Genomic DNA, 144,179 nt, shown 5'->3' with positions numbered 1-144,179 from the left:
ATTGCTGAAAAAATAGCTTATGTAGTTAATTCTAAAAGGAGTGCAGATGTATGTGTAGTGATAGCTAAGAGAAGGCAGCTGATTTGGATGTAATGAGTGCTTTTTCATCAGTGCAAGGATGACATTTCTCATTTCCCTTCAAGTAAGCCACTTCATGCCTTTTTAATCTGGTGTTATACAAAGAGAACTGTTCCAAGCCCTATAGATACGTCATCCCTTATCCTATATATCTGTACCATCTTTCTTTTCTTTGCGTTCTTCCCTTTCTTCTATAGTCCTTCTTCAATTTTATCTGTTCATTGTTTGACCCGAGGGCCACATGTCAAGGTCTTTTTGGCGGCCCCTAGCCCTTGCACTGCCTTCCCAAAGCTGGGTAAGCGAAGTGCTTGTTTTTTGGCAGGGGCATGGCATAAGGCATGCCAGAGGGACCGTGGCTCCGGGCACAGATATTTGAGGGGGAGTGAAGCAGGTGGCCCCACATTGGTGCCCCAATCACAACTCGGCCCGGTGCTCCTCTCCCAACATCGGAGGAACCAACACACTGCTGTTCTGGTTTTGCGGTAAGCTCCTTGCACTGTGTCCCCCTTTCTCTTGGTATCTGGCAGTGACACTTGCCATTGAGAAGCCAGGTGATCAATGCTGCCCCTACATGCACCATCCTACTGGCTACTACTGCTTCACCCAATGGAAGGACTGCAGGGGACCCATGAGCGTGTGAGGCGAATGTATCTTGCCCTGCTACCCCTCACACCTAGTTATTTACATGAAGTCAAAAATACCTAAATAAAGCTATTATTGTCCTATAAACTGGAAATTCGAAACAAGAATTCTCTGCTTCAGAAAGCCGTCCTGGGTTGTCACTCTGTCAGAGATATTTCTGACACATTTTATTCATTAGACAGAGAGTACCGTATTCTGAATACAAAAACAGCAACAAAAACCATAAAGGGTACACACACACACACACACACACACACACACACACACCACTGTGTGATTTCCCACAAAAGCTGCTGAGGGATGGTGTCAGCTGCTGCCTATGAAGCAATGGAAGTGCCTTGGGTGTCTTTGTCAATCTTCAGCCTAAGGCCACTGTTGTTGGAGAAATAAGGAAGTGTTAAAAGCAGTGACAGGCAGTTTAGTCAAAATTGGTTTGGGAGTAGGAAAAAGGATCATTGAGGAATAATTTGTTAGGCTCACAGTACAAGACAACAAAGCAGAGAGAATGGAAACTTTTTTCTTCCAGCGACAGAAACATAAACAGGAGAATTATGTTCTATTTTAAAGAATTAAGGCAGCTTTGGTTTGTGGTGTATAATACAAAATCGCAGCACATGCTCTGTGTTAACAAAACACTTTCTAAGGGGCATTGTGTGGCACAAGTTATCCCCACGGTAGTCTAACTTGGTACTCCAGTCAAGTGATTGGAATCATGCTTAAGTTTGTTTTAAGCACACACTGTATCTAGATGGGAAAGTACTTTTAAACATGGAAACTAGAATAAGGTGTAAAACAATTAATTCTCCTATTAACTGTTCAAAGATATTATCATGATTATAGGCATGTCCTACTAATGCTGAGTAGCAGATCACTGGGGAAGAGGTCCCCAAATATTTTAGACATCAAAAATATTTGGAGTATACATTGAGAAATATGTTAGATCTAGATCAATGCAAATTAAACATCCTGTAGCACAGAGTCCTGGGTTGCTTACTGATGTAGGCAAACATGCACAGCTTATGGGTGAAAGTGTATGATTGCTTTGTTATGTACAGTGGTACCTCTGGTTAAGAACTTAATTCATTCTGGAGGTCCGTTCTTAACCTGAAACTGTTCTTAATCTGAGGTACCACTTTAGCTAATGGGGCCTCCCACTGCCACCGTGCTGCCGCCGCACGATTTCTGTTCTCATCCTGAAGCAAAGTTCTTAACCTGAGGTACTATTTCTGGGTTAGCAGTGTCTGTAACCTGAAGCGTCTGTAACCTGAAGTGTCTATAACCTGAGGTACAACTGTATTGTTTTACTATACATAATGTCAAGTGAGAATGTCTCCTAGAGCATTCTTGCACAAAATCTCTATGAATTGATGCTTTGATTGCAATTCGTAGTGGCTGTCCAGACACCTGTGAAATACTCTTCACTTGGAAACCTTTTTGAGGTCATTTTTCTGAAGTACTATAAGACCTAAGTTCTCTTTTGGCATTAATCATGGGAAGGAGACAAGTGTTACCAAAGGGCCTATAGATTTGCCACAGAAGTCAGACATCTCCTCCCTCTCCCACTGGTATAATTTCTGATACCGGAAGCCTGCTCTACATGAGAACATAAAGAAGAACTTTTCTGGATCAGGATAAGGGGCAATCTAGTTCACCACTAGATTGTTCTCAGAGTGGCAAGCCAGATGCCTATGGAAAGCTCATAAGCAAGACCTGAGTGCAACAGTGCTATATCCCCATTTGTGCTCCCTGGGAAATTTAGAACTCTGGGCTTGGCTAGGTAGAACCTGCACTCACAGCATGTAAGTTCTGTGACTCACTTTTAAGTTATTCTTCACCTTTAACTTATTCTTTGCTCATAGGTCACATGGGAATATCTTTTGTGATGATCACAAGCCTAGGATCTTGAAAACTCTACTCTAAATTAGGGGAGATATTGAGGGTGGGAAATGATGAGTATCAGTTGGGTGGATCACCAGAATGTTGGGGTGCCAAAGGCACCACTGGATTTTAAATGAAAGCTGTGATCCTATCATATCATATTGCACCAGTGAGAGCCAGTGTGGTGTAGTGGTTAAGAGCGATAGACTCGCAATCAGGGGAACTGGGTTCGCGTCTCCGCTCCTCCACATGCAGCTGCTGGGTGACCTTGGGCCAGTCACACTTCTCTGAAGTCTCTCAGCCCCACTCACCTCACAGAGTGTTTGTTGTGGGAGAGGAAGGGAAAGGAGAATGTTAGCCGCTTTGAGACTCCTTTGGGTAGTGATAAAGCGGGATATCAAATCCAAACTCTTCTTCTTCTTCACCATGGAATAAAAGAAGTGGACCATTTATTACTTGCACCACCGACACCTTGTGGTACCTAAAGCATTCTTCAAAATTATCAAAGGACTAGTCCATCATCCAGTTTCCCACAGTTCAAGATACTTCAGAGAAGATGTTTCCTGTTTATCTGACGGCATTAGCTGCCCTACCCCCCGTTGCTCACTGGAAATTGGTTTTTGATCACATATTATCTCTGAACATGGATGTCCTATTTAGCTATAACAGCATACAGTAGGCCAACCAGCAGAGCTATGTGTGCCAGCCCTGTTCTCCATAAGGATGCTAGCCTTCTGTCCTCTGGTGTGATGACAGAAAATGTCCCCTGCCAGTGCTAAAGTATGATTCCGCTGCAAGTCTAGTCAATTTCTGTTTGTGGAATGGGGAGAAAGGTGCCATCCTGTCCTTTTTTGACTGGCTTTGGCTAACATCAACCGATAGACCTCTCTTCAGTGCATAGATCCACAGAGCTTAAAGGAGACTGGAGCAATCCTTTTGAATGTAACTTGGAAAATACATCTGCTTCTGGCTCAAGGTGCTCCTGACAACCTTCATATTTTGTATTCAGTGTTGAGTTCTATTGTCTGTAATTGATCTACCTGGCTCTAAATCAGCCATTATAAATTTAGAATATGAACATGTGGATGGGATTTGGGATGACTAAGCCGAAAACAGCAAGACAGTTTGTATTAGCATAGTGTTAGGAGATGGATGTTATTTTATGGCTCAGAGGGATTTTTTTTAAGACCAGTTTTTTGAATATGATTTTGATGGATGTTTTCCTGCCATACTGGATCCCTTGGGTAGACGGTGGGTCCACAGAATGCCTAGAATGGAAGTATTTTCCAGCCCAATTCCAACCTCCTGGCTCTGTTTCCGTAAAAAGTTTTAGCCTTGACTTTATTAACAATTTGATATTGGGTAATTTAAGAAAAATACAGCCTTCGGAGATACATATTCCCTGCAGAGTAACAACCAATCTGGCACCTACAGGAAGAGGTAATGAGAAGTGTAATTACCTAATATAAATGAGCTCAGTAGTGCTTGCTTTCCAGTTTGAAAGTGCCACCTGTTTTCATTAGCATATGTATACCTTGTATTTAAATTGTGTAGTACATGGAATGGAGTGCACTTTTGTGAACCTAAGTGCATGCTGAAAAATCTCTTGATTTTTTTCTCCCTTCCTTTAAGGAAAAAGGTAAGTATGTCAACAAAACTTACCTGAACAAGTGGTATTGGAGTATTTTGTTTGTTGCATTGGAAACAGTGTGCGAAGTTATTTTGTGTTTAAATTATGCAAAAGGAAAGATAAAAAGTGATAATGTGTGGTCATTTGGTTAATCAGTACAACTGACAGCTTGACAAATCTCCCTTGTCAAATGAGGCTGGAACACATATTCCTCAAACTCTTTACATTTCGCGGTGTTTTAATTTCCCTTCAGAACCTGCAGTAGCACCATGCCTTGCTTCTTGCATTGTAATAAATGCTCTGTTGACAATTCAGGTGAACACAGACTTCTCCAATGCCCAAATCAGCATCTCTCCTGAAATAACAAAGAAAGAAAGAAAAGGAAAATGCATTCTAATTTGAATCCATGTGTTGTTCTGGCAGTTGCCGCACATGCTCTCCTTTGCAGAATGTTGAGAGAAAGTTTTACTGCAGAGGCGGCAGACGAATGCATAACATTTGATTTGGACTCATTCATATGAAATGCACACTTGTATTGAAATATAAAACCCCAAAGTAATATCAACATGAGAGTTTGGCTTATCCCTGACAATTAAGATTCATACACATTCAGCACCTATATTTGAAATGCAGGGCATTTCTTACAACTATATTCAGGCATTAACATTCCATTAAAGTATCAGAGCACAATAGCAGAATTTCAAAACTGGGTTAGATCAGGGGTAGCTGATGTGCTATGCTCCAGTTGTTGTTGGACTACAATTCCCACCATCCCTCACCATTGCCCATGTTATCTGCCCTTTGCTAATATACATTTTCTGTCTATTGGCACCTCTAGCACTTGCTATGCTATAAAGAAAGACTAGCTAAAAACAGCCTGTGTATCAGATGTTTCAGTAAAAGGTAAACCAGGGACTCAGTTACATTAGTAAAGGAAAGGTGTCTTATATGTGTTATAACACTGTGACACCAGATATCGCTGTGGACTCCCATTTTTTTCCAACGAGATTTCCCATAATAAAGTTTACAATGTGTTTTCCTGAAAGGCTTTTTTGATGTGTCAAGATCCAGCCCAGATCTCTAAAGTCTAATTGGATGATACTAACTCGAGGTATGCCAGGTTTGAGAAACAAGTTAGGTAAATCAAATGTGCAGTTTTGGTGTGGTTAACATTTCTTGCAGCTGGGTCTCTATGGGTAATCTTTTACCTCTGAGCACAAAGCACTAATTTACTAAAACTTACCTAGTTTTCCTGTATAAATTCCTGTATTGGAATCATTGGATTAATTCAGGGGTAACCAAATGTTTTGGGCCAGTGGGCACATATGGAAGGTTGAGAAAGTGCTGTGAGCACCAGTCACAAAATGGTTATTGTGGGGGGTGTGGCATAACAGAAAATAGCTGCCATGGGGGCATGAAATAGCACAGATGCCTGCTACATCTAAAAAAGAGTAGAAAAAGAGAATATAACACAAAACGGCATGGGCTTGTCTTCCCTTGGAAAGGGAAATGCTTGTTTTTCAATGGAAAATGGTTCTTACTTCTCTGTGCTCTTTCACAGAGAGAAGCTCTTTGAACCTCTCCTCTACTCACAGCGGAAGAGAGGGTGGGTGTCCAATCCTGGCATCCAATGACATGTGGGCATATAAGAGAGGCCAAGCCAGTGTGAACAAGAAGAGCAAATGGTATATTGTGCATTGTGGAATATTGAGGGGATATTTATTGAGAACTTGTAATGTGCCATAGGAGGTACTGATAGGTGCACTGGAGCCCTCTGATGTGATCCCACATTGTTGTGTGAATGACACAATCATATTAATGGTTAATCATATTCACACAACTCTAATTGCTACCCCACCAGCTGTTTGGGAGGGCAATGATCTCCACACAGCTGTAGAAGTTATGTGAGGAAGGCCTTAGTATCTAACAATGGTCCCTGATTCTAATATTACTGATGGCCATTCTCCTGATACAATCCAATACACTTGGTACTGGGTTGCTAAAAGCATCATTTTTATACAAACATGTGCTCTATTCCTGTGTGTTTGTTACTTTATGGCATATTTACTTTGTGATGTGAGGGAAAATGCGGCCATACAAATTCTGGTAAGACTATCAGCACCTATTGAGATAAATGGGATTTTGTTGAATGGTTCTTGAGTACACTGTTGTAAGTATGCCAAGTTCATTATTCTTTTCTTTTTTAAAAAAAACAAACAAACCACAAATCTGTAAAATCAGATTCTCTGGAGAGGTCACCAGTTTGCAAACGTTTTGAATTAATTTTATGCTGCTAATTCCACTAACATTGCTTGTTCTTTTCTAAAAAGTCTTGGTGTAATCCTAGATTATGATTCCATTTGAATAGTGATATTACCTAAGCATGACTATTAAATTGGTATGTCAAGGTCACTGACTGCTTAAGAACAGAGAACAATCAAATCTATGAAAAGTGTTTTGAAATAATATTTGGTTTGCACCCAGAATACACAAATTGCATCACTTCGTCTCTTTCTACAGGTTTGAACCAAGACACCAGTATTGTCTGAATGGCCCTAACTCTGGCAATTGCAATCATTTATAGATGGCAATGATCAAACATAGCTAGCTGAAATGTGCGCATTCCCAGTGGAATCATCTGCCCTTCAAATGGGTATATCATCATCATCATCATCATCATCATCATCATCATTATTTCTATACTATCCTTCATCCGAAGATCACAGAGCAGTTTCCAATATATAAATACAGAAATGCATAACATACTAACAAACAAAAACAATACCTCCCCACCTAGTTGAAAAGGCAATAAATTGTTTAATGAGCCATAGTCCTGGGAGAAGAGGAATGTTTTTGCCTGACACCTAAAGATATGAAACAAAGGCACCAGGCAAGACTGCCTGGGGAGTGCATTCCACAAGTGGGGAGCCACTGCAGAAAAAAGCATGGTCTCATGTTGCTGCCTCTGAACCTCTTGTGGAGGAGGCACAAGTGGACTAGATGAAGGTCAGTCAGCTGAGACTCAATCTAGAGACAAGATGGCACTGCTCCAACCAACTGGTTGGTGTCCAACTTATTTTGGAGGAAATTGCAAGCTCCTAAAGCAGTGATGGGTAACCAATGACCCATATAAACCCATATAAACATGGCCAGACCCCAAGATCTTCTTCAGAGGCCAAATGAGATGAGGCAGGTGGCCACTAGATGGCTTTTTCAGTGGTGATGCCCTGTTGTAGAGGTGATGTCCCCTTTGTCAGGTTTACAATGCCTCTGCTTGAGCCAGTTGGCTCTCTTAGAATCATAGAATCATAGAGTTGGAATAGACCACAAGGGCCATCGAGTCCAACCCCCTGCCAAGCAGGAAACACCATCAGAGCACTCCTGACATATGGTTGTCAAGCCTCTGCTTAAAGAACTCCAAAGAAGGAAAACTCCACCACACTCCTTGGCAGCAAATTGTACGGTCGAACAGCTCTTACTGTCAGGAAGTTCTTCCTAATGTTTAGGTGGAATCTTCTTTCTTGTAGTTTGGATCCATTGCTCCGTGTCCGCTTCTCTGGAGCAACAGAAAACAACCTTTCTCCCTCCTCTATATGACATCCTTTTATATATTTGAACATGGCTGTCATATCACCCCTTAACCTCCTCTTCTCCAGGCTAAACATGCCCAGCTCCCTTAGCCGTTCCTCATAAGACATCGTTTCCAGGCCTTTGACCATTTTGGTTGCCCTCCTCTGGACACGTTCCAGTTTGTCAGTGTCCTTCTTGAACTGTGGTGCCCAGAACTGGACACAGTACTCCAGGTGAGGTCTGACCAGAGCAGAATACAGTGGCACTATTACTTCCCTTGATCTAGATGCTATACTCCTATTGATGCAGCCCAGAATTGCATTGGCTTTTTTAGCTGCCGTGTCACACTGTTGGCTCATGTCAAGTTTGTGGTCAACCAAGACTCCTAGATCCTTTTCACATGTACTGCTCTCAAGCCAGGTGTCCCCCATCTTGTATTTGTGCCTCTCATTTTTTTTTGCCCAAGTGCAATACTTTACATTTCTCCCTGTTAAAGTTCATCTTGTTTGTTTTGGCCCAGTTCTCTAATTTGTCAAGGTCGTTTTGAAGTGTGATCCTGTCCTCTGGGGTGTTAGCCACCCCTCCCAGTTTGGTGTCATCTGCAAATTTGATCAGGATGCCCTTGAGTCCATCATCCAAGTTGTTGATAAAGATGTTGAATAAGACCGGGCCCAAGACAGAACCCTGTGGCACCCCACTAGTCACTCTTCTCCAGGATGAAGAGGAACCATTGATGAGCACCCTTTTGGTTCGGTCAGTCAGCCAGTTACAAATCCACTGAGTGGTAGCATAGTCAAGACCACATTTTACCAGCTTCTTTACAAGAATATCATGGGGCACCTTGTCGAATGCCGTGCTGAAATCAAGGTAGGCTACATCCACTGCATTCCCTTCATCTACCAGGCTTGTAATTCTGTCTAGTCTGTAATTCAGGTTAGTCTGACATGACTTATTTTTCAGAAATCCATGCTGACTATTGGTGATCACAGCATTCCTTTCTAGGTGCTCACAGACTGTTTGCTTAATGCTCTGCTCCAGAATCTTCCCTGGTATTGATGTCAGACTGACTGGGCGATAATTATTTGGGTCCTCTCTTTCCCCCTTTTTGAAAATAGGGACAACATTTGCCCTCCTCCCGTCTTAAATGGCGTGTTCTTCTCCAGCAGGATATTTTCCACTTTTTGCCCCATCTCCTGCCGGGCTTACATTGCTCCAATAGCTGACTCTTCCTTCTGCTCCTAGGAGATTCGTGTGCAGCCAGTCCCCCCTCCTCTTCCTCTTGAGCACAGTCTGAACCCAGCAGTTCTCCTGCAGTCTGCCCTGTCGGCTCTCTGCTGCTTTAAGAATTGACAGCCACCATTCCAGAGCAAGAGGGGCTTGCCTCACTCTCTATGTGGGAAGGAATCAAGTTTCTACTCCCCTCAGTCTGCCCTCCCTCCTCTTCGGATTCTTCATTTTCTGTCTGGGGAGGAATGTCCCTGACACCTTTCCACTGTGGTCTTACTTTCAGTGTTATCCAGTTCTTTACACTTTGCTGTTTTTATTCTGGTGGTATTTCAACTGTTTTAAGAGTTTATGTCTTTGTCCTATGACCTTAACACTTATTAGTGATCCACTCCAGAAACGTTTTGTTAATGGGCAGTATAGAAATGTTATAAACAAAGAAGTAAATAAAGGGTATATTTCAGGATGGGAAAATTTGGTGTGGCTTTAGAGAATTGTGGGCAGCACTTTTTTCCTAGGTGGTACCTAGGTGACCACCTTTCAACTGTACTATGAAGACAGCTTGAAATTGCCTCTGTGTGGCTGCTGTTTTCTAGGTTGTAAGTGGGGGAAGGAAGAATTTTTAAAACCTGACAAAATATACCTTACAGTTTCTGTTCTTCCATCATAAAGGACTTGAATGAAATAGCTAGCACTGAATGAAATTACTACTTACACAGAGAAAATAATTTATAACAATCAGGGCCTCTGGGTACATGGAAAATGGGAGAGAAAGTGTACAGTTTGAAAAGGTAACATTAGTGTCACGGGGAGATTAGATAGGTACTAACAATTTAACAGCTGAGAGCTACCTTTATAAAGTTTGTCTTGGTTTCATTAATCTACTTTGCAACAGAGCGAGGTTCGAGCAACATGGGAGAGCTATGAAGAATATGCAGACGATATAACTGTTTCTTCTTCTGCGGCTACTGATACACTGTTGGATTATCATTCTCTGTCACTTTCATCTATTTATATACTCTGCATGCCCTATAGCAACTGCTACACTATGTTTAATCATATTTAACAGCTTGAATGTCAAAAAGCTAAATAGTTTTTAACTGCTCATTTTACCTTCAACAATATGTAACTTTATTACCCCTATCCTGAATCAATTATTACTTCTGACAGCTCCAGACAGCCCATCTGTATCCTATGCCATAGATCTGATTGCTTCCCATGACCATGGCAACCCCTTATTATTATTATTATTATTATTATTATTATTATTATTATTATTAAATAGTAACTACCTGTTGAGTTTGAGGATATTCACAGTACACTATTCAATCCAATTCTCAGTATTGCTGGAATCTCCTCTGTGCTCTATCCAGGGGTGCCAGCTCCTGGGGCCCCACTCTTTTGCATCCCCCAATGTAATGGGAATTGTAGTTGCTTGTGTGTAAGTCACCGACTTCCCTAAACTGCTTGTTGTTTAAACCTTTCCCTAACTGAAGCGCACTCCTGTGCGTTTGCTTCAGTCGCTGGCAGAATCCGTTAGTGGGTGTTTCCTAAATTTTTTCCAACATAAGAATTCCTTGACAGCCAGTCTCCGCCTAGCCTCTCTGCGCAGAAGCCTTCTGTGCAGAGTAGGCGTGCCCAGTGGTGGTCCGGCACTCTCCCCGCTGGAAGAGTCCCTGAGCCTTCCCTCCAAAGTGCTCTCATTCCCTCCTTCCTTCTTGGTGTCCCCTTGATTCCCTTCCCCCTCGGAAACCCTCTCTCTCTCCTTGCTGGTTCCCTCTCCTGCACTATCAGGGCGACTTCTTTCTCTGCTGGTCTCTGATGTCAGTTCCCTGACACCCAATATTCTTTTTTTGGGAGGGAGGCCCCACCACGGGGCAGAGGAGGCTGAGCATGGAGCCGAGCATGACATGGCTTCAGTGGCTGGTTTCTCCTCCTCCTGCATAGGGAAAGGAAGGGAGAAGCAGCCCCCAACCAGTGGCAAAGGCAGGAGGAGGATGCCGAGCACCAGAGATGAGGAGCCCCTAGCCATTGAAGCTGTGCTGCCATCATGTTCAGCTCCGCCCCTGGTCCCTCCCAGCATCCTGACATCATGATGTGATGTCACATTTGCAACATCACAAACATGACGTTGACCCTCCCAATCTCCCTCACAAGGTGGAGCTTCTGGCTCCATCCAACGCCAATCTCAATCTTGTTTGGACTCAGGCTGCATCTCCTTCTGTGCTTTGCTATCTATAACCCACTGTAAAAGGTGTGGGGAAACAGAAACCAACATACAGCTGTGCTAGGTCAAGAACTGTAGAAGTTCTACAATCCAAATTGCTGCTAAAATCTAAACTGTTGACATCCATCTCTTTCTATGCACTTGAAAAAAAATGTGGCTTCAGACATCCTTTATACTACCCCCCCAATGTATTTCAAGCTCTTAAACTAGCCATGGAATGATATCTGGAAATTCTAATACAATTGTACTTACAAGAAGATTGCAGGCATTTTTGTTGGGATAAGAAGATCAAGAAATGGACATTCATCTACTTACTGCACCTTGAATGACCTTAGCTCAGGCATGGAAAAAGCAATGTCAAAAATAGAGGAATGGTTAATTAAAATTTGGGATATTGCCCAAATAGTTAAGCTACACATATATTTAGGGTTATGGAGGGGAGACAAAGTGACAATATTTTTATTGAAAAATGGAATGAAAGAATGCAGGATGAAGTAAACCCTTACATGATGCTAGGAGAAATATAAATTGAACAATATGTGGAAAAGCATCATTTTTGTTTTTATGTTTCTCATGTTTATATGTTTTTGGCATTTATTTATCTTGAGAGACAATGGAGTACACCTCTGGGGTGAAGTCAAACAACTGCGTTCACAGCACTGAAGTGACCTCCCCGGGCACAAACCTGGGCAGTACTTATGGAGGTCCTGGGCTGCTCAGATGACAAGAACCCTCTCTCAGCCTCGCTGATGGGGTCTGAAAAAAAGCAGAGCAATATATTTGTCACCAGCTTCGCTGCATGAGTTGCTAGAAGGAGGTGTACAAGGCACCATTCAATCCTTTTAGGGTCTCCACTCCATCTTTGTGTAGGGTTACCCCCTTAGCCTTTTCTTCTACCAAAGATATCCTGCAAGGTGGCAGAGGTTAAGGATCAGAGTTTTCCTTCTAGATAGACTGTCTTCCCAGGTTGATGACCCCATCTGTCCCTCACTTACAGTACAGTACAGTACAGTACAGTAGAGTACACTACAGTATGAGCAGAAACTGTCTTCTTTACCATGGGACCCACTACTGGTCTTGTTGCTCAATCTGCTGGAGCCTGTGTTTGAATGCAAGCGAAGTTCCAAATTCACTGAGGGTTTGAGACCCATCAGCTACCCTCACCTGGTTTAGTCAGCCAGTCGAAGCCATTTTGTGGGATGTGGCCGCTGTCACATGCTGACAGCTTCTAGAAGCCACAGGTGAGAACAGAGTCCAGGGTAGGTACAAAGGTGGGCAAACTACCCCAGAAGGAGTATGACATATCACCCACCAGAGGTACTAACCCTCCCCTAATGCCCCACACACCCCATTTTTAATGCTTATATCTACGATATTCTTTTAAAATAATATTTATTAATTTAAACATTATATCTCCTTAAATTTATTATAAGAAACATGACAGCAAAAACCAGATAAAAAAGAAAACAGTCTTTCCCTATTAAAATAAAATTCTTACATTCAGCAATCCACTGATTGAAGCATACATATGCTAAACGTGAATCTCTGATAGCTTCACAAAAGGAAAGTATATGTTGCATTCTTATCTATATTTCTGCACTAAACCCCCCCCCCCCTGCTTGTCTAGGTGCAATGATCAGAGACGAATAATACAATTGCGGTAGTATCTCATCATCGCTAAAGAAAGGGCAAGTATTTTGAGTTGCGATCAAAGGAATGGCAATGAGGAGTGGAGGAAGGTCTGAAATTGGAAGGCAGGATCAAAAGTAGCTTGGATGACACAGCACTAACCACAGCCTTTTTCATATGAGTGGGGAAGAATAGGATTGTGTATGCAATCCAGCTCCTCCTCTATGTATTCAATGACATGTATGAAAAGTGCAAATAAATGAGAAGTACCATCTGCCATTGGCAAATAGAAAGGTGTGTGTAAGAGAGAGAATTCATTTTGTTATTCAGTGCATTTCCTTGAAAGTTGTTCTGGCTAACCTATTGATTCTGATAGTGCCTTTGTGAGCTTTTCTGCACCACCAGGTTTATTTCTTAAATAAACATGCATATTCTTTATAAGGAGAGCAGTTTTTGCTCAAAGTGGACCATCAAAATCCTGCCTCCAGTGATGACTAACAATTGATTCGTGAGCTTCACATCATTCTGCAATCACAAAATCATGTACTCTGGAATAAGTTCATTTACCAAACCGCCTTTCCTGTACTGATGCTAGTAAATGATTGCAGGGATTCTAACAAGTATTGGAGTGTCATTTTTTTAAAAAAAGAAACAAAAACAAAAATGGGTCATGCACTTCCCATGAACATAAGCTTATCAACCAGTGAATGTCCAGACTTGGTCTCTTGAATGGTAGTTTATAGTAAATCTAGGGTTGAAAGTGTCTCCCCCACTACATTATCTTATTGTTCCTCCTGTTTTACCTACCTTGCAACTACAACTCCCAAATGCAGGTTAAATGAGAACATTTTCTAAGATTAGTTTTAATATTGAAGCAAAGACATCCTATATTTCATTTGTAGCCTCCCCAATCTACATTACTGAATAGGTGGACCTCAAATTTCTGTACCTTCTCTTCCAGAAAGGCAACCAGCTTGTACTTGCTACCATTGTGGAAGCCTAACCAAGCTGTTTACTTAACATGTTGTGACATCTGAATATCAGAGTTTGCACTGCTATCACTCTCCAGTGGATCTCATGCCAGCTCAAGGTTCTATCTTGCCCATCAGTGCAGTGCATTGAGTTCTTCTAGCTTCATGATAATTGCAAAAATAGAAGAAAGACCATACCACTGTTGATGGATCTCAACCAAAACTCTCTGCTACCAGCTGCTTAGTCCATGTAGTCCAGGATGACGACTCAGGAACACAACTTGCTGAACAGTAACTTGATTTGTATTTGCTTTTATTATATACAGAGTATAGCACAGATTTGTACAAGTTACTATATACACACAAACTCTACACACCAGCCTCTGAACTCCAACACCAAACTACTTTGTCATGCTGCTTATAAGGGAAAACTTTTAGCCAATCACCACCTGTTGCTAGGCTTCCCTATCTCCACACAGACTTTCTCGTGTACTCTTGCTTCACTTGGCTTCTTGCCAACTCACTAATTGTCCACTTCAAAGCTGCAGTTTCTCACAAACCTCAACAACCACAGCCACAACTCTAGTTTGTGGAGCAGCACCGTCACTAGGCTGTTCTAAATTTGTATGCCTGGCCAACTTCCCCCAACTGCTAATGTAGCCATTGAGTGTGGCTCAAATTCCTGAGAGCAGGACATTACACTTTGACTTGGGAAAGGGGAAAGATTCATGGTTTTCCTGATTATGAGGCCCCCACACCGAGTCAATGCACATCCTTAATAAATATTACATTCTTAAATTTATGGTGGTTTAAATAAACACTATTCTACTGAAAGGTAGCAAAGCATTGTGTTTGAGGTCCTGAGGGGTGATACACAAACTCTGTTTGTGGGGTTCAATTTGCAATTGCCCATTCACACATCCAATTAATCACTTGATGAATGAGCATATATGCACTCACCCTTTGAACGTTGCTTTAAGAGTTCCCTCAATGAGGTAGTTACATGCTTAAATTATGTCTTTCTACAAAACATCACTGTTACTTAGATTAAACTTTTTGTTTACTTGAGCTGTACTTCAGCTATAGACCTTGCACTCTAAATGAAGATTTATTACTCACTTTCTCTAAATTGTTGAACTGTAGTCATTTTAAAAAAAACACCCAACACAGAGTGGTTCCATTTGCTATTAATTATCCTCAGCATTTTCCCAAGACAATGTAACTTCCTGGAGTTCACCCCACAATAAAATCTAATGTAACAAAGTTGTTTCCGTCGGTTCTCAGGAGATGATTAAAAGAAACAAATAATTATAGCACCAGTGACAATAGGGTAATTACTAGACATCATGGCGATGCAGGACTGGGGAATTGACATTTGTCCTCTTTGGTCTCTAGAGCAAGTGGCTGGGAGGCTTGCAGTAAACAATTACCAGTTCTCTCATCACTTCAGTAGAAGTTTAAAACACATGCACATAATTTTCATCTCTTGTATTTGAGCTTTATGGACATCACAGAATGTGGAATTGAGTGGTGCCCTGGGGCACTTTTAATTTGATAAGTAGGCATGTTCCTCGCATTTGCTGAAGCAGTTATGTTCACAGTGCATTAAATGTGTCCAATTTAGTTAAAGTTAAACTTGGTACCTTCTAAGTGCCCTTTCTGGATTTCCCCAATTGTTTCTTAACACTGTGTTTACTTCCCCTGAGAAGTATTACTATATAGCACACACACCAGTTGATAAAGGATTTCTCTTGCAGAACAAAGCAGAGAGGAACACCAATTGATGAATACTTTAATTCTTTTCAGAAGTTCACACGGTGTGAACCTCTTCGTTCCCTTCCCCCAACATTCTCATTCTCCAGCTCCATAGGCTTCAACACATTGTAGATTGAACTTCTGAGGCAAGGAGTCTTGTTTGCTCATGTAGGATCACCACATAATTAAGAACTCTGGAATTCCAAATTTCTAAATTGCCTTGGGAGTGTGGCAGGCTCTCCCACTGAAGAAGTTATCATGCCAGTGCATGGAGGTTTATGGAACTGAGTAACAAGAATATTATAGATTGGGTGAAGCCAATGGACTGGTCCTTACACTCTCCCCATCATGAAATCCTAACTGTGTGTATGGTGGTGGCTTTTGTTACAATGTGTAAACTTGAAGACTATTCCAAAAGGAGAGGGGGCAGATTGAAGATGGGTTGGTGACAAGATCATAAGGACATAAGAAGAGGATGTTGCAACAGGCCCTTGGCCCATCAAGTCCAGCATCCTGTTCTCACAGTGGCCAAACAGATGCCTGTGGTCAACCCACAAGAAGAAGAAGAAGAAGAAGAAGAAGAAGAAGAAGAAGAAGAAGAAGAATAATTTGGATTTGATATCCCACCTTTCACCCCCTTTAAGGAGTCTCAAAGCGGCTAACATTCTCCTTTCCCTTCCTCCCCTCACAACAAACACTCTGTGAGGTGAGTGGGGCTGAAAGACTTCAGAGAAGTATGACTGGCCCAAGGTCACCCAGCAGCTGCATGTGGAGGAGCGGAGACGCGAACCCGGTTCCCCAGATTACGTGACTACCGCTCTTAACCACTACACCACACTGGCTTCCACAAGCATGATTTGAGCACAGCAGCACTTGCCCCTCCCGTTATTTCTAGAAACTGGTGTTCAGAGGCATTGCTGCCTCCAGCTGTGGAGGCAGAGCAGAGCCATCATGGCTATCAGTGCTCAGTAGCACGTTCCTCCATAAATTTGTCCATCCCTCATACAAACAGTACAAAGCTAACTATATCTACTCAGAATTGAATTCAATGGGCTTACCCCCAAATAAGTGGGGTTAGGATTTCAGCATATAGAAGCAGTAGAAAAGCCAAGGATAATTTCTGAAAATAGGGTTGTGGATGCTTCATTGTTGACTAGGCAGTCAGATAGTCACAAAGGTCCTCAGGGCAATTAGTTAGAGACAGGGTGTTATCTTGATTTCATCTGGATGTAGTGAAGACTATCTTAGCACACCTGGGGGCGCTGTTGTTCTGAGCATTCAGATGCTATGACCTGATTACCAATTGACTGAAGGTACCATTAAAGTAGAACCATGTTTTGTAGGGTATTTGTCATGATCTGCAAGGATACCCACCACTGGAGAGAGGCGATGGCCCAGGCAAGGTGAGGTGAGTAAACCCTGGTTCCCCAGGCAGGCAAGATGATGAGGCAGAGCAAGGCAAAATCAGCACCAAGTGTGGGTTCAAGGCAATGGCTAGTTCTCCTAAAGCTGAGCCCAAATGCCTGTTGCCTCAGTGAGGATCTAGAACAACTGGCAGAGTTCTATAGCAGGTTGTAGTAGTCACTACAGACCCCATTTTCAGTGCTGGCTTTTGGCCAGTTAATTTATGACTACTTTCTTCTGTACCTGTTGAATTCATCCACATAATTGTATTTCTGGCTCTGGGGATATCTCCTCAGGATTCTCCAAGAAGTTTATGGATTAGCCATCAGAGTCTGATCTTAGAGGTATCTGTCTCCTTAGGGTTCAGGGAATGGGAAATGGGCTTCAGTACCCACAAACGTACAGAGACGGAAACAAGAATGGCTCCATCTCCTCCTCCTCAGGATTATAGCAGCTGGAGAATTCTGACTCTGAGGAGTCCAGGCCCAGAGCCATGACTATATTATTTGTATGATGTTACAAAATATCAGAATTTCTTCACAAAGGCGTAGACATAGAATCATAGAATCATAGAATCATAGAATCATAGAATCATAGAATCATAGAGTTGGAAGAGACCACAAGGGCCATCGAGTCCAACCCCCTGCCAAGCAGGAAACACCATCAGAGCACTCCTGACATATGGTTGTCAAGCCTCTGCTTAAAGACCTCCAAAGTAGGAGACTCCACCACACTCCTTGGCAGCAAATTCCACTGTCGAACAGCTCTTACTGTCAGGAAGTTCTTCCTAATGTTTAGGTGGAATCTTCTTTCTTGTAGTTTGGATCCATTGCTCCGTGTCCGCTTCTCTGGAGCAGTAGAAAACAACCTTTCTCCCTCCTCTATGTGACATCCTTTTATATATTTGAACATGGCTATCATATCACCCCTTAACCTCCTCTTCTCCAGGCTAAACATGCCCAGCTCCCTTAGCCGTTCCTCATAAGGCATCGTTTCCAGGCCTTTGACCATTTTGGTTGCCCTCTTCTGGACACGTTCCAGTTTGTCAGTGCCCTTCTTGAATTGTGGTGCCCAGAACTGGACACAGTACTCCAGGTGTGGTCTGACCAGAGCAGAATACAGTGGCACTATTACTTCCCTTGATCTAGATGCTATACTCCTATTGATGCAGCCCAGAATTGCATTGGCTTTTTTAGCTGCCGCGTCACACTGTTGGCTCATGTCAAGTTTGTGGTCAACCAAGACTCCTAGATCCTTTTCACATGTACTGCTCTCAAGCCAGGTGTCACCCATCTTGTATTTGTGCCTCTCATTTTTTTGCCCAAGTGCAATACTTTACATTTCTCCCTGTTAAAATTCATCTTGTTTGTTTTTGCCCAGTTCTCTAATCTGTCAAGGTCGTTTTGAAGTGTGATCCTGTCCTCTGGGGTGTTAGCCACCCCTCCCAGTTTGGTGTCATCTGCAAATTTGATCAGGATGCCCTTGAGTCCATCATCCAAGTTGTTGATAAAGATGTTGAATAAGACCGGGCCCAAGACAGAACCCTGTGGCACCCCACTAGTCACTCTTCTCCAGGATGAAGAGGAACCATTGATGAGCACCCTTTGGGTTCGGTCAGTCAGCCAGTTACAAATCCACTGAGTGGTAGCATAGTCAAGACCGCATTTTACCAGCTTCTTTACAAGAATATCATGGGGCACCTTGTCAAATGCTTTGCTGAAATCAAGGTAGGCTACATCCACTGCGTTCCCTTCATCTACCAGGCTTGTAATTCTGTCAAAAAAACGAGATCAGGTTAGTCTGACATGACTTATTTTTCAGAAATCCATGCTGACTATTGGTGATCACAGCATTCCTTTCTAGGTGCTCACAGACTGTTTGCTTAATGATCTGCTCCAGAATCTTCCCTGCTATTGATGTCAGACTGACTGGGCGGTAATTATTTGGGTCCTCTCTTTTCCCCTTTTTGAAAATAGGAACAACATTTGCCCTCCTCCAGTCTGCCGGGACTTCGCCTGTTCTCCAGGAATTCTCAAAGATGACTGCCAGTGATTCTGAGATCACATCTGCCAGTTCTTTTAATACTCTTGGATGCAGTTCATCTGGCCCTGGAGACTTGAATACATCTAATCTAGCCAAATATTCTTGTACTATCTCCTTAGTTATTCTGGGCTGTGTTTCCTTTGCTGAATCATTTGCTTCAAATTCTTCAGGTCGGGCATTGTCTTCTTTATCGGAGAAGACTGAGGCAAAGAAGGCATTGAGGAGTTCAGCCCTTTCTGTGTCCCCTGTTTGCATTTCACCATCTTCTCCTCTGAGTGACCCCACTGTTTCTTTGTTCTTCCTTTTGCTACGAACATACCCATAAAAGCCTTTTTTGTTGCTTTTAACCTCTCTAGCAAGCCTGAGTTCATTCTGTGCTTTAGCTTTTCTGACTTTGTGTCTACACGTGCTGGCTATTTGTTTGAATTCCTCTTTGGTGGTTTCCCCCCTTTTCCATTTTTTGTACACATCCTTTTTTAATCTTAATTCAGTTAAAAGTTCTTTAGATAGCCACCCTGGTTTCTTTAGGCACCTTCCATGTTTTCGTCTCATTGGTATTGCCTGACGTTGTGCTTTTACTATCTCCGTCTTAACAAACTCCCAGCCATCATGAACTCCCTTTCCTTTTAGTATTGCTGTCCATGGGATCTCACCCAGCACTTCCCTAAGTTTTATGAAGTCGGCTTTCTTAAAGTCAAGAAATTGAGTCCTAGTATGCTTGGCTGCTACTGTCCGCTGTATAGTAAACTTCAGAAGAGCATGATCACTCGCGCCTAATGATCCTTCCACATCTACCCCACTAACCAGGTCATCAACATTGGTTAGGACCAGGTCTAAAAAGGCTGTTCCTCTTGTTGCTTCTCCCACTTTCTGGAGTGATCTGTGGCTCTCTGCTTCTGAAAATATTTTAGATATTATTCAATAGTTTGTAAGGCTACTTGTATATACATTCCACCTGATCTCTCCCTTTTACATCAGTTTGAGACTGAAGCTGGGAGGACCAGAAGAGACAATTCTTCCAGCTTTGACGTTTCTGTAAATGATAGAAAGCTTATTCATATGATGCTTCTATAGTTGCAGTAGTGCAAAGAGCGGTTCATACCATAGATACTAAAGCAAAATTTATTAGTTTTGACTACCCTAAAACACAAGCACAATGCTGAGCCCATGCACTCACATGGTAGCCCTCAGAATCATTTACAAGGGGGAGCAGTTCCATAGACACCAGCTATGACTCAGCTTTCTCCAGCCACGGAGCTTGTCCACCGGCTTCAATGAGATCTAAAGCTCAATGCATCTCTTTCTGGAGGTCTGTTGAAATGGGTAAGGAAGCCTATTTGTGCATGAGTTCTATGTGCCCACAAAATGTTTCAATAATGGCAATTTAAAATACTTCATTGAGAAAACTCAAGGGCAAATCTTCTGTGGATAATGGCCAAGTAGTAATTTCCAAGTATTCAATGTAGAACTTGTGTTTTTATTAAAATAATTATTTCTATAGAAGCTTCATAAGCTGCTAAGTGCCTGCTACCTTCCTTCTCGACATCTAACACAAGTATAATGTGATAAATAAACTTCCATGAGTAATAAACTTCCATGAGAAATAATAAACAACAGTAACTCTACAAATCCTTCTTATATGTGAAGAGAAAAAAGGCTATTTCAAAGCTCCCACCTACTTAAACTTCATGAATTTTGAATTACAATAGAACATCTTCTGGAGTAATTATGACTACCAATTGATTTTATTATGATGAAGGCAATCAAAGTGCATGCCTAATTAATTTGTCTGACTATTTACAATAAATTGTTATCTATGTTGGCACACAGAGCAAAGGCAGGGATGCATGAGGAAAACATTTTTTAAGAGGACACCCACTGCTGGAACAAATTAATAACTATAATGGGTCTTTCTCACTGTAACAATATGAACTGGAGGAGTGGTCTGAAAACATTATTACAGCTCTCCCTTCACAATAATCGGCTTCATTCAGCAGTCACTGTTCCACCTGAAGCACTGGGGTATATGCTCAAATGTTGATTAATGTCTGCATCATATTGATCTTGGATAGCTGGGCATAACAGGATCACATTGTACAGTAAACTTCAAATTGATTCTTAACAGAATCATTTCCAAAGTAATTCAGTGCTGATTTATTCATGAATCCACAGGAGCCATTTCCCCCTTTTCTACTGTAGCTCTGGAATATAAGATATAACGCATTGTGGAATTAGTGTTTAGCCAGATGTGCATCTAGGCAGAAATTTATTTTAGCCCTTCATGTTGGGAATTAAGATTGTCTCCTGAGTGATGAATATTAACTAATAATTACATTGCTTTTGGCACACTCATAAAGTGAGGGAATGTGCCAGAAAAGAGGCATGTGGAATAGATTGTTCAAGTGGAAAAGAATGTATAGAAAGCTGTGGAAAAGAATGTATAGAACAGGCATATTCAAGCTTAGACCCCCAAGCTTTTATATAAAAAAACCCAGACAGCAGTACATAAATTACCGAAGGAAATGTTTGATCCTACATTACTATAGGTCCCAAACTAATTGATGATTTAACAAATATACAGAGGTAAAGGTGAAGGTAAAGGGACCCCTGACCTTTAGGTCCAGACATGACCGACTCTGGGGTTGCGGTCCTCATCTCGCTTTATTGGCCGAGGGAGCCGGTGTACAGCTTCCGGGTCATGTGGTCAGCATGACTAAGCCACTTCTGGCAAACCAGAGCAGTGCACAGAAACGGCGTTTACCTTCCCACTGGAGCGGTACCTATTTATCTACATGCACTTGCTTTCAAACTGCTAGATTGGCAGGAGCAGAGACCGAGCAACGGGAGCTCACCCCATCGTGAGGATTCAAACTGCTGACCTTCTGATTGGCAAGTCCTAGGCTCTGTGGTTTAACCCACAGTGCCACCCGCATCCCCATAAAGCAGGGCAATTAAAACAGTTGTTTAAATGGGTTTCTGCAGACTGAGTGGCTGTTTTAATTGCTTCTGATCTGCCAGTCAGGGTCAGTCCACCCACGGGACAAGGTGAGGCGACTGTCTCAGTTGGAAGGATCCATAGAGGCAACAGACCCCAATGCCAACCTTTCTTCCTCTCCTTGTTAATGATGTAGATCGTTCCTTACCCCTTCTTCCCTGGTGGGGAGGTGCGTGCCATTTTGGGGTCTGCCTAAGGTGCCAAAATGCCTTGGGCCAGCCCTGCTACCAGTCTACAAGCACAGTTGCTCAGGCAATAAGCTGGAAGATCCTCCTCTGGGAGTTAAAGGAGAGGGTGTCCCAGAAGGTTTTATGTTACTGTACTAGGCCATTATGCCATGTTGAACATTCCTTGTTGGGTCAGATGGTGCATCCTGCATGTTGTTAAGCCCACTAGGTGGAATTCAGTGCTACACTAATTTGATCATTCCATTTGCAGAAGCATTTCTGTTCTCCTCTTTCTGTATACCATTCCAGGGGTTTTCCCAACACCCCAGAGCAGATTTGGGGGAGATGCAGGCATCCTATCAACACTTAAGAATGTGCATATCAAAGTATGACCTCTTGCTCATTTAAACATGTTGCTGAAGAGAGGAAATAGAAGAGGTTTTAAAATATATTTCTTACAAAAATGACATATTAGGAAGGTAAATAATCTCTTGTTTCAAATATTCCCTTTTTAGATATAAGAGAATATTTGGAACACGATATTATTTACCTTCCTTTATTATAAGAGAGTTGCTCTGATGGATAAGGCTGAGTTCTTAGGGTTTTGTTGTAAAGAATACTAGTCAGCCTACATGAACAACATACTGTAGTATAGATGTATGGGTAGATATATTTCCTGAAGGGATAATTATGTTAGTTGACAGGGTTTTTTTGGTAATATACTGTGTTATTAGTAATATAGCATCTTGGAAGTTTTGTAAAGGACAATATAATAACATAGCACCAGATTTATCTAGCCATTTAAAACGCGCTTTCCAACTGCTGTGTCTTTTCAATGGCCATTCTGATGTATCTTCATTTCATTAGAATTTATCACTGTGTGTTTTGGAGGCCATGAAACTGGAATGGTAAGTGAGCTTTGATCAGGAGAACAGCTGTCACCCAAAATATATGGCTGTTAAGACACAGTTGATTCTTGAGAACGATATATTTCAGGGACTTTAAAAAGTGATGAGTTACTAGTAGGTACGTGATAATTAATGAATGACACTCCTTTACTAATAAATCAGTCATTGTTAGCAGAACTGTTGCAACCGATTCCTGTCAGACTTACTTCTAAGTATGTCTTCTAAGTAAGTATATCAGCCACGCTCTTGTGTATGTACAGTACTTTGAGAACCACCATGGTGGAGTGACCTGGTTGGGGTGAAGCGTGGGCATAGATTCACAAGCAGGTCTGAATTCCTCCCAAGTTTTCTGTGTTTGTATGTATATGTGTATATATATATATATATATATATACCACAGAACTATATGTGCAGTAGCAGAGATTTGGTGGTGGATTTGCTTTTCCCGTACTGAGTGTTGGAGGTGACACAGAACAAAGATTTACTGTCAGTAAGAAGCCAGATTCAATAGATAGATCCTGACCAGACTTCATTCTTTTTATTATCTTTTAGCCTAGAGAGCCTGCACATCTCCTTTAAAGTTCCAAAGCAGTGAAAGAAGATGCAGTGGCTATGCCTTCACCTAATCTTTCACTGACCCCTGTAACCACTCTTCTTTCTTATGTGATTTGGGTAGAAAACGGAACTTTTGCTCGCTCTGTCAGACAGGAATAGAAGGGGGTGAGGCAACTGCATCTTTTCTTAATATTTCAAACTGGTAAAGAGACAAACAGTATCTGCAGATGGATGGCTGCTGGCAATGCTGCTAAATCTAAATTATATGTTCTCTTGGCTAATTTGTACTACAGTGTTGGTAAGAGGATGCTGGATTTAGACTGGGATAGGCAAATCTGTCTAATTCTGTCTAATTCTGGTTTGTGCCATTTTCACACGTTCTTATCCACAATTCCATTACCCTATTACAAAACGTTCTCTGAAAATACATATTTAAATGTATGCATTTAAAATGTGTAAATTTGTTCTGAATGTGTGTGTGTGTATATATATATATATATATATATATATATGCAGGTTTTGGTGTCTTCGGGTGTCTTCCCGTGTAAGAGTCGGGGTGTCTGTGCGACGTTTCGACGAGGTCTCACTCGTCATCTTCAGGCTGGTGCTTTCGGCTTCTTGTTACTGGAACAGAGCAGAATCTGGTGTTTGAGTTCCTATAAATACTGTTGAGGGGTGTGGTGTATAGCCTCCAACGTTCTGGGCAGAGAGGAAGTTCCTAGATTAGTGTGCCTTTTCTTCTTTTGTTCCTTAATTACTTGAGGGATATCTTGAGTGATTTCATGAGTGATATTCTGAATACCACTGGGTGGGTCATTAAGTGTAGATTAGTTGCTAAAGCTTTTGTGTCTTGACCTCTTGAGCTTGTGAAGAGTTTTTCTGAGAAGATGGCTGTGTTGCATTTAGTTGTGCTCTGGCTTGGCTTCGTGTATAGGGGCGAGCTGTGGTTTTGTGCCTTGTGCCAGCCAGATCTGTGTAGGGATTGCAGGGGGGTGCAGCATCCGGAGGTGCCACTATAGTTTGGCTACTGGATGGAGTCTGTAATATGTCTGTGGAGAGGGTCTGGGTTTGGGTCTGGTGTGGTTGATTGGTGACGGCGTTCTGTGTGCCTCTGGTTCTGGTGTCGGTTTTTGTGGGGAGGGCTAATTTCCATGAAATCACTCAAGATATCCCTCAAGTAATTAAGGAACAAAAGAAGAAAAGGCACACTAATCTAGGAACTTCCTCTCTGCCCAGAACGTTGGAGGCTATACACCACACCCCTCAACAGTATTTATAGGAACTCAAACACCAGATTCTGCTTTGTTCCAGTAACAAGAAGCCGAAAGCACCAGCCTGAAGATGACGAGTGAGACCTCGTCGAAACGTCGCACAGACACCCCGACTCTTACACGGGAAGACACCCGAAGACACCAAAACCTGCATTCCTGTACCCGTGAAAATCTACGAAAGCAAATATATATATATATATCCATTTAAACTGTGGGCATCTGCTTTGCAACATTTGGAGAAGAGTAAAAGCTTATGAAGAGCTAAGTTCCAATCTGCACATTATTTAAAAATCAGGTCCCATCCCCCCGCCGCCCATGTCCTGCCTGAGGGCTTCCCATAGGCATCTTTTTGGCTTATTGACAAAAAGTCATTAAAGGATAGGACACAACACTAAGTTAATGAACAAAACCAAATACCAGAAGTTGGCAATAAATGTGAAAACCCATAGCAGAAACTTACCATAAAAAGCAGTACAATGATAGGACATTTGCCTGGCTTTTCTCCCAGTGTAACCTGGGAACAAAAAGCAAGTCTTAAGGAATGATTCTTAACTGTACTGGTGTCATCTCCAGGGGGCCCTGGGGGTCCAGGGACCCACAAAATTTGGGCCAGGGCCTCCACCTCCACTGTGGGGCCTTTGCTGGGGCTTGCTGTGGTCACGGACATGCGTCCATGCTCTGCCGCCCCCACGGAAGCACGGAAGTGGTGTTGTAGAATGGCAGCAGAACAATGTGATGTGACATCATGATGTCATGTCACACATGTGCACTGCTGGGCATCCACAGTTTGGGACTGAAGTTGGCACCTCTGCTTAACTAGATGGATCCAATACCTTGATTATATCAATTCTGGAACATTTAAAAACAATCTCAAGTAACGATTGGTTTCTTTAGTAGGTGTCTGTGATGCAATGGCAAACCTGTGGTCCTTTAGGTGATGTTGGACTACAACTTCCATCATCCTTGATCATTGTTCATGCTTATTGGGGCTGATGGGCATCTAATGGCATCTGTGAGTTCAGAAATCATTCATCCCTTCACCAGATGAATGTTCCCTATATTAACAATTTATTGGAACCCTTCTTATAGTTCAGTGAAGGATGGATAGTGCAAGTCTGTGTGCCACAGAACTTAATGCAAATATGTAAGTGCAAATATATAATTGTCCTTGCAACCCATCCCTTCATCTGGCATAGAGATCATGATCTATTTTTACTTGCAGAGAGAAACTAGAAAAGGGAAAGATTATCCAGCAGCCAAAAGTGAAGTCATGGGCTCTGGTCATTCTTGTATTCTTTAGGCTGCCGGCCAGCAAATGAAGGGAAAAATGAGAACGGGAGTTATGCATACAAATTTCATTACTGATATTTGCTATTTATTAAGCAGTCTGTGGTCTTGCCCTGCTTGCAACTCCCCTGCTTTCTAACTTCTGTTCTGAGATTTTTCAATAGCCTCCAAATAGAGGCAAAGTAGTCTTTATGCTTAATTTCCAAGGTTTAATTTCCAACATTGCCATTTTTTTTTTTGCCAGTGAAAAGAAAAATATATATTCCAGTTCCCTCACCACAAGCCCATGCTGGATCTCAGATGTGATCTGCAAGTAATTTCTGTTTATAATATTTTGCTGAAGGCTCTTAGAGGTGCAGCTGCCATGTGGTTGGCAGTGCCACCAGGAAGGCTCAGGTTGAGAAGCAGAAGCCCTAGCAATATAAACTGTAATATAAACTTAAGTTGTCTAGGGAATCTCCAACAGTACTACACTGTTAGATTTAAATATTTAATATAATAAAATCATGAGCCCAGGCAAGTGGTATGCGTGATTGTTACTATGGGGAAATGACTGCATGGCTTATTGTGTTTGGATGCAGAAACAAGGGTACTGTCAACCTTTTCTAGAATTCTGAAGTGAAAGAAAAGGTCTAAATAAAGCTATTTCCTTCCATTTTTAAGTCAACCCAACCCCACTCCAGCATTGCTAGAAACCTCAATATAATTATTACCATTGGGCTATATTATCCCATGCATCGGATATACCATTCCATGATAGATGACCACTTGATTCAGCCAAGATCCCTGATTAGATGTAAAGAGCCTATGCACACCAGTTTGTACTTATGTAGGGGCTATACTGACAAGGTCAATTGAACTCTATGTGGAATGACTTTTGAAAACCAACTGAAAAATTCAGTTTGCTGAAAGTGATGTGATCAGGCTTTCGATTGGTTCTGGGTGTAAAGAACATGTTCTATCATTGTTGAAGTAACTGCACCAGTTCCCTATTTGTTTCTGGGACCAATTTAAGCATTGGTTATGACCTCTCAAGCGTTATTTGGCTTGGGAGCAGAATAGCTCAAGGGCTGCCTGGTCCAGTAGCAACCTGCCATATATAAAGATCCTCAGCATGATCATAACATGAATTTGTCTGTACTGGAACAAATGAGGGGGCCTTTTCTGTGCGCATACCTGTGGTTCTGGAACTCCCTACCCAGAGAAGCCTTCCTTGCCCCTTCCATTATTGCCATCCAGCACAGCATAAAGCTCGCCTTCTTCAGGAAAATTTTTGGTGTTTAGAGATTGGATTTAAATGCTTAGTTTTGATTGTCTGACTCTCCAGAGTGTGTTTTAGGAGGTTATATAATTTCCTTTATCGCTCTATATTTTTTTTAAGAGCTGCTTGTTCTTAATGATTTCTATCTGTTGCATTGTTATTCTGCTCCTTTTGCTTTGTTGCTTTCGGTCATTTGAATGCATATTTTCTGTAAGGTGACTTGGACTTTGCAAAGAAAATGCCGGAGATAAATGGCTTAAATAATAAATTAATAAATCATATCGGTTCAGGCAGAGCCAGCAGGTACAATCCTGATGACCCAGCAGACTCGCTCTCCAACACTCGTGCTACATGCCATGTAATCAAATAAAAGGTAAAGGTTAGGAGCACAACTTTTGTAGCAAAACATAACCTTCATAATCCAGAAGCAGGTAATAGTCAGTGCATTGCTGGAATTGCAAATAATACAAAAGAGCATTATCGTGCGTTGTCTGAATCTTCTTTTCCAAAGCGAGGCTATGACTTCTCTTAAGGGGAATTGGGTGAGGAAGGTTTGTTATCAGGAATTATTGGCTTTCTGTATAACGGCTGTTCTCCTGCAAGTATGCTAGGTGATTATGATACCCAACAATCAATTACACTTTGTTTCAGGACCAGTAATGGCTCTGCAAATCTGTCCCGTGATTACTTCATAGGTGTCCATTGTCTGCATTAGCCCTAGTAGATAGCACCATTGCCACAAAATATTTTAGAGCAAGAAGGTGAGCAGGTTTCCTCACATTATCCACCCAGACTCATGATGGTAACCATAACAGTTAGCATCTGCCTAGTCCCAAAGCATCTGCCTACTACCAAACTACATATTTTTGCCCAAGACTGCTGCTTTCTTGTTAGTTGGGGTGCTTTTGTCTCTGTGAGAGTTTGGTGCTTATGAATGAGCTTCCTGGGGCATTGATGCTGATCTCCTGGTAACAGGGCATAAGACCTGCCCCTGACTTAATTTGCTGCCAAGTCACCAAGAGAAATTTCACAGTGTTTGTGCTTTGCTCACTAAATCTTTGGGGATATTTCTGGGGGCTTTATCTATGCCTCTCCCAGTGAGAATTGTTATCATTGCAATGTCAATTCAATTTTTCTTCGGATACTTCTATCAGGGCATGCTTCAACATACTCTGTGCATGCCACAGAATAGTTCTTATCTGGAGAAGTTCTCATGCTTATTGTGTGAACTGAAGATTTATAAGTAATAATTTCCAAATAATTTTCAAAGGACAGACTATAAATACACTTATTTTATGGTATTCAGAACTCCTTAAACAACCATAATTTATTGGAACAAATAATGGCTAAAATCCATACATTATAACTACATCCCAAGCAAGGCAGAAATTGTGTTTATATGTTGATCTTTTACCTGAGCAATTTTATTAATTCAGAAATGTAAATGTACTATAAAATATTAATGGAGCACTACATTATGCCAACAATTAAAATGTCAAATTAAATATAGCTGATGTAGTTTCCATGAGTCTATTGATGATATATGATCCTTCTGTTAGGTTAAACAATCTTTCTTGCAATCAAATTTTAACACACAGTCTTAGCTTTGAAATACCATAAGTAGTAATCTTGTTTCTGTGTTATAAGGTAGATCACTCCACTGTTGCTTGTTCCCATTGCCTGCCTAAAATGTGAATAACCTTCAGATTTACCTAAAGGGGAGAAAAACAGCAACCATCATCTCATATCTTTAACCTCAGAGGAAGCTCCTTTCTTTATGTTCTGTCAGAGGAAATGGTTTGGAAAGGTAATTAATAATAAATGAATTTAACATTCATTTGGAAGGAGGCAGGCTTTGGGTGTGTGTTGTGCATACAACTCTCTTGAGGTGAAAAGAATTATACTTGATTTGATTCTTTTATGGCTTGGCCTGTACATGTAGGAGAATGAGATGTGGGAGTCCAGAGATGGGCAGAATAGATAGTGTCATTTCTGACTGGTTCAAAAGGAATGTTATCCATATAAAATAAAATGCTCTGAAATCAGAAAACTAGTAGAACAGAGACTGGGCTGGGCTGGAATGTTTCTTCTGATGTATCTTTTGTTACTTACAGGAAGTATGATTTATGAGCAGTTTAAAAAGAACAGTAAAAAATGGTACCTGCCTTTAGTGGTTGACTTTAGGAAGACTCTACTACCTCATTCTGCTGGCTGCATAGACCTGATCTCATATGAAGGTATAAACAGACAACAAAAAGTGGGCTAAGATTTGCAACCTGAGATACTAGCCATACACATTTTCATATTTGATGTCCCTGGAGTAAAAAATGTTCAGGCTTTAAGTTTAAATATACTTCCTGAGTTTTAGACAGCATGAGACAGAGCAACTATGTACTCACATGTACACTCAAAGTACACACTCCAGGCAACTGGAGAGCTTCATTTAATTCTATGTGTATCTACCTATCTTTAAGTTTATCCATCCTTCAACCCTTAGAAAGCTGTGGTCACACTGGCAAGACTGATGGATGTTGGAGTCCAACAATATATGGAGGGCCACAGCTTTCCAAATGTTAAAGGATGGACAGACTTAAAGATAGGTAGATACACAGATTTCTTCCACAGGCAAGGGAGTTTTCTATTATTTTTTATGTGCTGTATTTCTCATTACAATTAAAGAGTATCTTGCCATTACTTAGATGGAATGTGGACTGCATCTATTTTGTGAGGTTGCTGCCTACGAATATTTGCTAATAGTTGTAATTTTCAGTGGATAGTGATGAGCTGGCAATTTCTTTTTCCCATTGTCAGTGAATTCATGCTAGTGCACACTGTGCTTCAGACAAAGCTCCCCCCCCCAAGTGTTTGGACACAGACCATCTGTCTTATACATGTTGGGTGGAGAATGAACTTCAATATTAATACTTTTGCCTGGTGTCTTTTGATATGTGAGTAATGTGCTCTTGTGCAATATCAAGGCTTAAGGCAAAATGCCTTCAGTTGTAAAGATGTTCTGGGTCTCCGTTGTGAAAGGTTAATTTGCAGCAGAATTTTGTGGGAAGAATGATAGAAGTGAACTAATTATTTTACTATTTTACACATTGCACTTGGGTTACAGATAAGTGCTAATTTGAATTATTACTTCAAATGAGGTGTGTGCATATTCAGTGGAAGTATTTAAATATACTAGTGTATATATAGGAAAGTAATATGAAAATATGAAACAGATGTTTTATCTAGTCAGAATTTCCACTCTTTCACTCCTCTCAGTTCATTATAGGGCTTCCTGATTCATCTTTCAATTAATTCTTTCAAGATAATTCTCACTCATAATCACTATGCCTGAGTATAAACTATGTGCAGTACTAGATGTGATGTTCACACCTGTGTCTTGCTGTGTCTGCATCTTTAAAATGAACAGATATGGTGATATGGAAAGGATCAGGTCACCACTAAGGTATATTTAAAGGGACCTCTACCCGCTCCCCATGCCCCAATACATCTTTGCATCATTCACATTATATATTGTGTACATGCATTTGGTACTCATATATGTATAAAGTAAACATAAAGTACCAGACTTGCCTATGCATGGCTGGAAGGCTGGCATTTTCATTGAATGGAGTTACCGGAAGATTGTCTTAGGAGACAACTGTCTTAGGAGATTGTCTTAGAACAGATTCCCCCCACCCCACCCCGACCCCATTAAAACATTTGTCTAAATGTCTTGAAACTGATACCATAAATAGTACTGGAGTTTTTAAAATGCCATAGGTGGTTTTTCTTCTTGGGCATGGAATTTCAGCATCTGAAAGAATGTCAGCATCTGATTGAACCATATTGTACAATGCTAAAAAGCAACTTCAGAGCTGGAGGTTTAGCTCGGTAAATGCAGGTGGAACGTATCTCGCTGTGTTCATCCACACAAAGGCAGGGAGCAGCTCACAAAAGGGCTGTGTTATGCCATTTCTTTGTTAGGTGCCTTCCAACGTCACCGTACGTGACATTCTGTCATTTAAGCTGAATTAAAAATAGAATGTGATAGAATGGTGCAAATAAAAAATAGCAGCCAGGAAAGCACAGAAATAAGATGACAGGCAAACAAACTAACTGGTTTGTCCCTCCTTGATACACTTTTAAAAACCTACTGTTTATTTATTTGCTGTCTTACTTCAGAAAGGACAAATATGAAAGTGAGAGCATGCAAAAGCAGAAAAATTCACATGAAGCTAAGCAGAAACCTGAATTATGGATTAATTGTGTGTGCAGAACAGCAGCAGAATACTCTGAAATGTCATATTATCTGTACTTGTATCCAGAGTCTGAATTAAAGACTCATTGGGTTGGTTTAGTCATTTTTATTTATTTTATTTAGTAAAATTTATATACTGCTTGAGTGTAAAAAAAAGAAACCCTGCTGAAAGCTTACAAACTTTCTAAGCACCTTGGTAGACTTGTCTAAAAAAGAATGTTTTTAGCAGGCACTGAAAAGAGTACAGTATCAGTACCTGCTAGATATCAGTAGGCAGGGAGTTTGAAAGCATAGGTGCTGCCGTGCTAAAAGATACAAATTCATAGAAATGTGGAACGGGTATGATGTGGCACCCGTAGTACTGCCAGCCTAATAAAACCATTGCCTATTAGACACAGAATGAGCCTTGCATCCGCACATTTCTTCAGAGGTTTGTAAACAGAGATGAAACAGGAAACTGTCAGTTGAATCAACCCTAGAAGTACCGAATTATGGCATGCAAGAGGAAGCAGAAGAGGAAGCCCACATACACAAGGTTTGTTCTCAGTTAACAAACCATTAGACTTATATTATGACAGGACCAGTCCATTAAATCTCTCAGGAACAAAAGTTGGCTCACTAAAATTTACTGACTTTATTGTTGCTTCTGCATTACTCTCTAAAAAGCTCTGCAAAAAATACCCTTCTAGGAAAGGACCTGTAACTGGGCTGTAAGGTAAAAAAGAGTAAAGGACTCCTGGATGGCTAAGGCCAGTCAAAGGTGACTATGGGTGTGGAACTCAACTCGCTTTTCCGGCTGAGGGAGCCAGCGTTTGTTCGCAGACAGCTTTCTGGGTCCTCTGGCCAGCATAACTAATCCACTTCTGGTGCAATGGGACACCGTGATGAGTGCCAGAGCACATAGAAACACTGTTTACCTTCCCACCACAGTGGTACCTATTTATCTACTCATTCTGGTATGCTTTTGAACTGCTAGGTTGGCAGGAACTAGGACAGAGCAACGGGAGCTCACCCCGTCACATGGATTTCATAGAATCATAGAATCATAGAATCATAGAGTTGGAAGAGACCACAAGGGCCATCGAGTCCAACCCCCTGCCAAGCAGGAAACACCATCAGAGCACTCCTGATATATGGTTGTCAAGCCTCTGCTTAAAGACCTCCAAAGAGGAGACTCCACCACACTCCTTGGCAGCAAATTCCACTGTCGAACAGCTCTTACTGTCAGGATGTTCTTCCTAATGTTTAGGTGGAATCTTCTTTCTTGTAGTTTGGATCCATTGCTCCGTGTCTGCTTCTCTGGAGCAGCAGAAAACAACCTTTCTCCCTCCTCTATGTGACATCCTTTTATATATTTGAACATGGCTATCATATCACCCCTTAACCTCCTCTTCTCCAGGCTAAATATGCCCAGCTCCCTTAGCCGTTCCTCATAAGGCATCGTTTCCAGGCCTTTGACCATTTTGGTTGCTCTCCTCTGGACACGTTCCAGTTTGTCAGTGTCCTTCTTGAATTGTGGTGCCCAGAACTGGATACAGTACTCCAGGTGAGGTCTGACCAGAGCAGAATACAGTGACACTATTACTTCCCTTGATCTAGATGCTATACTCCTATTGATGCAGCCCAGAATTGCATTGGCTTTTTTAGCTGCCGCGTCACACTGTTGCCTCATGTCAAGTTTGTGGTCAACCAAGACTCCTAGATCCTTTTCACATGTACTGCTCTCAAGCCAGGTGTCACCCATCTTGTATTTGTGCCTCTCATTTTTTTTTGCCCAAGTGCAATACTTTACATTTCTCCCTGTTAAAATTCATCTTGTTTGTTTTTTGAACCGCCAATCTTCTAATCGGCAAACCCAAGCAGCTCAGTGGTTTAGACCACAGTGCCACCCCCATCCCTACAACCTGGGCTGTACACAATCAAGGCTAGCACTCTATTCAGTACATCACAGGCAGATATTGCAAACTAGTTCCATATATTTCACTTATATGTGCACAACTCTCTTAAATAGTTGACACAGGAATCTACTGGGTTTGAAAACTTTTGGGATAGCTTTATAAGCAGATAGATAACAGTATCTGGTGAAAATAAATACTTGTTCTTTAAAATATCTGTGGTTGTTGCTCAAACTCACATAGCTAAGATCAACAGATTCTTAAAATAAAAGCCTCTTGTTGAAGTCAGCCACTTGTTTAATTTCACTCCTTAACCTCTATCCTATCTATCTATCTATCTATCTATCTATCTATCTATCTATCTATCATCTATCTATCATCTATCTCTCTATCTCTCTATCTCTCTATCTCTCTATCTATCTCTCTATCATCTATCTATCTCTTTGTTAAAATAAGCATATTATCTCCCTGTTTCTCCCCCAAATATTAGTAAAGTATTTTTACTATATCAGAAGTAAGATTCTAAGCTGGCAACCATGATCTATTACTACTAATTTTTATATGACTATAAAGTATGATCTAGCTTATAAGTCTAGACATTTCAATGAGGATTTAAATTTCCAATAATTCTTGAATGAGCAATGATCGATCTTAATCAAATAGATTAATAAAGTATAATTGTAATGTTCAAATTTGTAAGTGATGAAACTTTTCTTAAAGTGGATCTAGGTTATGTAGAATATTTGACTCAACTGTACATTTATCAAGTGTCATTAAATATTTTAAAATGAGAATACACTGGAAAGAGAAAACTGAGACTGCTAATATAGACTCATGGCTTCATGGGAACAATATTTGGATCATTTAGCACCTTTTCTTAATTCTAGTAAAAAATAAATAAATGGCATTAGCCAAATATTCAAAGAACAAGCAATAGTTCAGTCAGCAAGAACATGGGTTATTTTATGATAAAGCGTGTTCTCACTAAAAGAGAGCACGTGTTGCGGATGGGGCCAGACAAAACATCCCTTAGTTGCCAGCCAGGTTGGGGCTAGGAGGCTGGGCTTAGTTGGGTGGATGGTGTTGCTGGGGTAAATTTGATGTTGCCACTTTAGGGGTGTGGCCAGAGGTTATTTAAGCTAAGTCCACAGAATGCTCCTTTCTCTTTTGCTGTGGACACCGGATCATCAGCACCGGAGTGGATCAGCAAAGAGTTCTGGTTGTATAAGCCCTCTGTTCTCCTCCCTTGCCTCATTCCTCTCTTTCCTCCCTGTAATCCACCTTATTATTTTGACTTATTAATTTACCCCGATTTTCCATTTTTTAATTCGAATTTTGGTACTTACCCCTTATTGTTTGAGACCTGTGGGGGGGGGGGACAGCGGCCTCCCGGTCCCGGGTGCCTCACGGTCCGGTTCTCGGCCGGGCTACTCATCCCGGGCCGGGCTAGCGGCCTTCTTCTAGGCCCTCCGCGCCCTGGTCCATTGCGCGGCCTGGTTCGGGCCTTTTCTTTTGCCCCCTTTCTGCCTCGGCGCGGGGGCCGGCTGGGCGGGGGTCCTCCGGGGCGCGGTTCCCCGGTCTGAGGCCTGCCTCGCCGCGGCCTCCTCCCGGCGCTAGGCCCATCCCGCGGCGGAATCGGCCCGCGGCGGCCTGCTCCATCCAGGCCACCCCTTCCCTCCGCGGCTGGAGGGATCGTGCAGCGGCCTCGTTGGGGCCTGGCTGGGGGGACTGCCCTGCCCGTTCCCCTTTTCCGGCGGGCGCCGGGACTGTCCCGCGGCCTGGTCGGCCCGGGCGGGGCCTGTTCGGCCCTTGGCCGCGTTGCCGCGCCGGGGCCTGGGAGCTGCCCGATCCCGATCGCGGCCTAGTCGGCCGGTTGTGGGCGGGGCTCTTCCTCCAGGTGCCACCCTCGCACGCCCCTCGCACGCCCCAGGGACTCCAGGGTGCCGCGGTTCTCTTGCCCGCGCCTGGGGGCCTTCATTAGCGGTGGAGCCCTTGGTGACATCGCTGCCCTCGTGGCCACCGTCGTAGGGGGCGGCTTGTGAAGGGGGGCGAGGGGGGGATCCGCCATTTTGAGGCCAATTTTGGCGGGAGCGCCATTTTGCCTCTGTTCTGGTTCCAGTGGCGGCCTCTAGTGGCTGGGCCTTGTAGTTGCAGGGCCTGCCTAGATTGTATGACTCACCATAGAGGGAGCCCCCTGGTGGCCGCTCGCTTATTGCAGGTCAACTGAATCTAGCCTGTGCAACCTGGTGGTTCCTGTTAATTCCGGCTATTTTATACCTTTCGCTGGGCCTGGATAAATCCGTGGCTGCGGAGTTATTCTTACCTGCTGGTTTTTGGTTTATTTTACTTGATTTATTTTGTCTTGATTCTTTTAGTCTGTTAGTCCTTTTATTTAATTTTGTTTTTATACCAGTAGCAGGAATGGCTCCAAAGAAGGCAACTGGGAAGTCCGGACCTGCCCTCTCTGCAAAGCGGCCTATAAAAGGGCCATCTCAAGCCCTGCGTTCCCCTCAGCCGGGCCAGTCCTTGCAACGCATCAGATCAATGGTCTCCAGTTTGGCGGGCGACCCGGCGGCTCTGGCGAGGGTTGAGGCCGAGATGGATGGCCTGCTACACCGTTGCTCCACCCCGTCTACTTCATCTGCAATGCCGGACCCTTCCATGGGTGCCTTGTCGCCAGCGCCCTCGTCTAGTGAAGATGACGGGGAAACATCGCTAGCCGGGGGTCTTTTAACTGAAATCCAACTGGCTCGGCCCCCGGTCCCACCTGTGCAGGGGGCAGTTGCTAGGGGTCGGGGCCGTGCCAGGGTTGGGGCCAGGAGAAGGGAAACTGCTCGGGGCAGGGTGGTGCGGGCTGCGCCCGTGCAGTCTGCAGCGGCGGGAGTTTCGGCTCCGGATCACTCACAAGCGATCTCTTTCCAGTCAATTCCAGGCTCAGTTCAACAAGGTGATGTATCTGAGTCTTCAGTCGAAGACAGCCTGCTGCCACCCCCAAAGGCCTCTTCTGGAGGGCGCCGCCGCCGCAAGAAGAGCTCCAGGAGGCGTGCCAAGCGGAGACGTAGGGACACTTCGTCTTCTTCTTCAGGTACGTCATCCCGGAGTTCTAGTAGCGACGAAGAAGCGTCCCTCAAGCTTTACTGGGGCTATGGTGAGACCTCTGGGCTCCCAAAGTGGGCTTGGGAGCGGAGGGCGAATTCCCATAGAGCTAAATATGGGGCGGTGCAGGAGTGCCGCGAAGGGATCCTGGTTCCGGAGGTGAAAGGCTCCACCAATTCGGCTAGGGACCTAATTCCAGGCGCCCACTTGTCCACAAAATTGCGGTCCAGGATTCTGAATGGTCGCTACGTTGACATCTTCAGCCTGGCCCCGCCAGTTGATGGTTTGGAGCCTCCAGAAAAGGGCTCTGCTGCCTCTAATAGGCGGACGGTGTTAGCCAAGGCAGATAGGACCTTTGAACGTTGGCTAGATAGTTTCCAAGTCTTTGCCGGCGTTGTCTCTGCGGCCTATCCCAGAAGGTCAATGCACTTATGGGTATATTTATCTATAGTCCGTTCGGCCTTTACGATGGCCGGAGAGGCTGCTGCATTGTCCTATGATCAGAACTTTAGGCGTAGAGCAGCTAAGATCCACACTGCTCGCTGGGACCGCAAAGATTTGGATGTCTGGACCACCTACGTGGCTCCTCGCATTGACAAGAAGGCCCCTGACCCTCAGAAGATTAGGTCCTTCCCCCAGAGGGCGGGTCGCAAGTCAGTGTGCTGGGACTTCAATAAGGGTGTTTGTCAGCGTCAACCCTGCAGGTACTCCCATCTGTGTGATAAGTGCTTTGGGAACCATTCAGCTTCAGGTTGTTCCGCAGCTCGGCGTCCCTTTCGTAAGGGAGGGGGCTCCCAGCAGCCCCCAAAGCCAGCTCCCCAGGTACCGGCCGCAGGAGCTGGAAAATAGCTCCCTAGCCACTTTAGCATATACCCCGGTGCGGCTGCAGCCGCTACTCTCCTTGTTGGATGCATACCCTAACAAAGACGCGGCAGCATATTTGCGTGATGGTTTTTCCTTAGGTTTCAGAATTCCGGTGGCGGCAACACCTGTGGCCGGCATTCCTGTTAACCAGAAATCGGTTAAGGAATTGCCGGAGGTGGCGCGCAGGAAAATCAAAAAAGAACTGGTTTTACATCGTATGGCTGGTCCGTTTCCTGCGCCTCCTTTCCCCAATTTACATGTTTCACCCTTGGGAATAGTTCCCAAGAAGGCTCCGGGGGAATTTCGCCTTATTCATAATCTATCTCATCCTAGAGGCACGTCAGTAAATGACGTAATTCCCCCAGAGCTTTGTTCGGTCAAATACGCTTCCCTTGATCATGCGATCAAGATGATTCGGAAGTTTGGGGCTGGCGCCCTATTGGCCAAATGTGACATTGAGTCAGCATTCCGGCTGCTTCCGATCCACCCTGATGATTTCTGGCTGCTTGGTTTTCGGTTTGAGGGAGAATATTACTTTGATAAAGCCATGCCTATGGGCTGTTCAGTGGCTTGTGCAGCTTTTGAGTGTTTCAGTTCATTTTTGGAGTGGGCCTTGCGCAATAGGACTGGTTTGGGCGGGGTCACTCATTACCTGGATGATTTTTTACTGGCCTCAGCAAGTAATACAGGGGACTGCGTTTTCTTGCTTCAAGCTTTTGCTTCCTTAACGGAAGAGCTGGGTGTACCGTTGGCTGCGGAGAAGACCGAGGGTCCCTCTACGCAGCTGACTTACCTGGGTATCTGGCTAGATACCGTGGCCCAAACCTCTAGTCTGCCTACGGATAAGATAGCTGCGTTAAAAGAGGTCATTGAGGAATTGCTTCCCCTTAAAAAAGTCACTTTACGCCAATTGCAGTCGTTGCTGGGCCATTTGAATTTCGCTTGCAGGGTGGTCGCCCCTGGGCGCCCATTCTGCTCCCGTTTGGCAAGACTTACCTCGGGTTTGCGGGCCCCACAGCATAGAGTGCGCCTTTCTAGTCAGGTGCGGGCTGACCTTCGCATCTGGTTGGAATTCCTGAAAGATTTCAATGGGGTGTCCTTGTGGCAGGACACTTTAAACCTCCACAATGACTTCCAGGTGCACTCTGATGCAGCTGGTTCCCTCGGTTTTGGTGTGTTCTGGAACGGAAGATGGTGTGCAGAGCGGTGGCCTCCGGATTGGCGTGGGGGAGCTATAACCCGGGACCTAACTTTTCTTGAGTTTTTTCCTATTGTAGTGGCCGTGCATTTGTGGGTTGAGCATTTCAAGGACCATCGAGTTTGTTTTTGGTCCGATAACCAGGCTGTGGTGAAGGTACTGGCCAAGCAGTCTTCGCGATCTCTTAGGGTATCAGCCCTCCTGAGGGCTTTCGTCTTACATTGTTTACGTTTTAACATTGTATTTTCTGCTCGTTTTGTTCCGGGCATATCCAACGAGATTGCTGATGCTCTGTCCCGTTTTCAGATGGAGCGATTCAGGTCCCTGGCGCCAGCAGCTCGAGAACGTCCGGAAATTTTCCCGGATCATCTCTGGAACCTTGGCAGCAATTAGTTTTACAGGGAGTAGCTGCATCTGTTGCCCCCTCCACTCTGAGGTCATATAAAAAGGCTTGGGCGGATTTTTTGTTATTTAATGGGCAATCGGTGATTGGGGAGGTTTCTGCCCCTCATGCTACCTCCCAGGTGCTAAAATATTTGGCGCATCTATTCCAGATGCGCAGGGCGGCCAGGACGCTGCGTCTTCATTCTGCAGCAATTTCATTTTTTAGTAAGGCATTTTTTAACAAGGACCCGTGTGGGAAGTTTGTGGTGCGCAGGGCTCTGGAGGGCTGGGGGCGTCTTACTCCCTCTAGGCCTATTACCAGACGGCCCATCACATTCGAGTTGCTGGCCCAGATGCAGGATAAGTTGCGTTGCGTCTGTTGGTCTAGGTTTGAGGCTCGCCTATTTTCTGCCGCCTTCTCCTTGGCTTTCTTTGGGGCCCTGAGAGTTGGGGAGGTGGTCCTTGAGCACTTGGGGGATGGAAGTTCCAGGGGCCTGTTGTTCCAGGATGTGAGCATTTCTCCGTCCGACTTGCAGGTTAATATTAGAAACTCTAAGACGGACCAGCTGGGTAGAGGAGCCGTGGTTAGGCTCCCGGCAACCGGAGCGGTTGGTCCTTGTCCGGTAAGGGATCTTAGGAGGTACCTGGCGTGGCGCCCTACAGGTGAAGGGGCCCTATTTGTTCATGAGAATGGGCGCCCGTTGGGGCGGCATCAGTTTGCTGGGGTGTTGCGCAGGGCTGTTGCAGCTTGTGGACTGGTGGCGGCGGATTTTGCTCCTCATTCCTTCCACATTGGTGCCGCAACAACTGCTGCCCATTGGGGTTTATCAGTAAAACGGATAAAGGATATAGGTCGGTGGAGGTCTGACGCGTTCAAAGCTTATGTGAGGAAATGATGTGGAATGTGTACTTATATTCTGTTTTACCCTAGGTCCGGACACTATCCGTATCTGGATAGTGGGGCACAGTATTGTGCATTGGGCTGCTGTCAGAGCTCGACAGTCTGGACGGGGAGATGGCCTGGGCCTTCCGCAGCGAGTGCAGGTGTCCTGGATCTCCAGACGGGGGATGTTGTGGAAGGAGCTCTTACCACTCATGCAAAAGCGCGTCCTCTTGGTTGGTCCTCCCTCAGCGATCCTGGTGCAGCTAGGGGAAAATGATCTGGTTTCCTCTCCATGCTTTGGCCTGCGTACTGCCATTTTACAGGACTTGAGGGAATTGGCTGCTATGGTACCTAATGCTAAGTTGATTTGGTCACAGTTGCTGCAACGCCGTATTTGGCGTGGTAGTCCCAGTCCAGCGACTGCCGAGCGAGCTAGGAAGCGGATTAATTCCGCGGCAGGCAAGTTGGTGGTGAACTTGGGTGGCTGCGTCATTCCTCACCCTCAAATTTCGTTCAAGGTCCCTGAGTTATATAGGGATGATGGGGTCCATCTTTCCCCGGTTGGGAACGATGTGTGGTTGGATGCTGTGGTGTCCAAATTGAGGGAGTGGTTTGATTTGTGAATGGTTGGCGGCGAGCGTAAGGAGCTCGGGTGGCGGTTAGGCACTGGTTAAATTGGTTGGTGGAGGGGTATGGATAGGCTGGGCCTGCCCCTCCAATGCTGCTGCTGCATGGGAATTCCGTTAAAGGAATTCTGGGGCTTACCATCCCATTGTCCAAACCCCTGGAATCGGGTGCGGGCCGTGTAAGACCCCAAGGAACATGCGGGGAGGAACTGAAGGGTCTGTTTCGCAGCTCCAGTTCCCCTGATCTTGTTCCTCCACACTGACTCACGCTGGAATCCGGGAGTCAGTGCTATCCCCAAGGCGGGGGGATAGCTAGTCATAACCAGTGCCTAAGCAACCATTCGCAATTTGTATGATAATAAAGTTGTGGCCAAAATTATGCCAAAAACCTTAAACAAAAATCATGTGTAAGGTGTGAGTTATTTGGGGTATGGGTGTTTTGGGGGGACCTCAGCACGCAAAGCGTGTTCTCACTAAAAGAGAGCACGTGTTGCGGATGGGGCCAGACAAAACATCCCTTAGTTGCCAGCCAGGTTGGGGCTAGGAGGCTGGGCTTAGTTGGGTGGATGGTGTTGCTGGGGTAAATTTGATGTTGCCACTTTAGGGGTGTGGCCAGAGGTTATTTAAGCTAAGTCCACAGAATGCTCCTTTCTCTTTTGCTGTGGACACCGGATCACCCGCCCGCCCTCCCTTGACTGGGCTTCGCTCTGACCTTGCTATTGCCTTTCATGGGGTCGTTCGCATTGGTGCGGGGGCCCAGTAGGAATTTTTCCTTTTGGCTGATTAGTGTGTGCCAATTGGGTTTTGCCTACTGCGTAGCAAATCGTCACAACTTGTAAGGTTGGCGGTTAGGCACTGGTTAAATTGGTTGGTGGAGGGGTATGGATAGGCTGGGCCTGCCCCTCCAATGCTGCTGCTGCATGGGAATTCCGTTAAAGGAATTCTGGGGCTTACCATCCCATTGTCCAAACCCCTGGAATCGGGTGCGGGCCGTGTAAGACCCCAAGGAACATGCGGGGAGGAACTGAAGGGTCTGTTTCGCAGCTCCAGTTCCCCTGATCTTGTTCCTCCACACTGACTCACGCTGGAATCCGGGAGTCAGTGCTATCCCCAAAGCGGGGGGATAGCTAGTCATAACCAGTGCCTAAGCAACCATTCGCAATTTGTATGATAATAAAGTTGTGGCCAAAATTATGCCAAAAACCTTAAACAAAAATCATGTGTAAGGTGTGAGTTATTTGGGGTATGGGTGTTTTGGGGGGACCTCAGCACGCAAATACTTTGCAATTGAATAATGACTATGATTCATTTTTAGCGTGTTTGAAAATGTTTCTATATGCATTAGCATCAGGACAAAGCAAGCCGGCATTGTTTTACATCATGCCCTCTAGAAAGTCTGGATAGGAACCAATAATACACTGCAGTGCATGGAAAATGAGATTTATCACACAAGTGCATCTGTCTAGGTGTATCAATGACTTCAGACATTGTTGGGTTGTAAATTCCAACATTATGTGAGGAGAGAAAAGGTTTGTGACAATGTTAGTAACTGGGATCAATATAATCAGCTAATGCAGAATGTCCTGGAAAAGTCCTGTACAGATCTATTTCTAGCCTATATGGTGCCCAGGCTATGAAGAAATATATTTTCTGGATATTTTTCATCCTGCTGGATTGCAAGTTGTCCTTCTTCCTATGCTTCTTCCATACCTGCTTTGACCTTTTGAGCTCCTAAGGCCTCAACTTGTACAGAATTTCTTCCACCAATCTACACACACATACACACATGCATATATATATAGAGAGAGCTTTTAGTCCCAGTCAACCCATAAATTATGTTTTTTGTGTAACAGGGTTAACAGGGAACCTGTAATTCTGCTGGAAGAGCTTGGACCAATCATTGTTGCTTAGCCTAACCTACCTCAGAAAGTTGTTGAGAGGAGAGGAAAGCCCATGTATCCCACCTTGAAGGAAAGGTGGGATATGAACATAATAATAATAATAATAATAATAATAATAATAATAATAATAATAATAATTTATTAATTATACCCCGCCCATCTCCTGCCAATCTAGCAATTTGAAAGCACTTCAAGTGCAAGTAGATAAATAGGTACCACTCTGGTGGGAAGGTAAACGGCGTTTCCGTGCGCTGCTCTGGTTCGCCACAAGCGGCTTAGTCATGCTGGCCACATGACCCGGAAGCTGTACGCTGGCTCCCTCGGCCAATAAAGCGAGATGAGTGCTGCAACCCCAGAGTCGGTCACGACTGGACCTAATGGTCAGGGGTCCCTTTACCTTTACCTTTACCCCACCCATCTGGCTGAGTTTCCCCAGCCACTCTGGGCTACATAATAATAATGTAGCACATTTTCAAAGTTTATCACATTAGAATGCAACAACAACAAACAAGAATCATACATATATGAATGAAAAGCATTGTGCCATTATAACCAGAGATTGGGGGGGGGGTGTTTCCATCTGCAGCTGCCCTGAGCAGGGAAATGACCTTCAAGATCCCATCCAACTCATCAGCTAGCACAGATGGAGCCAGGAAAACACACATGCTAAGAAGCAGGTTCTGATAAAATGAGAATGCAGATATTGCCTATGAAATATAATGCTTTTGCTATGTGGATAAACTTTTGCCTTTTCTACTTTTAAATGAATCAAGAAATCATTTTTGGTTCAAGACCAGTGTTCGCCCTCCTCCTACTTCTCTTTTCAACCTGGTAATATTATTAATGTACCAAGTAAGAGAAACTGATACCAGTTTAATGAACTACATGAATACTTATGCTACTCAGATGCTATATACTACAACAGGCAAGAAATAGTGCTACCTTAAAAGCACTGACTTTAAGATAACCCCTACATTTAAATAGTTGGAAAGGGTTGCTGTTACCGGTATTTCTTTTTTCATTTTTGACAGATTAAGTTCCTTTTGTCAATCTTGAAATAAATTTCCATGTCCCTATCATTATTGTAAAAACCTATTTTTGTGAGTAATTTATTTGAAATTATATTGCACTGTAATAGAAATTATTGACTTAATAAGAAATTAACTACAATTCTGAGATCTGGAGAGAAAGCTTAAACAACAGTGAAGGCTCCACCTATGTTTTTCTGAAACACCACAATATTCAGGCATATCAATATTACTGCTGAGCCCAAACCACATGCCTAAGAAGCTGTGACATTTTGAAATGGGAATGTGCTAGTGTCCCAGCCTTGTAGCTGCAAGTTTATTGTTTTATACCTCTCTTTACAAACTTGCTTAGTTGTGGGTGTAAATTGTTTGTGGTCAAACCTATTAAATATCTTTGTGGCCCTTAGCAGTAGAAATGAAAATTATGTATCTTGGCTAACCACACCAGAGATAAATGAAAAGCTAAAAAAAAAAATGGGGTCAGTGCCACAGTTTGCTGAATATAAAATTGTGGAGGTAACGACCATTCGGAATGTTATTTTGGAATTGACTGACAGAACATGCCTTCATGAAGGGTCTCAAGAACAGTATGTGCTCTTACCCCTGTCACTTCAGGACAGCTCAAGTCAAAGTGTGAGGCCATCAGTGAGATGCATGCTGGTATGTGATTTTATTTTGGCACATAGACATTTATGGGGAAATGGAAAAGTACATCTAGCAGTTGACTGTGAATGACACTGTCAACCAGTGAAGCAACAGCTTGGTGAGGTGGCTGTTATGAGGCCATGGGGACTAAGATGAGAAGCTATTTTTAATTATGTTGAATTAACAGGTACGTAAGTTTCTGCTTTTTCTTTGCCCCCCAAATAAATGGAGTATCTATTTTGCTAGAAGTAACTAGTGAATGGTCTGTGACCACTTAATGGCTGAATACTAAAGAAGCTGGTTATTGGTCTGTGTTAGCTGTTCTGCTCTTTTCTAAGAAGAAATAGTGGTATGCATGTATGTAGATGTATTACAAAGATAATTATTAAAAGTAATAGCTTGTTTCCAAACTTCATCCTACTCAGACTAGATTCATTGGAACTTATGGACCTCAGTTACTTATATCCATTACTTTCAGTGGGTCTAGAAGTAGCTTTGGATACAACCCAATATATAGAATTATGTAGTTACACAAATAAACAGCTTCAGTCTATTATTTAAATGGAATTTACCAAAAGCTACAAATCCAGTATCTCCATCAACAATAAAAAGACAAATCTCTCTCTCCTTTATTCAAAGTGAAATGTTCTGGAAGGTTGATAATGCTCTTTACCCCAAAGTGTCTTCGATGACTTACAAAATGAGTGCAAGAGTCATTGAAAAGAAAGGAAGAGGACAGATGGCTGAAAAGTGTAGTCCAAATCTAGCATTCTCCATCACTGAAAATCCACAGAACTGGTAAAACTGCAGAGTGGTTTTATAATTCATAATTCTAATAGAGGAACCCAAGCACCTTCAGACATTACATTGGTATATTGTGCAACTTGTGTTCCTCCAAGTCAGATCTTTTTAAAGGCTTATATACATGACAGCAACAATGACAAATGAGAATACTAATGCACAAGGTCCAATTATTTCATACTGATTTCTTGATAGAAACAATCAAGAGCTTTGTGATGCCTTAAAGACCAACAGCTATGGCTGCAACCTTTTGCAGGGAAAAAGTCTACTTCACCAGGTGCATTACTGAGTAAAAATGTTCAGGATAAGAATATTAACCTGTTCAAGCCTTACCCACCCTAACTAGGATAAAGCAGGCCTTTGCCTTGAAATTTTGTAGCTTTGGTTGTGGCTAGAAAGTAAATGTATTATTTATGTATTAGCTATTATGCCTAGATATGACAAGTTCTGCAGCAGAGCTGATAACATGATGATGTGGTTTCTCTTCACTGCTGAAACAGAATAACTTTTAGTGTGCCAAAAAAGAAAGAAAATCTAAACTAAAAAAATAAGCATTTCAAATGGAATGTACTTGGGCTAATAATATTTGGATTGGGTTAATAATATATGGAGTATTGTTCTATCAGAATGCCTCACATACCATCGGCGACTAATCAAGGGCATCCCCAAAAAAGAGACCTTTGATACAATATGGTCTCCATTTCCCCTCTTTTATTGAAGAACAGGATATTTTAATGTCATCATCATCATCATAGAGGTGTCTGTGAAGGAGATATATTCATTGAAAATGTTAGCTTTTCTTCCTTTCCTTTCCTTTTAAAGAAAGGAAACTACCTGTTTGTTAAGTCTGGCACCAGAGGTCCTTCTCTAAATATTCCTGCCGCTTTGTAGGCTTTCTTCATAATAATTACTATTATTTATAAGCCGCCACGGGACTGGGTTGTCCGGAGACCCACATTTTAGACATTTTGTTTTTTTAAAAAAAGATTGCCCAGGATTTTAACTGCTTTTATATCTAATGCTTTTTGTATTTTTACTGTTGATATGATAATTGCTTTCGTTTGTGATGTTTTTGATCTGTTTTATATTTGTTTTATGGTTCTCTTTTGTAGGCTATCTTGAAAATCTAGATTAAGGGGAATTTTTTTATTTTATTGGAATGTACTCTCTGTGTGTGTTTCCTACTTCTTTTCAGGCCATAATTTTTAATCCTCGGAGTTCAGGATGGAAAAGTTTTGCTTTCCCCACCATGGCTGGAGCGTCTCATTGCCTGTCAATACACATATTTATTGTTTTGCTAAGTTAGTTCAATTTGCTCCAGGAAGCCACTTTGCTCTTTTGATTTCAGGTCACGACTTGACAGCACCCATCAAGTAACCCAGCTAATTACCAAGTTAAAGCATAGCCAGGAAATGTACTGCTCTTAATTATTGTTAAAATCCAAATAGTATCCTCATGCTCAGAAAAGGATTTGGATTCAGCAAATGCCTCTGCTAACAGAAGGGGAGGGCAGGAGATTTGGGTCAATTTGCAATCCCCCCTGCAGCCCCTTCCATACCACCTTGTGTAGGGTGCTCCAAACTGTCTGGAGCCAGTTTTCAGGAACTCCTGGTGGCTGCAGGGAGAGTGAAATCAGCTAGAGGTGCTTCTCCGCATCTTCCAATAGCAGAGGCACCTGCTGAGTTAAAAGGGCACCAGGAGGTTTCTATTCAATTTATACAAAAGACACGGGGCAAAGTCCTTGTTTTTGGCCCCCATTCATATAGTCAGCTGGAGGTGGTATTGAAATCACATTGTGGAGGAACTTTGTGAGTACTTCCTCTCTACCATGGAGATAGCCCCCGTTATTATCTTTGTCATGTGTACTATTTCTTCCCCGAAGAAGATAAAGAAGAGCAGGCTCTTGTCTACTCTTGCTCACACAGAAGTCTCTGTTCATACTGCGGGAATATCATTAAAAGATATAAAAACTTCTAATTGTATATGACAAATGTAGAAAGGTACGGCTGTAGTGCCAAAGGCCATAAAGTTAAAATGGACATATGCAGGAAATGTGACAATAGACAATTCAGTCCGATGGAATAAATTAATATGGAGACTCTATAATTTCAAAAGACCAAGGGGACCACCACCGGTTCTTGGTGGATGATCTAAAACTAACAGCAGGGCTTGTGTTGATACAAGAAGCAAACAGAAAATTATAGAGAGAACATGAAGAGGTGCATATGGAAAGATGGATGTGAGAAGATCTCAGAATTTCGTTGCTGCTATGTCAGGAACGATGGTTGGATAGTGTTCCCGAAGCTACAAACATGAGTCTGACCAAACTGCGGGAGGCAGTGGAAGACAGGAATGCCTGGCGTGCTCTGGTCCATGGGGTCACGAAGAGTCGGACACGACTAAACGACTAAACAACAACAACATATCAGGAACGTATTTGTGATTGGTTGAAATAATCTCTTCACATGAGTCAGGAGCTATGTTTCAAATACGTAACCAAAGTTCACATGTTAGGCATATTTGTTTCATGTACACACTGATTTCCTCATTTTACACAGTTTACATTTCCTATTGCCAGTTTTTTAATCCCCTCCATCCCTCTGCTGTTTTTTGGGTTGGATATGGGCTGAATGTAAGTGACCCTATATTTCATTTCAGTCAAGGATGTGATGATAAATAGCACACTTTGTGCTGCATAGGTGCACGTGATGAATCATACAGATATCGCTAAAAGCCTTCAGCACTCTCCCTGGTACCTTTCTTAGCATCTGTGCAATGCCAGATATGTAGGAATGAATGGAACAACCTAATCATCTGAAATGCTTTTTGAAATGTGCTAGCAAGATGGATCTAGATGGATTTTACATCAGAGATCATATTTATCCATTCCTCTGCTACTTGGTGGTATTACCAGTGAGGTGATCTATTAATGTTACAAGGAGAAATTTTCGTGATGGGGGTCAGGTGGTTGAAAATGAATTTAGCTTATTTTTTCCACTCCTCACTCTGTTCCAGCTAGTTGATTTTCTCGGCTCTCTGATTTCTTGCTGCACTGAGAAAAACCCTCTGAAAAGTGCAATTAAAGATTTTCTGAATCAGTGGCTGTTACTTACAAATACAAAAAATAATTTAAAAAGCCGCATACCAAAGTTTGATTTGAGATAATATTTCCCATCCCTTCTTATTTTCACAAAACTGCTTTAACCATAGCTGTATTATAATAAGTCATCTCACTTATAGGCCAGATCATAAATTTGTTTCCAACATCTTTATGGCCTTCGAAAAAGCAGAGATGAATTGAGCACTGTGGGGCTGACTTAATTGGCTGAAACGCTTTTAAAATGTGATGTGGTGTGATTTAATCAGACTGTGGCACTAATGGAGTTAAGCACTCTGTCCACTAGGAAATGATATGATCTTTCAGAGTTCTAAGTGCCTGTTTATGGCTCTGTTGAAGGTGCTCTTTTGTAACTCCTGTATTCTAACCCATTGCCCGGGGTTAGAGGGTTTTTATTTTATTTTTAAAAAGCAGTTATGAACTACAAAATGTAGAGTGCCTAGGTACCTAAGTTGGACTTCATGAAATGTACTCTTTAAAAAAACCAATCAGTTATGCAATAAATAAATAAATCAGATGAACCTTCTAAAACATGTGATAGCAAATGGACAAATTTCCCTTTCCTCAACAGCAGCACATCTGCACTCATGCCCACATTTCAGAACTATCTGTAAATAATCTCATTTTCTATTAAATCAGCATTAGCTTGACCAAATTACAGTGCTTGAACAGTACTAATGGAAAGCGCTTTAGGAATTCTCTGGCCTTATTTCACATTGAGAATATGAAAAAAGAACCCTGCATTTTCCTAAAATGGAAGTGCCTGTGGGTATCGTCCAGTGATGTCATATTGCACAACAGACTTCTGCTTGCAAACGCAGGATTTTTCCTTCCTCTTCTCCCCCTGTAGCCCCTCTCCCATGCCCCTAGATCTTCTCCAGACAGTTGAGGTACCCTCTGCAGCAAATTGAGGGGTGCAGGAGTAAAGAAAAGTAGAAGGAGAAGTTTAATCTCCACCCCAGTTGCCATCGCACTAGCCTTCAAATGCATAAAACAATGAGTTTACCTCAATGGAAAACTCAAAACAAAATGGGAAACTTGCCACTGTATTTTACAGTTAGACAGTCCTCAGTGATTGCTTGTTGTTGCTTCAGTAAGTCAATGTAGTTGAACCTGGATATAAAAATCCCTGGTGTTGTAGTTGGTTTAAAATCTCAGATTCCAAACCCAAGTCAATTATGTGGGGTTTTGTGTGTGTGTGTGAGAGAGAGAGAGAAAGAAAGAGATATTTAAGGCATTCTAAACACTGCAAAATTCTGAGGAATAAAATAAAAGTACAATGTGATAACTGAAAGATGTCTGCTTCTTTTTGGCTTCCTAGTATGGTCACCAAATTCTGTTCCATTATGATGAGATTGATGCCTTCAGGCAAGAGGAAAGCTAAGGGCCAATGGTATCAAATCAACCAGACTGCAGAGTCTGCAATGTAAATGACATAGTTAGAATACCACCCTATTTCTTCAGCTATATTTCCAGTCTTCTGTTTTGCCAGGTACTGTATGTGCCTAATTTCCCAGATATGCTGTAGATTATGTGGAATCAACAAATTCGTATGATTGGTTAATCTTTAAAGCCTGATGCTAACATTAGAACTACTACATACAGAATAAGACTGTAGTGTGACATATGGATATATATTAAGAATAATAGGAATTCATATGATATACAAATATGCTAGTCGAGGAGCTCCTTATATGAGAAAATAGTATATGCATGGCTTCATTTCATTTTCTTACTTTGACGACAAAAGCAAATTTAAGTCTTCATATATTGCAAATTGAAATGAACAGCTGCTCAGTTTCTTCATAAACTTTAATATGGTTGCTATAAAACCTAATTGTGATGTTTAATAAGTACCTTTACTGGTAAATTCTAATTAATCTGAGATAGAGGGAGGAAATAGAAGTCATTTTTTAAAAAACGGACTTCCTTTCCTATCCACTTCTAATCTGAATATAACCTAATGAGGCAAATTTAGTTCGATATTTAGCCTAGCCATTCTTCTCTTGCGGCTAAAGAAACAACAGTTGTTGTTTTTTTTACAGCCATTATACATGTAGTATAGCATTGCTAAGGCTATTGATTTGGTCAATAACCATTTATTCACATCTAAACTAAGCATAATTGGATGGGCACAAGATAAACTGTAACACAGTAGTTACCTAGGTAGGCACAGGAAAAGCTGAGAATGAGAACTGAAGCTGGTCCTTTCCTGGCATAAATGTATTGTATCATGTACCATGTACCATGTACTTCCACTAAAGTGTTTCTGAGGATTTCAGTGAACCACTTAGTAGTAGTAATAGTAATAGTTACAAATAGTAACAAATCAAAACTCATGTTTTAACAGTGTTTATTTTCTTCATCTCTCGTATCATCATCAAAATCAGCATTGTATTATAAAATCATAGGTCCTAAGACAGACCATTAGTACATTTTTAAGGGAAATATGAGTACAGTGAACTAGCAGTTTATTATAAAATCATGGGTCCCAAGTCCAAGTCTTGTTGGCTAGTTTGATAACCCAGTTCAGGTCAAAACTGGGCCAACCACGAGAGTCAGAAAGCAAACTAATCAAATGCAGAAACAAATACAAATATTCTTGACTTTTTTTTAACCTTTCCATGGCCCACTTGAAGGGAGCTCATGAACCACAATTTGAGCATCTTGCTGAGCCCATAGAAAGAGAAAGCTAATTAGTACATCCAAGTAGATTTTTTTTTTTATTCTTTTCTCAGCCAATACACACATACAGAAGATTCTTTGCTGGGCCTACCATTAGGCAGTGTGAAGCAGCCACACCAGGCAGCAAATGCTAGGAGATAGGGAGCCAGCAGGGTTGGAAGTGGCTATTTTGGCACCCAGGACCAACAACATGAAATGCATCCCATAGTCAACCATGTATGTAGTGACATAAAAAAATAACAACAGTTGTAATAACATAAAAAACCCCCAAACATATTTATTTAAATTACATTATAGCATTGCAATAGCAAGTAAAGGAGCAACATTAAAAAAACATAATTATTCTATCAGTAATTTTACACATTATATTTTTTCATGCAGTCCCTTACCAATAGTGTCACCTAATACATTATTAGAATAAATACTATTTTTGTAAATAATATATATAGGTCTATTACAGTATGCAAACATTTAACATTAATCATGATTTGACACCCCCTTGAATCAGGTGCCCTGGGCACAGGACACCACCCTAGTTCCATCCCTTGGGAGTGGGAGGGAAGTGTTGGAAGACAGAGTTGTATGTTCCATGTGACCTGCCCTACACCCCACAAAGCTAGTTAGTGCCCTCAGTTATATGTGTCCTGGCTTCCATCTCAGAAGCAATGTCAGAGGCTCCTATGTGTGTGTAAAAAAGAAAGCTTTAATCAATGCTTCCAGTGATTTTGGTCGAACTAAAAGCACAGATAGCAAATGGTGCAACTAAGAGGTGAAGAATGATATCAGTGGGTCCAAGAAGAGACTAAAGTTGTGAAGTTGCCTCAACAACTGGTCATGTCCCTCCCATCAGCTTCGGAGGTAAGACGTGGTACACTCAAAAGAGCTCTCTCTTTCCCAATGAGATTGGTGTGCTTGGAGGTGTGCGCTAGCTGTCCAGCCTCCTCCAGCTGTGCAGTCTCCCCTTCTGGCAGGTCGACATCTTCCCCTGTTGCTAGGCAATCTTCTGCTCTGTGCAAGCAGCTTGACAGAGCCACTGGTGCTTCCTCCCTTCCCTGGCTTCTAAATGCAACAGAGTAGGGGTAACATCCTCCGTCTTAGTCCACTCCCTGCCAGTGGAGTGCTCTGTGCTCTCTTCTGACTCATCTGACAGTAACAGTCCATTCCAGCCCTAAACCAGTTGGAATTGAGGGACTCACAGCACTGTCCTGTCCCCAATGTTGAAGTAAGGTTCAATTACGAGTCTGAGCAGCTCCTGTATGTAGAACTGGGAGAGTAATGGGAGGTTGGATGAGCACTCGTATCTGGTCCTTTGCCTCAAGCAATGAAATATATTGGGCTGGCTCCAGCAGACTCCTCTATGTAAGAGGACTGGATCACATCAGTCTGCTGGCAAGGATGCATGTTGCCCTGGCTCTTTGTAGATGAAGGACTCAAATCTTGTTTTCTGCTACTAGCTTTAATCAGATCAGTATGGTACATAAGCTAGGCAAGGGCCACTGCCACAGCAGGCACATAGAATGTCTAAACAAGCTGAGATGTTGATCCAACCTGGACTCTTGTTATAAAGGAGTGGAGTGGGGATGGCTTCATTGCAGATCTTCCTACCTTTCACCTTCATCTGACCAGTCCTTCCAGGATGATTCCTCGGGACTCATGACACATATCTTTGAGTGCATCCCTGAGCCCTTCCAACATATAGGGATGGATTCAGTTAACTTGTCCTGCTAGCAGAAGTCAGGGCAAGGATAGTCCCCTGCTCTGTGGGGCTATTTCCTTCCTCTCCCTCTCTCCCCCCCCCGAGCTCCTTAGCACTACATTGAATTCCACCAATAGAAAATTAGAACACCAGGGAAAATCTAGCCTATAATGCTTCCCTGACACTACTAGTTTTAAATGTGCAGGGACAGTGTGTGTGTGTGTGTGCATGCTGGGAATTCATTCAAAGAAACAGCTCCTCGTCTGTAGTTTAAATGCTGCGGTAGGAACTACACAATGAGAATCTGCTGATTGTAAATAGAATATCATGCTCTTCTAAATGGATGGAAGGTCTATGTGGATGTTTAAGAGAGGCATTATTTATATCTGACCTTGCATGCTTATCAATTAATGTCTTATTGATACTACAGCCAAAATTGATCCCTGCCTCTAGTTGCGGATTCTCTTGATGAAAGGAGGAAGAAAAACAAGCAGGTTTCTGTGTGTTGCTCTGCCCTCAGGAATGGTTTTCTTGAAATATCTGGCATGAAATACATTACTCTTAAACCCCGTAAAGATTTTGCTGTGATCTTTGTGAACTCAGAAAAGACCTTTCACTCTGCAAGGGATATTGGCTTGGAATATATTGGGTATGCAGAGAACTTTGCCAAAAATAGACTTACGTGTGCATCAAATTTTTACTTCTGTGAAGTTTGCTAGTGGAATCAGGCTTTCTGCTTGATGAAGCAAAGGTCTCAGTTGCACTCACTTGGTGCAGGAGAATCAGAGTTGCTGGAGGGAAAGAGGCAGTCAGGTTTGGAGTAAGAAGGCAAATTGAGCAACAGCAACCCTGAGTCATTACTGAGAGTTACAAGAACAGAGCTGGCCTGTTGCCCAGGCAAGAGTTAAAAGGTCACAGAAGAATTTGCAGGTAGTTCAGAATCAGCAGTAGTCATTGAAGGTACAAGAGGGCTTCCCTTATACAATAATGTTTTATGTTTTTTTTTAAAAAAAACAAAACACATACACAAATACTTGTTTAAATGTACATAGTAATCATAGGGAAAAATAGCAACTCTTAAAAGGACTGAAAAGGAACTGATTTTTAATGCTCAAAAATGGGTGCATAGTTTTTTGCCCTCTAGGGTCATATGTAGTGGTGGGTGGGTATATGGTTGAAGACCCTCCAGGTGTCCATGTATTTGCCAGGGACAGTTCTGGATTCACAGAAGCCAGTTTCTGATTTGATCTCAGAATGTCCTGCTTCTCCTTAGGATGGACCTATTTTCACTGGAGAAATGTTGAAGGGTATGGAATTATGTGAGCTCTGAGCCAAGGAGATAAGTAACTATACAACCTTTAGACATCTATATAAGGAAGTTTTTTAAAAAATGTTTAATGTTTTATTATGTTTTTATATGTGCTGGAAGCCACCCAGAGTGGTTGGGACAACCCAGTCAGATGGGTGGGATATTATTATTATTATTTTCATTGGAGAAATGTTAGAGCGTATGTGGTTGAGGACTACATGTCAGTGGTTGTGGTCAGTGATGGTCAAGGCCATGAAGATGCACATATTCAGCAAACACACATGCATTGCACTGGGATTGCTGGTCTGCACAACCTTGTAATCATGATATTTGACAAATGACTGTCCGCACACTACTAATAGCAATCTTATCTAAAGTAGGATTGATGAGGCATAGGAGTTCTAACTTTTCCTATGGCTGTGATCCAGTAAAGAACACTGGCCCTTCTCTGTTAACAGCTGGGCAGCAGGAAAAGTAGTAGCTCTGTGGGGCTAGATGAGCTGCACAAAGATTGGCCAAGAGAGGCTAAAATATCCCTTTGCCTAATTATTATTATTTATAAAATGTATCTACCACACCTCATCCGTAGATCATGGAGTGGTTTACAATATAAAGACACAAAAATATACAGTAACCAACAAAAACAATTATGCCCCAATGGCCACAAAAGATGTTCGGATGAGTTAGTGTTCCCTGGTGCTCTTTGGCCCCATGTTCAAGTCAAATAGTCATGCTGCTGACTGCAGGTATCACCTGACAGCTTGGTCTTTGTAAGCTTTTATTCAATGGCACCTTACCTCTTTGTTTCCAAACAATAATTCTTCATTTTCTTTCCATGGGGGGAAAACACTTGCATGAAATGTGAGATTGTCATTGTATGAGTGAGTAGTAAGACTGGCCCAATTTATCATTTTCCCCTGTACGCATTAATGTCAACTTTTCCATACCATATTTGCATGGCAAGATATGAGAATGAAAAAGAACACCGTAAGTTACCATAGCATATGAAAACATTTTAAAAAACCAAATATTCATTCTGTTATTAGTTCTGCCACCATAAGGCACGTTCACTAAAAGTACTAATTAAGGAAGCAAGGGTGATGGAAGCATGGATGCCACTGTATTCTTCTAGGTTCAATATTCAACATAGATCTTGTTCCACTAGTACAATTGCCACAAGCTTTCAACATGTCTGATTCTGTTCAGGTCACTACGCATCAGGGGGTATAAATAACCAGTACCTGTTGTACAAGTTAGGTAGAAAATAGTAGCTTAGATGCTCATCCAAGTGTAGATTTATGCCAGGATTTCGTTCGTCTTGATGGATGCATGTTTTGATAGGCATTCTGATGTGAATTAATACGCGCATTCTCTGACATAGCAAGCACAACTAGTCATGCATAACTCCATATACCTGTTGCACATGCATGGACAAAGCCTGATGAAAAGAAGCAAAACAGTTTTTTAAATTATAGCCGACATTTTCCAGAGTGTTCTATGCAATGTATTTCCCTCATCCAGTTTTCCATGTGCTCAGTTATCACGGAAAAGCAAGACATTGGATTGAAAATGTTGGATAGCAATCAGCAGTTTTGCACATACATACCAAAAGTTAACTACTATAGTTCAGGACCCCTCCCTCCTGCAGCAGAAAACATTTGTTTGAGGGTCTTTTTGGCTGGTAAGGTAGAGGGAAAGGATATCCAACATATCAGGTTTTCAATGAATATTTGGCATAATTATTCTGTCTGAGACTTTAGCACTGAATGAGGGAGTAGAGGTCTTTCTTTCTTTTTCATATCTTGCCTTCCAAGGTGTCATGTTTATAGGTACCATGCAGGTTGAACAACCTCAATGATTTTTTTTGATGACACAGTCAACCTAGAACCATTTCAATATGAGCTTTGAATGTTAGCATGGTGATGTGAATAACACAGACAGAGTCCACAGAAAAAAGAAACTGACAATACTTTACTGAGGGAAACTGAACAAGATAGTATAAAATATTAGCAGAAAAAAACACTGGGGAGTTTGTCTTTCTTATAGGCCTTGTTGAAAGCATGGCGACAACAACATAGCCCATGAGAGTTCAAGTTACCTCAGCAAGGTTCATGTCACACTGGCTGGTTGCTAGGCAACATCTCCATCTCCCTCTTCATTAGCTGACTGTCAATAGAATTAACCCTTAGATTATTAACAGAATGATCCCTGCTTTTGCTCTTGCAACACTGACTTAGGCAGTGTTAATGGCCCAGATTATAAATGTTTCCATAGATGTGAAACATCTCTGTGTTTATTCTGTTAGGTCCTTCAGCAGCTTTCAGATATTGTCCATTCCATTCTGCTTGGGTTGTCCTAAGTGATAGTGACCCATTGATTTAAATATGGTTTTATCTGCCCATGTTCAGAATGAAGTCATTGAGTTATATGAAGTCATATTCATCAATAGCTAAGAGCAATAATTTTACTACTACAACTTCCCTAAGAAGGTCAAATGACTAACTCTGCCCTTATGGCATTCCAGAAAGGCTCCAAGATCTTCCTATTTTGGATGACTTCCAGGGCTGACTTGATGTGTGTGTGTATGGGCATCTCTGAATCACTAGTTTTGCTGCTGAAAGTATTCTGGTTTTGATTGTTCATTGTCTATCTTAACTATGTTGTTTTATTGTATTTTATGTAAGTTACCTTTAATAACCAATAGTGAGCAATTGCTGTTGTTTTTTGTGATATGTATAATGCAATAAAACATTGCAGTTTTACCACAACATTATTGTGCTTCTACGCTTCTCTTGACAGACATGAGGTGCTCATCTAGCTTTTAACTGCTCCTGCCTTTCACAGCCTTGCCTTTCTAACTGCAGACTGAGACAATATAGTTATGGCAACGATGTGGAACTCTTGGACACATAAGAACTACCCTCATACACAGGCTTTCTGTTGCCAAGCAACTCTACACAAGCCTTGACATTTATCTCTTGTGAAACAGAGCAACTTGTTTTTTTTGCTTAAATCTCAGCTAATTGCATTATCAGAATCTGAATAAAATTTATTGAAGGAGTATTGATGAGCCTTAGATCCATGACAACACGTAGATGGTGGAAAAACCCAGCAATGTGTGCTGGCACTATATGCCAAAGAAAAGTTACTACGTTAGCCAGTTTCTTAAATACATTGGAAATACTGGTCAAAAGGTAAATTTAAATTATGCTTTTGCATAGTTCTGAACAAATCCCACCAGAAAATGCCTTCACCAGGTTTCTTTTACCAGGGTGGCATTGGCCAGTGATCAAGAGGTGAGCCATGAAAGTGAGAGGTGAAAATGAGTTTATTTTATTTATTTATAAAATTTTATATCCTGCCCTTCCTCCCAAAGGATTCCATCACCCCATGAGTCCCTACAGCTCTGCCTTGGTCTCCAGAGCTGTTGGAGGCTGGTTCTGGCTCATCCATTTTGCCTATTGTGCTACTAACTCTACCTCCAGAGTAACAGAAACCATGTGCAGTTCCACTTCTTCAGCTGTGGGGTTGTTACCTTGTCTGTCCCGCCCACCTCTGAGGAGGCAGGTCAAGGAGACATCAACACAGAGATGGAAATGGTGAACCCATCTGGGAGAAGTGCTAAGTTGCTTGCCCAGTATAAGAACTGGAACCACCCGCTGTGATGAGTTGTGCACATCCCTTTCCCTTATAACAGGGTTGCAGGGTTTCAGTATACCTAAAGGAGCATCTCCACCCCCAACGTTCAGCCCGGCCACTGAGGTCCAGCACCGAGGGCCTTCTGGCAGTTCCCTTCCTGCGAGAAGTGAGGTTACAGGGAACCAGGGAACGAGCCTTCTTGGTAGTGGTGTCCGCCCTGTGGAACACTCTCCCATCAGATGTCAAGGAAATAAACAACTATCTGACTTTTAGAAGACATCTAAAGGCAGCCCTGTTTAGGGAAGCCTTTAATGTTTGATGTTTTATTGTGTTTTTAATATTCTGTTGGAAGCTGCCCAGAGTGGCTGGGGAGGCCCAGCCCGATGCAAGGGGTATTATTATTATTATTATTATTATTATTATTATTATTATTATTTTCAACATATTTGTTTGTGTAGACATATGTAGCACCAGCTGTGCCTTTGAACTATGTTTTGCCTACATATTGCTCTGATCCGAGCATTTAAAGATTTTGGCAGAAACTGCAACCTGAATTTGAGTTCTCCATTCAGTTACAGCCCAGACACACAGAGCATCTCTTCACACAGTGAAATTGCAGGCTCAGGGCTGCATGGGTATAAGAAATTCAGGCTAAAATGATTTTCTGCAACAACCTCTCCCTCTCTCCCTAACTACCTTAAACTACTGTTTGTGGTACCCTGAAAGTGGGAAATATTTTCCTTTCCTAACATTCTTCTAACTGAATAATAAATACCCAGGCAATCATCTATCACTCATATTGCACCTCACTGAATCTAGAAAGAACTGTACAAAGGCAGCCTTTAGTGGGTAAAATGAAAGAAAAACTGAAAACTCCACCTTTCATAATTATATTTATGTAGCACTAAGGCGCTTCCATAGTACTTCTGCACTTATAAAAAATAGGACTGTGGCACTGCATTCACATTGATTTTCCTCAACAGCAACAAAAAGATAAATAATGTTTTAATGTTCAACGGTAACTCAAAATGATAAGCAACTCCGTTGTCTGTGAGAGTCAAAGCATAAAACATTGCATGTATTCAGTTTATAGATTCCTTGAGGAAATGGTGTCTGCAAATAGATCACAGTGAACTAGAATGGAAGGTTTTCAAATATACGCTTAAAAACACAATTTACTCCCCTGGGTGCCAAAACATAATTAACTAACAGTCCAATCCTACAGAAAGTTGACTGGAAAGGAAGGGGGGGGGTTCCTCCCTAACAAGTGTGGTTATGGTTGCAGTGCATAAGTGCCCCATTACATCACAATCCTTGTTACAAGAGAAAACACCTCTCCTGTAAGGAGCGCCACCTTACAATTTAGATCTTCTGGGTAAACCCTGCTCCGAGTCTCCATCATACAAAACGTAAGATCTGTATGTGATATATATGTAGGTATGCATTAAATAATGTGTGTATTATATAATATTTTTGCTAGGTGACCATGGACTAGGTCATATCTGAATGTAATCAGGAATTTCCTGTTGGTTTCCGGTTCTTATTAAAGATAGACAGCTAAAATTCTTCTCTAGCTTCCTTCAGTGACAATGTGTTAGGGCAGAGGTTTTCAGACTTTTTGAGTCTACAGCTCCCTTGACCAACTACATTATTTCTGTGGTTCTCTAGTGAGGAAACAAACTGTGAGTCTCAGGAGCTCAGTTATGTCACCCCTTGCCTGCCAAGCCATCAGTCCCTCACCCCTTTTGGGACACTCTCGCTTGTGGAGGGTTCCTTCAGCATCCTCTTCCCTCCCCTCTCCTTGGGAGTCATCACCCACTTGTTTGCTTACTCCAAGGTGACCCCAGCTCCTGGCAACCAGCATTCCCTGGCTGGCTGAGGTACCAGTCACCTGGAGAGCTTGTAACTAGGGCCACTGCAACAAACAGCTGCAAAGCCTCTAGAGGCAGAGACACGAGAGGGAGGAAAGGATGGAGGGGTGGAGGCTGGTTTCACTTGCAACGCCCCTGACCACCATTCAAGTCATCCCAGGGTACCATGGCACACTGGTAGAAAACCACTGTGTTAGGGGATGGAGGAAGGCCTTCTTTGGTTGTAACCTCATAATTATGAGGGTCTTTGCTGAAGACTTTCCATGCAAGCCAAATATGTTAGATATTTTGTGTTTCATCTTTCTTCTTTGTTGTGAATGAGGAGACAGAACTAAAGGCTCACAACAGTTCAATAAGTATTCAGGAAAGTAATGTGTTTGTACTGAATGCAAGTGAATCTTGTAGAAGAATCTGGGGAGAAAAATATATAGCAGAGTTTTGGCAGAGCTCTAAAGAAAATTAGTGCTAACACTATTAGCTGAAGGAGTAAATGCTGACTGCCCTGTGTTGTAAAAGTTACACTTTTGTATATTCTGGCGGTTAGGCATTGGAATATGGTTGTGTGTTGGAGGGCAGGGTGTGGCCATCGCCTACCCCTCCATTTTATGGGTATTCCGGTAAAGGAATCCGGTGGTCGTGGATCCTGTCCAATGCCCTTGCTGGTGGCTAGGGCCATGGCACGACCCCCAGTGACATCAGGGGGAGCTTTCAGTTGTATTTGCATCAACAGGCTCCTTCCACTGGTGGTTAACCTTTGTTAGACTCACCCCTCCCTGGGGGGGGGTGGAGTCACACTCTGTTGTTTTATCCAATGCCTAAGCCAATACCCCTCACATGCTGTAATCAATAAAGTTGTGGCCCTTTTTAGCCCATTAACCTAATAGACTGTGTCCATGTGTCTTTCTTATCCTCAAGCGGGTGGCGGGTCCTTGAATCACAAAGAAAATTAGTGCTAACACTATTAGCTGAAGGAGTAAATGCTGATTGCCCTGTGTTGTAAAGGTTATACTTTTGTATATTCCACGGGTGGGATACTTGCACCCCAGTACAGACCTTGTCTTAATTTCATGATGGTGAAAAGGAGGTGAAAAATAGCTAGGGGATGGCAGAAAAACAGAGAAAAGGGTGGCACAGAGCAAAAACTAATGGGTCAGCAGGAGAGGTGGGTGGAATGGTTTTGGTCCCACTGTCAGCATGCAGTTGTTAAGAAAATAAAGGTTAATCACCCTAAGCTATATACCTGTCTCCATCAAACTCAATAGGGCTTAATTCTGAGAGTATACTGTATGTATAGGATTCCACTTTAAGTCACCTATTTGACTTAATTTAAGAAAATGTATCTATAGTTTTAATCTGGTCCACATGTATGATTTGTCCATTTTAACTTACTTTTCTACATTGGGCAAAAAAAGCTATCTAAATCTCATTAATATATCAGCATATGCATTCAGTTCTAGCTGAGTAGGTTAATCTTGTAATAGATAATGCTTATACAGCAGCTGTAGTGATTGCAGAAAAGCTATAACAAATTACATTAAAGGTGTTGGAGAAATAAAGTAGGGACTTTTTATTATATGTACAAGAAGAAAGTGTCATATAATATCTCATTTTGACTAGTGGCCTGGCCTTTAGCAGAATATAAATATTATTGATATTGATGTTGCACCATGAATCACCTCTCGTTGCACTGGCTCCAGCAGTAGAACCTTTACTGTACATAGAAGGAAAAAACCCAACCATTATTTATTACTAAAAGCTAAATCTTTGATAAATTCTTAACAGGAATATGAGCTCACACTTCAGTTTCTTATCCTCTCACAAGATCATACACCTTCCCACCTTCAAGGCTAATACCATTAAAATAATAATAATCTTACTGCACCCTTCAGACACCAGTTCTTGTTTTCGTCTACACTCCTATCATGGTAACACCTGAAGCAGGTTGCTTCACTGTTGCACAGCAGGCCACTCCTAGTTTCATAATCACAAGCACAATTCAGGAGAGCTGCTTCTGTCTCTTTCATTTGTTGTATTTTCTTTTTAATGATCAAAATAAGAACAAGGAGCAATGCCATTCATGTAACAACTGATAGCTGAAATATCACCTGCATCACTGCAAACGTGCATAGCTGGTGTGGTCATTATAAACTTTTGGTATATTATTTGAAATAGCGTAAAGCATAATGGGACAGACTTTCCTTACTTACCTCATTCGGCATGCTGTTGTAATAATGCTAACTCATGCAATCCTACATCCCAGCAGCTATGCATACCACATGCAGCTGCTGGGTGACCTTGGGCCAGTCACACTTCTCTGAAGTCTCTCAGCCCCACTCACCTCACAGAGTGTTTGTTGTGGGGGAGGAAGGGAAAGGAGAATGTTAGCCGCTTTGAGACTCCTTCGGGTAGTGATAAAGCGGGATATCAAATCCAAACTCTTCTTCTTCTTCTTCTTCTTCTTCTTCTTCTTCTTCTTCTTCTTCAAATATATATCAATTTTAAAGTTTCTTTACAGTACTCCATTTGTGGAAGTTCAAGTTATTAGCCTTGCCCTTCAGTATTGTTCTGCTTTGTGCATCCCTGTATACCTTGGAAATGCAGCTTTGTGCTCAATATGCATATCCAAATAGTAGCTGATTTTGCAAAGCATTTGATGATGATGCCTGCTATATAGATGATCTCTGAGCTGTGCTTTTTTCTAAAGGGGTTCTCCTTTTTTTGTCTTGATAAGCAAAATGATTCTGCAATGGTGAAAACAACTGAGGAGGTGTGTGTTCATGAGCTAGTGGAACATTTGGTGTGTTCCATGCAGAAGGGAAAAAAGACAGCCTCAGTCTACAATCAGTAAAAAGCCACTTCTTCAGACCATTCACTGTGACATCCCATTTAATAATATGTGACTACTCAAGAAGTATTTGAGAGCAAGCAGTTTATGGATTGCAGTTTAAGTACAATAGATACTGAGGAATAAGGAGGAGAAAGATTGTGAAAGAGAAATCAACAATTTAATGGGAGTAGGTGAAAGGGCCAAATAGTTAATAATGCTGTTGAAGGCAGTCTATTTCCTTGTGAGACAGTGCTATTGCTGGTGCTGGATGAAATCTGGGAAGACCCTTCCCATTTTCATTTGTTCCAAATGGTATAGCAGTACACCATTTCATCTTTACCAATGGCCACTGAGCTATATTTATTAAATGTCCCTAATACTGCTCACAGAATGACACCACTATATTCGTACATTTATGTGATTAACATGGAAATATTTTATTATAATTATCTGAGCCACCTAAAGCCTAATGGAGCCCTCACAGTCTTAGGCAGGTTAGTGTGAAATTTAATTTGCACTAATCTGCTAGGCTGATGGGTGTATTATAAATCAATGTGCAATGAAGGAAGGTAATGCAGCTTAAACAAAAAAGGCTAGAAGTAAACAGACCTTGAATAGTATTTTCATAAAGGGATGACTAAAAGGGTGACTTCCAATTACGCATAGAGCAGTGAGTGACCTAATTTTTCCATGCATCCAGGTGAGGTGAGAAGTCTGCTACATGTTTAATATGTTTCAAAATGAGGGGAAACATTCATTGGAATAAGGAGCCAAGTGATATGCTTTCAACTTGCCAAGCACATCCTATTCAATTTAGGACAAAACACCTACATGCATGTCTACCCAGAAGTAAGACCCACTGAGTTCAATAGGACTTATTCCCAGGTAAGAGTATAAAGGATTGCAATCTTAGGCTGCACTCCTGTAGTCACCTAGAATTAATCCTCATTAAAGTCCCAGAAGTGGGACTTACTTCTGAGTAGACATGCATAGAGCTGTGCTGTTAATCACTTTATCATTGTGGGTTTCCATTCCTCAATTGGTAGATACCTGCTTCAATGCAAATTTGGTTTTATAAATACAGAAATTTATTTTAAATATTTAGACCCATTTCCAGTGTCTAATGATAAAATAAAAACATCAGTTTAACAACAAATAATTAACAACAATAAAAAAGAAAGCTGCAGATTAAAACTGCAACAAAAATGCGTAACACAGAAATGGTACACTTGAGAACAGAAAAATTTTGGTGCATTGGCACAGAATCGGTTGAAATCCCGAATGAATAAAATGGTTTTTGTGAGCCCAGGCTGCTGGGAAGGGGGCACAGAAAACAATACAAACAACATGACAATATATTGTGATCAAAATGGCCACAACTTTATTGAATACAGACGTCAATAGGTTTTGCCATAGGTGTTGGGTATACATATTGAATCAGCTGATTGCTGACTGCTCACTTCATCAGGGTCTATCTTGGATTAAGGATCCTCATATGATGCACATCACATATAGGTAATCTGTCTGGGATGCCATTTTGGGCGTTCTATGGTCCATTGGCTCCTTTTTGGGCACACAAGCATTCCCCACCTCTCCTCTGACTATGAGAACACTAGAGTAGGAAATCAGATCCTGTTCTCAATTCTTAGGAAGGTTCATATGGCAGAAGGTAGTACTTCAAGAACCTCACTCGAAAGCTATCTTGGTATTTAAGGGTTAAAAGTTAAAATGATCACTTTGAGTGTGGTATCCCAGAACTCAACCTAGCCCAAATTGATGGTACCAGAAATGGTTATATTGTCAATTGTTGAGATGTATAGGAGAAGTATAATAGATTGTGCTCCTTGCACAGGCCATCCAACTGGGTGACCAGGATGGTTTCAATTTCAAACGCAGGTCAGAAGTTAGATTGAAATGAATCTAGATTAGAGAAGGAAAACCTATAGCTTTCTAGATGTTGTTGGACTACAACCTGTGCCATCTCTCAGCACTTGTCATGTGAATTGCAAATGATGGGAATTTAAGTCCATTAACACCCAAAGGGCCACAGGTCCCCCCCATGTGATCTAGATAATCCATGTCATTGAGAAGCCAATACACATCTCAAAACCTTGCCCTCACAAGGCAGGCTTGCAACTGGATGCACAGCTACCTCCATCAAGGGAGCTTCAAAAGCTCCACCTGAAGAAGTCTTTGTTATCTGCTGGATCTATCTTGGCGGATAATATCTGGCAAGGGAAGTTTGACTGAAGTCAATAAAGGGGTCTGGGTCTACTTTAGGCCTCAAATAAGCTCACTTGTGGTACCCAACCTACCAAGGTTGGTGGCTCTGTTTGTGCACATTTATTAGGCTTCCATAAGGTACTAATCTTCCCTGATGCAGGAGCACTGGGGAGAGATTTACAGAGGGCTAGAATGAGATTTAAAGAAACCAGACGTAGCCTGTGGGGCATATACCGCCTGCCTCTGCTTTAAGCATTTTATTTATACTTTCTCTCCCCACCCCATTACCTGGGGTGTGCTGTGTGTGTGCCATATTTACAATGCCTAATAAAAGGCTGCTGCAGCAGGTAGCCTGGTCTTCAAGGTGCTCCAGTGGTGTAAGACTCATGATTGAAAGGCACTTTACAAGCCACAGATGAAAGGAACAATAGAACAGCCAAGTGCACTTATTAATAATTTATTTAAAAATCATACCTTTGATGGACAAGGCATTGTATGTGGGTTGTGCACAACTGACAGTATTGACATTATTGTAATTTTCAATTGGTTTTAAAAGACCAGGGGGCGGGGTGATGGTGTGGGAAACGTAATAGTCCAAGGGAGAAAATACATTGGGATAATTGTTAATAGAACTTGATTTATAGCTGTACTTCACTGTGTAGGTTCTTAAGACTCGCTGCAACTTCCCTTTTGTTTGGACTGATGAATAATTAATACCCAAAGCTTCTTATATTTCTTTACGGCTAACCTTTTGACCAGTGTGTTAGCTAAGCATTATGTTAGATTACTGATAGAACTTGGAGGAATAATGATAGCAATCGTGATTGCAGCTATTGTTCGTATCATAGGGGTGGGTGGGTTATGAGGTTAGAAGCACTGAACTGGCTTTTTTAAAGGAATACCTTTGTAGGAAAAGAAATCAAGGTAAATGTCTTGGTTTTTTTTAAAAGTTGGCTAGCCTCATTTCTTCCTTTCGAAAAAAGCAGAACTGGTCATTTTTCAGGGATGGTGTGCGGATGATTTGGAGTGGACTTTGAAGAAGACAGACACCACGACCCTGGGGTTCAGCAGTAGCTAGCACACCAAGTTACAGGCTGTGGTTCCTGGCTTTGAGCCTGATTCTAGTCCTCACTGAACCACATACCATAAGACCAAGTCTCATCATCACACACACCTTCGTCTAGACCTGAGGACCCCACATTACGAAAGGCGGGAAGCGCAGAAGTGCCAGTCTCTACTTTTCCACAAGGGAGTGGAGTCTAGGAGATATGGCATTGAGGTAGATGGAGCCTGTGTTCACAGCATACATTAAAAGTGAAGTGGGATATGTGATTTAAATGTATGCAGCCAAGGGCTCAAAAGGAAAAAGTTCATTTCCAGTCCTTGTCGAAAAACGTTACTCTCTAGGAGCTCTCCGTGGTGCTGATTAGCAACCAGTCCATCTTGCAGCAGCCTTGTCTTGTGGGCTACTCTGGGTGTGGGTATATTCCAGAACAAGAAAAATCCCATCACTACTTATCACCTATAAGTAAATGATACCAGGATCTAGTTGCATACAGACAATGAGGAGGGGCAGCTAGTAACTAGCCCCTCCACATTGTCTGAAAAGTTAATGTAGTAGGCGGTTTTGCTGGCTCATTCTGGCCCATTTTGCTGAAGCATACAGCCTTCCATTATGCCCATTCACCCAGTTTGGGGAGATGCTTTTGCAGCTGCTCATAATCCCCTTTTGTTTTTACAACCCTGAACAATTTGATGTTCTCAGCAAACTGGCTTCACTCCTGGATAATTTACAAACAAGTTAAAAAGCACCAATCCGAGCACACAGACGTGGGGAACGTCCATGTCTGCTTTCTCCCTTAGGTGTTATGGCTCACAGAATTTTGATTTATGAGCATATTATTACTACTTTGTGGGCCTTAATACAGATGTTCTCTCCCCCTGACATTTGTTCATGCACTTGGGAGTTGTTTTAAAGTGAAGGTGTCTGATCCTATTATAGTTGGTCAATCTCTCTCATAACATTTTCCTTACTGTCTGTTTATTTTTTATATTCTCATAAAGCAATGGCCCTTGTTTCCCTCAGTGGTTTCTGCTCAACTGCAGAGATATATTTAGAATTTACACTTTTCTATCATGCCAGAGAAGATCAATGACCCATTACCCAGCAAAGATGAGATGAAGCAACTGGATCAAACTGAAGACTGAACTTTCCAAAAGAGACCCAATCCATCTTATTTCTGCTTTATGGATACTACCAAAAACAAAACAGTCCATTCCAGAGATGGTTGCATGCAGAAAGGTTGAGATAAGGCATGGGTTCTGTCTAATCAGTGCTGTGCAAATGGAGATTGTGTTGGCATTTGATTGAAATATGTTATAAAAACAGCAGGGGAATCTGCTTGTGGAAACAGCTTTTATATGCAGATTTTCCTTGCTGGGCTGTGGCTCATCTTTTTAATCCTGCAGGCCAAAATTCTATATTCCAAGAAGCTCCCCCAAACCTCTCAGCCTTGGGAGGTGAGACTTGTGTCAACTAGGGCTAGGTTCTTTTCTGTTGTGGCACCTACCCTATGGAATGCCTTGTTGAGTAAGGTCCATCAGACCTCATCACTATGCTGCTTCAGGTACTTATTGGCAATTGTTTTTTATTTTATTTTTAAAGAGCTATGGTTAATTGTAGGGTGTATGGGGTGTTAGGGGAGGGATAGTACCTTTAGTGGGGGACATGTCATGCTCCTTCTGGGGTACATTGCTCCCTTTTGGACCCCACCCTGCACTCAGCTCTCACCTGTGGCTCCTAGAAGCTGTCAACATGCGACAGCAGCCACACCCCAGGAATTGGCTTCAACTGGTTGGCTAAACCAGGTGAGGGTAGTGGATGGATCTCAAACCCTTGGTGAGTTAGGGACTTCCCCTGCTATAGAAGACAGGCTCTGGTGGATTGAGCAAATGAGACCAATAGTGGTCAAGAAGGTGGCTACTGCCCGTGCTGTAGAGGGAAGTGTGGGGCAGATGGTGCTTGTCAACATGGGAAGGGAGCCCATCTAGGAGAAGGAAAACTCTGATCCTAAACCTCTGCTGCCTTTCAGGATATCTTTGGGAGAAGAAAGGGCTAAGGAGTAAATCCTACACAAACCTGGAGTGGAGTCTCTAAGATGATTGGATGGCATCTTGTACACCTCCTTCCGGCAACTCCTGCAGCCAAGCTGGTGCCAAATGTATTTCTCTGCTTTCCTTTGGGGTCTTGTCAACTGGGCAGCCCTGGACCTCAAACTGTGCACTGGAAGTTTGAAAATTTAGTCTGAAAATTATGACAAAATATTGGAGTGGATTTGGCACCAAACTAGTGCCAAATGTATTGCTTTCCTTTCCTTTGGACCACATCGGTGAGGCCGAGAGGTGGGTTGCCTTGTTGTCTGGGCAACCCAGGACCTTCATAAACACTGCCCAGACTTGCACAGAGGTTTGACTTCACCTCTGGAGGTGCGCTCCATTGTCTCTCGAGACAGACGGATGCCAACAATATTGTTAATTGCCTAATTTTGCAGGCTCAGTTCTGTTATTTGTCTGCTGCTGGAATTTATTAAACAGGTTGGGTGTTGTTAATTCATTAAATTAAGAGCATACGTTCTTTTTCCAGAAATCACTTGCTTTATTCTATCTCTATTATTTGTTCATTAGCCGCCTTTAGTCCTTTTGAAGAAATAGGTACATTAAAACATTAGAAAACATTAAAGTAAGAAATGAAATCTTACATGCCTTTGGAGGGGGTAGGGGGCACCACAGCTCAGTGGTAGAGCACATGCTTTGAATGCAGACTCCCTGGCATCTTCAGTTAAAAGGGTCCAATAGCAGGTGATATGCTGCACTGCCTGGAGAACTGCAGTCCAGCACAGTAGACAATGCCAGTCCAGATGAACAAATGGATTAGCATGGCATAGGTCTGTTTCCTATGTTATTTTTCATTTATTTTTTGTTTGCTCTGGTCAAAGTGGATGTAAAGCAACCTGCACTATTGGAATATACCCAGAAATATGGCAGGAATCCAAATCTACTCTGAATGGAAGAATTGTTGTTGTTTGAGGACACAGGGATAATTCTCTGATTCTAAGTACTGCCCATACACATGCTTCTTTATCTTTACTCTTTTTAAAATTGTGAATGCTGGACTTAGATGACGGCTTTCTCCATCACAAAATACAGAACTCATTTTTTAAAGCTTAACTTTCTAGAGCGATTACACAATTTCAGTAGTTGAACCTTGAAGAAGCAAAGTGAGACTGTCAATATAATTTTTATGGTTGCAAGAGGGCACTTTTCCTGCCTCTTTGGATCTCTTGCAAGGACTTCTTCCTAGCAGGGAGCTAACTGGTTCAGTGGTAATAATGTATCTCAGAGGCTTGTATAATACTTTTCCCCATGGTGAGCTGATTGCAGAGTTCCAAGATTTCTATTTCCTCTGATATGTTTGAAAGACACTTTACATCCCATTGTTTCTTGCATGAGATAGATAAAGCGTAATGCCTTCTGCTTTCACTGAAGCTATTCAGCACTGACAACTTTGAGCTATTGTTTCTGTACTTACGCCATATAAAGCATTTGAAGCCTTCACACCAGCATTTTGTATTACTTGCAGCGATTCATTTGAAATGCAAGGTCTGTTTGTCCTTGTTGATGTGAATGGGTAATTGAAGTCAATTAAATAGAAGCCATGCAAAATAATGGGCTTGATTCCTAAATTTTGGGAAATGGATCCCCTTTTTAAAATAGTCAATTGAACAACCTTACTTTAAATTCTGCAGTAATCTTTTATCTCATGTTTCTAAAGAGAGCAGCTTCTGTATTCTTTCTGTGCCTTCTTATATTTAGTATAAATGATGGTATAGACAAGGAAAAAATAAGACCCTGAAATGGTTGCAAACCAAAGAGAATGTGACTAATTCTATGCATCCATCTGCCCTTTTATCTTTCTTCCCCCAGCTATACAACATTACAGTATGTTTTAAACCAACAGAGCTTCCAAAGAAATGTTGAAAGATGTGTGTAAACCCTTTGGCACCCCTAAAGAACTTTCCTGGATAGCAGCCATTGCTTTAATAATCAATATTTAAAGAGGAATTTGTGTATGTGGTTTTCATAAAAAGAAAGGATATGCCGTGATTGCATATAGGCTGAGGAAATGCCCGTGAAGTCTGGTAGGGGAAGTGGGAGAGAAAGAAAGAGAAATCATGGCTATGAATGAATGAATGAATAAATGCCACAAGCATAGCTGGGCCTTGCTATGGTCAACTTGCTGTTGCAATTCTTTGCTTTCCTGTGGGACCCCACTGTGTGTATCACTCTCTGGATGAGAGCCATGGGTTTCAGCCTTACATTCCCACTGTTTTTCTATAAACCTCATTATGTTTGTTTTTATCAAATAAAGAAATGAAAACAGATTTGAAATTATACAGCTATTTATAGAATGACACATTCTGGCTACTCTCTCTGTGTGAGAGAGGGATTGAGTGCTGAAATAAATGATCAGGAGAATCACATGTGTGGGATATGGATTAAGACATAATTGTGATAGAGGGCCTTGTGTTTATTTTCTCTTCTTTCTCCTCCTCCTCCTCCTCCTCCTCCTCCTCTTCTTCTTCTTCTTCTTCTTCTTCTTCTTCTTCATTTTCTTCCTTTGCTTATTGTTGATTCTTTCCTATTTATAGTAATTAGATTGGTTTGCTTTTTATTGTATTATGTGTTGAAAACTCTTTTTTAAAAAGAGAATCATAGGATGAATTTTTGCTTGGGTTCATCTTCAAATGGCAGAACTTTGAATGTTCCCATACTAAAATATCACTGTATACAGAAAAGTAACAGGTTAAGTGGAAAAAGAGATGCATCATGTGATTCTCTGGAGCATGTGTTTTATCTAACAAGTGTGCACTTGCACACACATTCGGACAATGTGCTTGGTATTAATTGGTTGCATAGTTTTTGAATTCATTGTTGGATGGAAGTCAATGTTGTGCTATGATGACCACTTCAGCAGCATAAGCATTTATATTGCCAGAAGAAATGATCTCCCTTCTTCCCCTGCATGCTTATCTTAACCCTCCAGAGTGGATTTGTGGGAGGTGTAAGGGGGCTCAAGGGGAGGAGAGGGAAGAGCCCTGTTGCACCAGTGGTAGTCCTTGCACTGGCTTCCACAAGTGCACCAGGTTAGTTGAATCCACCCTGAACCTCCAATAATGGTTACTTACTTTAGAAGCAGAAGGAAGACAGAACTTCTGGCATTGTTGCGTGATGAACAATCATTTTATCTCATTGTAGTCATGATCATGTATGGTCCTTTGAGAGAAATGATGGATCAGCAAAAAGTCAGGGCTCATGGACTTATAACTCCCTTTTCAAAGTTCTGTTTGCCACCTCAAAGGATGCATATCCTAGTACAGTTCCTTCTGCTGAAATTGCAAAGGGACGAAAGTGCATCAAGAAATGACCCTTAGATGGCAGGCTCATTGGAAGAAAAGAGGAATAGAGTCCTCTATCCTTTCCCTGCTAAGCTCTCACAGGCAGAGTCTGTCCTTTGTTATAAGAGAACAGTACAATATATCTATATATTCCTGTTGCTATTACTAGCCTCATTTATATTTATGAGCTAACAGTGCAAAACAATTGCATGTGAAGATTAACCTTTTTGTTTAAAATAAAACATTAGGTGCATGGACACCACTGATTTAAATCATGCAGGTCGGATACAGCCTGCTGGCTTCTCTTTGTTGGCCTTTCACAGCCTCACATTTCCCCTGTTAACAGTTTCTGCCAATCAGCTAAGGAGAGGGCAGGCTGAAGCTGTGACATGCACTGTGAAAGGGAAGCCTGCCAAGGAAGCACAATCCTGGCAAATTCAAGGGTGGAGGATATGGATGTATTCTTGAGTCCATGGATGGATGTGTGTGAATGGCACATGCATGTGACTTTGACCGTGCTCATAGCTGGCATGTGGTTATCCACAAGATAATGCAGGTCTCATGAAGAAAAAGATTACTGACCTCTGACTCGGGGATGGAACAAGGTGGGGGCAGACCGGCCTGGGTGTCTTCTCCGGGGGGGGGGGGACATTCAGTGTGCCACCCACCCACGACTCCAGCCTACCACAATCCGACTGGGGAAGGGGGGGAGCTGCGCAGTCCCACACTCCTGGGCTGGTGGATGCAGGCACGCAGGGAGAGGACGTAAAGGAGGAAGACGAGCAAAGAAACAGAGGGTTTCTGGAATCCCAACAAAAGCTCAACAACTCTTTGGTCAATCCTTCCCTTAAAAAAGATCAACAACTCCTGGCAATGACAATGGGTAGATCACAGGCAGTCTTTTTATACTGTGAGTTGATCGCTGTCTCTTGGGAGTCGAACTAGATTTCAGTATGGGGGGTGGGTGGGTTGAAAAAAAAAATTCCGCACCAGGTACGACCTGACCTTGCTACGCCACTGCCCTGACTTAAACTAAAGGTGTGTTTACTGTGAGTTTCCAGTTAGTCCTGGAAAGTTTTGATTCCTCCCTGCCCCGATGTGTGCCATCTATGCCACAACATCCTTGGATGATGATGATGAAGAAGAAGATTTAACAGCTTTGCTAAAAGACCAGTGGAAACAGACCCTCATATATATATGAGTCTTGGATCCATGCAGTTGTTTCCTTTAATGGATCCTTGAAAAGCAGCTAGGCAGAGGAGAGTGTTGACTTTTATCAATGGACCAAAGTGAGCTGCTTATGTGAAGGATGACCTAGAATTCATATTGACTGCTAGTGTAATATAAAACTGAGGAGTAAACCTCCTTCCAGAAAGGTTTTCTTTCCTTTTATGACTAGAGGTGTAGAAATAGTGCTATTTAAAGTGGATGAGTACAGCCATTGTCTGAAAAACATAAAATAATTTATACTTTTACAGGTAGCGGTGCAGCAAGATGAAAGGCCTCCTTTTAGATCTAATTGAACTTGAATGACTGCCAATTAAGTTAAGAGCGGCAACCACAGTGTGCTTATTGCACATTTCAGTGTCTAGTAAAAACCAACCATAGGGAAGGGTGAGAGTGTAATTCTTTGAGACAGTGACCCATGGAAAGGAAATTGCAAAGGCCACAAATTCAAATAAGCCTGCAGTTCCAATCCATTCTTCTAAATCATTTTGCAAGTTTATATGGGTGAAGTCAGGTGTGTACACAGCCAGTTGTTTGCCTTGTTTCCCTTTAGAGAATAATAGCTGTGCATCTGAGAAAGCCAGCTGGATTTTCTTTGGGATGTAAGTATCGGTATTGGTAAACATTCTCAGCACTTTTATTTCCTGTTATTTTATACCCAATTACCAAATTTTAAAGCTACAGAGTATCACACACTGCTTCTAAAGAGTGGAATATTAGACAGTAAGCAATACAGTGAAGGCAGGATTCAGAAGTGCAGTTGAACAAACCTCTGAAATGAGGACGTGTGTCCTGAAATTATTACAGAACATCATATGCTGGTTTGAGGTTGAATTTTATAGATGGAAGTGTTAAAACGTTCTTGTACATCAGGGTTGGTTAGTCTTTTTGATGTACCTTAGCGTAACTTGGTCAGAATCTAGAATGGGTTTCCATCATGAAGATCTCAAATATATATCATCTTATTCACTGCTTTATGTATATTTGCAGAAATAGAGCAAAACATTACAGCTTCAGGTAAGCTTCTACTTCCAGTGGAGAGACATTATGCCCAAAGTGAATTAAACATGGAGGAAGTCATATTTCTCAAGCTGAATTTTTGAAGTAGGTTGTTCCAGTTCGGTAGTAATTTGAGCTTAACCTGCATTTACTACAGAGTTTAAATTCATGTTGTTGTTTTTTTAAAAAAAATTAATGTCGGCATCTGCAGCATTGCATATGAATAATGCTGTCTCTCTGCTCAACCTGGTGGAATCAAGTGGATATTTTTCTTCTTTAAGAAAAATCAGATCATAAGAGTAGAGAATTTCAAGATTGCCTGTCTCTCACATGTAATTATCTGGAATAGAAGGAACTATACCACAATACTTTTGAAATAGTACCTCCTTGGTTAATGTCCAAATCTATTTTATTTGCTCGGGGCAATGCTTTAATAATACAAGGAGACTAGTATAGCCTTATGCCTTATTTTCCTGTATTTCTAGCTATATATTACCACCAATTATATTTTGGGGGGTATGGACAGACCTTGGTATCTGTCTTCTTCCTCCATGTGTACATAAATACCAAAGGTAGGCAATAATCATCACCTTATACTATATCTATTTTTATGTTTAGGATTAATAATAAAAAAGCTCAATGGCCTTGATACAGAGATATTCTTTGCATGCATGTGCATACCAGCAGAATTGTTTCATTTCCTAGCTGTGGCTTCTTGACAACAGTGTGTGTGTGTGTGTAGCCCCCTACTTAAGAACAACCTACATACAAGCTAAGAAAGCAATTCTTATTTTAACCTCCTTCCTTATATACCCTTGCCCTCTGAAGCTCTGGCCATTTCCCCAGTCACTTTAGTTTTTTCTCTCTTGGAAAAAACTGTGGCTGAAACTCTCTGATCAGTCTTGTCAAGCCTTGTTAATGGCATGATCCAGCCTGGGAGCATGAGAGACCAACCCCAATCACCTCAGTTCACCTCATTATATACGGTACACACAAAGGCAATGCACACCACTAGTATATAGTGAACATTGTGTATGCAGTCAAACCTTGGTTGTTGAACGTAATCTGTTCTGGAAGCCTGTTTGGCTTCTGAAATGTCTGAGAACCGAGGTGCGGCTTCTGATTGGCTGCAGGAGCTTCCTGCCCTCAAGTGGAAGCCACATCAATTGTTCGGCTTCTGAAAAATGTTTGAAAACCAGAAAATTTATTTCTCAGTTTTTGGCATTCGGGAGCCGGAAAGTTCCAAAACAGAGGCATTTGGGAGACAAGGTTTGACTGCATGTGAATTTGTTGGAAGGGGCAGACTCCCCATAATCCTAAATTTAGTAAAGGGGTAAAATTTAGCTGATTTCTGCAGTTTAAAGGGAAGGTGCCAAGCCAATGAAAAATAGGAGCTGAACCAGTTCTCCAGTTCCAGAGATCGCTGATAGCAATGCCATTAAGAACAGAAGGAGAACTAGGTACTGGGCCATTAAGAACAACTGACCATGCAGGCACTGTGCTTGCCTCAATCAGTCTGTTAGTTAGCAGAAGACAATAGAAAAGTCCAGAGGAAGAGGTAGCCCGGTAACAGGAGAGGCATGATGTCACCGCAGGAAGAGATATCATTTTACAACAGAGGTTTGGGGCCCAGGGGTTTCTGGGAAGAAGGAGCAGGAAGTGGGCAGAACTCCATGTGATCAGCAGATATGCTAGCTGGATCAGGCTGTTACAGAGCACAGGCACCATCTATGCAGGGCGGCTGTGGGTGCTGAGGCAACCACAACATTTTCACTGTGGTGGCCTGGTTGGGTGAGCCAATGCATCACGTGTGTGACGTCATGGTGCGTCAAGGCCCAGCGGGACTCATTGCAGTTGTGGGAAGGCCCAACGGGCCTTTCAGAGGGCATGATGGGCCCCATCAGACCTCATTGCACTGTGTGACATGACCCGTGTGACACATTGGGCCTTGTCGCAATGCACGTGACATCACATGCGCGTGACTGGCACCCCCAATGTGGGGCAGAAACTGAATGCACCTTTTACAGAGAGACATGGGGATGGCACTTAGGATGCCTTTGAATCCGTTGCTGCACTGCTTGGAAGGACAAGCCCCTCTTGGGATGTAGAGGCTGTGAATGCTCTCTCCATAAAACGCAGGTGTAAATATGTGTGAATAAACCATATTTCTAAGACACTGCAGACTCCGCTGTGCCTCATTCCAGACAAAACCTGAATTGCAATTAGCTCTGACTGAGCAGTAAAGAGTGGGTTTTCTCTGGGGAAAGCAGTGGGACAAGAGAAAATGTTGCTACTTGACAGCTTGGGGTTTTCCATTGTCACTTAATTTAGAACACCATGTGATTCTCTAACTTGTTTTTCTACTTTGTCTGAAGTTTTGTTCAGTAGCAGCATGCCTGTTCTTTTAAAAGAACAGCTACGGTGCAGTTATTTGGTGGCTGCAGGGTAGGGTGTGTGTGTGTGTGTGTGTAGTTTCAGAGCCCCAGTCCTGTGCCACACAGCCCAGCGCTAATGATGCCACTAAATACAGAGGATACCCTGGAGTCTTGTTTTACAATTGCTTGCCCTGATAAATATTGCACACAAGAAACAAACTTGATCTGATTGTACATACAACTGTCTGCAGATTAATTCTGTCTAGCATTTTACAATCAGACATACAGTCACACCAAGCTTGCTTTTTGTTTGTGATGTTTTATCAGTGCATACAGGTGCAGGGGCAATAAGGATGAAAAGGAATTGAAGAAACCGAAAGCTGCAGCAAGATGCAAATCTTCCAATTACAGAAATAATTTTACAATTCTTTTAATTAAATCAGAAGTCAGAAGTGGAACTCTGGGGCAGAATGAACCAGAGAAAGTACAAAAGAATAGAATACTGTAATGGAAATCCTGTCAACCCTACATCATGTGCTGAGAAATACATTCTTAGAATGATGTTTACTTATATAATTAATGTTTGCTACAAAGGATTTTAAAAGATTTTAAGATTGGCTGTATCATACCCTATGTTTATTTATTTTTAATCACTGGGGCTATTATTCTCTCATGAATCAAGAATCCTTCTCTAGTAAACATAACAAACCTAGTAACTTTATTAATTTACATATCTACTAGTTCTTTTTAAAACAGAACACTTAAAAAACCGAGGCTGCAATCCTATACACACTTACCAAAGAGTAAGTTCCACTTAAGTCTTTGAGGCTTGCTTCTGAGTAGGCACACACAGGATTCTGCTGTGAATTGTTATTTCCTTTTTTTAACATGCATATGAAAATGATTTACATTATTCTTAAAAACCTCTCCATCACACCTCCTGTTCTATTGAGTAGTAAATGTCATGTTTTAGCCCAGTGAGAATTATAATTACTTCTTGAGAACTGGTGGTTTGAAATGAAAGACACAGAGAGACAGCTAACTGTTGAGTTGTCAATGTGAAAATATAATTCAATATAATAACATATCTGATTATGAACACCAGCACTACTCCCAGAGGGAAGTCTGTGTTTATATGCTCTAGTGTAATCAAGATAAAATTATTATGTGTACAAGTGACAGGTAATCCTATTTCTTTTAAAGTAATAATGCCTTGATTTTAATAACCTATTGTGTGCTTTATAACAGAGACCAAGGGTTCTTCAATAGCATTAGGCATGTGGTAGCTATAATAAGTGACTGACATTTGTAAGCCTGTAAGGGGTGGAGGAAAGCATATCATATTTGTAAGGCATATGATCAGGATGTAGAAGCTAAATATACTTAAGTCTCTATGACTGCCTTTGAAGCAGGTGGATTTGTCTAAGGCTTCAAAATTCATTATGGACTTGCCAGGCAGAAATTCAACTTAAGTCTAAAGCCTTGTTCACATAAACAACAGGTGAGGTTGTTGATAAAGTTGCTCCCAGACGATGCCACTTCAGATTGCATGTAGAATATTGAATCATTGATTGCTCATCTTTATTAAAATGAAACAACAGCCATCAGCTCACCACTCCTGAAATCTAGAGGGCAAGAAGAATTCTAGCACTGACAATGGGCATTATTAAGAAATGAAATAATAATAATAATAATAATAATAATAATAATAATAATTAATAATAATAATAATAATTTATTTATACCCTGCCCATCTGGCTGGGTTTCCCTAGCCGCTCTGGGCGGCTTCCAACAAAAGATTAAAAATACATTAAAATATCAAACATTAAAAACTTCCCTAAACAGGGCTGCCTTCAGATGTCTTCTAAAAGTCAGATAGTTGCTTATTTCCTTGACATCTGATGGAAGGGTGTTCCACAGAGTGGGCACCACTACCGAGAAGGCCCTCTGCCTAGTTCCCTGTAACTTCACTTCTCACAGGGAGGGAACTGCCAGAAGGCCCTTGGCACTGGACCTCAGCGTCTGGGCTGAACGATGGGGGTGGAGGCGCTCCTTCAGGTACAGTAGAACCTCTACTTATGACCACCTCTACTTGGGCCCAATCCAAGTCACGACTGCGGCAAACCCGGAAGTAAATACTGGGTTTGCTGCAATTCGCGCACGTGCGGAAAAGGCTGCCGCCATCTGCACATGCACACAACAGCGCGTCTACCAGCGAGCTGTTTTGCCTAAAGGACAGGGCGCCGGAACGGATAATGGTGGTAAGTAGAGGTTCCACTGTATACTGGGCTAAGGCCGTTTAGGGATTTAAAGGTCAGCGCCAACACTTTGAATTGTGCTCGGAAATGTACTGGGAGCCAATGTAGGTTTTTCAGGACCAATGTTATGTGTTCTTGGCAGCCACTCCCAGTCACCAGTCTAGCTGCTGCATTCTGGATTAGTTGTAGTTTCTGGGTCACCTTCAAAAATAGCCCCACGTAGAGCACATTGCAGTAGTCCAAGTGGGAGATAACTAGAGCATGCACCACCCTGACGAGACAGTCTGCAGGCAGGTAGGGTCTCAGCCTGCGTACCAGATGGAGCTGGTAGACAGCTGCCCTGGACACAGATTTGACCTGCATCTCCATGGACAGCTGTGAGTCCAAAATGACTTCAGGGGCTCAGCTACCCCATTCAGGACCAAGGAGTCCTCCACTCCCACTCATCCCCTGTCCCCCCAAAACAGTACTTCTGTCTTGTCAGGATTCAACCTCAATCTGTTAGCCGCCGTCAATTCTCCAACTGCCTCCAGACACTCACACAGGACCTTCACTGCCTTCACTGGTTCTGATTTAAAAGAGAGGTAGAGCTGAGTATCATTCACATACTGATGAACACCCAGTCCAACCCCCCGGATGATCTCTCCCAGTGGCTTCATATAGAGGTTAAAAGTCCTGTTCAGGTATTTGAATGAAAAGGAGAGTTGGGGCATGCATAAAAGCTGCATCCCCAGTGTCCCTATACTGGATCTATATCAAACCTTCACATTCAGCATGACTGCTAAAGAGGACTTCTATGTGCATTCAGCTTCTAAGTGCATATTTGGGGTTGTTTGTTACGGATTACTTACAGATTAATTTGTAAAAGGGACGGAACAGATTTAAGGAAGAACACATACAGAATGTTGTAGACTGGAAATGGACGGATGAGCCCATATTAATAGAATTTATGCTATTATTAGTATTGTGAACCACCCTGGGATGCATTTTATAATGACAGGTGGTATGTAACTTGATATCACTTCTAGAAAGTAGCACCTGAAGACATTTGCTCCACTGATTCGTGATCCTGCTTTCCATTATGTCCTCTATGCTTGGCACTATCTATATAGTGCCCCTGGGATAGGTCACTTAGGTATCTAGAGTGAGATGATCCCCAGCTCTATCTCTCCACCCCATCTGAATCAGGTAAGGCAGCACAATAGTAGGTGCCTAGAGGTAGTAATGGATTGCATGAGGGCCAATAAAACGACTAGATGGAGGTTCCTGGGTTTGGGGAGTGAGGAGGTGGCCTGTTCTGGACACTATTACAATCTCTGGGAAGAAACAGGTGCATAATTTGGAGGTCCTCGTGGATACAGTTTAGGTCACTAGAGGCTTCAGTGACTGTTGGACTGCTGAAATTTCCTGCTTTGCCTGTTTTGCCAGCTATGGCCATTCTTGCTACAGTGATTATCTCTTGTCTAGATAATCTGGGTGATCTCACATCTAGGTTACTGCAAGGCTCTATATAGGGCTGCCCTTGATGGTTTGCAAGTTCCAACTGGCGCAGAATGCTACTGCTCACCTACTTACACATATTTCTTGTGATCTGCACAGACTGCTTATCTGTGGAACTGCTTATCTCTGGAGGTGGGTCAGGCATCTTCAGTTTTGCAGGTTCACTGCTACGTAATATGCACCACCCGGTGCTCTATGTCCTGCTGATCTTGTTTTAAGCCCCCCCCCCCCGAAATCTGATCTGTTGAACAGTTTACTAGTATATATTATCATGCTGGTGTTTCCATCTGATGAGTTGTTTTGTGATTTTAATAACTTTGCTTTTTACTGGTTGTGACTACGCATTTTATATTATAACTTGTTAATTACTTTGTGATTTTTATGAATTGTTGTATATAAAATATAAAATAAATGAGCATGCTCTTTATCTGAAAACCTGTAACCAGTCTGAGAAGAAAGAGATGCAGATAGGAAGCAGACTGTTTCTAGGCAGTATTTGCTCCCTCAGCTCTGCCTTCCTATGCTATTACTTCCTCACCAATCTGTGGCTGACCTTGTGCTTTTCCTTTTCTTCTCCTTCACCACAGATGTAGGCTTCCCCTGCCCGTAATATATTTTAATAGTCATTCTTGATATCGAATGGTGTTGAATCCAGTTTGGATTACATCAAAAGGAAAGGACAGGGAACTACCTGCCTAACTAATGTGTTTCCTTCCCAAACCATTCTTAAATTTTGAGCTTCTGCAGGCAGACCTTGGAGATAGACTGTCAGTTTTCAGACCCACTGGATTAAACAAAAAATGCAAGTGACAACACAAAATGGAATTCCTTATCATCAACTTCTTATTTTTGGTAATATTTTGATTTTAAAAAAACAAAACCCAGAATTATTATGATTTTTCTTAACATTATCTTAAGTAGTGTCTGATCCATTTTCTGTGCTGTTATATTTTTAATACATTGAAATGCTGTCTTAGATGAAAAGAAAATGCAAAATTCAAAACTATATGGCACACTTACCATCCACCCCACATGTAGAGTTGCAGCCCAACTGGTATTTCAGGACATGCTAAAAGTGAAAGGAAAATACTCACTGTTGCAATGGGAGGGCTATGTGCAAGTCCCAAGTGCACATCATGCTGTACTCATCCTCCTAAACCCATAGGGTTCACACCCACAAGTAACTTCAGCCTAGGGAAGAACAAATTCAGAGAATGTAGCTACTTTTTATTAAGGTGTCAGTCATTGTTGTCTACTTACATATCTAGAGAAAAGATAATTCTAAAGCAGTCCAGTAAGCTCTTAAACAGATTTTTTTCAAAGGGAAAATGGGGTGCTTTCTAGTAATGAATCACAGTGCAGAAGAACATTTCTTTACATGGAGTTAAATATGCACTGTGTGCATATGCAAGAACTGCAACAAACATGCAAAAAGGATTGCAGCTATAACCCGACCTCCACTCTTCTACAACAGACAGAAGCAATTGTGAAATCAGCCGTTGCTCATAGACCCATAGTCTATAGAAATAACTTCATGTAGTCACCATGCAAAATTTCTGCCCTATCAAAGGAACCTTCTCACACTTCCAATTTATATTAAAGTACCTAGTGCTGCCTTAAGAACATTTGGTACCTGAAGTGGAAAATCAAAAGTAAGTACATCCATACAGGTGTGTGCACATGTAGTCACGTAAAAATGACTACAACTTCATACTGGAGCTCTTTGCTGTTATATTAAGTTGGAGGAGCTTAAAAATTGAGTTCTATATCACAGAAGAAGCCTATGCATGAAGAGGCAGCTCTTTTTGACAGATGTGCCCTATCAACTCATGGATTGGTGGTCGTAGGTGGGGGGCTGGTAAGACTGCAATGCAGGATTGAGGTCAGCATGCACAACTTTGCTGTCACATTCACACAATTGTTAAAATGCATGGGAATGCTTAGATAGGACTTTTGTGCATCTCACATTGCTCTGTAAATTGGCTGACCTCCCAGACACCATTTTATTTTGGGGGGTAATGGCTGTGGTATTGCTCACATAACTGAAAGCAGAGCCCTAGTTTTCTGATGAAAAGTATAGATAATGAAATATAGCAAGTGTTTACAAAAGCAAATGCACATTATTCAATTAGAAGCATGCCATGAGTGCTTGTGAATCAATAATTATTTATAATTTCCTAGCAACAGCTTTTCATTTACATAGAAAAACACTGGGAGCTGCTCACTGTGTTCCTCACAGTAATTTTGTCTAAGGTGCCATTGAAATTGCCTGTTTCATAGAGTTAAATTATGCTTGCAGAGATGCAATAGTGGAGGTACGTGATCAAAAAGCCATGTGTACTGAGAATAAGCAGAGATATTTTATTTTTTATTACACTCTCCCAAAACTGTACTACATTCACTATATTGTCCCAAAATGGAAGATTAACCAATTTTGCCCTTCAACCTTTTGAGTGTTGGGAGTTGTAGCGACAGATATATTTCTCAGCATGTTCTCGTGGAAGCTTCAATGAAAAAGTTGTTTCCTACAATCCTCTTCTTAAAACATGCTCTGAACTTTCTGTGATAAGAGTTTAACTTCACTTTGAGGGACCTGGTTTTATCATTTTTATTTATTTGAAGGAAAGATTTCTCTTTGTGCTGGGATGTGTGACAAACCGCAGATCCTTCTTTGCAATGAACTGAAGATATTTACCAAGTACAAAACTCTTCAGACTTGAGATGGCTGAATCAGACCAAGCTGTAGCAGTGAAAAGAACAGGTACATTCCCAGTAACTTTCCCTGGATTCAATTTTTTGGAAATTGGATTTAAGATTAAAAAATCTGGTTTGCTGAAATGTGTTTAAATATCTATGACTGTTGGCTAAAACTCTTATTTTTTAAGTTTAAATTTGAAATTTGGCACTTGGGATTACTTCTCTCAATCTGGCAGAATCAATAATTTATACAGATGTCAGATATAGATAATCATCAATGTACCTTCCCATGCAGATTCTCTGGATTATGTGAAAATTCTTTGGGCCACTGCCACACATTCCTTGTAGCAGATAATGTCATAATAATGGTGATTCCCTGGGAAATGCAGAATATCTAGAAAGGAATGTTGCATATTAGGATGTGGGAGGGGAATACATGTTACGACTGCCACATAGGGCTGCCGGCTGCCATGCTACAGCTTTTTATAGTAGCCTCCACACAAGGGTCCACCTAATAAGAAAAGCAGCTGTAAGAATTTCTAAATTTCACTTGTGGGGGTAAAAAAAAAAATGTATTAAGCTATATTGCAGCAGAAAAGTCTGTAGAGGAAATGAGGTCACTGTATCCTCTTCTATCAAGTACAACCTCAAAGTGATTAAGTTAAAGCAGGTGAACAGTAGTTTGAAGTAACAGCTGATGTGTCAAGACATAAAGCACAGACATAAATTGGTTACTGCTGCTACATGGTTCTAAGTCAAGTTCATCCATTTTGTTGCAGGTCTATCTACCATTGTAGTGCCTTTGCCTGCCATTCTCTCCTCCTTTTGCCTGAGTTCATAAAATTGGCTTGGTGTTCTGTCTCTTAATGGCCTCCTAATCCTTTGCAATAGCAACTCCATCACAACAAATGAGACAGATAAATTTCAAGTTCTTTTCTATGAACAAGTAATTACCAGTTCATTCCCTATTGAATTCCTTCTGTTCCCTTTCTGTTTTCCTTTTCTTTAGCTTTCTGTCCTTGTCCACGTAGAATACGCTGACAAAACTAAATGTAAGAGCCACATAATCACCAGATTGCAGGAGGTACGGAAAAGAATAAGAAAGAACTCACTACTAGATAATTATGCATTGACTCTCGTCCACCTTTTTTTGTAAAACTAAGAAAATATCTGGGGGGAACAGGAACAGTGTATCAGCGGAGGAAAATGTTATTTCTGCCAATGTGCTATGGGTGAGAAACATTTTTTTCCCTCTACTTAAAACAATGCACTGATATTTTGCAACTCAGAACAACTCTATTGGTTTCAGTGGCTTGACATAGCGATAGGTGGTTGTTTCTTATATTGAAGTTTGTACAAATGAGGATTTACATGATTCTACACAAGGAATGTAAAGTAAGCTCAGATAATTAGGAGATTTGGATAATGACAGAATGGTGATGTTCTCCTGAACCTGGCATACCACTGAACAATTTCACAGAAGCAGATTTTTTTAAAAAAAGATCCAATTAATGTTATATTATCATTTTCCTTTCATGATATCCCCTGGGGGAAATGTCATTGCAAATTGTCTCTATTTAGCAAGCACATGGAAATGAGATCCAATCATGTTTGAAATACACAAAGTAAATTACATTTTAAACCAACATCTAGAAGTTTTAAACCAAGGTTTGTAGCAGAGAGTCACATGCTGTCAAGTGCCCAGTTTTTTTAATCAAGCAGAAATAAAAGCCTCACTGGTCAATTACAAGCAATGAGTTTCCTTGTTTAAGAACAACACAGTCCTTAAGCATAGATCAATACATTACAAGTTGCAAAGGAGAAAAATCTGAAAATAAGCCCTCACATATTTGTTACATAGTAAAGGGCGTCCAGGACTGAGGCAAAATAGTGGAATGGATGTGGAGGTTTCGATGAGGCAGTACCAGTGGGGTTCAGGGTTTTGTCTAATGCTAAATTTAGATAGGTGTCAAATCAACAATATAAGCTGAGCTTGAGTGATGGACCTGGCTTACCTTCTGATATCACAGTACCACTTCTAACACTGCTAAGCTAAAATTCATCTTTGCACGTCAGGTGCTTTATTTATTATAAACTGCACAGTTAATTTGAATCCATTTGAAAATGTTCCAGAGATCGTGTCCTCCCTAAAAGAGGGCATGTGTTGTGGTGAGACCTGGAGACTGACCTCCTGGTTGTGGGTGGGTATATTGGACAGCCACAACACCCAATTGGTAGGTCCCTCGTAGCTGGGTTTAATCTGGCCAATGGGGTGCAGTCTAAATGTATCGAGGGACTTATATGCACATGACCCAGAGCTTCCTCTTTCAGCTCATGCATCAAAACACTTGCCCACTTCTCCCTACTTTTAGGGCATTTTGCAATTGACCTTGCTATGCCGTCATGTGTCGTCTGTTGTTGGGACAGGGGCATGGCAGGAATTTTCCCCACTTGGCTGTTGCCATTTGGGTTTCGCCTTCTGTGTAGCAAATTGTCACAACTTGTAAGGTTGCAGATAGGCACTGGTTCATGTGATAGGGATGGGAGAACGGTCTCACCATCCCTATGTGAAGGCTATTCCGTTAAAAGAATCCAGGGACTCAACTTGGTTTGGTCAACCCCCAAAAGGGGGTTGTGCCCGTGCCTGAGTCCAGGGGAGCATCTGGGGAGTGAACAGAGTCTGTTCCCGGGCTTTTCACCTACCTCAGGTGTTCACGCTTCGCTGACCTATGCTGGAGCCCTGGGTCAGCGCTACCTGCAAGGGTGCAGGGAGCTAGTTGAACCAGAGCCTATGCAACCACTCACTTTTCTGTAATCAGTAAAGCTGTGGCCTAAATTCTGCCAAAAACCAAAACTAAAATTTGAGTCAAATGTGTGTTTATTTAGGGGGGAGGTCTCTGGATCTGAACACACAAACATATGTTTTCTGCTTATTAACAGACTAAAGATACAAGCCACATTTGAGCTTGAGTTTTAATCCTGGTTGTGTGAACAAGTACATCCTCCCAGTATTCAGTGTTTTCCATCTATTTAGTAGGAAGTTGAAAAGTGTCCCCGGATTCATTGAGAAAAATCTAGTAACCTTACTATAAAGCTTTAAACAGCTCTGGACCGCAATACCTCAAGGACCACCTCTCCCCACATCAACCGACCCAGGCACTGCAATCATCATCTGAGGTCATTCTTTAGGTGCCTCCTCTGTGAGAGGTCCAGAGGATGGCCACACAAGATTGGGCCTTTTCTGTGGTGGCTCCCCGCTTGTGGAATGCTCTCCCCAGGGAGGCTTATCTGACACCTTCATTACATATCTTTAGACTCTAGGCAAAAACATTCCTTTTCACCCATGTCTTTGGCTAAGTAAACAATCTATGGCCTTTAAACTGTGGAGGTGGGTGGGGGTTATTATTTTTGTCTGTTACCATGATATGTATTTTTGTGTTTCTATATTGTAAACTGCCCTGTGTTCCTAGGATGAAGGGTAGTTTAGAAATTTAAAATAATAGTATAATAGTACGGGGGGGGGGGGGAAAAGAATCCTAAATATGTATGTCAACAATGTGGTATCCTATCTACACTTACTTAAGAGTAAGCTCCACTGAAATCAATAGGACTTATTTGTCAGTAGGCATGCATGGAATTGCACTGTTAGGCAAACATCATATTTAGGAGGGTTACACTGGCATACCCTCCAACATTTCTCCAATAAAAATAGTGACGTCCCATTCCATAATGTTAATATTAATATTTATACCCCACACATCTTACTGTGTTGCCCCAGCTACTCTGGGCAGCTTCCAACATATATAAAAACGTAATAAAACATTTAACATTAAAAAAACTTCCCTATAAAGGATTGCCTTCAGATGGCTCATGGGTTAGATAACTCCATCCCCTCCAACATTTCTCCAGTGAAAATAGGTACATCCTTTGGAAAAGTGGGACATTCTAGGATCAAATCAGAAACCGGGACAGCTTCTCTAAATCAGGGACATCCCTGGAAAACAAAGACACTTGGAGGGTCTGTACTGGGCCATCCTGGCCTGCTGACGTCTTCATTCCATGGCCACAGCAACAAGTCAGCCAGCTGCTCTTTCTCAAACTTGTCTCTGGGTTAATACTATAATTCAACCTTAGGTCACCATAATCTTTACCAGGCCTGAAGACTATTAATATAAATGTCTATCTCTAGCAACTCACATTGTTATCAGTTAAATTGTTTGGCCAACACAGCCAAAAATGCTATATGACAACACTGATGGTAGCAATAGCTATTACTAGTGTTCAGGATGTCAGTCCTGCTCACATGCAGATTGACCATGAATTGAACATTGAATCCATCTTCGTTCCTTACATTTATATAGTTTTTCTCCTTCCTGCACCATTATGTATTGCTTGTTTTTCCTGATAAAGTTGTATGTGGGGCACCAGGGTAGTTACAGATTCTGCTTTCCAGAAAAAAATAAATGAGAAGTGTAGAGAGAGCAACTTCTTGTGGGTGCCTCATATGTCTCAGAGGATCCTGGCCTGGTAGGTATGGACCTGGGTGAAGATGGTAGGCAGATTTGTGAAGAGAAAGGCCACTCCTGTCCCACTTTGATTTGGGGAATGTTACTGAAGTTACATTTAGAAGCAGTAGTTCTCTCAACTCTGGATACAGGCCTGATAATTGTAGTTTGGCTGCTTTGGAGACTTACAACTGCTGTGCCACTTTGCAATGATTTAGCTAAGGTAGTAAAAGGCCTATATATAACAGCTGCAAATCAATCAGAGGCAGGGAAACTAAAAATACATCCCAGCAAGGTCTCAAAAACAGCAGACATTAATTTTATTGCACATTATTTGGTGTGTGTAAATAAAGCTCAGTGATAAGCAGTGCCATCTTTTAATTAATTTCAGGCTGACAAAATGAACTAGAAAAACAACAATTAGTATGCAAGAGTATTTAGGTATAAGGTTAACTATGGGAATGAGCCGACTTATGCAGTATTGCTAAAAGAAGCTTCAGCTTGTCTAAAATTAATTGTATTAATTCAAAATAATAATTGAAAGTAGTTCTGTTTTCTGTTTGCATGCCAGGAAACGCCAGGAGTAGAAGCCATGCAGTCTATGTACCATCATGAAAAGCTGGTATTGATGCTGGATGCTTATGAAATGGCCATTTGCCATGAATGTTGAGATTCCTGTATTGGGGGGGGGGTTGGACTAGAAGAGCCTTGGGTCCCTTCCAACTTTACAATTCTATGGTTCTATGAAGTGGGTAGGCTGGGGCACCCCTGTGTTTGATAATGGCCAGGTGGCTGTGGGTTCATATCCCCATCCACTGGGTGACTGGTGCAGTACCCGTCTCCCAGCCCTGCGTATCTTAACAGGGTTGTTGTGAGGATACTATAGTGGCAAAATGGCATATACACCACACTAAGACCTACATTGGCTCCCAGTACATTTCCAAGCACAATTCAAAGTGTTGGTGCTGACCTTTAAAGCCCTAAATGGCCTCGGCCCAGTATACCTGAAGGAGCGTCTCCACCCCCATTGTTCTGCCCGGACACTGAGGTCCAGTGCCAAGGGCCTTCTGGTTGTTCACTCACTGCGAGAAGTGAAGTTACAGGGAACCAGGCAGAGGGCCTTCTTGGTAGTGGCGCCCACCCTGTGGAATGCCCTCCCATCAGATGTCAAAGAGATAAACAACTACCTGACATTTAGAAGACATCTGAAGGCATGTTCAGGGAAGTTTTTAATGTGTGACATTTTGATGTATTTTTAATCTTTGTTGGAAGCCGCCCAGAGTGGCTAGGGAAACCCAGCCAGATGGGCGGGGTACAAATAATAAATTATTATTATTATTATTATTATTATTAAGGTCCTTGGAAGAAAGGTGAGATAAACCCACAAGAGGTAAGAAGAATGAAAAGACTAGTGTGGTGACTGTGGAGGTGGGTGATGACAGTCCACTAATAAGCAGACAGACTGCACCAATTACATCTTGGGAGAGGAGAGCCTGCTTCTGTGACTGTGTATATCACAAAGGTATAGCAGTGCATTACAGCAGGAATGTAGATGCTCAGGTCTGGGGGAAACCAATCCATCCTTCCAGGCCTCCCTATCTGACCCTCTGGACTCTTCCCAAGCCACGCCCCCTGTCCAGCCATACCAATCACTGGCCTTGCTTTGCATCCTTCTTCAGTGTGATCAGAATGTGTCCCTGAACTCTGATGAAGCTTCTTGCGGATGATTGTGTATGTAGATAGAAGCCTACTCTACAAAGATAAAATTCACATTCGTTGCTCCATTCACCAAATGACATCTGGCCCCCAGCCCTTGGGCTGAAGAAGGTTTCTCACTCCTGCATTAAGGTGGCAGGGTGCTGATTACACCCGATAAATATTTGCACACACTTCTAGGACTAGGGGATTAAGAGCACAACCTGCAGGAGTAAGTAACATGAGTACCTAGGATGGGTGTGTGTGTTCTGTATACAGTTGCACCTCGGCTCCCGAATGCCTTGGGAGTCGAACATTTCGGCTCCCGAACAATCAAAAACTGGAAGTGAGTGTTCCGCTTTTTGAACGTTCTTTTGGAAGCCGAATGTCCAACGGGGCTTCCACAGCTTCTGTTGGCTGCTGTAGACTTCCGGAACAGATTCTGTTTGACTTCTGAGGTATGAATGTAGTTTTACTACTTCTTATAGATGCAGATGTGGGACTAAGAAGTAGTTTTCCCTAGAACAACCTCTCTGTGAATTGCCCCAGCTAAGGTTGTTTTCGTGAGAGACAGTGGGGAGAGTATGATGGTACTAATTTCTCCTCACTTTAATTTTCTTCATAAAAATAAATAAAGATAGTTAAATTGTAATATATATCAATCTATATTGCTATTTAAAGAGATAACACCAGTCCCCACCCCAGGGAAAGAAAGTGATATGGAGCAATTCACAGATAAACTTTTCAGAGGGAAATTAGTCACTGATCCCCTGGAAGGGATCAATAGGAAGCAATAAAACTGCTGGAATATGCAAGCAATAAACCTTTATTTGAAGTTGCCAGGAACATTTGCAGATGTTCCTTACCTGTGGGTAGGCAGCACGGAAGCCTTTTGGCCACGGGGGAGGACATTGGTAGCTAAACGTAGCATCATATTCAATGAATTACAGAAGCTTCATTTTTATTCCGATTCCAGTAGAAGAGCAGTGACTCCCAGAACGGACTGGATTTACTGTGGAAGCAGCTCCAAAACTGGTTACCCCAAATTCCACTCATAGCCATGCTACAATTTGTGAGCTGTTGCAATACAGCACATGTCAGCAGGGATATCAAAGGTGTCCAAAAGGAAGCCTCCTTACCGTATCAAATTTGCATGAATATGTAATCCATGAACAAACCAAGTGTAAAAACTTGTGGTGAAAGCAGTATGTTTTGGCAATGATTCAGAGGGTAAAGATTAAAGATCTTGTATAACGGATGTCTGAGACACTTACTTTACTGGGAAAGTAATGAATAATAGAAGGGCTGATCCATAATTCATTTGCAAATAGACTTTGTGTGCTGTTTCCTTTCACTTACCTAGTGTAAATGGGAGGCGTTGTAATGGTAGGCTGGTATGAGAGCAGTGTAAAAAATAGCCCTTTTTATTGTTTTAGAAAATAAGTTCAAATATTTGTGTCACCCCCCGCCTGTTGGTTGTAATTATATCTTTTAATTCTCAGTAGTAATCACAGAATTTACTGGTGCTGGATTTCAGTTCTCTATCTAAATTGCAGCATCTCTTGATTTTTTTTTCTTTTTACCCTATAAACAAAAACACATTTAAATTGTATATATTATGAAGAGGGGGAATCAAAGGGAAGCTACAAAGCCAAATATCAAAAGCAAGTCATCATCGTTTGAAAATGAGTTGTTTCTCAATTTGAAAGACAGTTGCAGAGTATCAGATTCTGTTAGCTTATTAGCATTTCAGTGCAGAGTCTACACTTAGGAGAACAGGAAGCTCAACAGGAGGAAATGTATTTTAATGTGGTATGTTTAATTTTGTTTTAGTATGTACATCAGTAAGCACTCTGCAAGCAACCCTAAATTTCAAAACAGGCAAGTTCAAATTTAATTTGCACTTGAGACAATGCGCATGAAGGATTTCAGTCAATATCATGTGCCTCATTGTATTCCTGGGCTTGGCATTTGATATTTTTTCCCTGACAATTCAGTCACATACTTTATTTGCATGAAGAGAGTTTCTTTTAAATGTCAAGACTGAGGCACCATGATAGGTGTTCACTTTGATTAACATATTGACTTTTAAACAAAGGCATGCTATTTGTACTTTCGGTCCCTAAAAATTCAAAATTGTGGAATGAGGCACAGGGCACCTGGGCCACTAGGGATGGGGTGTGGGATGAAGAAATAATGACAAGACAACAGCATGGGATCAAATGGCCAAAACTTTATTGAATACAGTTGTCAGTAGGTTTGGGCATTGGCATTGGGTGTGTATGCTGACTCACCCAACCTGTTTACAGAGCAATTATTCCTTCACGGCAATCCCTCCAGAATGTCTTTTGGGGGAGTTCTATGGCCTGTTAGCCCCTGGACCCCTTTAACGGAGTCCCCTCAAACTTTGATCAGTGAAATAGGTGTGTGGTTCTGACCCACCCTCTCTGCCAGACTAAGGATCCAACCCAATGCCTTTTTCTGCCAACAAGTTGTGACAATTACTGTGAGGTAGGCAAAACCTCCAAACAGGCCCAATTTGTCTGCAGGAAAAATTCCTTCCTGGCTGCAAATACAGAAACCATTGCAAGGCCTTTCACATGCCCATTTCCATTCAGAAAGGGCAAAACATTAGGGTGGGAATGTGAGGGCAGTCAGTTTAAATGCAGTGAAGGCAGACCTGATTGAAGCCAGGCAAGGGAAGGCTTCACTCAGGTCCACCCTGCCTGTCCCACCCCCAAATTTGCCAGTGATTGGGCAATTGAAATCTAAATCTTGTAGGCTTTCCTCTCACCCCATGCAGGTGATGGAGGAGATTTGTCACCTGTCAGCTGAACGATAGTAACAGGATCCCTCCGCCGACTAGTCCAAAGCTGCACCGGGCCCTAATTGCCACCCCCATCAGAATCAGTAAATGGGCATTATGTCTTTTAAAACTGAAACATTACAAAGATGATGACTTGCTGAGATCATAACAAACACAGTAGACTTTTTCATCTCAGGCCATAGCATGGTATTTGACTAAGTTTTCCTCAGACAAGTGCCATTGAAATTAATTTAGTCCTGTTCATTAATTTCAATGTGTCTAAGAACAACTTAGTGGAATGTCCCCCACATAGTCTATATACCGTAGTTAGTACTAGTACCAGTATTTGGTTGGAGTCACACGACTAATTTTATGCCTAATTTCTGACTTTATGTGCTTTTTATTCCTTGATTGCTTCCTTCCGCAGTGTGGGACTGCTCTTATTCTCTTGCCCAGCCTTTTCTTGCTTCCTTATTGAATAAAGTCTGTCAACACTTCACCCTCAGCAGCACATTCACCAAGGCTCCATAAACACATTGGGTTTGATCCAGACTAGGGCAGTTTGACTTTGTTCCTACTGAAGTCAATAGGGATTAGGTTCAGTAATGGTTAACTTGTCCCACAGAGTTCAATGGCATGAAGTTCAGCTAAGTTAGTCTGGATTCAAACCCTTTATTTTGAAGTTCCAATAACATTAATGAGACTTTCTTCCAAGTGTTATGATTTGGACTGGAGCATTAGATAGTAGCTGTGAAAATGTCTTTTCCATCAACAAGCTGAAGCCCCAAACATTTTATGTCCTGCAAAGTATTCTTCTAGAAACCTCCCTGGGGCCGTCTTGTGCTCAGGCCATTCCTGAACCACCCTGTTGTCAGACCCCCCTTGCAATAAACAGAAGAAAGAAGTTTGGCCAATAAATTATCCACTAAGAATAATTGGTCATGGTCAGGGCAATCAGTTTCCCTCTGACATTTAGCTCAGCACTTCAGACCATGGTAACAGAATGAAAAGTTGTCCACGGCTGATGCAAATTGTTGGAAGCTGAAACAGCTTAATTGAGAAAGAATAATACAATCTAAAGAGGTCACAGTCCTTTTGGTGAATGAAGCTTTCCCAAGCAGATTTATAGCACTGCATCAAAGCTCAGGAGGCAGCATGCTATTCTCTTCATTAATCGGAAGCATGCCTTAGCCTGCTTCCTTGTTTATTTCGGCTGTTATTAGAGCCCAGCTATTTGTTGCAGGTAAAACAAGATTTAATACGCTTGAAAACAGCAAAATTAATAATGCATATGTTTCAATCTGTTTGACGGTACGCTCCATTTCCTTGGTGCCCCAATGCACTTCCCAGGCTTGGTGCCAAGTTTTATTGGGGAAATTGGTCTTTAGCCAGTCATTATCCAGAAAGGGGCTTTAAGGGGACCAAGGAAGGAGAAACAAGACGAAAGGCATATAGTAGTTTCTGGAGAGGCCCTCAAGAAGCTCCTATTATCCGTAATCAGACGGATGGAAAATTCTACCAATAATACAAGTATGCAGAATTACAATCCTTTCCATGGTACATCCCAAAGAACCCATAATTAAAAAGATTTATATGAAATGTGGACAATGAAGACTCTCCTGTGAGCCTTCCTTGCCACTGTCATATTCAAATAAGACTGGGAATGGTGGGAGTGAGGAGGCAGAACAAACACTAAAAGCAGCTGAGGGGGTGGTGGTGGAGTGGCAGTCATGAGTCAATATGAGGTTGGGAGTTTAAGAGCCATAAAAGTCAATATTCAAAGCTGCTTTTCTGAGAACCACCTTATCACTACTAGAGAATCTGAAGGCAGTGTGTGGAACCTGGCCTCTGTAACTGATCCCCATAGAGAGCCAACGTGGTGCAGTGTTATACTAGGACCTGGGAGACCAAGGTTTGAATCTCTGTTTGGCCATGAAGTTCACAGGGTGGCCTTGGGCCAGTCACTCACTCTCAGTCTAACATGGTTTTTGTGGGGATTAAATGAGGAGGGGAAGAAACATGTAAGTCACATCGAGCTACACAGAGAAAAATATCGGATATAAATGCAATAAATAAATAGTCCTGCCAGTGGCACAGTATTCCTAGATGCTGCACTCTCTGAAATGTAGTTAGGGATAAGTTTTCATGCAGCCATTTGAGTGAATGGGAAGAGTCTCTATATGCTGCTCTAAAGGTGTGCATTATAAGAACTGATACGTAATGAAAACAGAAAGGATGGCTCTGCTGGATTCCCGCCCCTCCTTTAATGACATTGTATTATTCATTTCTGGTCAGATCAGTAGGTGAAAATGAAGCCTTAAACAGAATAAAGAAAAAGCCAGAGGATAGTATTCAATGAGAATGCTGCAAATTGCAGCTTCCAAGTTTTCAGTGGTGCTTCCAAAACTTGCAGTTAGCTAGTCCGCACTGCAAATCTAACCTGGCAATGAATATTGCAGCATGATACAACTAGCCATTACTAGAAAGGCTCTTGTGCCCACATCAATGCACAGAGCACAACACAGAAAACTTTGCAAGTGAAACATACACCCAACCACAGACAAGAGCCTAGAGATTTAGTAGCTACGATGCTTGATCTCTTAAGAAAACCTGGGGATAAATAACAACCAAGCCCCCGTCTGATGCTCTACTATGGCTCTAGTCATGAATATCATATATTCTGTATAGACTTAGCTTCACTAACACACACTTTCAGGCACCATGTAGCTATTCTGTTTCAACTATGGTTCATTATCATTTGTTGGTGATGTTCGAAGAAGAATTGCTGATCATTCCCATCCAATAACCCTAGGCATTTCTACTTTCTACTTACTTATGCAATTTAAACAATACAATTCTTGTGGTGTGTTTACTAGTTCTATTTTTATAATGTTGTTTTGAATTTATGAAATACTAGCAGTTTACATTGCATTTTTTTTAAATGTTAACACACATTTGTATAATCTGTTTTTCTGAATATTTATGGCATTGTAATTAGTCCAGTCACCAAATTCTGTTTAACAAGCATGTTATGTGCAGAAGTGAACAGTAAAGGGCATCATATTAGCACAGTTCCTTTGGGATAGTGCTATGCAAACCCTATTAATAGTAATGAAAGTCAAACAGTTAATCCCGGGGCATTGAACTGAAAAAAAACATTCCCCAAAGTTTTTGAAGCAATGCCATTTTCATATCAAGCAGTTGTGAGTGTATTGATGTTGTTCCATAAAACTTAACATCCAAGAAATGAATTCCTAGATGTGTAGCAAAGGTGATCACAACAAATTGTTCACCAGGGAACTTCGCAGTTTGCTATACATAATTTTTATTGATGAGAAAGATGTCAGGCGCATAGGATTGGTACAAAGGTGACAGATCCTGGAGTGGCGTCCAATTCATTTTGAAATTATGTTTAAATTTTTAATTAGCCATTAATTTTTCAGGTAAACTTCTGTTAGGATTTTTGATCTAGAATATGTTTCCTATGCATTGTCTTTTAACTTCAGTTTCAAAGGCATGAGGTACAGATGTCTTGGTGGTTTAGCTATGACCAGCAGACTGTTGAGAAGGGGGAAAAAAGGCCTTTCCTAAATTGATGTGAGGAGCATGCTTCCTCTAGAGCAGCTTCCTGATTCTTCTGGACAGCTCTGTACTTCACACAGCAAGCACCACTGGACATGATGGTGTTACATTGTATGAAAAATTACCTCACTTTAGGTGTGGAAAACCAGCTTCTCTTTATTACTGCTGATTCCTCCAAGTGTGTGAAGGGCTCCCCTGTTTTATTCCCACTCCCACCATTGTCTTACATTTTCAGACCTTCATGAGAGGTTCAGAGGGTGGCAGCACAAGAATGGGCTTCTTCTTCTTCTTCTTCTTCTTCTTCTTCTTCTTCTTCTTCTTCTTCTTCTTCTTCTTCTTCTTCTTCTTTGCAGTGGCTCCCCCTTTGTGGAATGCTCTCCCCAGGGAGATTCATCTGGCACCTTCATAATAATAATATCTTTATTGTCATTGCCACTTTAGGTGCCGGGTTAAAATCAAGAAGGGATTTCAAACCCCTTCTGATTTCCATCACTGCATTTGAAGGGACTCCCCCAGCTTCACTGCAGTTCAGCTTCCTTTATGCACAGATCATCAAGCTTGTGCAAGATGCATCCAACTGCATCAGTTCCCCCCACCCGAAGCATGTTTGCACTTCCAGCCAGGGCCCCCCTTTTCCTTTGAGAATTAAATTCCATATGCATGTAAGTATATTTGTTTATTTAGAATATAATTTTCTAGCCCACACATCATCATATGATTCCGGGGCAAGTTATAATATAATAAACCAATAAAAGAACACTGCAATAAAATCAATTCAGCACAATTTATGAAAACAGATTAAAAATGCAGTGAATCCTTAAACACACCCAGGGACTCACAAATTAGCAAGAATTGGACACAGTTTTCAGTCTCCAGCAGCAGAGCTACAATACCTACATCTCAGATTGAATGTTGTGGATTGTCACAGCATCCTGATAAATTCTAATAAATAATTATATCCCAATTTAAAACTGTTGTGTAACGATGTTCAGATTTTAACTAATGATTTGTTCAGGCTATTCTTAATGCTCTGCAGCCAACGGAGCCCTTGGGCACTCTTGTATTCTGTACTATCATTGAAATGGATTTTAAATGAAGTTTTTGCAATGTATTTAACGTAGGGCAATGCACCAACACTTTCCTGCTTGATCAAGATTCTTATATCATATTTACTCTTAAGCAAGTCCTGTTTACCTATGTTAATTCCTGTCCAAACGTACTACCTGTTTTACTGCTCCCTTTTGACAAAGGGTAGCAGTTTCTGAGAAATGGGTAATGTAGAAGCAACCAGTCTCGATTATAATTTTCAGTGATTATATAAAGAGAAAAATGTTTCTATAAGAATTTTATTCTTAAGCACTTAGCAAAGTGATGAGTTAAGTACTGGCTGTGCCTTCCTTCTGTTGAGGCAAATTATTCACTTAACAATAAATCATACTCAAATTATGTGGCAAGCAACTACTTTAGGATTTCAATGAGATCTGCTTCATTATCATAGATTGAACACCCAATTAGAACAATACATTTCCTTTCCTTATTTGCAGAAGACAGCTGTTATGTACATGCAAGGTACGCACAACTATCCATCTCTGTATGGATAGTGCTGTTTTCACATGACGTTATCCCCAATCCTGTACTGGTATTCTCGTCAAAGAACATATAGGGGCACATAGCAGCATTAAGTCACTCTAGGAGAACAACACACAACTCAAATCCTATTATTCTTTCCTTCAATAAATCACCTCATTGACATAGCCCATATCTAGCAAGATGCATTGAACTTTTATAGATATATGGTATATCTGATTCCCAGGATCTGAAGGAAACACTACAGAAACTGAAACCACAGTTATTTTTTAATGCTATCCTTAACAAACATGAGGGATTATAAAAGTATATAAATAAATCCCCAATGATACTATAAAAATTAAGAGGGGGTGAATGGTCTGCAGTTGGGTAGAAAGCTTGTTCTTATCTTCTCTCCCCTGGCAAAGAATAATTAAAATCTTAGTTTGACTGAATCCTGCACTTATAAAAATTTAGTAGTTAAAACAGGAATAAAGAGCAAAATCAGAGACTTCTGGAGAAAAAACTCAAATTAAATGTTGAAGAATGCATTTTTTTCTTATTTAATCTTTATTTTTAAATTCAAAATAACTCCATTCTATGTCATATACTAAGAATATTGCATTTCAAAGTTTTAATTGATGTATTTTGGTTTATGTTTCATCTTGAGTATAGTTTTCCCATAACCATTTATGCACGCGGTTTTGTCTTCCTGAAGTTATGCCAGTGATGAGTGAGGCAGCTTATCTGAATGGTTTGCAAATAGATCAAAAAATGAAGAAATTGTTTACCGAGGTAAATTATGATGATGTCTTCATATTCATGCTAATGTGTGACTACACTCTACCCTTTCCTTGTGTCCTCTTTTATGTGTGCGTAGTCAGAAGAGTATATATTTGATCCTTATGTGCTGTTTCAGATGTTCAGAAATTGTCAAGTTAGAGAAAACTATTTTAGTTTTTAAGGTACTGCTTGAGACACGCATTAATATTTATCATAAATGGACAGAAAGTATCACATATGTGTGTAATCCATATTGACTAAAATGAGGACATTAAAATAAATAAATCTAAATTGTAGTTTAGAAATTGGCATACATGTATAAGCTGATTTAAGAGGATGTACCCAAAGGGTCTAATGGTCTGCATCACATCCAACAGACGTGGGATATTTTTGAAATTTAAATTAGCAGAGGTAAACAGGCACAAAGATTTATTTGAATATATATCCAAGGCTGGATTTGAAATTTGAAAAACACTTTAAAAGCAGCTGTGTGTGTGTGTGTAGCAGGAAGGCTACTGCAAATTGGCAAAGCCCAAGTATAGGTTTCAAAAGAATTGTCTATGGATTATAATTTCTGCAAAGTAATGGGAATCACTTTCTCCTTCTGTTGTGACATTAATCCTGATATGGGATTGGCTGCTTGGTTTCTGTAGAAACATAATGGGATGACAAAGTCTCATGGTATGATGGTGGTGTGTGTGGGGGTGTCGTGAGGGGGTTTCGTGAGAAGCCTCTTAATCCTATTTCACTACCTAATTGTAACTGCATCCTGTAGTCTCAGATAAGTTAGTGGTGTGACTGAGCTGCCTAGACTGGGCGGAAAAACTCTTTCTAATCAATTTCACTTACTCAGGAAGAAAGGAAGGAAGGAAAAGTTCCTGAATAGTGGGGCATTGTGAGAGGAAAATATTGTCCTGCACTCTCTTTTTCTATCTCACTAATGGGTTGCAGGTACAGGTCTGTGCACATAAACTTAAGGTTTTTTTGTGTTCATTTTTTAAAAAGCCTTTAAAAGCAGTTCATAAACTACTCCAGTAGAAAAGGTAAGTGTGTTACTCATCAAAGGCACAACCCAATAGATACACACAATAATAATCCCCAAATTTAGGCATGTTTATTGTTGCGCTACAGTCTGTGCCCAGATAATGTGCATTCTTTGGGACATATCTATTCACAGCATGCTGAGCCCTTTTTATCTTTGAATTTTTGTAACCCTAATAGAATTTAAACAGTTTTCAGGTCCTCCTTCTTCTTCTTTGGCGATCACTCGTAGCCAAGTAAGATTGTCTTCCATAAACATGGTTTTAACAATGAGTCCGTAAGTGGAGGCCAATTCTGGATCCACATGTCCTTCCACAGTGGGGACATTGGTTCCCGGGCGGGAGTTGATCCCGGTGTGGCTTTGCCGAGTGTGCCAACTCCTTCTTTCCCAATAGCCCCACGCCACAGATCGAAATCTTGCCCAACTCTTGCATTAAAATCACCCAGGAGTATAATTTTATCTTCCTTAGGCGTCTCTGATAGGACGGTATCCAGCTGAGAGTAATTTTTCTCTTTAATGTCTCCATCGGCATCCAGTGTTGGTGCATAAGCGCTTATAATAGTAGCTTGTTGCTTTTGGGTGAGCTTTATTCGAAGGGTTGAGAGTTGCTCATTAATGCCGGTAGGGACTTCTGACAGGAGCTTCACAAGGTCATTTTTGATAGCGAAGCTTATGATTATTAACATCAGTTGTTTTATCTCTGATGCAGGAAGGAAGTCTAATTATTATCCATATTTAGAACACCTCTGTAACTGAAAACATAATATGCACACAGGTATCAAGAGCAGGTGCACACTAGAAGTTATCCACTTTCTCATCTCATGGTGGATATGATGTGCTTTAGGCATTTCCACAGAATAATTTCCAACAGAAACCTGTTGCAGTTTCAAAGGACTTGAAATTTGCTGTGAGTGTGTCAGTCCCATGAATACAAGGGCTGTTGAGGCCAGGTAGGAGGGCCTCTCCATGGAGGTTTAATTCCCTTGCTTCTTGCCTGGTGCTTGTAGAGTTTCTTTTGAAGTTTGCTAGCATGCCTATGAAATGAAGCTTTGAAGTTCCAAGTTTTGAAAATAGGGACTGTTGGCTTAACCACAAATCTCTCCCAATTGCTTTATTTCAAAGGCCATTTCTCCTTTCTCTCTTTGCTTTCCCCTGCGCTCATTCCTTTGCAGCACAATCATTTAAATACATGCGCTCAATTTCCTGGCTGTAGAAGCCAGAGGCTACAGAGGAAAACATGGTCCCAGGTCCCAGTGAGAAGATAAAGACTGAGGGTGAAAGCCATCTAGCCAACTTCTTTGGCAGCTGCTGTTGACTCTAGAGATGCTTCCAGCCCATATCCTGAAACAGACATCTTAAAAATGGGGGAAGCAAGTGTTTGAAATGCAAAGCACTTTCCTAATGTTTAGCAAATTGACTAGAGGGGCAGTTAACTCTTTTCCCCCATCAGGTAGAATAGCCCCTGGGCCAGTGGTTCAGTTAGTCTGAACTTCCTTAGCTCACTCATGTTACAGAGACCAACACTATTTATATGTTTAAGCCATTTAGTAGACCAAGGCTCTAATGAGCACAGAAATGTTATTTTAGTTGTGATGCAAACATGAAAAGCTTTTTAAAAGCCAAGACATTATTTGGTTAACATTTACAGTGCACACATTTAAATGACTAGTAATGTATACAAGTTTTTTAAAAATGGAAAGCATGGAGGATTCCCCCCTCCCTCTTTGTGAATATATTATATTCAAAATCTACCAAAATCAATTGTAAGGCTCTTTTAACACTGGTGGTGGTGGTGGTGGAATAAGTGTCTACCTTCAGTTTTCTTGTTACGGAATGTGGTTCTTTACAAATGTTATAAAGGCATATCTTTCAAAAACCATTGGAATATCCCTTAGGGAGGATACATTTAGGCTTCAAGGAGCAGTAACTTATTCATTGCTAAGGACTGAATTGGCAATACACTGTTAGCTGGAGAGCTACATACCTAATCTGTTGTTGTCAGTCACATATAACTTGTACAATATAGGGTTGTTCACACATTTCCCAGAACACAGATAAAAGCTGTTTCTACACATGTAGAAGAGCTTGTATGAGAAAATGTATACTTGTTGCTTGTACAGCTCAAGTACTGTATTCACAGGAACACAGATATGACTCATATGAATGGGTGACTTACCCTCATGTGTTGATTTCACAGACCTACAATGATGCCAAAGAATATTTGCCCTAGGACAAAAATATACATTTCCACTATGAGGCTTTGCACTTATTAGTTTCCGTACACCCATGTTCAGCCCAAGTCTTCAGTGCCTGCATGGGCTGGGCGACGGGAGCACCTTCACTGATCTTCTGAGCACAGGATCGCAGGAACAGCAACACAGCATTCCCAAGGAATAGATCCTGGTGCTGTGGACTCACATTTGCTCATGTGAGCATCCAAATGCAGCAGAGTAAACGGAAGCAAAGCTTTAGCGGTTTTGTAGTATACCTAATTTATTTCTCCTAATTAAACAAATAAAAGAACATAACAAACATGTACGAGAGAAGCAGCTCTCATACAGCCATCCTGTCTCTAGACAGATCAAAGGAAAAGTCCTGCAGTACTAGAGATGGAAGTCTCGATGAGTAGCTTCCGCCCCCTCCTTTCTCACAGACTGAAAGTAAAACAACATGATCAAGTGATCCTTGCAATGGGAGGGATGAAAATACTGACAATTAGATCACCCCTATATGAAGTGGAAGGAGGAACAAAAGAAGGCAAAATCACCTGCTTTCTGCACAGGCATGTCTGCATGCACTGATCAACTGTTGTTGTTTTGGGAGTAGAAGTAAATTCAGACACTGTCTTTGTTTTCCACCCTAACAGGTAAACAGTGCTATCATGGCACACATCTGCTTGGTGGCAATGTAGGTTGAATTTTTTGGTGTAGGAGTAGAGGTGGAACCTGTCATGCATCATTGCAAGGAAACACGCGCGCGCGCGCACACACGCACACACACACACACACACACACACAGAGAGAGAGAGAGAGAGAGAGAGAGAGAGAGAGGAGAATATATCCCAATAAGAACAACACTACATTAAGACAGTACTCATCTTTGTTATCATTTCCCTGGGAACCTAACACACACTTATGTCTTCTCACAAGGGGAATATACAATTTACTTGGTGCAGGTCTTTGGTGAGATCAGTTATGTCAGGAGGAAATCTCAAGTGGCTGTTCATGACAATTTTCTTGAGCACCAGAATAAAAAGTGCTGGCTTCAATATACCATTTAAAAATCTAAAGCTGTGACCTGTTTAATCTCAGTTATTGATATCCACGTTCACCTACAGCTAAAACTTTTTTTTGCTGTCTGAAAATAATAATTAAAGACTCTAAAATCACTGAAGACTATCAATATGCGGTAACCTTCGCCATATACTGCAACACCTGAAAAATAGTGATGGAACATTCAGAATCATGAGGGGATCTGCCTTAATTCCTAGTCTGCATTCCTCCACCACAGAGCTTCATAAGGTGTTAAGTCAGTATCTCAAGCAACAGAGAACCATATGGCAGCAATAAGATGCAGTTAGAACGATTTCTTAAGGGAAGCCTCTGCCTATTGTTTGGGTGGGCAGGTAGAAACTTTGACATGACTTTAATCATGGCTCAAAGTCTAGAAAGCTGTTAATGTAATTCTTTATTTGGCTTCTGCAGGTGGATTTGGGAATTGGAGGTACGTTTGACGAGGAGCTGTAAAATAATTTAAAATAAAATAAAAAGCTCTGTACTTGTAAACCATGATCAATCCTCTCTCTCCAAGTTGTTGGAGAATTTCTACTGCCACTTGTGATTACAAGAATATCACATCTTCTAATTAGAATGGGTTCTTAAAAGTCTGTATCATTTGATTAGCATAAAGATGGATGTTAGTGCTTGCTCAGGGTATCAACACAAGCCTTGGGATTTATCTTACATTGGATTCAGTTTGAGCTGTGAGTTATGTATACAAGTTGAGATGTGAGAACTAGATGTGCTCTTCATATGACTGTGCGAGGTAAGCAGTGGCTAGGGATGGGAGATAAATTGGAGTCAGTTCATGCTTATGGATGAAGTTACCTAATTAGAACTTTCTAAAACAAGATGAGAAGCAAAACATCTCTCTCCTTCAAAATGCACACTTCTCTGAATTTTGTGATGCAGTTCTCCAGCCAAGTAATGTGTACACAACTGTATATACTATGGTAAGGTGCACATTAAAATGCTTACATTCATGGAGATACCATTAAAAACGCATTCTGTTGGGGAAATTGTGTTGCAAAAATGTATCTATGAGGTGACAGTCACACAAAACACTGATGAATTTTCATGAAGGCTTAGGAAAAAAATAGCACCTTCATGAACAGATGCAGAAATGTGGATAACTAAACTTTGGATTGGAAAAATGAGAAGCACAGAGAGCAAACTGGACAGATTTGCCCATCCCTAGGTATGACCTGAGGCACGGGCCTCCAGCTTTCAGGTCTGGCATGATGGTGTGCACTGTTTCAAGATACCACCAGAATTTTTGTTCTGTCCCTTTGTCAAGAAATTGGAATGCTGGGTAATTCTATTTATAGCATTCCAGTAGCTAGGTGCATGTTCTGTTATTTGAAAAGCAGTTTGCATGCCAGCAGATAGCTATGCAAAAGCATTTTGCATTTTTATACAGGAGGGTATGACCTTCATAATTTACTTGGAGCTTCCATTCTCATTACCTGTGGGACACTCAATCAGAGATGAAAATAAATTATATTGTTCAGCTGCTTTTTCTCCCTGTATTCTGTTTGTAAGTGGGTATTTTTCATTGACCTGAGGTATTTGTAACGATGATGTGTTCTCCAGTTATAAATATTGATAGAGCAAAGATGAAAACATTTACACTTGGAATTTTTGATTAGTTTCTATAACACTTGTGGAATAAGCATTAGCATTCTAGGAAAAAATATTCATTTATTTCGAAAAGACAACAAATCATAGAAACAGTAAGTCATGCTTCAGGGTTGTTTTTTTAATTAAGTGCTTTGCTTCACCTATTGCTTTATTTTGATTTTGTTCTCCAAAGGCTGAACTTTATGCCCAGTATTATGGTAATGCACTGCATATGTAACAGTGTGGATTACAACTTGGAAGGAGAATTTACAAAAACCAGCCAAATGAAGCACTTATTGTACAGTAATGTCAGTTAGACTGTCAGTATCCACCATTAGAGTCCATAAATCTACTCAGCTTTTCAAAATATTGAAATGTGTAATATTTAAGACATCAGAGTAGCTGTCGGTCATAGTCGGTTCTAATTAGTGGAAGCCACTGTATGTGAGGTTTGACAAGACACTTGATCTGCCTTTGCTACAGTTGACCCAGTTGTGAAATTGATAAAAGATATTGCATAAAGGCAAGATGCCCTGAAAAACAAATCAGACAGAGGAGCAACACATAAGAAGTATTATGGGGAAAATATGAGAATCTTTGGTTGGCATCTATATTTGAACATTTATCTATCTATATGAATATCTATTTTTCCAGTCCGTTTTGGGTTGAAAAATGAGGGGCTGGTAATCATATAGTGATAAAAGTGTCATGAGTGCCAGCACAAAATGACTGCCCTGTGTAGGAAAAAAAGAGGTGCTGGTACTCTGCACTGGTAAGCGCTCTCTTTCTCTCTCTCTCTCTCTCTCTCTCTCTCTCTCTCTCTCTCTCTCTCTCCGCCTCTCTATCATACACACACACTATCTGTGTGTAACCGAGAAAGAGAAAGAGATATTCCGTTCGCAATTTTGGACTTCTGCAGTAACCATATGAGCAGCTGGACAGGTCCTGCATGATTTGAATTTAGTGAGGTCTGGTAACATCATTATGCCAACTGGGACCAATATTTCATATTTTGGCCATGGAAAGAAACGTTAAGAGAGACCCAAAGTTTATTTTAATAATGAGTTCTTGTGCAGCAGATTCTATGATCAAATCATATTGTTATGATTATTTTCTGTATTTTTCATAGCTCGTTTCCTAATAGCAGTAAAATGACCAATATGAATAGTTTTTAAAGCAAAAACTCCACCTATTTCCAGTACATCACTTTTGCATATTTCCCCTCTTAATTCTATTCCATTACATTTTTGCACTAATCAGTTACGCTTATTTAAATGTGTTTATACACATATTTTAATATACTTGTGAATTCATATTTCATCTCACTCGAGGCAGAATCCTCTGGAATAGCATACGTTCCTAGTTAATGCTTTTAAAAGTATGTGAAGATGTAGACAGAAGCAATCTCTAACTAACATCAGAGAAGACCCCTCAATGTATCGTCATGAGAGGTAATTAGAGTAACCCTTGCTTTTGTATCCACTAAATGTCCACACTCAAGTCTGCTGTACAGACTGTCAGAGAAGTCAGGATATCTTTACTGGAGCTGAAGTCCCTACTCCTGTGGCTGCTGTTCTTATTCCTCTGATCATATGGGGAATACATTATCTATATATTTTAGATGCTGCCACAATGAGGGAAGAAGATGTAAGATTAGTATCAGAGTGATCCCCCCCCCATATTTTGTCATTTTCAGACTAAATTTTCAAACTTCCTTAGAAAAGAATCTATTTAAAATATTATATTTTCCTACTTTTCACTCCTTTGTTGGAAAATGCTTCCATTTTGACAGTTTTGCAGCCAGATCATTTAGGCACAATCCTAAGCATGTTACCTCACAGGAAAGTTCCCCTGTCTCCAGCTGGGCTTACTCTCAAGTAAATGGGCAGGGTATTTCAGTCTAAGTAATTTTAGACTGAATTATGTTGCATTAAACAAAATCAGTTTGGAGGGTAAAACTGGGAAGCATTTAAGGAGCTCAAGTTCCAGCTTGTGCATTTGTTCACAAATTGTTCATTTAAAACATTCTTCTTGTATTATTTTGTGTGAGACATTGCCTCCCTGGATGACTGCAATGTTTAACAGAAATGAATAATAAATACTGGTATAAAACATGTCAAGTCAGTCTAACATAACTTGCTGAATAATTCTTGCCTAAAATGAAAGGATTTCCTTCTCTCTTAGGAACAAGCCTATAGTCACCTGAATAGCTTCACATGATAATTATAACAGGGAGAAAACTCTTCGCATTCTGTAGAGGTTTGGCGGACAACTAAAGATATATCCATTTGGCACAACAAGGCACTGGGTTGCACCCAACAAAGGATTAGTCATGGACTTCCGCTTGTGCAACAGAACTTCCCTTCCCTCTCTTTTCCCTGTGGACACCCCTGCAAAGAATGTGTTCTGGGTTCACCTCCCAGCGAGAGGCAGGTTAAGTTCCTCTGTGCAAGCAGAAGTCCTTGTGCTAATAGGGCAACTTCTTTGGATACAACACAAGATCATCTAGGCCACTTCACTCTCCAAACATTCAGGGCCGGCTAGCAAAAGTTTCTTGTTCCCTTACAGACATTTCCAGCTAATTAATGCAATCTTCATAGTAATGAGGGTAGCTGTGCTGTAGAAGAAGCTCTCTGATAAAAAAAGCCTTTTTAAATGCCAGCACAATGTGTCATGTATTTACCATTATGTGATAATGTCACCATCTCATCTTTATAACCTTTTATAAAATCACGGCTATATATAGTCAGGTGTAGCTGTTTCACTTTACACCAATTTATTAAATGCTGGGGTATCAAGTATTTTTTTTTTGTGCGCGAGAAAGTTCAAAATGTTGTAATGACAAGGATTCTGGCCTCTATTATCAACAGTGTGTCAAAATATGTCTCACCTGGGATATGTTTCCACCAGCCAGTGTATCCCGAGGCTCCACCTTGGTTAGTTCTCTGCAGCAGAGTTACTGTATTTCATATGGAAGACTGGAACTTTTAAAAGAGATGCCATCTTTTCCAATCTGTTACTTTGACCATGGCCATGACATTTGGACTCGCATAATAGAAACAATGAAATAACGTATTAGAAATAAGCCCTCTCTCCTGCTTTTGAAAAGAGGATTGCCTCTTGTTTCTTACTTTGAAGCAGTGCTTGCCTGTCCAACTGGTTATATAGTACACTAACCAGAAGAAGGTGTCACAACGGGAGGTCAAGGAAAGTAGAATTGTGTCCTACCACTCCCCAAAGCATGGAATGTTCACAGGGTCCTGGCTATATAGTGAATGCACCTTGGCTGTGAGTCCTGAAGACCTGCTCCCTGCCTTGCAGTCCTTTTTCCATCTGCCTGGAATGGCAGGGCCCTGACTGACTCCAGCTACAAAAGCTGAGGCTGCTGAGAAGTCAGAGACCATCTTGGCTATCTCTTAGTGCAGACCTATGTTGTTGAGCCTGAGCTTCCACAGCTGCTGCCCGCCATGAACTACCATTGGCAAGATGGGCAGCAACAGCAGGAGATATGGTCTGTGGTGATGATAATATTTTATTCTCTTGTTATTTATGTCGTGTACATTTTATATTTGACTTCCTTTAATAATGGTTTTGGGACACGGGTGGCGCTGTGGTCTAAACCACTGAGTCTCTTGGGCTTGCCAATCAGAAGGTCGGTGGTTTGAATCGCCGCGATGGGGTGAGCTCCCGTTGCTCGGTCCCTGCTCCTGCCAACCTAGCAGTTTGAAAGCACGCCAAAAAGTGCAAGTAGATAAATAGGTACCACTCCGGTGGGAAGGTAACTAGTGTTTCTGTGCACTGCTCTGGTTTCGGTGTTCCATTGCCCCAGAAGCGGTTGACCCCAAAAAACTGTCTGCGGACGAACGCTGGCTCCCTGGGCCTGTAAAACAAGCTGAGCGCCGCAACCCCAGAGTCGTCTGCAACTGGACTTAACTGTCAGGGGTCCTTTACCTTTACCTTTTTAGTAATGGCTTATTTCAAAATCTTTTAGATAGTATTTTAGTTTCCTATTGTAATCCTTCCATTGCTGCCAAGCTGGACAAGCATATTGTCAAGGCAGCCACAGCAGTGACTTGCCTCTCCATAGGGTATGGGAGAATGTGAAGGTCTATGAGGCTTGTGTGTTGAGCATGCTGCTTTATGGAAATGAGTCATGGGCAACTTATGCCTGCCAGGTGTGATGCCTCAATACCTTCTATATGTGCTGCATCAGGAAGCAAAGATGTGGTCTCTCAAGCCTCAGACACCAGGCCCGTTGGCAGACCAACTCTGCATTACGAAGATGTCTTCAAACGTGAAGCCTGGCAACATTAACTCTGCTGTATGGGGATGCCTTGAGTATGAGCTTAGAGACAGATAGTCAGGTCGTGTATACCCACAGCAGTGACCAGAGGAAGAATGACTGCCGGGAGAAGCACAGAGAGAAGAAACCTGGTTTTGGTGCTGCAAAACAGGACGTCTTCATCTGCTCCACCTGCAACAAAACATATCTCTCCCATATTGGTCTCTACAGCCACTGCAGGTACTGTAGCTCTCCAGCAGTTCGGCATTACCCCCAAAGGCACATTCTTCCACTGTCTCCTAAGTCACATGGATGCAATGTTGCTTAGAATGTATACTTTCTATCTGACTTTCTTTAGTGATGCTTTATTCTGGATTGTTTTATTTGATGTTTTAATGTGTTGTGAACCACTTTGAGATTTTTTTCTTATAAATATAAAGTGGTATAGAAATGAAATGAATAATAGTAACAACAGCAACAACATCTGAAAGTAAATAAATTCCATATTGAAGCCCAGTTTGTGTGTACATTTAAGCTGGAACACAGTTGTTGCTTAAAACATAACCACAAAATCAGGTTGCTCAGAATGTTTCTGTTTGAGGGGATGATCTGGTCCATATGAATTGGCAAGCTCTGCTATCTATCACCCCAACTAAAATCCTGTATAGGTCTAACTCGTTTGGCTTCTTTGGTTGTGGAGTATGGAGGTTTTTTAGGCAGAGGTTGGGTGGCTATCTGTCATGGTTGCTTTAGCTGAGATTCCTGCATTGCAGGGGGTTGGACTAAATGACCCTTGGGATCCCTTCCAGCTCTACAATTCTATGATTCTATGGGCACAGTGTCTCTCCCATTTTTCTTCACACATAATGCTATTTCCCATGCCTGGGAAATAAAATCTGCAAGCTCAGGAGGTTGTTTTTTCTCCTGTTCAATGTATAATTTAAAATAAGTCAGTGACATGACACTAATTCAAATTGTGTCAGCTTGAAATTAAATGTGGTCCTTAGATCTGGAACTTTGTTCTTTCATCGTATTTGAAAAGCAAAGAACTTTGCTTGTGCTATGTGTCTAGACGCAAACACATAAGAAGATTTCATTGGGAAGTTTTGCCACAGATTTATATTGTGATTAAAATGGAAAGAAAAACAGTCTTAACCAATGCTGCAATGGTGACATATTCAAAACTCAATGTGTATAGTGCTTAGTAATGTTCAGAATTAGCACCATGTGTTCTGAGATTCTGGATCAGGCAGTTGTAACAGATCAATTTTCCAGGTTTGTTTCAAATGTGTGGGGGTTTGATATTTTAGAATACGTTATTCTGACATTTTGCATGTAAACAATTGTGATCCATCCTTTGGGTAACAGAGCAATAATTTATCATAGCATTTTGGGGGACTTTGAGCTGGATCTGAATCAACATTATGTTATTGGAGTCCATTGTTTATTCCCTTTAAGAATGAGTCAACGCAATAATAGCAGGGATGTGATAATAGCTTTTGCCCTGTCCTAATCCAGCCCAACATCAAAACAACTCTGATGTATCATTTATGGATATTGCTTGTAGTCCAGTTGTTCTCAACATTTCAGGCTTCAGGGAAAGGAAAACTGAACGGAGGTTCTGCATGGCTTATTAAGCGGAAAGAAAAGCCATCCTAATTTTAAAAGCAGAGAGAATGTTTACATCAAATCTAGCACTCCAGTGGGAGAGGAAGCAGCTCTGTAGCAGAGAGCACATCCTTTGCATGCAGAAGGTCCCAGGTTCAGTACCCAATATCTCCAGTTAAAAGGAGCAAGTAGAAAGAGATGTGAAAGACCCTGCTCTGTTTGAGACCTTGGAGAGGAGAAATCAGATGTAGCAGTGGATGCAACTGAGTTAGGTGGATAAATAGTTTGATTGAGTATAATACAACTTCTTCACTTCTACTTTTTGGTCCCTAGTTCATTTGCCTTTTTGTATTCATATGGGTTGCTTGCCAGACAAAAAAAAAAAGCCCTTCTATTTTGAAGTAAACAACCTGATCCTGCTATGTAATTTTCATCAGAAACCAGTCCCACTTAAATCAGTAGGATTCATTTTCCAGTAAGCATGCAAAAGATTGCAGCGGTGTACTGAGATTCTGTTTGCTGAGAGTTTTGTCTCCCTGGAGCCCTATTCAGGTCTGTTGTCTTTAATGTCAAATCGATAAGGGGGAAGAGTGGGGATAAACATGCCAGCTCCATCCCCACTTCTGCCCCTGCCATCCTCCTTGAGTTGGAGGAGTACAGGGAGTTTCCCACTACAGAGGGTCACCCAACTTGCCGAGGGCAATGGGGACGGTGAATTCATATTGGCGATACAAGAGGAATGGCTGGCAATGGCTTGGGTTCAGTGGGGCTTACACTTAAATAAATGTGAACATAATTTCAACCTAACCATACAGTCCCATACATGCCCAAGCCAAAAAAAGTCCGAGTTCAGCAGGGCTCACTCCATATTTCTCTAACAGGAATTGGATTTCAGCCAGAGTTGTTTAGCAACTCAAGTACAGAATACAGTACATTTGAAATATGGCATATCAGTGCTAAAGGCTAAGAATCAAGATGCCAATAAAGAAACACTTGAGCTCAATAGAGAGACACTTCAGCTCAGTATTTCTTTGTGAAATAGAGAGGAACTGCAAGGAAAGTTCATAATATGTTCACATTTTATGCAACACACCTGGGTTACAAAATGCAATATTTGACAGATGAAAACAAATATTTTGTCAGGACCGGGGATTTCTATGTCTCCTTCAGTGGCAACAAGAAGCAGGAAAAAACAAAGAGTCCTTAGTAATGCATTTATTCAGTCATCACGGTGAGAAACAAAGAAATCCAGTCAGCCTCTCATAATGGTGTTGCTCCAACTGAGCTCCTCCCCCTTCTCTTCCTAGCAACAACACTTCCCCTTATGGTGTCCGTTCATGGCCAACTGCCTCTGAGTCTTTTGCTCTTGCACTCTTAATGAACACTGAGTTCTAGGAGAAGGGGGGTCAGCTATACTCTCCAGTGACAATGTGTCAGCTGGCTGCTCTGACTCTTCCTCCCCCTTCTCCCAACACCCCCCAACTCTTCTGCTCTCCTGTCTCTGAGCCGTGATCTTCCTCAAACCCCTGCTGCAAGTCAATACTGCTTTCCTCTTCTCTAAAAGCTTCAGGAGAAAGGTGTGTGTGAGATATCCACCACTCCTCCTCTTCCCCTTCAGTCCAATCCCTGACATGTTTGCAACATCACTTTTTATTAAGAAAGATGGAGACTTTGCTTCTTAACGTGTTTACATGAAGCAACTTCTTGTCTCCAGCTTCAAATTAAGTTCTGTGCCCTCTGTACACATTAGTCACATGTTGGGTATTGCTCTGTTGAATCTAGATCATTGGGCAATAATCCCCATCATGCCTGACCATTGGCTAAATTGGGTGGGGATGATGGGGATTGTAGTCCAACACCATTTAGGGACTCAAAGTTGACCCAAGTTTGAACACTGATTTAGAATATAGTAAAGAGGTATTTGTTCTCACATTTCTTCTTCTTCTTCTTCTTCTTCTTCTTCTTCTTCTTCTTCTTCTTCTTCTTCTTCTCCTCCTCCTCCTCCTCCTCCTCCTCCTTTCCAATTCCTCTTGCCATACAACTGCCATTTCATAGATTACACTGCACCAGTACCAAAGAAGCAAATATGGCAGCACACTATGGTCCAGCCAGGTTCTGTAAGCACATTTGCAGGCTAAAACACAGAAGCTGAAGTAGCCCACTTCATTCTGCTTTGGGCTGCATCAGAAATTAGGTGCCCATGTTTCAAAAATACATGTTATTCTGGCACTTAAAAGATTGTTGTGATGACTGAATGTCAAGGGGGAAAACCTGACTGGATTTTTAGGCATTAGTTACAAAACTTCCCCCTAAAGATCCAATATTGACAAAATTATTAAAAGAAGATTTATGAAGCTGTCATACTAGTTTCTGCCAAATAATGAGGAATCCAAGTAATTTGTGACTGAATTAAAATATTTACACCTTGGCCAGTGGGGTGGAATACTTTGTTGTAAAAGAACATCCCAGACTGACAGACTAAATTCTTGATTTGGTTACTTCCACCAGTTCCTTTTACATTATTTAATACAAGGCACTTCCACTAAGAATATAATGGAAGTTATAAATGAGCAGTAATGGGAAAACATGTTTTTCTTATTTGCTCAATGTTAATAGATTAACAATTGTTTTTTGTTTCCTTTTTAAAAACAGCTTTGGAATTAAATTCCACTACCACAGATTTCTGTACAGAGATTGATCAAGAGATTTATTTATTTTTTGCTTTCTTTTTAAGTTGAAAAAGGCCCAAAGAGATTTTACAAAGATGGAGCATTAAAGACAAAGGGAATAAATCAATATGTAGGCTGGCTGGAAGTGGTCTGTGGCTGTAAGCCATATTTGTGAGCATTGTGGAAACTGCCATATATGTGAATCTAAGCACGTGCAAGCAGTTTCAGGATCACAAGAGTCCAAGCTGTGAAGATGTTCTATGTTGTAATAAGAAAAAATTCTAGAAACATTGCTACTATGTGAGGAGATGAACATTGTGGGAGGAGAAGTAAAGTAAAGAAAGCTGGTTTTATGCAGCATTAGAGTTGCCTAAATGTGCTTCATTAATCAAACCACAGTTCTATGCAAAGCTGTACAGCTTCTGCACAGTCAATACAATGCTGTCTAGTCACTGTACTGATGACATCTGAGCTAATCCAAAAACCAAGCTGTGTGACAGCACCAACTTGGTCTCACTTGTAGAAACAACAAATTGAGAAGAAAAGGTAGGTATAATCACCATAAACCTGAGCCTATTACATAACTGCTACATAGAAGTATGGTAAAGTATGGGGTGTGGGTGGCACTGTGGTCTAAACCACCGAGCCTCTTCGGCTTGCAGATCAGAAGGTCGAATCCCCACGACAGAGTGAGTTGCCATTGCTCTGTCCCAGCTCCTGCCAACCTAGCAGTTCGAAAGCGCTCCAGTGCAAGTAGAGAAATAGGTACCACTATGGCGGGAAGGTAAATGGTGTTTCCATGTGCTCTGGCTTCCATCATGGTGTTCCATTGCGCCAGAAGCAGTTTAGTCATGCTGGCCACATGACCCAGAAAACTGTCTGTGGACAAATGCCTGCTCCCTCAGCCTGAAAGCGAGATGAGTGCCACAACCCCATAATCCCCTTTGACTGGACAACCGTCCAGGGATCCTTTACCTTTTTTACCTTTACATAGAATTATGTTAGTCTAAAAAAGGTATCACTAATGTAATGTTTTCCAGATGTTGCAAACTACAACAGTAAGTTCCTGGATGCTCTGTCTGATTTTATGACTGACATGGTTGGTGTTCCTGTTGCTCTAGTCTTACCATGGAGCAGGTAATGGAAAGGACTCTAAAAAAGGATCACTCCTGAGTGCCCTCTCTTATGTTGCAGGGCCCATAAGGCGCCATGGTATTTGGGGAGCTGAAGATGATGAAGAAAGCAGGATGAGCACAGGTGATATGAATCTTAGGATGAAGTCAACAGATACAAGTACAAACACACCTTCGTGTTTACCATGTGGTGGTGGCATTTCTCTCCATTTTTCTTCTTTACAAAGGTATATTGCCCATTGTCCCGGCACAGTATCAAATAAGATATTTCCAATGTTTTGAATAACAAAATACCCCTTTTCTTGTGACCATTGCTGACCTCTTGACTTCATTGCAGGAATGACTTTATTCAGCACAATAGAAGAGGATTCGTACAAAAGAACACAATGAGAAATGGAACAAAATACTGTGCCGATTCTATCAGGGATTGTGGTGCCTTCTCCTTTACCCACTGAAGAAGAACTGTCAGCAGGGAAATGATATAGTATGTAACTCTGTGAAACTACCAGGGGAATTTATATTATATTATTTGACACATAAGACAAAAAGTTTGCCCCTGTGTGCCTTAGATAGGGTTTTGTCCTTGAATCTTAACTACTTGACATGATGCTATAAGGGAACAGTTCATGAGGTACAGAGGATGTCAAAGGCACTTGGGTCATACCCATGTCATTGCTTTGCTTGCATATTTGTAAAATAAATCAAAATTACAGACCCCTGTACAGCTCTAGTGATCTCTCTCCTCTCAAAGGAGGCTGAACATAGGTAGTGCTGGCCCCTGGAACTTCTCCTTGCTGCAGGAAGTGTGGAGTACATACCAATGTGTCAATGGGAAGATACAATACAGGTAGTACATCTCTTTATGCAGTTATTGCTGTTGCATCATATTTGTGGTTGTGTTAATATAATGCAGGAATGCTTGATTATTTTATTTAGGTCATGTGGACCAAAGTCTCTGTCTCTGTCTCTCTCCCTCCCTATCTTTGTCTCTCTCACACACCATGCAAAACACAATCATCAGCCAAAGATCTCTTTCCTGAATTTTGTGGTGCTGTTATCAGCATAAAAACATAGAAAAAAAGTGCAACAATATGTATAACAATTCACAATATACTATTGAAATATGTAAACTATGGCCAAACATCTGCACAATGCAATATAATATATTAGTCATATTCCAGTGCAAATTTCTCATTTGTGTGCGTGTGTGCCCTTTAACTGTTTGATACAGTAATTGGATGCTCGTATCTAGTTACAGGTAGGTAGCCGTGTTAGTCTGCCATGGTCAAAACAAAATTTAAAAAATCCTTCTAGTAGCACCTTAGAGACCAACTAAGTTTGTTATTGGTATGAGCTTTCATGTGCATGCACACTTCTTCAGATGCATGTAGTGGATCAATGACAGAATACAGTGGTACCTTGGGTTAAGTACTTAATTCTTTCCGGAGGTCCGTTCTTAACCTGAAACTGTTCTTAACCTGAAGCAACACTTTAGCTAATGGGGCCTCCCGCTGCCACCGTGCCGCCCGAGCACGATTTCTGTTCTCATCCTGAAGCAAAGTTCTTAACCCGAGGTAGTATTTCTGGGTTTGCGGAGTCTGCAACCTGAAGCGTTTGTAACCTGAGGTACCACTGTATGTAAAAAACAGAATGGCACAGAAACTGACTGACCTTTCCATCCACAGTATACTATACACTTATTGAGGGGTTGATGGCATCTAGGATCACTTTATGTCCATGACCATATCATTTGAGAGATATCACCTTCTCCATCTTGCTACAATGCCCAGACAGAGGAGTATCCGAATAGTTAAAAATATTGCCAATATAAGTCAGGCAATTCATTTACCCAGAACCAACACCTTGTGATTTCAAGCATTCGCTTTATTTCAAATGCATTTATTGTTCTTTATAGCCTATATGACTTTTCCTTGTTGTGCTGAAGTATAAAGGTAAAGGTAAAGGTACCCCTGCCCAAACGGGCCAGTCTTGACAGACTCTGGGGTTTGTGCGCCCATCTCACATCTATTGGCCGGGGGCCAGCGCTGTCCGGGGACACTTCCGGGTCACGTGGCCAGCGTGACAACGCTGCTCTGGCGAGCCAGAGCCGCACACGGAACGCCGTTTACCTTCCCTCTGGTAAGCGGTACCTATTTATCTACTTGCACCCGGGGGTGCTTTCGAACTGCTAGGTGGGCAGGCGCTGGGACCGAGCAGCGGGAGCGCACCCCGCCGCGGGGATTCGAACCGCCGACCTTTCGATCGGCAAGCCCTAGGCGTTGAGGCTTTAGCCCACAGCGCCACCCGCGTCCCATGTGCTGAAGTATACTTTTTGCAGGGCAGGGAAGGGGGCCTGGAGAGAGCAATTAGGCTTGCTTTTAAAGAAAAGTAAATAGCCACACAGTGCTGAAGTATACTGTGTGGCTATTTACTTTTCTTTAAAAGCAAGCCTAATTGCTCTCTCCAGGCCCCCTTCCCTGCCCTGCAAAAAGGCAAACCTGCCCCCTTCATTACATTAAGGGTGTGCTTTCACCAGTCCCCTGGATATGTCCCTTGGTGCTCTGTTGTGTTTCCAACAATAATAAAGTGTTCATGTGTGCAGTTCCCATACTACTGAACTAAGGCAGTGTTTCTATTCTGCAAAATAGTTTGGGGTTTTTGAATGTCACGTTTTTAAAAGATTTGGAATGCCAAATTAATATACTTCATTCTCCTTCTTTCTTTTCTTGACCTGCTGATGAAGAGAGACAGATAATTACTTAATTAATATACTACTTGATCCCCAGCTGGCTTTTAAGCAGTTTACAAAAACATAAAAGCCAACTGCACGACAAAATTGTTTAATAAAACTCTTTTATTAAAACAAGTAAACAACCATGGTTAAAATTTGCAATAAGACAATTCCATCAAAGGAGCACATTGGTTAAAACTTGGGTTAAGAGATCAAATGCATATTCAAAAGCCAGCAGAATGCTTCTCATACTTCAACTGGGAGTTCATTCCACAATATTGGTGTCACCAGTGAAAAAGACTATCTCCATATCACCAATAATCTTTAGGCCATGGAAAGAATAACTGGGAATGACAATTGGTTACCCATTATTAATCAGTGCTGATTCTTTCTTGAACAAAAGAGAGGTGGAGTTCATAATGCCTCTTATATTTAACACTTTTATAAATAAACAATTGATATTTCAACCAAATGTAATGGAACTATCTATAGACAGAGTAAATGTATGCTGTTTTCTTTATATTATTATCCAAAGCCAATGTTAAAGCCGACTAGGATGAAGGAATGGAGGACATGTTCATAAAATTTGTAAATGGCACCACACTGGAAGGGGTAGCTAATGTTGCAAAGGATAGAATCAGAGTTCAAGAATGACTTCACAGATTGGAGAACTGGAACCCAAGTAACAGAATGAAATGTCAGGTTCTGTATTAAGGCAGGAAGAACCAGCTACACCAATATAAGATGGGGGACACCTGGCTTACCAGTAGTATATGTGAAAAGGATCTAGGGCAGGCTTCCTCAACCTTGGCCCTCCATATGTTTTTGGCCTACAACTCCCATGATCCCTAGCTAGCAGGACCAGTGGTCAGGGATGATGGGTACTGTAGTCTCAAAACATCTGGAGGGCCGAGGTTGAGGAAGCCTGATCTTGGGGTATTAGTAGACTACAAACTTAACATGAGTCAATAGTGTGATGCAGCAACAAAAAAAAGACAAACACAAGATGTTAACACTATTCTAGACTTTATCAACAGAAGTATAGTGTCCAGATCAAGGCATCTATTCCCCTCTATTTTGCTTTGGTCAGACCACACCTGGAATACTGTGTTCAATTCTGGGCACCAAAATTTAAGAAGGATATTGGCAAGCCAGAACATGTGTAGAGGAGGGGAAAGATGATCAAGGGTCTGGAAACTATGTATTGTGAGGAACGGTTGATGGAGCTGGGTATGTTTAGCCTGGAAAAGAGGAGAATGAGAGGAGGGATGAGAGCCATCTTCAAATATTTCAAGGGCTGTCACATGGAATATGGAGCAAGCTTCTTTTCTTCTGCTCTGGAGGGTAGAATCTGAACCAATGGATTCATGTTACAAGAAAGGAGATTCCAACTAAACACCAGGAAGATCTTTCTCACAGTAAGAGCTGTTCAACAATGTAACAGACTCCCTTGGGAGGTTGTGAGCTCTCCCTCATTGGAAGTTTTCAAGCAGAGGTTGGATGGCCATCTGTCACGGATGCTTTAGTTGAGTTTTCTGCATTGCAGGAGGTTGGACTAGATGACCCTTGGGGTCCCTTCCAACTCTACAATTCTATGATTGATTCTATTCGAGGGGTAAAATATTCACATTAATAAAAGAAAGCAATTGAGAAGGCTATTAGCAGGCCCTTCTATCAGTACATTTCATGATCATCATAACACTACTTCCCAAATATATGTGGACAAATCTTGCATTGTGTTTCTATAGAGCCTTGGCAGGAAAAGTCCCAGTTGCTCAAATGCACGACTCCAGCTATAGTGTTATTTTGAAAAACACAGACATTTTGACAGATCATGCACATAAATCTGCCTTGGGAGGAGTTTATTATGTACCTAAAAGTGTCATAATCCCTAGTTTTATGCCTCTGGAGAAACATAAGCTGGTCTTTTCTAAATGTTTATTTCTGTTTCATGCAATTATCACTTCTAGCTTTTAGACATTGCCGGATATTCCCACTTGATTACACTTAGCCCTTAATTTCTTTACGTCTCACTCTCTTGCCTCACCTTTTCTTTTTATCCAGCCTGTCTGTTTTGTTCATTCCCCACAGTCTTTTGTTATCCACTGTAGTTACTCCTTATTTTTTATGAATCCTACAGCCAACCCCCAGGCATAAACATCCAGCTTTCCTTATTTTTATGCATAATTTGTACTCTACAAATAGTCAGCTTCTCATGTTCTCCCACATGAATAAAAGTCTAACAGTTTTGATAAATACAAAGTGTATCTCTTTGTTTGTCAAGTGCCTTGAAAACAATAACTACCACCCACTAGAACTCTTATCAATGTCAGTGAGAGTTACGTGAGTGCTGCAGATGAAGAATATATCCCCCTACTGCTATTCCTATTTAAATGTTTCATGCGCTGTACTAAATTCTGCTTGGCTAGCTGAAGATATATTAAAAGCATTACCTCAACATTCCATCCAAACCAAAATGGTACATGATGGCTGCATTGTCTATAATAGATGCTGCCGTAATGTGGACTGGAATATTATTTTGTTGACCTAAGTACAATTACTAATATTTATAACAATGAAGGCAAGCATTAGGTTTTTATTACGAAGATGTACGTTTGCAAATATTGTCAGGCAAGATAGCAAAATAGACTCTTATAGCTTTTAAGCCAATTTGTATTATTGCCAAATCCTCCCCACCATGTTTGAAGATTGAAAGCTTCTTGGACTACTGCCTAGTTTAAAAGAAAATCTTCATGTATATAACTGATTCCCAAGGGGATAAATGCACAGAAAAAGCCCGGCATCAGAGGTGTGGTATTTCAGAGGAGAAAATATAACTCAAAGGGATAAAAGCAGTGCACACAGCCTCTTACCAGCCAACACTATTACGGACTCAAAGGAAACTAAGTCTTCTGTACAGATGCTTGATAACCTTGCCAAGAAGCCATATGTTACTGCTAGAAGAATATTTACACAGCTTGGCATCTGGATCCTAATGTTGTCGTACATCCGAGAATGAGAGAGATGAATAAATCACTGGAATAAAATGGTTTCTGCATAACCGAAGGCCACATTAGCAAGGGCAGCTTTTAAAGAGGCAGCTAACCGAAGTTCGAGCATATTTATATAGCATCAATTTATTTATTTCTCAAAAAGTATGAACAACTTACCAGAATAACAGAGCTGGCACAACGTACTTGGATTCATTAAACCTCGTCCAGTTTGTGGGTTCAGATAGTTTTGAAAAAAGTTAATAGCAAAGGGGTTTGCTCTCTACCTTGCTTGCAGTTCCTGCTATGCATTGGTAGTCCAACAGTACAGTATGCCTTTGGTTTACTGTTGCAGCAGCGGTGAGCAACTCAGGCTCAGGGGCTCAATCGGGCCTTCTATGAATCTTTGTCAGGACTTCAGGACCAGACCACACCCTGTGCTGGATCTGCTTCACATCTGTGCTAAGTGGTTTTTCCATAGCTGCAATATGTCATTGAACTCTGATAATAGAGGGCTCTTGAGTGCGTGTGGGAACTAGCCTCCTATACAAAAAGATTTACATTCTTTCCTGTGTCCATTTTTTGCCTCTAGCTCAATTCACTGCTGGCCTGTAGTCACAGAAAGTTGCCCAGAAAGGACTGTGGCCCTCAGGATGAAAAGGTGTCTCTGTTATCACTGACTTACAGAGTGAAGCAGAAACCTGAGCAACTTAGTTTAGAAAATTAGTGGGCCAGATGTCTGGCCCAAAATATGAGGTGGGGTGTGTGTGAGAGAAAGAATTACACCCATGACCTGTTTATTGGACATTCATCATTATTTGCTTGCATAAACCATGGTGGTGAGATTATATCCTGTCTTTATTAAGCATTTGTTTTATGACAAAGCGTGTTCTCAATAACGGAGAGAACGTGTTGCGGTGGGGTCTAGCAGGCCACCCCACTGTTGTTGGGCAGATCTGTTTGAATGGCCACAGGCAGTCATTGAACGACTGAGTTGTTGGGGAGAGTTCAATGTTGCCAATTTGGGAGTTGGGCCAAGGGTTTTAAATACAGGACACACAGCTTTGGGTGCCCCTTTTGCTGCGTGCAACGGGTCACCCGCCCACCCTCCCTGAGCTGGGGGTCTTATCTCTTTGACCTTGCTATGCCTATCATGGGGTCGCCTGCTTTTGGGGCAGGGGCCTGGTAGGAATTTTGTCCATTTGGCTGATTGGCTGGTGCCATTTGGTTGTTGCCTACTGCGTAGCAAATCGTCACAACTTGTAAGATTGCGGTTAGGCATTGGTTAAAAAATTGGTTGGTGGAGGGATAAGTGCCTGCCCCTCCAATGCTGGTGATGCAAGGGAATTCTGTTAAAGGAATCCGGGGGCTTGTCATCCTTTCGTCCAAATCCCTGGCATCGGGTTTGGGGCGCGCAAGCCCCTGGGAGCATGAGGGGAGAGGTGAGGGTCTGTTGCCCAGCTTCATTTATCCCCAATATTGTTTTCCCTGACTGGCTTCCACTGGAATCCAGAAGTCAGTTCTGTCCCTGGGGCAAGGACAGATAGTCATAACCAATGCCTAAGCAACCACTCACATGTGTGTATTTAAATAAAGTTGTGGCCAAAATTATGCCCAAAAACCTTAAACAAAAATTTCTGTGTGAAGTGTGAGTTATTGGGGTGGCTTGGGGACCTCGACACACAATGAACATTCGTCCTGATTTGCTTGCAAGGAGTTCATATGTCTTCCCATTAGCCATTTGTTCACCCCACACTTTTTCAGTGCAGTTCCCTGCACCTTTTCAAAGCATAAAAAGTGGGATATGTGAGAAAGTGACAGAACTTCATTCACTTTAACTGTGCAAGCCTGAAGTTTCAGGGTGCACGTAAATGTGTCCTGCAAAATGGTGACAATCTGGAGGAATCCCTTGTTTTGGCACCCTGAAAAAGCAACACAGCAAAAACAATGGCAATAAAGGCCAGCAGAAAACCAGTTTAAAATGTCTGGGCACATAGTACACATAGCCCTCCCATAGCATCTGGTCCCTGCCTCATTCTTCTTAATGAGATTACTGGTCCAGTTTGTATCTCATGATTGAGGGGAGCATATTGTCACTCTGCATCTACACCCCTCTAGATTTTGAAGCAGGGTTATTCCAAATAACATTACATCTAGACATTTAGCTCTATCAGATCCTGGATTCCCAGTTGGCTTTGATAGGATTGCAGCCTCAGGGAAAGAAAAGTACTAGGTCAAAAGACACATTTGAAAAGCATTTTGATCACAGCCATTGCTATGGATTTTGCTTTGACGCAACATCAAGCCTGGGTGTGATTTGCAGGTAGAACTGAAGCCATGCTAGGAAGAAAAGAAAGTGCACTTGTTGCCCAGACATTTTGACATGCTCCCCTTCCGATCATCATAATGTCCCATAAAAGGTCAGATATATGACTGTGACTTAGAATGAAACAGACAAAGTGAGGTTAAGGGCTGATATGAAGAATCAAATGGGGGAGAGATAGAGGAAGAAGAGAAGGGAGGAGAACCCCTCCACATCATTTATGGGCTGGGGGAGAGACAATGTAAATTGTGGAGCTAGAAAGTCTCACCTCTGACCCTGAGTTCCTTCCAAAAGACAAAGACATTTTCCAATTATAAAGTTAGAAGTTAGTGCACAGTTAGAGAATCAGGCTCGAAAGGATTTATTAACTAAAAGGCTTTTGCAGATAGCCATATATCTGTCTGAGCAGAGTGAAGGCTTCTAGATCACATCTACTGCACATGACTTCCAGTAGCACATTCACACATGCACCAAAAGGTGGCAGCTGGCTCCCTCTCCTCTGCCAAACACACACACACAAGTAGCTACCATCTGAGGTGACCACTCACTCTGCTGGTTGGACTAGGTCATTTCTTTTCTACTTCATGGACTTTTAAAAGAAAAATCTCTTTCTTCAGAAAAGTATAATCCCCTTTAACTGCTTTCCTGCTATTCTCAACTCCCTCTTAACCAAACTGGAGTTTCTCTCTTGGGGGCATTGGGGGTGGGGGTGGGGGACAGGGCAAATGGTTAGCGTCTCTTGAGCCGATGTCCCAATATTGATCGTCTCTCCCTGCTCTACCTAGCTGTTAAGTTAAACTTTTTAAAAAATGAAGTGCTGTATTCTTTAATTTCATTTTTGCTGATAGGGGCTTTCCCCCTAAACTTAGGGGTTTCGGGGGGGGGGCAGTATTTTTTTGCTGTGACTACAGCCTTCTGTCCCAGCCTGCTTGAGTTCTGATTATTGTATCTCTGAATAAATAAATAAATAAGGCTAATATGACTGCAAGTGATGCAACTAGCATCATATATAGTTAAGCAATGCATTTTCTTTAGTGTGTAGTTAAGCAATGCACATTTTATGGATGGAAGCATTCAAGCAAAGTGAGAACGCGCAGCTTCAATGAAAACCATGCAGTTTACAAAATAATATAAAATAAAATGCTGCCTTAGTGCAGTCTTTCTGTTTTTATAATTCAGTCTTGTTTAAGAAACTGAAATATACAAAGGTGACAATAGGTTATGCTGAAGAACCATTTCATGCCTGGTTAAAATAAACATGGATGTAATATCACGAAGCTATTTGTAGAAGCCCTAACTAGTCTCTGAGGTGGGCTCAGTGTGGCAGCATATTCTTGCTGGGAAAATCACAACAGTGCTGCTAAGAGATCTCCATGTCAGAGGCTTAAGAACTATCCATGTTACAACTGCTTACAAATCAACCTATTAAATATTATAAGCATTAACCTTGTTCTGATCTTGGATACATAGCTGTAAAAGTATACTTAGGCAGTAGTAATTGGGAAATGTGAATTTTTAGATACATGGGACTGTTAAAAGTATTTTTCCTGAGGCACAGCCAAGGGCTAGATTATGCCATATAGTTAGCAGCTAGGATGGTAGGCTCTGCCTGTCATTGCTGTTCAACTGTCCAAAAGAGAAGAAAGAAATTATGACTTAGTGTTTTCTATAATTTATAGGAAGTTTTGTCTTTTAGCTTTACTCGCTGTGTAGATGAAACAGATTTGGAAAGTTTCATCGTTAGCAATTTAAATAACAAAGCCCAGTTAAATATAAGGGGTTGTTTTTTTTAAAAAAAGCCTAATAATATCTCCCCCAACTTGACATATTTACAATCCAGCTTCATTAGCTGTACAGCTGCTTGCATGGAATTTTTGCAAAATATTAAGAGCACCAGAAGAGGCTTGAAGGACCAAAGATCTCCCTTCTGCAGCATCCCACTTCCCACGGTGGCTAGCCAGTTGCCTCTGGGAAGCCTACAAGCAGAATTCTTCCTTGGCAACTGCCCTCTTCGGTACTTTCTTTCCTACCTAAACCAAAAAGTTCCAAATGTTGCCTTTCTTTGTAGGATGGTCTCCTAAGCCCTTGGTCATTTTGGTTCTGTTTCTGTGCAGCTTTTCCAGCTCTATAGTATATTTTTTCAAGGTGAGCAGTGTTATATGATGAATCAGTGCCATTCTTTCTCTCAAAGAGAGAGCCAGTGTGGTGTAGTGGCTAAGAGCAGTAGACTCGTAATCTGGGGAACCGGGTTCGCGTCTCCGCTCCTCCACATGCAGCTGCTGGGTGACCTTGGGCCAGTCACACTTCTTTGACGTCTCTCAGCCTCACTCACCTCACAGAGTGTTTGTTGTATGGGAGGAAGGGAAAGGAGAATGTTAGCCACTCCTTCGGGTAGTGATAAAGCGGGATATCAAATCTAAACTCTTCTTCTCTTCTTCAATTCTAATGATACACCCTACCCTTCTCTCTCCTTCATATACCCTCTTTCCAGATACAGATATATGCTTGCCTGTTAGCACTAAGCACTGCAGTCACCCTAGCATGCTATTCAGTCTTCCAGTAATAGCAGATAAAGACCTATTAAATTGCACCTCTCTCCAAATGTCCTTCTCATGAGCAACTTCTTCCTCCAGTGTTGGATCTCTTCAATCAGGTGTCATTTCTTTCCAGTGCTTTTTTCTTTTTCTAAAAACATGTTTACGGGTACTCTCGTTTTGATTCAAGAAAATCACCATTTTATAGTTCAAATTGGGGGAAATAAATACAGTAAATGGACAAAAGTACAAAGATTCACAAAATGTTTAGGGGTATGTGTCCCCCTGCGTCTCCCTTGGAAAAAAGCACTGTTTCTTTCTATATGCATGCTGCGTAAATGGTACCCGCAGTCCACCCCTTTTAGCTGATCTGAAACATTAGCACCATCAACTGTCAGGGGTGAACCAGGTGCTCCCTCAGCTCCATTCAGTTCTGTCTTTCTCCCCAGATGTTCACTTCAAAGATACTCTGCAACGTGTCTGACATCCACCACCAGCAGTTCAGTTCCACTGCAGTTCAAGTATAGCCCTGACTTCAGCTACAAAAGCAGAGGCTGCTGAAGAGTCTAGAGACCTTCTTGGCTGTCTCTTAGTGCAGATCCAGGTCACCCAGACTGATCTTCCACAGCCACCACCCGCCATGAACCACCATTGGCAACAACAGCAGCAGATATGTTCTATGCTTAAGATAGCATTCCCTTGCTAATTATGGTGTTTTTAAATATGACTTCCTTTATCAATGTTTTCTTTTGAAATGTTAAGATTATTATTTTTGTTAACTCTGCTGTGTTAAATGTGCATTCTATCCTTGACTTCCTTTGTAATGTTTTATTTTGAAATCTTTGAGATAATATTTTAGTTTCCTGTTAATTACCGTATTTTTCGCACTATAGGACGCACTTTTTCCCCTCCAAAAATGAAGGGGAAATGTGTGTGCGTCCTATGGGGCGAATGCAGGCTTTCGCTGAAGACTGAAGAGCGAGAGGGGTCGGTGTACACCGACCCCTCTCGCTCTCCAGGCTTCGCGGACCTCTCCGCAAGCAGCGGGAGCGCTCCCGCTGCTTTTGGAGAGTTGCCGGCATGCCGAAGCCTACGTGCGCTGAGATCAGCGCGTCCAGGCTTCGCGGACCTCTCCGCAAGCAGCGGGAGCCAGCGCTGGGCTCCCACGGCTTGCAGAAAGCTGCCTGTTTGGGGGCTGGGGTCGGGGGAAGCTCGGGCCTCCCCCGCCCCAGCCCCGTGCTGGGAAAAAATAATAATCCCCCCCCCTTTATTTCCCGCCAAAAAACTAGGTGCGCCTTATGGGACGGTGCGTCCTATAGGGCGAAAAATACGGTGTGTTGCTTTGAATGTATACTTTATATTTGAATTTCTTCTCGGTTGTTTTATTTGATGTTGGAAACTGCATTGAGTTTGTTTCATATATATATCAAATATAAGTGGTATAGAAATGAAATGAATAGTAATAAATAACAACAACAACAACAACAACAACAACAAATTTTATTTATATCCCACCCTCTCTGGCCAGAGTAGGGCTCAGGGTGGCTAACACCAGTAAAATTACAGTAAAAACAAAATAGGAAAAAACCCAATGTAAAATACAGGTTAAAATGCAATTTAAAAAATAAAATGCAGTCTCATTTTAAAAGTAGCCCATAGATCAAAACCATAGGGGAGGGAAACATAAGGGTCAGACTGAGTCCAAACCAAAGGCCAGGCAGAACAGCTCTGTCTTGCAAGTCCTGCAGAAAGATGTCAAGTCCTGCAGGGCCCTAGTCTCTTGTGACAGAGCGTTCCACCAAGTCGGGGCAGTACTGAAAAGGCCCTGGCCCTAGTTGAGATCAATCTAACCACCTTGTGACCTGGGACCTCCAAAATGTTGTCATTTGTGGACCTTAAGGTCCTCCGTGGGGCATACCAGGAGAGGCGGTCCCGTAGGTACGTGGGTCCTAGGCCGCATAGGGCTTTAAATAATTAATAATTAATAATAATAGTAACCTGCCACTTTTGTATGGTATGTTCCAGAATGCTTTCTATTGCCTAACATTCTGAACCCTTCTTTCCAAGCACAGTTTCATTCTCTGATAGATACAGATTGCTGTTAACTTTTTTCTCTCTCTCTCATTCCATATTATCAAGCTGTACATTCACTTCCACCCAAAAATAATATTGGGGCTTACCTGCCAGCTATACCTATTCTGTCTTTCATTGGGCAAGTAGCTCTCTTATTCAATTTTACTCAATTCTGAAATGCGGAGAATTTTAGTATTTTGGAAGTGACAGTGAATGACAGTGGGTGAGTAGGTGGGTAGGGGACAGATTTACGCGATGAGCTGCATAGTGCAGAAATATATACCCCGAAGGGAATGATAAAGGTATGTCACCAGACCTGACTGCAACAGGAGCCAACTCAAGTCCACCTAGCCATAAAATTTAGGCACATACCGTATTTTCCTTTGTCAAATACTAGAAGGTGAGAAACTTATACCAAGTCAGATCACTGGTCCATCTGTTTTAATATTGTTTACACTGGCTAGCAGCAGTTCTCCAAAGCACTACCTGGAGATTTCAGGATTTGAACCTGGGATCTTCTGCATTCAAGAAGTTCTGCCAACTGAGCTAGTTCTACAATTGTTAACAGGTGCCTCCTTTTACGTTTTTAAAGATTTTATTTATTTGCTAATTTAACTGGTGATAGACTGCAGGTAAAAACTGAGCTCATATCTTATAAACCTGTGGCCATTAGCAGCAGCACCATTAAGATAGCAAAATAGCCTGTGGATCAATTTCTGGCCTGTTAACATATTACAATCAAACTTTCTGCCTCAGAAGATGAAAACATCTATACAGCAGGAGGCTTGCAAATATTCCAGGCTAATTTGTTAGGAGCTTGATTTACTGAAATGCCAGTGGACTTTACCTAACAAGACTGTTATAGCAAACAACTCTTGTGTTTCATTCAGTGGGCCTGCAGAAAAGGGAGGGAAAGCTGTGAGGGCTGCCTTTGGCGTGATGAAGCTGCCACTGACTCATAACTCTCCAAAGGGTAATGATATCAACACAATCCACAAGAGGATTCTTGTCTGTAATAAAGCCCTGATTCAGAAACCATTAATAACTTTTTATTGATCATAAGAAAATCCTCATCTGAATTCTGCCTCTGTGAAATCCCAATAACATGGCACAGTCACATTTTCTGATGGAGACAGAGTGAGCGGGTTACTCTATGCTTCCCCCACCCTCTCCTCCCTTGCCTATTGAGATGTGCAGTCACTTCCAGTAGAAAATGAAGTTGGCCGCTGTGAGCATTAACCCTGGCTTCTTCAAACGGCCTCATATCCCCTAGAGGTGTGTTACACTTTCAGGATTTAATAGTCACTTAATAAAGTTAGCCTGGGAAGGGGAATAAAAGACTTTTGTTAGAGAGGAGAACTGGAAAAGTTTAAGGATCTCCAGAATGTTAATGGTGCTGTTTCCCTCTGGCAACAATATTACTAATATCTGATTTATTCCCCAAATGACGCTGGAGCCAGTATCAACCTTAGAGTAGCTGAACAGGATCTTAATGGTCCACCAAAGTCAGGGGTAGCCAGACTGGTGTCTTCTAGGTGTTATGCATCATTCCTGACAATTGGGCACGCTGGCTGGAGCTGAGGGAACTTGTAGTTTGCATCAGCTGGAGGGTTCCATATTGTCTACCCCTGACCTAACTTAATGCATACTAGTGCGCATACTAGCAGTTAACCTCTGTCAGTTCCATCATTGGAACTTCTCCTGCTCTTGAGTTTACACTTGACCAGAAACTGTAAGATACTGCACTACACCAGTCCAGAACTGAATCATTATTTCTGTCTGCTTGGGCAGAAAAAGCTGGCAGTATCTCTACTTCAGATGCAGTGACTTTGGAGCTCCCCTTTAAACAAGAATCAATGAGTTCAGTAGTTGAGCATATCTTTTCTAGATGCACTTTCCCTGTTTCAGCCTCCAGAAGACTGGAGTGACCAGAGTTGTCCATGCTTTGGTCATCTCAAGGGTGGATTACAGAGGTGTGTTCTATGTGGGGTTACCCTTGATATTAGTCTAAAGGTTGAAGCTAATGCAGAACGTTGTGACTAGATTGCTTGTGGGGGCAAACTACCACCAGCCTAGAACACCTTGTGCACAGGCTTTGCACTGGCTGGCAATTTGTTGCAGGGCTGGAATATTTAAGCACAGTAGTTTGCAATTCTGACTTTCCTTATTCATTAAGCTGGGTGACATTGGAAAGATGATCACAAGGTTGATAGGAAAAGTGAGGGGAAAGAGTCCTTGTGAACCCCATCCCCGAGCTCCCTTGCACTGAGAAAACCAGGACAGATCCTCCATTTTTTATGTAAGTTCTTTGAGAAAGCTTATCTCTGTTTGTTAGAGCATGGTGCTGATGATGCCAAGGTTGTGGATCCGATCCCCATATGGGTCATCTGCATATTCCTGCATTGCAGTGGGTTGGATTAGATGACCCTTGGAGTCCTTCCCAACCAGTGCTTGAGCTATGAAAGCTAGGAGCTAAATGGCACCTTAAATGTGCAGTTGAACCTGTAGTGAGCCCAGTCAGCTTTGAGAATCGAATCCATGATTATGAATGCACAGAACAGAAGATTTATGACATTTAAGTTTTGGCAAAAATGTAAACAATCACTCCTGTTGTTCAGATAGTTCTCATGCTAAAACTGCTACATATGCAGGCCAGGATCCAATAATATGGCAATCAGTTCCACATCCCTAAGGGTTTCTTTGGCCTTGGAGCAGTAATCCTGCCATTCCACATGGCAGACTACTTTGGAAACAGAGGGTGGTTTCAACAGCAGATTGTGCATAGTATGAAGGCTTGCTCTATGTGAAAAGAAAAGGGGAAAGGGAAGAAATAATATCTATTAAGTGTATACAAACCCTTGGGTTTATCTAAAATAGATCCTGGCAGTGGTATATTTATTTATGTGACAGAACCAATTCTGAAAAGAGTATTTACTCTTTGTTTGGCTACATATATGGGAGTATACCAACAATCACTTTGCATATTTTGGACAGCATAGCCAATGATCCTTTACTCTGTCAAGTTGTTTTTGCTGCATAAATCAGTCAATGTGAGATCATTTCTCTACCAAGCAAATCAAGAAGCTAGTAGTTTGTTCAAAATGAAAAATCAATGGGGGAAATGCAAATGCAATGTTGCTTGCGAATGTGAATTCATTCTACTTTTGTCACACTAGCTTGTTTGTGAAAGGGTATCAAAACCAGAAGGAAAACAGGCCTCTTTCCTCTGCTGCTAATGACGTTAACACTGTGTGAAATGTGCCGTATGGGTGAGTTGTGTTATTCGCTTTTATTGGGACTCAGTTGCAAAATATGCTGGATTTCTGCCACAAGAAAGAAGGGGGAAGAAAGCAATTTCACTTAAGCCTATAAACCCATTTTGAGTGAATTACCCAGTGTTTAAATTGTAAAATCAGAATCAGGGAACTATCAATCAGTGTACTTTTTTTGCAACTCTAACAGTACCAAATTTGGCTAACGCTATAACATTAAATAAATAAAAATAAATGAAAATGCCCCTGACCAGAATTTCAAAAACATGAATCTATTAATGATTTTGTCTTCTTCTCCCCAAAAGCCTGTAGTTTACAACAAGTGCAAGGAAGTCCAATGAGTGTATACACGCTTCTAACTCCCTGTAATTTTCTTTCACAATAAGGCTATAATCTCAATTCTATTCAACAGATTTAATGGGACTCAATGGGAATTATGCACATCTAGTTATCACAGAATTTTATTTATATATGTAACATTTTTGTATACCTTTTCCATCACAATGGACCTCAAAAGAGTTGGCACAAGTCAATCAAAGCAATATAAATACAAATCCTAAAATGCAATGTTAAACCATAATAAAGCAGTGGTAAACAACATAGCAATACCAAAAAGAATTAAAGGCTGAAGTCTCCTACATATGGCTTCCAAAAGCTTGGGAAAACAATAGCATCTTCACCAAGCAGCAAAACCTGAACAGTGTTGGATAGCCCTATGGTTTGATCCTGCAGAATCCTTTTTATGGCCCTATGGACTCAGCCTATCCATTCCAGGAAATCAGCCCTGAGTGCTCACTGGAAGGACAGATCCTAAAGCTGAGGCTCCAATACTTTGGCCACATCACGAGCAGAGAAGACTCCCTGGAAAAGACCCTGATGTTGGGAAAGATTGAGGGCACAAGGAGAAGGGGACGACAGAGGACGAGGTGGTTGGACAGTGTTCTCGAAGCTACCAACATGAGTTTGACCAAACTGTGGGAAGCAGTGGAAGACAGGAGTACCTGGTGTGCTCTGGTCCATGGGGTCACGAAGAGTCGGACACAACTAAACGACTAAACAACAACAATGGACTCAACCTAGAAACTCTAACCAGTGTGTTTTGTTGGGTCTCAGCTTAATTACTGAGATAATCCTCAAAGGCCTTGTTTCCCTCCATCTTAAACACAGTAGGTGAGCCATAGGATGTGGGCTTTCTGATGCTGATGACAAGAAAGGAAGTTCAGCCTCACCACAGCACTCCTTTTGATGAACAGGTTCCCCCTCCAGCGTATTGACTTTGAGTTTATTGTTGTTTTAGACTAATTGCATGCATTTTGTTGTTTGATATTGTTTTAATTTCCTGTCACGTTGTTTGCTGCCTTGATTTATTTTTCTTTTATGGGAAAGAAGGGGGCAGATGTTGAAAATAAGTAAAGGAATAACCAAACACACATGTCTGAATTAGCTCTTGTCCAATTTTAACACTTCTGGAATGGCAGTTCCCAAGTGTGTGTGTGCTCCCTTGGTACCAAAGAAAAAAATGAGGACATTTTGGCAAATTCATAAAATCTACCAGAACAGAAATTTTACCCCTGAAAAAGAGGACATGTCCTGGAAAAAGAGGATGTATGGCAACCTAAAAAGAAATAACATGTTTTAATCCAGCAACATGTTGTCCTTAACCCATCTCATCTCTTAGAAATGCAGTTATAAATTATTCTTATTTGTCTTTCTAGATGCTCCATACTGCTGCTTTCAGAGGTCTCTAGTGTCCTTTCAGTGAAGCCAGCGGGTTATTTTCCTGCAAATATATTCACTTTATGGAAAACAAGAAAACAAACATAGATTCAAGAATCAAATGAGCTTGTTAGAGAGCACTTCAGAACACTCAAGCTGTTCTACACGATGCCCTCCTCTTTTATCATGGCCATACGATTAAATTCTTGCTATCCATTGAACACAGTATGAATATTTCTTGCACATCAGCACAAAGTTATCCAGCACAGGTGTTTCTATAATTATGATATATGGTGAAAATTCACGGTGTTCAATGGCCCTCACAATCAGACTTCCACCTCATCAGTCACATGTCAGTTTAACCCCACCCTATGTCCTAAATCTTCATTCCACTGAGGAAATGCCGATTGGGAGAGAGCAGTTTGCAGCTGTGGTTTATCATGCAGAACGTTTGTTGCAAAATACACGGGTTATTTTTTTAAAGTGGTTTGTTTAATGTTTATTTTATTTACAGCAAATTACATTTTATTTAACCACGATCATTATGCGAAAAGTATGAAAGCACAGCTTTGTTTCTTGAAAAAAAAATATTGTACCCTTCAGTGAAGATTGTATTGCATTTCTTGCATAAGGAATGTCAACCTTGAAGGTAAAAACGATTCCCTTCTTACCGTTTGGGTCCCATAGAAGCCCACCTACTGTAATTCTCTGACTACGTGTACTCAGAGAGCAATGGCAGCTGGATCAGCCCTAGCTATTCACAAGATAAATCACTTCCTATGTTATGTAGAATGATTAAAGGACAAGTCACCAAGCTGAGCTTGGGGGGGGGGGCTCATTTACTGGCAGCAAAGGAGACAACCAGCATTTTATGACTAAATCTCTAAACTGTCTTCATGGACCAACACAGAGCCAGTTAACTATAATTACGTTGACTTTCTTAACAGTTCTGTCTTTCAGTCTTTTATTGTATAAATACATGTTACTACTGTGATTGTCTCTTTTTTAAGTTGTTCAGAACCTAGAAAGTCATAATTGACTCAAAATTATTTAGAACCAACTCCTCCTCCTCCTTACTTTTATATGCTCCCATCCTACCTGCCCTGTCTTTGATCTGTCTGTTCCGTAGAGGACTTGGGGACATGCAGCAGGGTAGGAAGGCAGTAAATGATGGAGTCTTTGCAGGCACAGGGTGAAGCTCTCTTTATGTTCTTAGCTTGTCCAGCATAGGTCCTCTTGGAGCTTCTCATAGCCTCTAGAGGCTGTCATCTGCAGCTGCGGATCATGCAGGCTTTGAAGATCTTATGGTCCATACCTGCATTGCTTTCCAAGGACAAAAGAGCTCCAATGAACCATCTCCTTGCTGGGATAAGCTGTCATTATGAGGCTTTGGTCCTCTTGGAGCTTCTCATAGCCTCTAGAGGCTGTCATCTGCAGCTGCGGATCATGCAGCCTTTGAAGATCTTATGGTCCATACCTGCATTGCTTTCCAAGGACAAAAGAGCTCCAATGAACCATCTCCTTGCTGGGATAAGCTGTCATTATGAGGCTTTGGTCCTCTTGGAGCTTCTCATAGCCTCTAGAGGCTGTCATCTGCAGCTGCGGATCATGCAGCCTTTGAAGATCTTATGGTCCATACCTGCATTGCTTTCCAAGGACAAAAGAGCTCCAATGAACCATCTCCTTGCTGGGATAAGCTGTCATTATGAGGCTTTGGAAATTGGCTAGGTAGGAGGGGATTATGCACTTTTCTTTTTTGAGGCAAATATTATCAGGTCCTGAAGCTCAGATTCAGGCCCAGCAAACTTCACTGTCATCTTAAATTGAAACAGCTATAGATTTTGGATGGAATTGAAGAATATTAATGAACTTACGGGCTTGGAGCCTTTAGTGGTTTCAAATGTCAGATGTATTTCAAATCTTTATGCTTTTGTTTTGTTTTTTAAAAAAGTAGATGGCTTCTTTCATTTCTTATTGTTTTGCTCACTCCACTTCTACGAAACGAGAACTCAAAGATGCCTCCTAAGTCCATTCTTAGCTTTCTGAATTGCTGTCTTTCTCAGTCTCACTCATACTTCAGTCTCCTTTGTTTTCTCTCATGCACAGACCTAACTTCTTCCCTCCCACTTCCTAGACAGGCAAATGAGAATGAGTCATCTTTTCCAGCCATTACCTTGGGCTATCTTAACTTAGATAAAAAGATCTTTCACCAAAACATAAAGGCTATCAACACTCTGGCCAAGTCTACTCACAAAAATCTGACAGGAAACCCATAATATGTGCAATGTAGAGGGGTTTTTAATTTAAAAAACCCCCAAAAACCCAGACTCCAATGACTGCTGAGAGCTGCTTAGCTTTATACAAAGAGCAGATTTCTTTAAAACAACAACACCCATCTTTAATCCTTTGAACAACTCACATCACAAACTCACATAGTTTCCAAGAAATCTTGCCATGTGGGCATCTGAGTACAATGCATATAGTGAGTAAAAAAAAATGAGAAAATGAAGAAATGGGGAGAAGAGAAATTGACCAAGGGGAAAGGGAGAAAAATAAAATGCCACACAATTTTCAGTTGTCCATGTGAGCAATAGAGAGTAAAGAAATGTAGCTTACTCAATACACAACAAATGAAAGCCTGCGCTTATTTGTTAATTCATTGGGGTTTTTATTTTATTTTTTAAAAAACACACACACACACCCTAAACTATTACTGTTCATATCCAAAAGTTGAATGAACCCTTACTGAGATAAAGCATAGTCTTCATTTCTTGTGGATGGGCGTCCTAGTTGTGTCCTGCAAGCAAGTCTGCTGTACAAAAGATAAGCATGTTACACGTGCTGCTTTTTCTTTGGCTGTTCCTCCCACCTGTGCTATTTTGTGAAGAAATAAATCCCAGCACTTTCACAAAAAAGCAGGCTTGTTTTACTGGCAGACTTTCAGCTTCTTGCTTCCCAGAAGTAACTAGCGTTTGTGGCAGTCTTCTTTGATTCTAGCAGAAATCCCAACAGAAAAGAGTTACTGTTGGATATGTAACAATACAGAGTCCTAGTTTGGGGTTTTAGGAACATTCCCTCTTTACTTGTATGTCCTTTCCTTGCCACTGAAAACCGAATGGCCAGCTTCTCTGAGTGGTCCCCAAGTAAGACATAGAATAAACCCAGTCGCTCTACTCTGACCATTGACTTAACTGGACATAACCTTGCTTTTTGGGGAGCCACTTTCCCCATTGTGAAGCATTTTTCTAGGGCCCAAAATGATGTGACCTCACACATGGACAATACCTTAGCCATGTGCCCCAGTTTTTTCATAGGAGAGCACTTTGTAGGGCAGTCCTCCATTTTAACATATTTTCCATTTCAAGGATAGGGAACCTGTGGCTCTCCAGGTGTTTGCGTACATCTCCCATATTCCCAATATTTAAAAATGTGCATTAATGCATATAAATTATCACAATAAACTTTAAGCAAATCTTTGTTCTCTTTTCTCCTATTTTTCTCGGTAATACATTTCTTTTGGAGGGGTGATGCATAATTGGCAACTGTAAAGGGTAGTCAGGTTCTAAAAGAAAATTGGCATCAACCAGCAGAAAAATCTTCACGCTATAGACCATATGTGCTTAGATGGAATGAAGTCATTGACAGCGGGGAAGGGGACAAGAGTCTTTCCTGAATGTTCCCTTTAAGAGACTGATTGGCAGTAGTCCTTTGCCTTCCCAGAAAGCACATGAAATTTCTCCAGATGCTATAAAATATTTCCAAATGAGACTTACTGCTTCTTTTCTTAACAAGTGAGACTATGTCTGCATACATGCCAGACCTTTAAAGCACATTCAGTGCACATTCTACCCCCACAGAACCACGAATCCCAGCAACAAACTACAGTGGCTAGAATACTTTGAAGGGAGATATGGGCTTCAGATATGCTTTAAAGGTATAGTGCCTATGCAAATAAAAAAAAAATGGCACTGAATGGCCATGATAAAAGATTTTACACAATGTTTCTCAAATTATAGTCTATACAACAGAAGAAAGTTCTGAAAGCTTTTTCTGAGCCAATGAAATGTGGAAACAGTAATGCAAACCTGCTACCTAGCAACGCTTCCCTTTACTCTTATACACTTGTACTCAGACTTTGCAAGCTACATTGAGCTGATCTGCATGTCATACTTAGCCAAACCCCTCCCAGAGAGCAGATCACAACCATTTCCTTCTTGCCTGGAGCATGAATGCTCATACATTTGCACTAAGCTTGGTTTAGTGTGATATCCAAACTAGGCTGCTGTCTCCCAAAGTAGTTGTTGCTTGTTTCCTCGAAAAAGGGTCGCCTGAAATGTTACTGACAACAAGCAGTTATGTGTAACAGAACTGAAACCTGCAACAAAACATTGCAATCTGTATAGGCTGGATGGGTGGGATGCTTACCTGACTTCCTGTCACTGGTGCTGCTGAAGCTTACTGAGAGGGGAGGGGTGATGTTGGCGCAGTGCAAACACACTTATGGGCATGCCTGGTTGGCTCTACCAGTGTGTTTGTACCGTACTGGCATCGCCGCTGCTTCCCCCTTTTCCTCTCAGTAAGTCACAGTAACACTGGAGGTCAAGTAAACACCTGACCACACCAACTGCTACTGATTGCAATATATCATCATCCCATAGAGTTACTTCCTATTAGGGTTCCAGCTAGCATGGTGAGTGGGATGTTCTTTTTTGTATGTGTTTCTGAATACTTCAGAGTTACTCCTAGCACGCTGATACCCCCTTCCTCCTCAGCTGCCATGATTTGGCTACAGTCTTGCAGGCCCTAGCCACCTGAGCTAACTATTGCAGGAGGGGGGAATAACAAGCTTGGGTTCATTTCACTAGGTTGAATCCAAAGGTCACCTTCCTGTGACAGTAGGTGCTGTTGCCTTACTGAACTTTTTGACTTTTCTACAAATAAATAAATACAAAAAAATGTGTGATGTGGAAAATCTTGTTTGGAACTCATGGGAATTTCAAAAACAGTTTGTGGTGCATCATGGGAAGATGTTGTTTAAAGGGGGGGAAAGGTCCTGCTCAGTGCATGGAGGCCCTTGGGTATGCTTGGATGAGTTTGCTCTGGGTTGCAATCAATATGGTTAGGTTTAATCACATATTCCCATTCCACTAAAATGTAAGGCATTCCACTGGTGGCAAAAAATTGGATACATGATAAAGTGGTTTGCAAGACAGTAGTGATTTGTTGAATCCCAATCATATATAGATATATAAACATTTAATCTCTTTAAATATAACCTAATTAATTTTCTGCTCTGGCACTTCATGTGTTGTTTCAAAATTATAAGATGATATTTTACCACACTACCTCTTTTAAGATTAAAAGATGGTATAGCCTTAGAAATCAATATTGCTTTGGGGAGGTTAGACATGCTTTCATAATATCTCACTGCACAGAATATATGAGGATGGCCACAGAAGAACTCTCTTTAATCTTCACACTAGGTTATGTCTTTGATCATCTATTAACTGAGACTATAGTATATTAACTTTCAGCTGAGTCAAGATAAAAGGTTTATGTGAGAGAAAAGTTTTCTTCTTTGCTATTCAGCACTCTTGGATATTAATAACAAGCAATATATGAACTGTCTCTAGATATAAACAATGTAGGCTACAGAGAACAAACTTTCAAATACGTTTTTCTGCATAGGGTTATCATGTCTAATATATTAACAGAACTGCATCTGAAGTGTTGAGTAACAAAAGAATACTAAAGAGGAAAAGAAGGAGCTGTGAGACTCTCTTAAAAATAAATACATGGGAGCAGGTAAAACCTCAGCGCCTAGGACTTGCCGATCGTATGGTTGGTGGTTCAAATCCCCGCGGCGGGGTACGCTCCCGTTGCTCGGTCCCAGCGCCTGCCAACCTAGCAGTTCGATAGCACCCTCGGGTGCAAGTAGATAAATAGGGACTGCTTACTAGCGGGAAGGTAAACGGTGTTTCCGTGTGCAGCTCTGGCTCGCCAGACAAGCTTCGTCACGCTGGCCACGTGACCCGGAAGTGTCTACGGCAGCGCTGGTTCCCAGCCTCTAGAGTGAGATGAGTGCACAACCCTAGAGTCTGTCAAGACTGGCCCGTACGGGCAGGGGTACCTTTACCTTTACCTTACAATTACATATTTTTATTCCCCCCCCCAAAAAAGCCAAAAATAATTCAGCACTGGAGATACGCAAAATAATAATAATAATAATAATAATAATAATAATAATAATAATAATATACCTCCCTTTATACAGTGAAATTAGGCTATTCCTGTCCAGATAGGGATGCAGCTGGGCTACCAACCAAAGCTGATGGAAGGCACTCCATGTCACCAAGGCCACCTGAGCCTCACGTGACAGCAATGGGTCCAGAAGTATCCCCAAGATGCATACCTGCTCCTTCAGAGGGAGTGTAACACCATCAAGAGCAAGCCACCTCCCATCCATCCTGTCAAGGGAACCACTATCTAAAAGTGCCTCAGTCTTATCTGGATTGAGAACCATCCAATCCATTACTAGGGCAAGGCAATAATTCAACACATTCACTCCCATATCTGCAGATATAAAGGAGAAGTAGAGCTGTCTGTCATCAGCATATCTCTGACAACATACTCCATCCATCAACCTCTGAAGGTGGACCATCCTAATAGGTACCCTAACTCTGCAGAAGAGAAAAGTTGCTGAAAGCCCAAAGTTCAACAGGAAGGAATCTGACCATTACAATGGACTGGTGTTAATATCCCCTACTTTCAGATCACCCTCTTTCTGCCCAGTTGAGAAAGCAAGGTCCAAAGTGTGGCGTTGGGCTGGTGACATGTTGGGACAGCCCCATGGTCACCATGGCTGCCATGAAGTCCTGAGCCACACCAGAGCCATCCTCAGCATGGATGCTGAAGTCCCCCCAAACCAGGTGTCTGGGAGTCCAACACTGCCTCAAGAGCAGCTCTGTTAGCTCAGGCAGGGAGACTGCTGGGCAGTGATGTCGGCTGCAACGGACCAGAATCCTTAATCTGTGCTGATTGTTCAATGCCAGGAACACACATTCTAGATCCCACCACAACTGAACAGAGAGCCTGGAAGAAGGGAGAGTATTTCTATAAACCAAAACAACTCCCTCTCCCCAAGGTTAGCTCCATGAGTTTAAGATAAAAGTCAAGAAGACAGATGATGATGATTACAATTTGTGTACTGTCCTCCACAAATTTTCACAGCAAAAAAACACAGAATAAAATCACAAAGTACATAATAAATACAAGAACAGAACAGAACAAAAGTGCCTGCCCTCCCATTTCCTCCTATTTTGAGGCAAACAACACAACCCAATTAAAACTGACTCATGGCTGGGGATTGGTTAACACATGACCTGCCCAGATTTCGCATCTCAGCACTTGATACTTTGAAGCTGAGATCCATTTAAAAAAGCATTGTGTTGGAGGTAATGCGAGATAATAGTAAAGTTCTATGGAATGTGTTAGATGAGAGCTCATATGTGTCAGTAGAACACCCACTAGGTGAAAACCTTTAATACGCTGAGCTCTTCTCTGTATTTTATTCCTGAAACAATATTTTTTTTAAAAAAAATATTCCTTCAGATAAAAACATATTTAGAGTCACATCAGATGTGCACTTCCACAACTCTAAGCATTGTTTTCTCTATATGTGTAAGGTAGACTTCTGCCTCAGCTACACAGTGCACATAGATTGTACAAGACATCTCAGTACTTAGCTACAAAAACTTAAGTTTTAGTAGTTTCATGTGACATTATGTTTTAGAATAAGACATTTGGACACATGGACATTTGGTGAAAGTTACTAGCTTCTCACACACCCCAAGAAAATAATGTCTAGAGTGATGTACACAAGAATGAAACAGTGCCTATTCAACATGTAAGCAATTCTCCTCGGCATAGGAGGGAGAGGAGCACATAGATTTTATGTTATAGTTCCACCTGCCCCTGGGAAAAAAAATATCCCACATTACAGAAAGGCCAAACCACATTCTCATATCATTTGGAGTGTTTTGTGAGTGTTTGCTGCAGTGATTTACTGTGAACAAGACTAAGAAGAAATAGCTGAGTGCATGCACCCATCTCTTGAGCATTCTTCATTAGCTCTTTTGGATCATGGCCAAATTTATTTTGGGCTGGTGCACCAGGCAGCAATGTTAAGCACAACCTTCCACTTGGAATTATGTTCTGTTGAAACCAATGTGACTTAAGTGGTTTCTTCCAGCTGTTACTAAGAGCCTTAAACCCACAAAGGCTCAGGGCCACCAGTTATATACACCATCACACTAGGAACAAGGAAGGAAGGTGCTTTTGGACAGGAGCTTAATTTACAAATGAGTCATTGGCATTTTTAAAAACATATTGCATTCTCCTTGGGTAAATCTGCATTAAATGGGAGGGAGGGAGGGAGGGAGGGAGGGAGGGAGGGAGGGAGGGAGGGATGGACTAGCCTTTTGATGTCAGCATTGCCATCTAGACGCCTAAAAAAGAACTTGCATGCATGAGAAACTGATTTACTGATCCTACAGTAAATATGCATCTGAAAATACCCTAACACTCAGGTACCTTTATTCCATTTACAGTGTCAAAGGGTCTTAGTATAGTTAAATCTGCCTCTTTATCAGTCAGGGGGCTGTCAGCTCTGACAGTTCCCTGAAAATAATTAAAAACCATGGCACAGAACAATGATTAGAAATATGCCACTGGGGTACATATTGTCCAGACTGCTACCCTGCCTGAATACCATCAGGTAACAACTTATGTCTCAAGGATTATTCTTGAGAGTGAACCTTACAGCATAACCATCCATTGCCTATTGGATCAAGCTTGTTCAAATACTTCATTTATTTATTCACCAGCAGTGAAATCCTATATGTTGTTGTTTAGCCATTTAGTCGTGTCTGACTCTTCGTGACCCCATGGACCAGAGCACGCCAGGCACTCCTGTCTTCCACTGCCTCCCCCAGTTTGGTCAAACTCATGTTAGTAGCTTTGAGAGCACTGTCCAACCATCTCATCCTCTGTCGTCCCCTTCTCCTTGTGCCCTCAATCTTTCCCAACATCAGGGTCTTTTCCAGGGAGCCTTCTCTTCTCATGAGGTGGCCAAAGTATTGGAGCCTCAGCTTCAGGATCTGTCCTTCCAGTGAGCACTCAGGGCTGATTTCCTTAAGAATGGATAAGTTTGATCTTCTTGCAGTCCATGGGACTCTCAAGAGTCTCCTCCAGCACCATAATTCAAAAGCATCCATTCTTCAGCGATCAGCCTTCTTTATGGTCTAGCTTCATGGATCACTGCCTTGTCGTGGTGAAGGGGCTTGAATAACTCAGAGAAGCTATGAGCTATGCCGTGCAGGGCCACCCAAGATGGACAGGTCAAAGTTTTGAGTAAACATGATCCACCTGGAGCAGGAACCAGCAAGCCACTCAAGTATCCCTGCCAGGAAAACTCCATGAACGAAATCCTCTATAGGTGTACTCAAAAGTTAGTTGAAATGAGTTCAATAGAATGTATTCCCAGGTAGGTGTGTATAGGAGTTCTCTGTTGCTGATAACATTTCTAGAGAAACTTGTCTACTACAATCTCAATATATTTAACACAAGACATGCAATAGTGTCAATAACCAAAGAAAGAACAAAGTAACTACATTAACAGTAACAAGTCTTTATCATAGTACTTTCCAGGAAGATCCGCATTTCATGGTCATAAACAGCTTTCTAAATTAGTTCATTCTTGTGAATATGAGTTCATTCTACACTGATGGTAATGGAGTCTGCATTTTAAGTACAAATAAAGAAAATACCCCGAGAAAATTCTTGATAGCTGAGACTATGGATGTTTTCGAGCAATTGTACTTAAATTCTTTTTAACATATAATCGCAAATTCTTTTACTTTAAACTCAGCAGTGGCTAAGAATTAAAGAGACAATTAAAAACCAAACATGATCACAAACAGCATGGTGGAAAAAATACAACATTAACACAGCGCACAACGTCCCTTTTATTACTACAACATTACATTCCTTCTGGGAACGTATGTTAATGAAAAGTCTTCCTAGATACACAATACTTTGAAAATCGGAGGGTGTTTTTCCCTTCAGAGGAACAAACCATCTAAGAAATAGTATGTATGATCCTTGAGGGAGATTATTTAATGGATTTTATTTAGGTCAACAAACATTATTTGTAAAAGTAACACAACGTCCCTTGAGGGACAGCCAAATTTAAATAACAAATTGACACACGGCTGTGAGGCATTTGCGAGCTTTTTTGCGGAGAAGGTCTTGTCGCTCCGCCATGACCTCCCTGCCAATTTGGATACAATAAAGGAACTGGAGGCCCCTCGACTGTCCTCGGGTCCAGTATTGGACCACTTCGACCAGATATCCCCAGCCGATGTGGACAGACTCCTCCGAGCTGGAAAGCCCACCACTTGTCCTCTCGACCCGTGCCCGTCTTGGCTGATTAGAGCGTGTCCAGACGAGGTGCGGGCCCTCCTGGGGAATATCATCAATTTGTCCCTTGGCACGGGGACATTCCCAGGGGAACTGAAGGAGGCAGTGGTGCGCCCGCTCTTAAAGAAAACATCATTAGATCCTTTAGATCTATCCAATTACCGCCCGGTTTCGAATCTTCCGTTCCTGGGTAAGGTGATTGAGAGAGCGGTTGCTGAGCAGCTTGGTGGGTTTCTGGATGAAACATTGGCTCTGGATCCATTCCAGTCTGGCTTCCGCGCTGGTCATGGGACCGAGACGGCTCTGGTCGCCCTAACAGATGACCTTCGTAGACAGCTGGATCGAGGCGGGTCAGGGCTGCTGATTCTTTTAGATCTATCAGCAGCTTTCGACATGGTCGATCACGAACTTTTGGACCACCGCCTTACCGACGTGGGGATCCAGGGCACAGTCCTTCAATGGCTGCGCTCGTTTCTCTCTGGTCGGGGACAGAGGGTGGCGCTTGGGGGGGAATTGTCATCGCGCCACTCCTTGGTGTGTGGAGTACCTCAGGGCGCGATACTCTCCCCGATGCTTTTCAACATCTTTATGCGCCCCCTCGCCCAGCTTGTTCGGAGTTTTGGGCTGGGTTGTCATCAGTATGCCGATGACACCCAACTCTATCTGTTGATGGATGGCCATCCTGACTCGGCCCCAGACACACTGACCAGATGTTTGGAAGCTGTGGCTGGATGGTTACGTGGGAGCCGGTTGAAGCTAAATCCTTCGAAGACAGAGGTCCTGTGGCTGGGACGGGGCGATATGGGATTGGGGGGGCAACTCCCATCTCTTGCGGGGGCGCAATTAGTGCCAGCACCGTCCGTTAAGAGTTTGGGTGTAATCTTCGACACCTCCCTTTCCATGGAGGCGCAGATTGCAGCTATAACAAAGGCGGCATTTTTCCATCTCCGCCAAGCTAAGCAGTTGGCTCCTTACCTCTCTCGCCCTGACCTAGCCACTGTGATCCACGCGACGGTCACCTCCAGACTGGATTATTGTAACTCGCTCTACGTGGGGCTGCCCTTGAGACTGACCCAGAAACTCCAGCGGGTGCAGAATGCTGCAGCGAGACTCCTTACGAGGTCTTCGCTGCGAGATCACATTCACCCGGTGCTATACCAGCTGCACTGGCTCCCGGTGGAGTACAGGATCAGGTTTAAGGTGCTGGTTTTAACCTTTAAAGCCCTATATGGCCTAGGACCCTCGTACCTACGGGACCGCCTCTCCTGGTATGCCCCACAGAGAAACCTACGGTCTTCAAATAAAAACATCTTGAAGGTCCCAGGCCACAGAGAAGTTAGGCTGGCCTCAACTAGAGCCAGGGCTTTTTCGGCTGTGGCTCCGATCTGGTGGAACACTCTGTCACAAGAGACCAGGGCCCTGCGGGACTTGACATCCTTCCGCAGGGCCTGCAAGACAGAGCTGTTCCACCAGGCCTTTGGCCAGGGCACAGCCTGACTCCCTCCCTCGGCAATCTTCGCAGAGCTCTGGCCCAATGGTTGCTAGTGGCTTGAATTAATTAATTTTTATAATGAATGATTTTAGAATGTTGTTTATGTTGTACCTTTGTACTGTTTTATTGTTGTTAGCCGCCCTGAGCCCGGCTTCGGCTGGGGAGGGCGGGATATAAATAAAATTTATTATTATTATTATTAATTAAGGAAAAAATGAATACCAGTTGACATATAAATTTGTATTTGTTGTAATGGCATTCAAATACCAATAGAATATACTCACAAACAGTTTCCAGCCACCATTGCCACCAATGATTCTGTGTTAGCTCTAAAGGGGAGGAAATGTGTGAGTAACTGCTTGTTGGTAGGTGATTTGTGCAATTTAGACCCCTACATAATTGGGGGTCAAGGTTACATGAAGCATCCATGTGTTAGCTCCCCTTTGTAGATGTTTTGAGTAGACATGTGGCATTGGGGGTGTAATGTTTAGGTAGTTTTGACGAGAGACATAAAACTGACCACTGTTCTCCATGTATGTGTTCTGTGCATGAGTAACATCTGAAAAGGGCTACAGGGACTAGAGGGACCATAATTGTTTCTTGCTTTGTTTTTATTTTCATTATTTTGTTAAGTTATTGTATAGTTCGTATTTTGATTTAATGCTGTATTGTTTTCAACACTCAATTGGGAGGCACCCAGAGTGGCTGGGGAAACTCAGACAGCTGGGCAGGGTATAAATAATACATTTATTATTATTATTACTACTACTACTTGCATGCATGAACAGACTGCCACAGATAGAGCGGCATAGACAGAAACTTCATTTCATTTCATATCCCTTTAGTATGTTTATAAAGTCTGCCAATCACCATGTTTAGAAGTTTCAAGGGACATACATGTGTAAACCATATCTCTCTCTCTCTCTCTCTCTCTCTCTCTCTCTGGTTTCAGGGAATCAAATCCCTTCCATGGTGGCAGCCAAGAATCAGAGAAACGACAAAAATTCTCCCCAAGCAATTTATTCAATAATTCACAGAGAGCAATGAGGGAATGCAGTCTTCCCTAAATAATGGTGTTGCTCCAAATAAATCCCACCCTCTACATCTCCCCTATTCTACATCACCCTGAGTTGGCTAATCTGAGCTTTCTGCCTCTGAGATCTCTCTTCTCCTACCCTCAATGCATGCCTGGTCCAGGGTGGTGGTGGTCAGGGATGCTTTCCAAGGACACTGAGTCTGTCAGCTGTCTCTGCCCTGGTTCTTCTTCTTCCTGCTGTTCCTCTTCCAATATCTCCCAGCTTCTGCCCTCTGCAGCCTCTGAACTATGCCCTTCTGCAAACTACTGTTCTAAATCTATACTGTCCTCCTGTTTTCAGGAAGGTTCTGGAGAAGGGGGGGCACCATTCCTCCTCAGTCCAGCCCCTATAGCGTGTATGTGTAAAATTATGGTTATAATCATGCACTCCAGGAATGGGAGGGGGGTAATGGTTTGCTTTTGCTCTTGTTTTTATTACGTATTTTGTATTGTTTTTATTGTAATTTTATGTTGTGGACTGCCCTGAGATCTATGGATGAATGGTGGTATACAAATTTTAACAACAACAACAACAATGTATTTTTATTAGCTAGAAAACAATGCCCTTCTTTTACTCCCATTTGACTAGCTTACTACAGAGTAATACAATAAATATACAAATGAAGTGATAATCACAGCCATCTCTACATCTTGCATTTTAATGCAAAAAATATGTGTATCTTTTGTCATCACATTGTTCTGAAACGCCCTTTCAGTCTCAGTTCAAATTGTCAGGTCTCAGTGTTCTTTTTCTCTCTGTTCCTGTCTTTTAGTAGAGTACTCTTAAAAACTAACACAGTAATTTTCCTTGGCTTTCGAAGTGGAGGTGATGATATAATAATTGACTGGAATTGCTTCCTCTTCATTCTAACGGCCTTCTGAAGTCCTTAATATCTTTTGTACAGAGATAGAAAGATTTAGATTTGGTGCAATTGGCACAGTGGTGACCAGAAGTGAACACTGAAAACATTCAGGACG

General features: G+C 41.7%; 1 long non-coding RNA gene across 2 annotated transcripts; it reads left to right on the top strand.

Moving 5' to 3' along the window:
* The first annotated feature begins 44,368 nt into the window (after positions 1–44,368).
* Positions 44,369–104,391, top strand: LOC309540466. Of its 2 annotated transcripts, none has more exons than XR_014223319.1 (3): positions 44,369–44,454; positions 81,873–82,022; positions 104,346–104,391. It is a non-coding gene; the product is annotated as an uncharacterized lncRNA (long non-coding RNA). The 2 variants fall into 2 exon arrangements; XR_014223320.1 differs by lacking the exon at positions 104,346–104,391 and adding an exon at positions 82,957–83,048 and having other exon boundaries at positions 81,873–82,011.
* The last annotated feature ends 39,788 nt before the right edge of the window (positions 104,392–144,179 follow it).

This window comes from Podarcis vaucheri (genome assembly GCF_965113315.1).
Source record: "Podarcis vaucheri genome assembly, chromosome: 9".
Taxonomy (NCBI): domain Eukaryota; kingdom Metazoa; phylum Chordata; class Lepidosauria; order Squamata; family Lacertidae; genus Podarcis; species Podarcis vaucheri.
The sequence above is the reverse complement of the archived record's forward strand: the minus strand, read 5'-3'. Positions and strand labels throughout refer to the sequence as shown.